The sequence below is a fragment of the Colius striatus genome, chromosome 4, assembly GCF_028858725.1.
Source record: "Colius striatus isolate bColStr4 chromosome 4, bColStr4.1.hap1, whole genome shotgun sequence".
Taxonomy (NCBI): domain Eukaryota; kingdom Metazoa; phylum Chordata; class Aves; order Coliiformes; family Coliidae; genus Colius; species Colius striatus.
Window position 1 is genome coordinate 72,846,930 of NC_084762.1, and position 121,600 is coordinate 72,968,529.

At 40.4% G+C, this 121,600-nt stretch overlaps 4 protein-coding genes across 6 annotated transcripts; 1 reads left to right on the forward strand and 3 right to left on the reverse strand.

Moving 5' to 3' along the window:
* Positions 1-4,874: 4,874 nt before the first annotated feature.
* RAD54B (RAD54 homolog B) lies at positions 4,875-74,517 on the reverse strand. The gene is made up of 15 exons (XM_061995099.1): positions 74,476-74,517; positions 71,626-71,771; positions 70,764-70,938; positions 27,870-28,070; positions 24,459-24,746; positions 21,843-22,005; positions 20,914-21,139; positions 16,391-16,598; positions 15,701-15,840; positions 14,828-15,118; positions 13,311-13,486; positions 10,028-10,289; positions 8,639-8,705; positions 8,137-8,337; positions 4,875-5,181 (listed from the first exon to the last, which is right to left on the reverse strand). Exons 2-15 carry the CDS (start codon positions 71,755-71,757, stop codon positions 4,964-4,966), a joined length of 2,748 nt encoding a protein of 915 aa, XP_061851083.1. The 5' UTR covers positions 71,758-71,771; positions 74,476-74,517; the 3' UTR covers positions 4,875-4,963.
* On the reverse strand, positions 42,285-48,602 carry FSBP (fibrinogen silencer binding protein). Its single transcript, XM_010197193.2, has 2 exons — positions 47,910-48,602; positions 42,285-43,716 (listed from the first exon to the last, which is right to left on the reverse strand). Exons 1-2 carry the CDS (start codon positions 48,278-48,280, stop codon positions 43,191-43,193), a joined length of 897 nt encoding a protein of 298 aa, XP_010195495.2. The 5' UTR covers positions 48,281-48,602; the 3' UTR covers positions 42,285-43,190.
* Positions 74,518-74,679: 162 nt separating the features above from the next.
* Positions 74,680-89,136, forward strand: LOC104556162 (RING finger protein 151). Of its 3 annotated transcripts, none has more exons than XM_061995609.1 (7): positions 74,680-74,828; positions 78,665-78,782; positions 79,198-79,423; positions 80,609-80,748; positions 82,462-82,624; positions 83,812-83,932; positions 84,866-89,136. In XM_061995609.1, the coding sequence occupies exons 3-7, from the start codon at positions 79,218-79,220 to the stop codon at positions 85,100-85,102; spliced, it is 867 nt and encodes a 288-aa protein (XP_061851593.1). In that variant the 5' UTR covers positions 74,680-74,828; positions 78,665-78,782; positions 79,198-79,217; the 3' UTR covers positions 85,103-89,136. The 3 variants fall into 3 exon arrangements, with proteins under 3 accessions (XP_061851593.1, XP_061851591.1, XP_061851592.1); XM_061995607.1 differs by lacking the exon at positions 84,866-89,136 and adding an exon at positions 84,249-84,833; XM_061995608.1 differs by lacking the exons at positions 74,680-74,828; positions 84,866-89,136 and adding exons at positions 74,862-75,079; positions 84,249-84,833.
* A 430-nt stretch (positions 89,137-89,566) lies between these two features.
* On the reverse strand, positions 89,567-117,260 carry VIRMA (vir like m6A methyltransferase associated). Its single transcript, XM_061994765.1, has 24 exons — positions 117,186-117,260; positions 114,533-114,648; positions 114,194-114,280; positions 113,748-113,796; positions 112,903-113,071; positions 111,346-111,468; positions 110,541-110,825; positions 108,761-109,913; positions 107,269-107,760; positions 106,373-106,527; positions 104,872-104,954; positions 104,253-104,346; positions 103,603-104,147; positions 102,787-103,022; positions 101,214-101,466; positions 99,869-100,086; positions 98,492-98,624; positions 97,782-97,934; positions 96,041-96,201; positions 95,696-95,792; positions 94,506-94,672; positions 94,005-94,339; positions 93,033-93,176; positions 89,567-92,565 (listed from the first exon to the last, which is right to left on the reverse strand). Exons 1-24 carry the CDS (start codon positions 117,246-117,248, stop codon positions 92,408-92,410), a joined length of 5,469 nt encoding a protein of 1,822 aa, XP_061850749.1. The 5' UTR covers positions 117,249-117,260; the 3' UTR covers positions 89,567-92,407.
* Positions 117,261-121,600: the final 4,340 nt, after the last annotated feature.

The window sequence follows — 121,600 nt, forward strand, 5'->3', positions numbered from 1 at the left end:
ACAAAAGCAGTCTTAACTTCTGCACTAAGTAATAGCACACAAGGCCTTGTTAAAAACAAATTTCAATTCAACTTATTCTTCTGTTACTCTATGAACCCAAAAGTGGTTTTCCTCATTGTTATTCATAGCCCTCCCAAATCTTCTAGCCACAAACACATGATTTATTTAAGCCACACATAAACAACCCTGATTTATGTCAACTTTTCATTCAATGGAAAGCACATGAAAGAACTACTTTCCTTCTCTGTGTTTCTTGCCTGCGAGGGCTGGAGTGTCGTTTTGCAAACCCCTGCTGGTGATCCCAAACAGTTGTCAAAGCTTGCGCCATATTTGTAATTTTAAGAAATTCCAGTGAATTTATTCCATTACAGAATCATTTAGTCACCATTTGGCACCCTTTTTGCACCAGATAAGGAGTCGAAGAATGTGATGATCTGTAAAAGACAGACCCTTAACCAGATGTCAATCTCTTGTCAAAATGCAAGATACACCCACTGCAGTCGCCATACAAACTTCTGTAGCATCCAAAGCTGGTTATACAGTTCCTTGTCTGACAATAAGTAAATATTTGCTATATTGCAAGTCAATAATGATATAAGGTCACCATCTCAATCACAAAAAAAGACCCAAGACAAGATGAATAAAAGCTGAATCCACAGAAACAGTCACATGAAACTGGTTAAAAAAAGCCCTTGTTGCAATATACAGAAATAAATAAACCACCACCCCTTCTGCTTTTTAAAAGCAGGGTTGGTCTCAGTTGAGAACATGCAGTACGCTTGTCTCCTTGGCAGTATGCCCTATACCACAAGTAACAGAATTTCTCCAAAATCCCCTCCTCCCACCTAAGAGCTGGCAAGGAACACAACATTGATTGCCGAACCTGAGGGCTGGCTGACAATCCTCTCTGCCCAGTGGGATTCAGAGGCCTGCAGTAGCCGTTCTAACATTAGCAGGCCATTCCTTAAGAGCATATGTCTTTGTGATCTCTCCTTCTGACAGGCTGAGCGCTCCTCTCTGGATCCACTGGTGCAAACGGGCTCAAATGGGGAGTGCCCTACAACACGTCTCAGCTCAGATGGAGCACACCCTGACTTGCTAACCCTCAGCCCTCACACTGACAGAGGCACCGGGATGTTTCGCTGGCACTGCACTCACTCTGCCTCAGGCATACCTCTATGCTGATTCTGCAGCACTAAGAAATGTCAAATACTGGCAATCTTTGCTTAGCATTTGCTGAAAACATACCCTACTTGCCATTGTACTTACACCTGTAGTTTCTGCTGCTTTTTATGCTGCACTGAAGAAGCCACCATTTTGAGGCCTATTGTTAGGCAGACTTGGCTCATTCTTTGGTGTGGGTCCATAGGAACTACCTATGGAGTTAGTAGGAGAATGCTTACATAGTTAGTAGAATGCTTACATCCTTCACAAACTGTAAAAGGCAACCAAATACATTAATCAACACTTTGTATTTCAAGCATTGCACTGGAACACAGCCACAGCTTCAAGAGCCCTTGCCTCCCCCTTTCTGCAGAGCAAGTCTTGGACCTAGGAGACTAGGATTGATTGGTGGGACCATGCAAAGTAAACTGCATAGTTAGTGCTTTTTAGCTGGCATCACTGGCAGTGAGTCCAGAAGTCACATCTGAGACCTTCTGCTGCAACGTGATACTTGCCCTTCAGCACTAGCCTCTAGAGTTTCATGATTGTTAAGAGAAGGGGCAATCCAACCTTACAGAGATTTGAAATCCTCAACATACTTTATCAGCCAACAGTCAGGTTAGGGTAAGTTCATCACAGGGACTTTTCCTAGTAGAGATTCCTTACCTATGGGTGAAAAATTCATGTGTCTATGTGCTGCACTCTATATGAAAACAATTATTATACTACGATCATGTGAGCAGGACAGGCTAGTCTCATTTTGCAGGCTGTAGAAGACTAGTGTGGGAGAACCACAGATGATATAATAAATCAGAGTCTGCATTCATGCTTCCTATATTTTCCACTACCTATTCTTCCAGTAAGAGACGTAATTTCACAGGATTTTCAATCTGCATCATGTGTAATGCTGTGTGCAACATTTTATTTGGGTTTTATTGTCTTACCCAAACAAGCAAGAGACACACAGAATCACAGAATGGTAGGGGTTGGAAGGGACCTTTAGAGATCATCTAGTCCAACCCTCCTGCCAAAGCCGATTCACCTAGATTAGGTCACATAGGAACGCGTCCAGGTGGGTCTTGAAGACCTCCAAGGAAGGAGACCTGGGCAGCCTGTGCAAGGGCTCCCTCACCTGAACAGTGAAATAGTTTTTTCTTATGTTTAAATGGAACTTTTTGTGTTCCAGCTTCATACCATTACCCCTTGTCCTGTTGCTGGATACAATAGAAAAAAGGGATGCCCCAACCTCCTGACACCCACCCTTTAGATATTTGTAAATATTAATGAGATGCCCCCTCAGTCTCCTCTACACTAAACAGCCCCAGTTCCCACAGCCTTTCATCATAAGGAAGATACTTCCATCACACCCAGAAGTTGTGAAGGGTTAACAAGGTATGTACATTTGGCTGCTTGGGTAGGTGCTGGAGGAGCCTTCCACTGAGCATCACCAAGTAGCTGCCAAGCCAGAGACCTGGGGCAGCTTGGCATAGTAGGACACAGACAGGGAATCTTTCTGTGAAGCTGTAACTTGCATTTGAGTGTGTTTGTATAGGCCACTTTGGGCTTAACCTTGAAGCAACATCAGTTAGTGTGATAGCCCATCTGCCAGAAAACCCTCTCAAAACAATCTGAGCTGGATCACCTTCACACATACAGCATTATGTGTCTGGGGGCTCATCTCCTCCAGCCTCTCAAGAGCTCAATGGTGGTCCAGCACCAGCTTTTATTTTATTTATCTAAAACCTGCTAGAATAAAACTACCTTGTAGGCCAAACAATAAAGCAGCTTCTCTGCCAGAGCGGTGTTTGGCCAGCATGCAGCTACAGTGGTGCTGTGCGCAGCGGTACGTGTGGCAACACTGGGGACTGGCCGAGGGCAGGACTCACAGGGGAGGTGAGAAGGACTGCTCAGATACCCCTGAGGGACTGCCTGAGGCAGATATGATGAAACACTGCATGGTGTTGAACCTGGAACAACCTTCCTTCTTTTATACACCCAAGTTTCTTCAATGGCACTGCTGGTTGGTTTGCTCCTAACCAGAGGGGGCTTATGTGTGTTCAGTGGAGATGACCAGGGTCTCACAAACCAACCAGTTATGGAACCAAACTGACACCTAGCTGTTCATGTACCTGCAGGAAACCCACACATGAGATCAGCATCAGCAGAGCAGAGAATGTTGGCACGCTTCCTACAGACGGTGACAGGAACAAAACTCGCAGAAACTTACAGGCACCACAGATTGAAGTATGATCAGTCCCAGATTATTAATTACAGTAATCATTATTATACAGATTGGCTAGAATCTCTTCCCTGAGTTACACAGCTGCAGGCAAACCTTGCCCTTGCTAATTAAAATAAGCTGTCGGAGATGTAAGATATCAGACAGTCTTTTTCTACCAGTGAACAGGCACCAACTACAGCACCTGGATAAGCATGTCCACCATACACAGGCTGAAAAACAGCATCTTAAACAGCCAGCCTAAAATGTTAAAGAACCACACTCTACCTAGTAGAGTAATTTTGTTACCAAGAACACAATTTACACGCCAGAAAGACGGACCTTCTCAACCATCCTCACTTTCATCTTCATTATTTTCTGGTGTCCTTCAGCATTTAGAGTCAAAGGAAACTCAAAAAAATCCCTCTGAAATTAATGTAAACGGTGCAGAGAGGTCAGCACACATGGCTTTCAGCTCCCAAACTGCAGCAAAATGAAAGGAAAATGTTTGACAGTTAGGATGGACTGTGAACTCAGTGACAGTGCAGCACTGTTACAACATGGAAAACAAACCAATTTTAACTGTTTTCTGAAAGTTCATTTGGATTTAGCTGCTGCTGTCACAGGAACCAAGAGGGAACAACCATCATGTGGCACAGCGCAGGATTACCACAATGGAGCCCTGTTTTTGCTCGAGATCTTTCAAGTTCTGTAGGTTTGCAGTATTTCTGAAAATTATCCAATCTTCTGAGCTTCTGGGCCTTTCAAAGTACTTCACTTAAGACATGTAAACTGATTTCACACTTTTGTGCCTTCAAAGAAGGAGGAAAATAAAGTCCTAAAAGAACGTATTGTGAAAGTATGATCAGTACTTGTGTCTGGCAAAAAGTGTCCTTAAAAGGAGTTAGCTACAATTTTCTACAATATAAGCCTGTACTCTGTACCTCTGAGAGTTAAAGGTTTTTATTTTCCCAAGTAAAAGCCAAGGGAGAATTTTTGAACATTTTGTCACAGTATCAACCTGTGGCCTCAGAATTTTGGACCTCAGTGGCCACTGCTCTGAGTTTCATTAAATTGTAAATTCAAGGCAACAAACACCTGCCTTGTTATAAAGGCACAGTTATCCAACATAACTCCTCATTGTCAAAACAGAGATGCAACCAGAGTCTTGTTAACAGCATATACATGTACATAGCATTGCCTAATCTTGTAACATTTGGCTGAAGAGTTGCCAGCTTTACAAGCAATAACTCATTACAACCAAATGAAAACAACAAAAGTAGACATACATTGGAATGTGCATTTTTAAAAAATCTTACTAATTATGACATCAAGGGAACAGAAGACCAGAGAGCAAGAACAGTTCTACAAATTTGTATTGCAATTATAGTAACTATGATTAACTTAGTAATAACTGTAACTTTGTGTAAACACCAGGAATCACATTTACCCAGAAATCTTGTCAAAAATACACAAACCAGAACTTGGCAAAAAGAACAAAAGGTAACTACATATCAGTTGTGTACTAGACTCATGAGGAGGAGGAGGATGCAAGTGGTATGGAAAGATACTTTACTTTTATTAGGTGGGGGAAGTCGAACTGGTTACATTCTGGAAAATGAAAGAAACATTCTCTTTTATCCTTTCAAAGAAAGGATCAGCATGAGTCTGATGCTGTCCAGAGAAATGTTTCCATTGCATCAACTGTGACATGGAGAGTGGTTTCTTTGAAGAAGGCTTCCCATGGCATTGTCCAAGCTGGCAACTTCTAGATACAGAAATCTTTTCTGAGGAAAGATCTGAAAAAAAAATGATGCAGTAGATTAATCAGACAAAAGACAAAAAAATTCAATCTGAATCAATAAGCCAGTTAGTGATAAAAAATGAGAGAAAATAGAGCAGCAGATATAATCCTGTGTTAATGAAACCCAAACATATGTATCCACAGTAAGAGGGAAAGGCTGTTGCTTGCCCATTGAGTTTATCATAACTGCCATATGCTTGCACAAAGACAAATCCTTTTACACATAGATGGGAAAGGAAATATCTTATCTGGCAATTTCCTTTCTTCTTTCTTCCTAATTCTGTGGCATTTGGGCTGCTCCCGTTCTTTAAATAAATCTGAATCTAGAAGTATGTAGCAGCAAAACTCATGCTACCTTCTATTTCTTCCCAGAGTAGACATTCCAAAGAGCTAAGAACAGTCTGAATAGCTATTTCATTGATTCAGCACACTAGAGCTCTGTACCATCCAGATTATGCCAAATTGATTAATATACACAATATTGTATAATGTATATCACAGTAAGGAAAAGACTACTGCTTCAACATAGGATCCTAAAGCCTGAAACAGCACTAGCTCACTGCAAGGTCTGCCACACGTTGCTGGCTTCATGTTTAATTCAATGCAGGTGATAAATGAAGAAATCATTTTTGGATGGAAAAAAAAATGCATCACTCTTCTTGTTGGTTTAAAATCTGTTGTCAAATATTTTCATAGTAGTGTTATGTGCTCCTTAGGAACAGCATTATGCTATTACATGCTCATTATGAGCAGCATAATGACTCAAGAGTATTCCTGAGCTTTTTAAAGTTTTGGAGAGCCCATAAAGACTCATATACACAAGAGATTCCTTTTCATTGGCTTGTGTGGAACTAGACTTGAAACATATTCTTTTACTGGCCAGAAGGAAATTTAGAATAGATGCGCTTCTAAAATCCTTACAGAGTCCATGTTCCTAAGTCCATAAATTACACCACAATTTCCTAAAACAATAGGCTTACAGCTTCAGAGCTGATCTGAAAGCCAGTAAAAGAGCAGGCATGTATGTACAGTAAATGTCTTCCTTTCAAGACTCCTGTGGATTCCTAATGATGATCCTCTTGTGAATGGATAAGAACACCCAGTCACGTTGGTACAGCAAATGGAGATCAGTATGAAAAGTTCATATATTACAATGCCTGTATTATATTGTTTGGCTCCTCTTTAGTTTATCTTTTGAATCATACTTGCTAGAAATGGAAGGGACAAACCAGCGAAAGTTCTTGGCCTTTTCTGTGCACTAGTATCTATGCCCAGCAACCTAGAATCTGTTTCCCTGATGATGGGATTTGGCAGCTTTTTGTTCCCGGGAAAGGGAAAGAGACCAGTTGGTGGCAGCTGCATTCTGGAGTGATTAAACCAAAGACTATGACTCACAACAATTTTACTAGGGAACCAATGAGGCACTTTGTCCTCTGCTCTGAGGAAATCAAACCTCACTTTATAATTTCTACCACTAGGTCAAGAATGACCTTCAGGTTTTGCCTTGAATTACTGTTCACTGGGACCAGGATATAAGTACCCTTGAGGAAGTCCTGGTTACAGGATCCAAGAGAACAACACTGTGGTTGAATTGATAGAAACAATATGTGTTCAAATCATAAGAGAAGCAGTCAGGAGTGTCAAGGCAATTGCAAAATGCTAAACAACATTTTATGTACTAGTGTTCATTACAGTAACAACACAAAATTTATCTGGATTTCTGCAGTCCAGGAGCTCTACCTGCCTCACTGCACATCAGTGGGAGAATCTGACTACCATTTAACATTAAAGGTGACTTTCACACACAGATACTGTAATAGTATCTAAGTGGAGGCTTACTTATTTGTGCAAAGAGAGAAGATCTAATTTTTCAATCATTAAAGAAAGATATAGACAACAAAATCAGTAGTTGGGGGAAAAATAAATGAGAATATAGAATTCTTATGGCTACAGAAGCACTGTGTTTTCACTAGCCAAATGCTCCTCATTTTGGGTAGAACGAGATGAGAAAGGAACACAGTTCTAGCCCATTGCCTGGAGACATGCAAATCATCAAGCAAAATAGTCTCATTGGGTCTGCATTAGTTAATTTCTTGCCCATATTTATTAAGAACAAACACTTTTGTAGCCATCTCTTTGTTTCTTTTTCTTGTGGTATCCATGTGCATTTAGAAGATATCATTATTGGTACCTCTCTATCACACCTCTAAATAGCATACATAGTCTTTCATGCCCAAGGGAAAGAAACATACCAGGGACACTCTTTCCCTTAAGAAATGAGAGAAGCTATAAAAATTAAAATGGATGAGATGGAAACAAAATGGATTTCTTTTTCTTTTAATCTTGCTCCTAACTTAAACTTATATACTCATATGCAGCAAGGTTTTAAAACAATTTTGATATGCCAAAAAACCCCAAGAGACAAGTTCCTACAGAAAGGATATAGATGCGAATATTTGCAACTTGGCTTTAAAACTGCCATCTTCAAACCTTTCTTAAATACCTATTTTAATCATCCTGTATCAGCTTTAGTTAGTAACTGTGAAATGAAAGCTTATATTCAGAGATCTGATGTAGATCCTATCTGGTACAGCTCTCTCAAATAAAGAGCTTTTGAACTAGGTCTTACCAGCTACTCATTACTTGAGTATTTAAAAACAAAACATCATATATTCTCCTTTGATTGTAATGAATCACTAGCTGAGCTGGCCACAGCTAATTAAAGGAATTGAGAGGTACAGTACATGAAATGGTTGCTACTGCAAGGAACATATCTCTTCTCTTCTTCCTCTTGTGAAGGGCTCCTACTGATTAGAAATATCAGCTGATATCTCAAATATCCTGTAATGAACCTCATTACTTCAATCCTATTTTATTGAGCATCAGACTATATATTCAGAATGTATGTACTTCCTCAGCAGTGGCCAGAGATAATGAAATAGGAACTCACTTTGATAGTCTGTCTTTCCCATACAGTCACACTCAAGCAAGTCGTGGGTAACACAGTTGGAATCTTCATGAAGAGTAAAGAGATTTTTAAGCTCCTCAATGGAAAAATGGATATGTTCAGATGTCTTGGAAAGGTCTACAACTGCCCCAGAAAGGTCTTGTTTGCTGATCTGTCTTTGATAAATCTTTTCTTCTATTGATCCTGTATTGAAAAAAAAAGATACACCAGGATAATTTTTGACTGGTACTTGTAAAGAAGAAAAGTCAAATCCATTTTTTTCACGACAATGTCACAGGAAATGCTAAATCACTACTTTCAGTTATTCAAGCAAAAGCAAAGCAGAGGTAAATGAATCCATGGGATGTCTCTAAGTGAATCCAGAACAAATAACATATATCTTTTAAAAGAATAAATTATTTCTAAAACACTCCCTCCTTTTCTGTCATGGATGAAATTTCAATAGCTGTCTCACTTTAGGGTATGTTTGAGCATCACCTCTGACCTGTGGTTAGCAGTCTGTAGATATACACAGTATGCTTCTGACCATCTCTCCACACTCTAGCCATTGCCTGAAGAAAGCAAAAAGATGAAGAGCATTAACAGCCTATCATACAATGCTGTTTCAACTAAAAACTTGTAGCCTCTACTGATCAAATTACTAGTTCTGCCAGCTTATTCAAAAAGATGTTGTCCAAAGACAGCAATCCTCAGTGACTCTCTTTGACTGTTTTTATAAAAGTCTGCAGGCATTAACTGTAAATAATTTTGAAAATGTAACTTACTTTCTGCCATTTACATTCCCCTTCTCTCTGTATACTCCAGTAGGAAAGTGGGGGTTTCAACTCTTTCCTGCCAGACATCTCCTCTCCATATTTGTTTTCCAAGCATTAGCAACTATTTACTATTTCACGAATACTCATCATTCTCCCTTGTCTCCACAATTGGTTTTTGCCACAACACATCTTTAACAATGACCTTTCCATTTCTTTTGAAATTGTAAAATGAGTGTTTCACACCCTCTTTAGTTCTTAAACAAACAAAATGTAACTGAGTACTGCTATATGATTTTTTTCAGAAATGTTAAGGGTTACACCTACATACTGGGTACAAGTACTCACAATATGGTCTCTAGTCTTTGGCAACCTGTAGCCATTTCACCTATTTTGCAGTCTGTGTTTCAAGCAACAAGACAAGCGACCACATGAGGGTACTAATTCTCACTTGGAACAGGAGCAGAGCCAGGGATCAGTGCTTATTTCAGGTATTAAGCACACAGCATTACTCTGCAATAAAATGCTTTTTACTGTGTTTCTAAAAAGATTTTTAAAAACTGTTATTATTACAGACAACTTAACTGAACATTCTTATACCAACCACATAACCCCTTGGAGCCAGGAGTGCTACTGTAAGAACAGCACTGCGCTGCCTTTGTTTTCTTTCTTCTAACATCACTGACACGTGATTTTCGCATGCTCTTAATTCTGAGCAGAACCTCTCCCTTTTTCTCAGGTATTGCAAATCAACAGCCACACTTGCTATGCAGTCTAATCATGTTTTTCTTTTCTTTTCTTTTTAGAAACCAGACATCTTTACAGTTAAAAAGAGGTCAGGAGACAGAGGGGATAAATGATTTGCTCCTCCAAAGAACCACAGAATTTAACCTTTTTATTCTTTACTGCAACAGGGCTTCTAATGATCCCAATATGTACAATAAGTCAGAGAAATAGTCCTCCTTTTCTTCTCAGAAAGGCTTTTCCTTCAGTATTGCACTTGTCCAGATGCAATGTTATAACTGGGTAGCAATAAGACATGCAAAGTCAGGCATTTCAAAATCAATCAAAAAATCATTGGATGCCCATCCCAACCCTCATGTACACAGCTGTTACCAGACCTGAATATCCGTAGCTGGGTTCCAATCAATATCATACAGGATCAAATGAGATGCTCCGACCAGGTTCAGTCCTACTCCACCAGCCTTTGAACTCAGCAAAAAGATAAAAGCTGGACTGAATTTACTATTAAAAGTATCAACAATCTGTTGTCTTTGGGAGACGGGAGTATTTCCATCAAGTCTAGTATAAGAGTATCCATAACGTTTGCATGTCTCTTGTAATATGTTTAATGTCTGAGTGTAATTGGATACCAGTACGACTCTGTCAAACAATAAAACAAAGTTATCATCTCAGACCTTGAGAAAAAGACCAATAACAAATTAAGTCATCTAAGAAAATAAAATTACAAGTCAAGAAAAAACTACACCTCAACCTGACATTACCCGTATTTCCCAAGAAATAAAACATTTCTTATTCATTTGAAGCACGTACTAGATTTGGATGCATTATACCTGCTGACAAGATTCAAACGTTAAATAACAAATGTTTTCAGAATTTGGCTTAATGCATAGATTGCAGGGATCAGGAACCAAGGGAAAAGATGGATTTTATTTTAAAAAACCAAAATAGCTGTTGTTAAGGCAGTCTTTGCAGAGGGTATCGTAGCAGCTAATAAATATCTGACTCTACTTACTGAAAAAGCTACTGTGAACTTCTATAGACAAGCTTGTAAAATTCTAATTAAAAAAATCATGAAAGTCAAATAGGAAAGCAGTAAGACTTTCCTACCTTTAATAACTGAAAACAACTGGGATGAAGGCTAGTGAAAGATGTCACAAATGATATAGTCTGGATTTTTGTTGTTATTTTTTTAAAAGCTGACCCGTGACACCAATGACTCATTCTGTGTTGGTATTTTTTTCCTCTGAAATTTTGACTAAATAAATTTCAGAGATCTGCAAATCTAAAATTTCTGTCCTCCCAGATATTGAGGATGATTCTACTGATTGGGGAAAAAAATAATCTTTTGAATTTAAGCCACAAATAAAATAATAAAGACAGTCGGGGTATATTCTGCCAGATCTTCTTTGGAAGTCTTTTATAATCTAAACTAAACGCAATGAATTCCATCAAAGGTGCTCCATTTTTAAAAGTAATTTTGATTACAAACAAGTAGTGAAGAATGAGACAAATATTTTCAGAGAAAACCTGATAAATTAACATTTTTTAATTGAAGTATTTTTATTATTACACTTTACAACTGAACTATATCCAAGATATGTTCGAAAGACTGATTTGTTTGTTTGTTTTTTGACCAAACCCAAATTCATACCATCATTTTCACTCAAAAATAGTGTTGACTTCAGAAGAGGACTGGAATTGAGTCTGTATCTTGCAAAGACTATTTAGTACTAATAAGATTAGAGAAACAGAAGCAAAAAAATAGAAAAAAAAATAGAAGAAAGAGAAACATGAACAGCAGTGAATTAAATCACTAAAGGTGGAAAATAATGTCTCAACACCAGCAGCTCATACAGCAGTTATACAGGGAGAAGTGCTATCTCCTGATAACATTTTGTCTTTTGACCTACAAGAAATAAGGCCAGTACATTTAGATATTTAGCTGTTATTGGTTTCAATGGATGACAGGCATATACTCTGCAACAATAATCTCAGCTTTCTGATCTGCAGAAAGAGCATCTCGCCTGTATCTAATGGAGTCCTTCAGGGGTCGGTGCTAGGACCAGTAGTGTTCAATATATTCATTAATGACCTTGATGAGGGAACAGAGGGCACTGTCAGCAAGTTTGCTGATGATACTAAACTAGGGGGAGTGGCTGACACACCAGAAGGCTGTGCTGCCATTCAATGAGACCTGGACAGGCTGGAGAGTTGGGCAGGGAGAAACCTAATGAAATTCAACAAGGACAAATGTAGAGTCTTGCATCTGGGAAAGAACAACTCCAGGTACCAGTACAGGTTGGGGAATGAATTATTAAGAGAGCAGTGCAGGGGAAAGCAAACTCGGGGTCGTGGTGGACAGCAGGATGAGCATGAGCCAGCAATGTATCCTTGTGGCCAAGAAGGCCAATGGCATCATGCGGTGTATTAGAAGGGCTGTGGGCAGTAGGTCAAGAGAAGTTCTCCTCTCCCTCTGCTCTGCCCTCATGAGACCACATCTGGAATATTGTGTCCAGTTCTGGGCCTCTCAGTTCAAGAAGGACAGCGAGCTGCTGGAGAGAGTTCAGCACAGGGTCATCGAGATGATGAAGGGAGTGGAGCATCTCCCTTGTGATGAAAGACTGAGGGAGCTGGGGCTCTTCAGCTTGGAGGAGACTGAGGGGTGACCTTATGAATGTTTATAAGTCCATAAAGGGTGAATGTCATGAAGATGGAGCCAGGCTGTTCTCAGTGGTGCCCAGTGATAGGACAAGGGGCAACAGGTACAAGCTGGAACATAAGAGGTTTCAAAGAAACGTAAGGAAAAACTTCTTCACTGTGAGGGTGAGGGAGCACTGGAACAGGCTGCCCAGATGGGTTGTGGAGTCTCCTTCTCTGGAGACATTCAAAACCCACCTGGACAAGTTCCTGTGTGACCTACTATTAAGTGTCCCTGCTCTGGCAGTGGGGTTGGACTAGATGATATTCTGAGGTCCCTTCTAATCTTAAGATTTTGTGATCTCCAAATTCCACTGTTACTTCCCATTACTGAAGAGTATGGCCTATTTAAGCATCGATTTAAATAAAAGTTAAAAGCTAAATACTTTTGGAATAGCTGGGCTTTAAGGCATGGGTCCATAAAAGTTATCACAGGACAAAAGGCCATGTGAGATTTCAGTGAATTGACAATTGCACAGTAACTGACCGTGTTACCCCACAATAAACAGAGGCTTTCCTAAATGTCAGTGGCATTTACCAGTGCAGAAATAAGCAGTTGCTGTTCAAGTTCATCTGCTGAAACTGGGTAGCCTGAACAGAAAAGGCAGCAAGCACTGAGCCTTTAAGCATAATTAAAGAGGAAATAACTTAGAATCTAGTAATTAAAAATATTTTAGTGCTGCAGCAAACTATCTTACTTGCTGGGATTTGGTAGGAGAAATGAAAGTATCCTTATCTGGAAAAAATATGAAGAGCATCTTTAAAAATTATGTCAGCAGCAAATCCCAGTTTAGTAATTTAACAGCAAAGAGCCAGGAGTGCAATGCATAACTATGTTTGGCACCTCAGCAAACAGTTGTTATGCTTTTGTGTTTAACATTACATCCCCATGCAGCTGAAAAGCAAAACAATATCCAGAAGGTCATTCCCATCATCTCCCCTTCACGTTTCTTTTACACTTGCCTTTCAGAAGAGTTGAGCTCACGGATTGCTGCTAACAACTTTACCAGCACCTGCAATTTTCCTGAATCAGTTTCAGAGAAAGTGTCCAAAGCGTAATCTTGTGGAAAGACATCTATTAGACCTTCATAAAGGCTGGACTCATCATGTTCATCAGACATAGGATCACTGCTTTTTTCCTATTGAAAATAAAAAGGATCCAAGTTCCATATACCCTTTAACATGTTTGGGGGAGGTATTTAAACTTGGCTAGATTTTTATTACAAAACAAAAGAGAGACATCAAAAGCTGCCACAAAGTAGTGTATCACGTGAGCACAACAACTTCCCAAACTGGACTGAAAGTGCAGTTTTAAAATACCAATAATGTTCATTCTGGTTTACACCCTCTAATCTAAGATGTTATTTCCACCTGAGTAGAAAGTTGAAATACTTCAAACTCAAAAATGGGTTCTACTTGTCTACTTTAGCAGCCACGCATATCTACATCCACAGCAAAGCCATATCTAAAATTTGGGAGGAAAAAAATAAATCAATACTCTGTTTATTCTAAATCCCATAATATCTTATTATGGAACTTCCCAGTCATTGACTTTTTTTAGGAAGTTGCTGTCATTAAGATTCAGTTATGCAACTGGAAATGAAGAAAGGCCCGCAATAAAAGAAATACAGGTAATATTTTTCTGTAATTTGAACATCAATGTTTCATGGGGTAGTAAAAAGCCAAACTACTCAAATGCCAAACCTACAATGGCAATGATTTGCGCATATGATCCTTTCCAGCCCTGTAAGTTTCTGAAGACTTACACTTTCACGTAGGAAAAACTTCTAATGCTTTTACTATGAAGTATAGGGCAATAAAACTGGCAGTGTTGAAAGTTACAGAGTGGTCTGTGCTGTGGACATTCCTACAAAGTCATGAAGCACATCTTTCTTAAAAGATTTACATTTATACGTTACTTGAACTGTGACTAGTTGTCATGGGACTTAGTATTACCAAATTCTAACTATCACATTATTTACATATAGGAATAAGAACATTTCTTTAGAAATAAAAGGTATACAGTGTGATAGGATCCCAAAAGTGGAAATGGAGTCACCTAGTTCCACTGACATCTCGAGCCTGCTGCTCCCAGTGCCACTGAGCTTGAGAGACTGAAATTATCACGTGGACAGGGAGGTTTCAGAGGAACCAGCAAACAAAGTACAGAGAGTGATCTTTAGCTAAGAGTGTTCTTTGTAAATTTCACATTTATATGTACTTTTACAACTATTCAGAGACAAGATTAAGAGGGAAAATACATGAAGAAAAAGAAAATACTGTAAGGCAACAGGAAACTGTTGAGATACCTTCCCTGAATTCATTCAGATTTCTTAATGTTTAGCTTTTGAAAGCAGATCTTCTAAACCAAGTTTTATGTGAGAAGAGAGTATGGAAATGACCTTAAGTGACTTGCACAGAGTTTTTATTGTCTGCTGAAATAACTAATTGCAGGTCCCCACCCCAAAGCAAACAGATACCTTTATAGCTTTAAACAGAAGACACGGATGATTGCAAAGTTTTTTCAAAGCTCCTATACATATTAGGTGAGGACTGTTTTCAAACCTGCCTTGTAGACAGGACCTAATCATTCGAGAACTAAGCAATTTTCGATACAATTCAAGTTGCAGTGCTGTTGGTCGGCAGAAGATTATGCTTTCCTTTTTAGGGGGCAGAAATTTGTTTATAACCTCCTGTGTTCTCCTAAGAATAAAGAGTCCAGTGAGGCGTGTGAGTTCTGCTGCTCTTTTTTCACCTAGTTCCTTTTCCTCCTAAAAGAAGAAAAGCACCAAATGAATTGTAATCTTGCATTTCATCACAATAATTTTCTGTATTAGGTAGTTAAAGAACATCTAAAATGTAGGATACCATTTTCTTACAGGGGACTGTAACAACCAAATCTTCTCCAATTAGTATGACTGCATTAGTTTAATTCTAAGTCCGGTTTCTAAAGTCTTAAACAGAGCAGATAATGTCCCAGAAGATAACCATGGCTTGAATTATATTCCAGATTCCTTGACTGATGCAATAAAATCATGCAGATTTTGCAGTACAGTGGAGAAACTAAGAATGAATAAAGCATCATCATATGGTAATGCACATGGCATTTTTGGGAATGCAAGGTGTTAAAAGGCAATTTTTGCTTGATAATTAATAGGCAGTTGCAATACCATGATTTCAACATGCACATATTCCTCCAGCTTCCTTTTGAGAACAAGTGATTTTATTTCAAAAAGGAAGGTAAAAAGCTTTTGCTACTATTAGTCCTGAGCTTTATTTTTTTCCATAGAAAGTAAATTTCACAGTGTTGTCTACGAATTTTCCCCTAAAACTGCATTTTGTTAATAATATACCTTTGTTGCTGAAGGTTCTCTAGATTTGACAATTGGTTCCTCATAAACCTTTCTATATGTGGATAAAGAACCAAGTATTCCTGGATTCACAAACTCTATTAATGCATAAAATTCTTGCAAGTCATTTTGGATTGGAGTACCTGGAAAGAGAGAAAAAAAAAAATCACCTGTATTGGGTAACCTTTTTGTTTTGAAAATGACAGCAGCACAGTTGTTGAAAGCAGGGTTTAATGTTGAGAAGGCATTCTGAAAACAGATGTTTCCATTAAAATTACTCTGAACACTGAATTGATCTAGAACTTTATCACGATTAACAAACTCCTGTCCCCCTAGCTATACAGACTGCACATCTAGTAGTTTTGACAAAGGAATTTAAAAAGTTCAGTTCTAAATCAACTTCACTACATAAGTACAAAGGAAAACACTGGGTGCCTGTTAACAGAGTCCTGACTTCTTTACATAAGTTCCCAGGCTCCTTGCCTGTCCCTGAAGGCAGGCAAATTTTGCACTTATTTTTTAGAAGTATTGTTTGTTTACATAGATGTCTATTTAAGACATTAGATTTGGGATTTTAATATCCATTACCAAAATTTAGCCCGTCCTCCTGCGAAACTTACAATATCTTCTTCCATTACCCCAACCTAGCACTATCAACATAGCAAAGTATTAAAAGTAGCTACAGATACTAACCAGTAAGGATAATTCTCCTCTCACAAGATAGACTGGTGAGGGCTGTAGTTGTCTTAATAGAGCTATTTTTCAGACGATGTCCTTCGTCACAGATTAGGAGGTTAAATTCTATGGCCTGAATTTGATCCAAAGATCGCAGTATCATCTCGTAACTGATTATCAGAACTGAATAAAGTGGAGAACCGATGAATTCTTCTACTTTATGGTCCTGCGGGTACAAAGGAAAAGATATCACACAACTATGTGAGATCACTCACCATAGTCCTTAAACATTCAATGTCTACAGAATTATTTTTTTATCATAACACAGGACATTTGCTATCTCCTTCATGGGTCTGGATTATTGATTCTTTCCTAATTTGCAAAGGAAATACAGGATCTGATACAGCAATTTAGAGTTTTACCACCTCACTAAAGAAAATTTATTATTCTTTTAGGCCTTCAAATCCTCTGAGACACATTACCATGAAGGTAAAAACCACAGCCTCCCTGCAACAGCTTTCCTGTCCTGGCCTTTAGGTAAGCTTCAAATGAATAATTAAAGCAAGACAACAAAGAGGCAGAAGTAGCTGCCTGTACATTCACTCTGGGATCACAAGCTGCAGGGTGTAGTGATGTGGTCCAGTAGGAAATTACTGTATTTCACCAATCTAAAATTCTTCTTGTAGTTTTGAACTGAATATTGTATTGGCTTTGTTCCAAGTCCTTAACATTGATTGGTTGACCAACAGCTAAGGGCAGCCTGGGACTCAGAAAATAGAGCCCAGAACGAGACTCTGAACACAAGCCTATCAGTAAATAAATGCAATTGATTTCTACACCCCGTATTAGTGGTCATAAAATGGCTGTGAGTCTCTTTGCCCCCATTCAAACCCTTTTCCTTCCCATGGATATCAAGACTTCTGATGTCTACTGAAAGAAAGAGACATTATAAATAAAAAGTCCCTGCAATGTGACAGGGAGCTTATTCAAAAAAAGTTTCCCAGAAATAGGTACATTTCTGTGCAGACTTGTGAATGGACTGGGATTGTTTGCCTGTCTTGCAAGTATGCATAAAAATGGAAAAATGTACTCTGGGCATGTCCTTTACCCTTCCACTTAGCTCCAGACGCTAATTCCCTGCATGATCCTTCCATGATGTTCACTAACTAAGCAGACTACGAACCCAGTTGATAAGCCGAAGGACCTCTTTAACTGTGAAAGCAAATCAAGCTAGAGCCTCAGAAGGTATTTTTATTTCCAAAGATCAGTTACCGAACACAGACAACTAAGTGTGGAGCCAGATGGTGTAATACACTGTAAAAGCAGCACCACTTAATTACCACAATCTTTACAGCCTCCTAGCAGGTGATTCAAATGAATCTATGTGCTGAATCTGGCACATTAATCTCATAAAGTACCTGTGGCAGATCACTCCCCACATGCTGCTCATGAAGAGGCCCACACGTGTCTGAGGAAGCAAGGGAGCAGGTAACACAGGCATGCACTGATTTCCCCAGGTGTTTGGACAGGACCCAAGCATTCTGTTATTTCCAGGACTGTAGTTAACTACCAGTTTTCTAGCCAATGTTTTTACTGTCAAAATAGGAGCAGAAAATCTCCCAAACCAGAGACAAAGACACAGAGGAACTCTGCAGGCAACACCCAGTGTTGTCCCTGACTAGTATTTGGGCTCCACGCTGCAGCCCAGAAGACAGAGGCAATGTCTTTGGGATTGATCAAGCATCAGAAGATTCCCAGTGTTCAGAAATCACTTTGTTTTCCTACTCTTTCTGGGTGTAGGATGAAACTACAGAGAAAGCGGTGGGGGCATTGGGGAACTGCCTCAAGTGTCCTTCCCTCCCCTGGTACAGCATCCACTCTTCCAGATTGTCTGAACTCCTTAAACAAGCAGGAGAGTCTTGCCACACCATAAGCCCCCTGCAGCCAATTATAACATATTCCCTGCTGTATGTAACAACAGCAGTAGAGGATGGACTGAAAATGAAAATAAATATACAAGATAATTTCACATAATTAAGTTATCCTCTTAACAGGCTGTAATATATGTATGTATTATAGCCCCCCTTTTCACAATTACCTAAGGTGACTTGACAGGTTTAAGCGAGTGAGCCACATATGGAGCAACTGTCAATCAGCATTAGAGCTCCAAAACATCCCAGACTTACTCTTTGAACAGACTCTTCTTTGCATGAGTCCAAATCCAACATGAAGTATAAATTTTAAAAATGGTGAATCATGAAGCAATGTAAACCTTGAATTAGTTAATTCTCCAGATATTTTAACCTTAAAACCAAACCAAATCAACCCCACTGGAAGTGATACTCTGCAAACAGATAAAGGCATTATTCTGTCAAAGACGTCTCAGATGCTGATAACACGGATTAATGAGACAAAAATGCAACCTTTGTAGGGATATCTTCCTGTTAAAAGCAATGTCCTCTACATTATATTTGCATTTTAACAGAAATAAACTGCAATCACATTTTAAAAGCAGCTAATAACCTGTTTTTTAAGAGCTTATTACTGAAGGGTTAAGATCAGTTTGTGGTGTTTCAGTGTTAAAGTGAGGAAAATATGCCTAACACATTTTTTAAAGTCCTCCAGTTCTGTGTATGTGTTCCTTATAAAACTGAAAAAACCCTTTGAGACAAGCTCTTCCTTTTAAGCTATAGTGAAGAAATAACAGTATGGTAATTGCTGTTTTTCCAGAGAAGATAGACAGTAAATTATTTTGAAATACCTCATTATACCCGAGGCAAGTCATACCGAGTCTTCCTTTTGCATGACAACATATTCCTTGCTATTTGGGAATACAAGCTTAAAAGCTACTGAGGGTCCTCAATCCAAATGGCTCCAGCAAGATGAGTAAGAATATTAAAGTTATTTAAATTAAAAGAAAATGAAAGCTACTGGCATTTTGGGTCATAGTAACTGTCAGCACATTCTGTTTCTCTCCTCCGAAAATTATTCATAAAAACTGGGAGAAAATGTTCAATTATTTCTACCTTTTCAGCTAAAAACGTTGCCATATTATATTTTGCCTTGTATCCACTTCATTTAGAAACTTCTAAAGCAAAACTGGTCAATGGAAGAATCAGCTCATCTTTAGAACTGAGTATTATTTGTTTTTTCAATCTACTTGCATGGAACTACTAAATTAAAAAATAACTTTGGAAAATAAATATCTGTAACTCTGTTGCAAGCACCAGTGCAGATACTATTAGTTCTCACTTCCTCCCACTGGCACAATTCAAATACAGAGGAGCAAGGAAAAAGCAGGGGTATGGCAGATTGCTGAAGGTACATATTGAAACCACGGTTTGCTAAACAACTTTCCTTTCCTTTCTGCTATGAATGCCACTCCATATGGACATATGCACCAGAATTTTTAAGAAAAGAAATAGTGGATGGTAAATTATAAAAACCTGAGCTTGAATCTGAAGGCTTCAGAAGCATTAACAAAGGTATGAGCAAGTCTCCCAAAAGCATGAGCTTAATGAACGCCAGTCCCAAGGGGAGACAACCCTCTGACTGAGATTGCTCAATAGGAAAAATGTACATGGTAAGGGAGTCTGACTGGACAACCAGTGCAAGATGTGGCCCTCCTCCAGAGAAAGCCTGTGATGCTACAGCCTCACTCCTTGAACTCCCATGTCTTTTAGTTGGCCAGGTGCTTTCCTGCCTGATGTAGTAATAAAAGTAGCTACATCTGTGTTAAAACTTCTAGTCTTTGCGGTAAAGGACAGAGAGAGTTTTGTGTTTCAAAATCAAATGCAAGACCCTAAAGGTGTAGCAGGGAGATTAAAAGATGTGGTACTTCCTCACGGGAATCATCCAGACACTACAGGAACTTGGGAGTGTCGTTACCAGTGGGACCAGCTACACTATAGGACAGGAATCAGCAGTATCCCACTTCTTTATTAAGATTTTTACTTGTCTACTTTCTTCTGCAGATGAGAGGTATTCACATTAGATATTAGACTATAGGCTTGGTAACTCATGAGACTTTAAATGATTCCTACAGAAACCTAACTCTCAACAGTGACAGCAGAGGGAATAACCTCCTGAAATAACCTGAAACAGAGAGCCCAAACAAAGAGGGAGGAGTATTCTGTACAGAACAAAAAGCAACTACCAGAGAAATGGAGCATGAGTCAGTCAAAGAAGATGTCCTGGTACATAAATCAAGGAAGGTATGCACTTTGATAGACAACAGAAACTCCTCCTTAAACTAAAGAGGCACGGGAGAAGCATGTTACTTTTTACATCTTGAAAGGTGAAGCCTGCAGAAAAACAAGGCACATGCCACACAGGCAGGTGAGCCTGACCTATGTATTGGTTACTGAGCGCTAAATGCCTATATGGAGAAATAAAGTATTACAAATAAATATGAATAGAGAATTACTAGTTTTGGCCTCTGGTTTATAAAAAAAAAGAAAAAAGAAGAAAGAAAAAAAAAATCACAAGCCCTATATTCTGAGCCAAACATGACCTAATCCCCCTTTGGAAACAGATCTTACCTGATCAACTGTAAAGACTTTGATCCTTTCACTTCCCAACCATTTCTGAAATTCTTTTTTCCAGTTTTTTACCAGACTCCCAGGGGTGACAATTAGTGCTCGCTTTAGTTCAGGTTTGCACCCGTAGACGCCTTGACGCAGAAGAGTCCAGACAAGTGCAATGCATTGCAATGTTTTTCCTAAACCCATTTCATCAGCAAGAATAGCTCCAAATCTGCCACTAACTCTGTAAAATATAATTAGGCAGTGGTAATATTATTTACAACTGGCTTAGGGAATTGTTTCTTGTGGCTGTTTTGTGAAGTATAAAGAATCTATTTATGTTTATTATGCTCCACTGCATGTTTTCATTCAGTTATATCAGAACACCTTAGAGTGGAACTCCTCATTTTCTAGATTAACACATTTGTCCAGCAAAACCAAACAGTGTAAATCTTCTTACAACAACAACAAAAAAATTACCTAGTGTTTTTTTAACTTGTACACACTTTAAGGAACCTGTGACTTGAGAAAGTACTTTTGATAATAGTATTATATTTTTTCAACAGCTTGGTATTAACAGCTTCTTTTTTCTCGATGCCTAGATTATAAATTATATGAATAATTATGAATAACATGAACTATAAATCCCAGAAAGCAGAGTGCTTTAGCATGGGTTAGACTGTATCCGTGTTTACAAGATTTTGTATTTGCAGTAAAAATGACAAGCCTTTTGGTGCACTAGCCTCTCATCACATCTGGCAAAGCCAGAGCAAGCATGATGCCACACACAGGTCAGAAAAAAGTTGTGCAATCCTTACTTGTGGAAAATGACTGTATCCTAATTAGTTGAACAGTTGCTCAAATCTTCCTATGGAAATGGTCAAATTTGAATATGGGCATAAAAATATTACAGGTATGGAAAGCCAAAAGGATAATTATTTTCTTACCTCATTCCCATTATGCATTCATATAGAAATATAATTCCTTCCTTCTGATGTGGTCGGAGATTATTTGCAATGTAAGGATCCACAACTACATCCACCATAGGTAAACCAGCCTTATTGAACATCCACTGATGACTTGCATTTGGTTTTGGCATAACTAGGGAATCTTGAAGTTCAAAACATATGCAAATATTGCACAAACCCATTATTTTTAGTCTATTACCAAAGGATATTATTTCTCTAACTCAGCTACAGAATAAAGAAAATGACTGCTAAAAATACTGTTTAATACATCGATTATTCTCAGATAGAAAATGCATTTACCAGCAGAGTATTTGGAAAAAACTTCTCAAGAAAAAATACTTTACGAAGATTTCCCAAATAGTTTGCAAATTTTCTCAAATATCAAGGTGGAAAACTGAGAAATCTGAGTATTTTTTATGATGGAAATCTTAGTGTTTTTTTATGATGAAGTGAAACCGCCTACCTAATAAATGTTGCGTGACAACTTGAGTGCACAGAGTTAAATCAGAAGAAGTTCTGAAAGGCTTCTTAAAGGAAAGTTTAAGAGAAAGAACAGAAACAATAACCTACATAAAGTCTAGACACTATATTTCAAGAGGATATTGTTGTAGCTGCCCAGAAAGTCTTCTCTGCCTGAGAAACAGAGATAAAAAGACAACGATTTGCTTAAGAAAAGGGAAGGACTGAGACTGAGATGACAAAGGCTCCCACAGTGCATGAATAAAAGAAGTTGACAGACATGCAGAGGCAATGAGAGAATGAAGTATTGGGATATATCTTTTGGACATATCTAAAGAAAAGTTTTGCTTGCCATAATTTGTTTACAAACATCCGTACTGGGTTGCTTATATTGATCTGACACATCCTCGCTGAAAAGTTGTATTGTTACAGAACAGAATGAGAAAGTAATTTATATTTGCAGGTATTTTTTTGTCAGTAATCTATACTGATAACTTCTTCACTGGAACAGGTTAGTTCACAGCTTGTTACAATTCAGGGAGATTTTGTTTCCTACAAACAAAGAGATGAGTTCTGGTAGATTACATCCAATTGCATGTCTGTACAAATAAGACAAAAAGATAACTTTTCTGACAAAATTTTGCAGCCTCTTAGATGGGAGAGAAAGAAGGCCTGGATAAGCAATAGACTAAAAGCTTAGAAATCACGCATGGAAGACATAACTTCACTGTGTTCTGCTAAACAGTAGGATAAATGACTGCCTGTTTTGAAGAAGTTGCATTTTAATCGACTATTGGCATAGACCTCAACATGACAACCTCTGAATGCTCCAGTCCAGAGGTTCTGGTCTAGGAGAGTATCTGCATTATCTCTGAAAGAGATTATGCAACAAGACATTAAATAAACTACAAGATTCTCCTGTGTAACCAACACTAATGACTGACAGCCTAACCTACTGATGAGTTGAGGGTTCTCAATCATCAGGCAGTTAAGGGAAATCTCATAGGAGGTACTAAAATTCACCAGGAGAAAAGTCACAAGAGATAAAGAACTGGAGTAAACCATAGCTTTTTGACAGTCTAGTGTATAAACAACAAAGAGGTTAACTTGAATATATCTTGAATATGTCAGGTCTTTGCCAGATTTTAAACTAGAATGCTAATGTCATAATATCATCTTCCAACCGCAGCAAGGAACGTGTTTAGATACAATATGATCAAGCTGAATTCACACAAGAAGATGGTGCTAATAAGGCTGCTCTTGCAAAAGGGTCAATAATATCACTAATACCACTTGACTGGGATTTCACTGTTTATTTATATAGTAGCTAGATGGCAGCTTTAAAAAGTCACTATAGTATCAAGATATGAGGTAAGAAGTAGCATGGAGGTTAAACTATAGCAAGAATGTAGAAAAAACTTTCATTTTTTTACATATGCACTGCTCTGCTTAATAACATTTTAAAATTTTTATCTTCCATCTGAAAAATAAAGCCATCAGCAGAATATAGTTCCTACACAGTTGGTTATTGACAGACTTCTTGTTTAGATAAGCAACACCACTTCTGCAGCTATCGAATGTTTACGGCATCCCTCTTATACAACTGCTTAACCAACTGTTTTGATGCTGATGTATTTGTGAACTCTCATGGCTCTGCAGCACACAGTGCTTCTAGCATTATAAAACGAAACTTCTATTCCAAAACATGTCTGTTCGAGATTGGGCAGTGTAATTACACTCACTGGCTGTGAAGGATTGGGCACTGTCAGAAGCAGTTCTTTGAATCTGGCTTAACTTCTCTACTAGTGGTCCTCCACTGTAATTACTGTGCTGCCACATTATGTCATTGTTTCTCTGATCAATAAACTCATTTTTCTTGGCAAAGCTCTTAGAAACCACTCTAACTTGTTTATACAGCCATCTGTAACATCTATGAGAAACTTTATATAGTGTAGAGCATTTCACCTGTTAGAAACACATACGAAAACACCCTGGCATGGCATTGATAGAAACACTAGAACTGTATGTCAGAAATCCTTTGGTAATACATTGTGGTACAAGAAAATTTTGGTTACATATTCAAGTCTTTTTGAGAGCCAGAGGATGCTTAAAAGAACTTAAAAATCTGAACCTTACTTGAAGCATTTGGATCATGACGAGGTTTGTAGCTTTGAGAATCTTTGGGTCTATTCTCTTTTGTATTGGATTGACAGACATTTTTGAATGGTTTACAGAATGACTTCATATTAGTTTGAGATAAAGCAGTTGGGATTGTGTCATGCATCCCTGTTCCAGTCTGAAAACACCTGCCACTGCTGAAGTCATCTGCTGAAATTACAGCCATCACTTCAATTTCTTTTCCACCAACCATCAGTGTTTGGCCTTCATCAAGACTGTCTAGTACTTTAGATTTATATCCAGTACCTAAGAGAACACAAAAATTTAGCAATTAGGACAACACTGAAAATACTACTTCCTTAACATCAGTGGTCATCTGCAGGAAAGAAAAACAAAACTGTCAACGGGTATTTGATTCTTAAGCATTTTGATTGATACACACCTGAAATCATAAAGCCTTTCCCTCTAACAGAGTTTGATATTTTAGTGCTGACAATCAGAATTAGATACCAGAATATCTAAGCAAATATTCTATCGTCATCATCCACAACCAGTTCTACTGAATGTCAAATATCCATTTAAGGGAATTTATGAAAAACAGCTCCGTATCACAAAAACTAGCAGCTTGCCTTAGTTTTAAAATTTCCCAAGACTAATGACCATTCAAGGTCTTTTTTCCTTCCTTTCATAGCCTGATATGAACATCACTAGTGTCTCTTGCTGTTGATCTAGACAGACTATTCTACTTTTACAATAATTCTAAATTGGCTTTTTACCATTAAGGACTCATATGCAGCTGAAATCTTTACTTCTACATACACTCTGAAACATATATGTCTGATTTTTCCCATGGTTTGTTAACCAACTCAATAGTTTGCTCATTTAAAAATCTGTCAGGGAGTTGAAGAATTTTGCTGTGCCCTCTTAGGGACCCCATCACTGGGCATTCTCAGAGCAGCTACCACATACTATTAGTCTCCTTACACTAGATGGTAGTAGCTGCCACTTTCTTTTCTGATAAAGATTTAGAGAAGAGTGGTGGTTCCTTCTTTAAATAGCATTTTCGTGGCTGAAGCTCACAGATAAGAAATGGGAGAAAAGGGAGTTTCTTAACTCAGGGAGGTTAAAGCCACACCTTTACCTCAAAATCAGAAACAGGAATGTTCTTTACACCAGTTATTGAATTTGTGCCACTTTGAATAGACAGGCATGGATCCTTAGTTGGGCCAACAAAATAAAAAAGCACGTTTGCATAGACCAGTAGTTAAAGCACTCACCTGTGAAAGAGGCAACACTCGTCAAGATTTTACACGTATTTTATCAAACAAATAGTACATATAAAGACTGCTGGGGGCTGTTTGCAAAGCTCTTGTTTCCCACTTCTAGGAAAGTGCCTTTCCCAAGGGGTTGGAAGGTGAGGATATGGATTTGAATTCCTTTAAGAGAATAAATTTACTGAGGTGTTTCACAGACTAAGCAAGTGCTCAAAAATAGTCTCGCCAAAAGTGAAAGGGAGATGATTTTCTTCCTCTCTTCTAAATGCTTGTAAAAAGCACACAGTGATCCTTGTTCGGTTCTTAAAAGAACACTTGTTTCTAGGAAAGACCTGAAGAAGCCAGAACACAAGAGGATGCACATGCCTTCCTAAATGAGGTGCCTGGACAGGGCATTTATGACCTCTCCTTCACTCTGCATTTTTGTTTTCTTTTACTGCCTCTACACAGCTTCAAGCTGAAGGTACTGCAGGATTGCAGGATCTTTTGCATTATGGTCTGAAGAGTCAAGTTCTAAGGCAGTATGGGCTTTAAAGGATAGACGAGAACTTAAGAAAGGCAAAACACAAACCTACAAAGTTCAAACGTAGCATCTGCCAGAAATACTGTTTCTATAACATACAGCAAATTATAAGAGCATACTTCCTAAACTCTTTGTAATACATTATGAAGGAATTAGGACCAGGCAGAAAAGAAAAACAAGGTGTTCTGCTGCCTCAAAAGCATGCTACAGCCTGTGCTGGTTTTAGGTTCCCATGCCCCTTCTTAGATCCAGCCCTAGTATGCCTAAGTAAAAAAAAAATTATCTTCCTTTGCCCTTTTCTTCCCACTGAAAAATATTATTCCTGGATGCTCCTTCATATTCATTGCAAACTTCGTAGTATTAAATGCACATTTGGAGGCAAGCCCTGCCAGCAGACCTTTCCTTCTCTCTCACCCAGTGGGCTTGTAGAATAATTGTAGAAATGTAAAACTCACACTGCTTAAACTGGTCAATTTATGGTTTCCTTAGAATCAATGAGCATTGAAAGCAACACTGAATGGGCAAGTTAGCACCAAGGACATCAGCATCACTGTGCTCCCTGACACCATCAAACACAGCATGGAGACTTTTACCAGCTAAAATCAGAATATTCATTTTTCTATTGTGTTTTCTGCTAATTCAAGAAGACAGGAGTTGAAAAAACCACAATGACAACAGGGTGGCGGCTGATGCATTCCAGGCATTACTCTCTTTCTCTCTGCCTTTTTCAAAAACAAGCAAGTCTGTACACATATTGCTTTGCTATAAATAAATTGAAATTAACTTCTAAGTCACAAATGGATTTGCACATCAAAACTGCCTGGTCCTAACAAGGCTCACAATGTCATGATTGTAAAAGAAGAGCAGAGAAGCCATCTCAGCCCTAAAATCAATCAAATTAGGTTTTGTAGCAACATTGTCCAATGCTACTCCCTTACAAAATATATTTGGCACATTTAGCAAAGTTAATTCTTGCTTTGCTTTCAGTAAAAAATTATTGCTTCAAGTTAACTGCAGTCTATAGTTTGCAAGTCTTATTTTTAACTCTGATATCAACCCAAACTGTGTCTTACAGCAGCAGCTGCTGCTAAAACTACAAGACTAAAAATTGCTACACAGTTGACTTTGGCTTGGCTGGCTTGTCTTTCCAACAAAGGTAATATTTTTAGCTGTTTGACTGGTTGAAAAGCACAGATCCAACCTCTGACATTCTCAGTTGCCATACTACTGACTGGAACATCTACAAGGAACTTAGCTGTATATTTTTGCCTAATATTAACACCTTTTCCATTGCATTATGTGAGCAGCCAAAATCAACAACTTATCCCTCATTTGGTATCTCCGCTGAATTAGTACAGCCCTTCATTTCCAGATCCTCTCCTTGGACTAGCATTTGGTGTTCTGTGAATAATGTTATTCAGCCTGCCCCAGCCTCCCCCATACATCTGCCTTACATGTAAGAAATATAAAGCTTTCTTTCTGTCTCCTTTTCCCCTCTAAAACCTACTCTTTTTCCATCCTGTGGCCGACATTGGTATGGAGAACTCTAAATTATCTGAAGAACTGTGTCTCTGTTATGCAAATAATTTTCAGTCAATTGTTCACTTATACAAATATGCAAATCTCCAGTACCTCTTCCAATGTCTTTGCCCTCCATATCTTTCAGTATCACTGACTTTCCTTTTGTGATGAGAACAGCATCGCCTTCCCACTTCTTGTGCTTTTTCTTTGATGCCTTACACCACACAACACTGAAATATTTCGCAAGGCAGTCAGGTTCTTCCTGAGCTGCTTCTTCCTTTGGTGTCCCTGAAGTTGGCAGATACAGTGCATCTAAAAAGGAAATGAAGTAACAAAGACTATCTCAGGTTCTCATTTGCATTTCAAACAAATCAAGGACAATCTATGCATTCATCTTATATGAACAAAGCAGTGTATTTCCTATAATGGACCACTTAAGGTAAGTTTGGACTTGGACAGAACAGAACATACAGACTCATCCTGAAATAGGATTCATTCAAACATTTTTGGAAAGTATGCATTTTCAGAAAAAGCATATTACTTGACACATTAGTAAGAGAGCTCCTGATTTGACATAGAAGATGATGAGAGTGGAGAAAGAATAAAATGAAAGATTGGGGAAAAAAAACCAAAAGGGAAACAAGCGTGGGAGAAAATGAAAGCAGGGTCCCAGTGAGAAAGTGCTGGACCATATTCTGGAATCAAGTACAGGAACACAGAACTCAGGAAATAGAGCAAAGGAGGCTAGTAACCGGATCTGGGGCTGAAGTCATTAGTACTAAGTGGCAGAATAACCACGATTGTAGTAATGCAAAAGATTATTACAACTCCTTTCCTTAAACCCTTAAAAAAATAATTGTGCAAATCCTGAAACAGACCATCTCCTCAATTTGTAGCAACTCAAATGTTTTTACTAGGCTTAGATTGATTTAGATTTGGCAGCAGTTACCTAATTGTGTCACAGATGTAAATATTAATGGGAAATACTTAGGTTAATAAGGTTAAGAAATCAAACTAGAACAGGCAGCAGTTGATTATAATATCGATTAAGAACAAACACCCTCTTTCAAGAGTTAGCAATCTTACATAAGTAATGGTAGATAAGGCCTTAGCATTACCTAAAGGAATATCTGCAGCATTCCTTTTCAGCACATGCACAGCTTCAAAGGGAGAATCTGGCTAATTTTCATTAAAATACCCTTGCATGCTGGTTAAAGGCTTAGATCTGTTTGTTCCTTTGATTCTATCTGGGATTCAACACTGTACAAATCTGTTACCAAAAAAGCGCTTATGCCACAGACTAACCTTTCCAAAATTTCCAAGTGTGCAGATACTCGAAGCAGAAGCAGCAAGTAAAAACTTTTGTTCACAATAATGGTTCAATAAAAAGGCATCACTTCTACAGCAAATCTACATATTGTTAAAACTGCAAAACACTCAAGTTAGAGGCCTAAAACAAACGCAAATGACACATTTCTTCAATAGAATTTTCTTCTCTAAGCTCTCTAAAAGTTTTTTTGGCTGTATAGGACTCTATGCTAACACAATGCCTAACACAGACAGGATTTTCCATAGGTGGATGTTTCTTCAGGGCATCAGCCAACATTTGTAGCGTTTCATGTGACAGATGCCCCCATCTCCAAGGAATAACAGAGCAGCTACTGAACACTGGAACACCACAGAAAGATGAGAAAACGGAACAGAGCAGCTCTTTTTGAAATGTAGGAAATTCTTTGTAGATGAAACCTGGGAAATGAGCCAGAGAGCAAGAATAAATCCTTGCAGTTTTGCAAAAAGGTACACGCACTCTATTGGATCTTCAGTAATCACGAGTTGATTTGGAGGAGTGAAGGAGGGGGTGGGGGGGAGAGAATATCTGTACATGGCTAAAAACCAAAGGACTAATTCAATTCTATACTGAGCTATTCTATATTATAACTGTAAACTGATTCAACAGATAAATACAAGGTTGTTTTCTCTTTGCTTTTCAAATGGATTCTTTTAGTTTAATTGGCAACTTCTTTCCTCATATTAAGATTTTAAGCAATTGTTACTGCAAGAACTGGAGACTTCATTGCAGAACTAACTTTCTTCTTCTCTCTTGAAGGATGGCTATCCATAAACAAATGATCACTTCCCTGTCTCCTCCTCTGACCTCCCGCATGAGTTTGGTGACCCCTGAGATTTGTTTTATGGTATTGCTCTTTTACTCGGGGAGTTCTGTGTGGTGTTATCTGAATCTCCAGTAGATTCACTTTCGGGTCAGTAAGAATTCTTCAAACTTTCCTTATCCCTGCTTAATTTAAAATAAGAGAACCAGTAACTTTGGAATAAGTCTGGAAACTAATAGCATTTTATACTACTGACTTTTGCCAAAAAGGATTTCTAAAGCAACCTGCCCCCAGTGAGAAGTAAACTGGCCACCAATATTCCATGTTTCATATACTACTACCAAATCCCTATGGGAAACTTGAAAAATAACAGCCTCTGTAATGCTCAGATTCTTCTCTTAATTTGTCTTCTGAATTACCAAAATTGCTGTTTGCAAAAATATCCAACAACGATTTGTTTCTACACTACATAAAATGTTCTGCTTTTACCTATAACTACATGAGAGTTTCCGATAAAAGCATTAAGGCTTTTTTCTTTTTAAGTGAAACATTTTTATGTAAAAAGAATTACATCTTCTCAAAATTACCTTCCACAGCATTTCCTTGAATAAAAAAAATAAATCAGTTCATGAACGGTGCTGGCCAAGTACGTGCATTCAGCTTTCTTTATGTCTTGTCATTTTTGTTTGTATTCAGCATCACACCTATTCAACTTCAAATATTTATTCTCGTGCAACAGGAGGCTATTCAAATTAGAGAAATACACCAGGGACTTTTCAGGAATTGAAGTGAGAGTGGCATGTTATGCACAGGGACTAAGTTCAGTCTTTGATACAGGGGTACGGAGAGCAACAGCTTCAACAATAAAACCCTTGCTGGTTTGGTGAGGCCCTGGAAGATCGGCCCTGGAAGATAAAATGCAATCGTAAATTCTGAGCTCTGCTGTTAATCAGTTTGGACTGAATGTAATAAGTAACAGGAACTATGTGCACACCACAGTATGAGAAAGATCTGCAAATCACGCTCACTCCTTTCTCTCCCAAACAGCAAACTGCCCAGCCTGGAAGCACAGTTTTCTGAACCATGAACAATCTCTAGCAAGTGGCAGAATGAAGGGCTTGGGAACTTGAAAGACATGGATAATAAGGCTTTGAAAAGCTTCCACAAATAAAAAAAAGCTTTCTCTCTCTGGTTGAGAAAGCAAGGGCTTAAGTTTCAAGATATAAACTATAGCCTAGCTGATATGAGGAAAAGTTTCAGCAGCCTCAGGAAGGTGATGATTTACAGAAAGTAGGACAGGATCCAGGAGAGGGGATGGGGGAACAGTTCCAATGGCAAACTAGTTTAACCAGTTTCTGATAAGCAGGATTTAGAGCAAACGCATCAAATAAGTGCATTAGGTAACCTCCAGTGCACCAAGAAGGCAGCTGCGTTATGAAAGACTACAAAAGGTAACTCAGATTTCCAGCAGACGGCGTTGAAGTAAGCCTTGCTGTAAGAAGTGCAACATGCTCCAGTGAGCAGGGCACTAGACACCCTGGCCTGAGGTGTGCTTTAACCTCATTCAACTGCAGGCTGCTGAGAAACCCACAAGCTCACCTTTCCTCCCCTCTCCCCCCTGCTTCTCATCGACCCGCTGCAGGCAAGTCAGCTCAATGAATCCAATCAGCAACTACAGTCAATACAGAGAAGGGATATATGCAGTTTGAAACACATAGGCTGGGAGGCTGCCTCATTTTTTGTGGCAGCTACTGTTAGGTTGGGGTGATTTTGAAATCACAGGACTTATTAAGTTACCCAACATCTCTATACCTGAACTTGTATGTTTTAAGAAAGTACAAAACAACAGGGAGTCTTCCCTCAACTGGTCTGAATCTTCTAAACAAAAAGCACTGTCATGACATACAAACTACAATTTCAAGATGACTTTGATTCAAGTTGTGCTCTATAGCACTATGAAATACTTAAAAATGAGAGGGAGGCAGAGGAAAAAAACTGGACTGAGGTAAAAGATTTGGGCTCTGAGTGAATTGCAGCCAAAACTCAGTGGCGGTGCTCTGCTGCAGCCTCTCTGCACGTGTGTCATCAATCGGCTCTAAGCAGAGGAAGTAATCAAAAAGTTCCTTAAGCAAACTAATTCATAACATTTAGAAAACAGAGGTTTACATAGTAGGAAGTGTCTTGTTCCATATGAAAGATCTGTATTGAAACATTCCTATGATATCCCAGGAGTATATAAAGAAATACGAGACAGAGATAACATAATCTTTCATTTGCAAAGTAATTTTAGCCTAATGATAAACTTAATACTAATCTAACATGTATATGCATATTAGGGTGCCTCAAAGATGGAAAAATATGTAATAACGCTTCTCATATCACTTCAATGAGACTTTTATGAGGAATGCTATCAGCAAGGGTTGAGTTGACTTGCCCTGAAATCACAGGAAGCAATGACAGGTGGGATTACACATTGGAGTTGCTTGATCACAACCCAGTGCTTTGTACTCATCTTTCAAACACAAACCATATACATAATTCACCTTGCACATACCAGCATCATGAGCAAACTCACTAAAGACATTTCAAGCAGAAACATCTTCTTTGAAAAAACACATCATTGCTTAACTTCCAAAAATATGTTTTCAACAAAAATACAAATGAACAAGTTTTTAAAATACTTCTAGATATCTGTGTCAGGGTCACTTTATATGTGCATCTTTCATCTGAATCTCCAAACCGGCCTCTAAATTGCCAAATGTGCATTTCCATAGGGATCTCCATGAGCAGATCTTACTTTACATAGCTGTATCTTTTTGTCAGGCCTCCATCCATCTTCCATACTAGCTGTCTCAGTTCAAGCACACATATTCACACACAATGTCCATGAAAACTTTCAGTGAAAGAAGAATCACTATTTATGAGAGCAAAAATTTTAGATTAATGCAGTTTTAGTCATAATAAACAATTATCCCTTGTAGAAGCTTTACTACCTCAATACTGTGGAGAAGAATCTAAAAATCTGGGGAGAAGATAGCACTTCTGTTTTTCTTTTGGCTGTGGTAAAAGGTTTTCCATTCCTGAAAGCTAAAAGCTCTTGGAAATAAATACAGTTTGCACATTCTCTGCAGCTTAATTTCCTGAGGATTACACGCTGGACATGCTCTAACTGAGGCTGAGAATAGCTTTCTCTGTAGTCACAGCTCTCACAGCTCAGAGCAAAGCTAGGTCTCTTCCAAGTGCACCAGCAGGGAATTTCTCCTTCAGAGACATCATCTCTCCTCCTGCCATCAATGAGAGAAAGGTGGTAGAGGGGACAAGGACCATCGACAAGTAAAAACAATTTGGGAGAAGAAGCCTGAAAAGAAAGACTACTGTGAGAAACAAAGGCTGATGTTAAGCCAGTAGAAAACTGATAAATGTGTAAAAGACTGTAAGTCAGAGTTAGAATCAGAGCATGCCAAGGTGAGACTGGGAACCAAGCAGGGAGTAAAAAAAGTAAGACAACAGATTATTTTAAGAGAAGGGATGGGAAAACAACCGGAGCACACTAGGACTGAGTCCTGTATGAGAGTCAAACAGCAGAGATAGTTGAGGTTTTCTGAGCAGGAACTGGGGCAAGAAAAACTTACAGCCCCTTATCTCTGTCCCTCAAAATTCAAGGTTCACTGAAAAAACATGTATCTGGAAGCCATCAAGGGAAGACTTGGGAGAAAGAAACAAGAACAGGAGCTGTTAAGACAGTAACAGGGAAAATAAAGTGAAAAGTGACAATGGAAGAAACCAGCTAAGGGCAATATGGCATTAAAACATAAAAGACGTCAAGCAGGTGAGCCCAGAAAGGCACTCAGAGCAGCCCAACCTCCTGGTAAACAGGGCCCACTCCTCTTGCCTCATGTTTTAACTTTTCCCTAATTTAAATTTTCAGACTACTGAAAATGTAAGCATTCTGAAGTAGTCAGCATAAAACTACTGTAATTGTTATGCTGTTCCATACAATTCTAAAGAATGGGATTCAGCAGCTGCTCTCCACGTGGGTAGGGCTGGGGAAGCAAGTTGAACAGCAAGCAGAGATTCAGGTGCAACATAAGAGATGGAGGCAATTAAGATTTTGAACTGGATCAATTTGACTGATTATACCCTGCGAGACAAACACAAATCAATCCTGAGTGTAGGACTGGTGGAGGACTCAGAATTGGGCAAATAATTTCTAGTGGATAAAGTCGATGAAGACAAAACAATAGCTAAAACTTGGATCATCATATCATTTTCCCCCAAGTCCCTTTAGTAATTCCTGCTCTTCAACCAGAAAAAAAATCAGTCCTTCAGTTTCTTTGTTGTCAACAAACACATGCAAAATCCAGTGGGCAGAATACTGCATGTCACTATATTAACAGTCAACACTGAATTCAACGACCTTCTAATGCAGTCATTTGTTTTATTATCCCAAATGATAAAGGTAAGACTTTCAACCTTGCCTGTCTTACATAGATGAAAATATCAAATTATATGGAATAATCTGTTCAGAAATGATAATTTGTGACAAAAGCCAAAATATGAACATCTACAACCCTGTGGTTCAAGTCTCTGTCACACCCACAGCCAACCACCCTAAGTGAAGCTGTAAGGTTGTGAAGTCAAGCAAAGTTTGGAGATGTCAAATAGAAGGTTGTTCCAGTGACCTGATGTGCCCCACTGTGCATATGAATTAATGATAAAGTCTTTACAGAAAACATGCTGCACTACATCGTTATGGGACATTGAAGGCAGAGTACTGAATTGCTTGGCAGTTGCAGAAAAAAGAGGCTGCTGCTGCCTACACAATCTCTCAGCAGCTTTGTCACAAACTGCAAAAGGTGTGTGATGAAAGAGGCTGAAACTGCAAGGACAGAAAGTCCACTCTTGTGGGCAGAGAAGTTGCATAGTGCCTTAGAGAACTGGAGTTTACTTGCATGTCTTCTACAGTTCTTCTGTGGTGAAAGTGATCCGACTCAAACTTTTCAGCAATTAACATTTGTACGAGTGCCTGACTTCTAATTCAGTCTCATTGTTCTAATAGTGAACACTCATGGGTCCAAATGGAAGCTGTGGTTTGGAAAGATTAACTGTACAGTATACCAAAGCACTAAGATAATGCAGTCCTAGCTGAATCAGTCGGCACCTCTAGTAATAAAGGGCTTTATACTCTCTGTGCTTCAACTCCTGCATTACCTCCTAGAAAGTGGAGATTATACCAACCTCTTACCTCACAGGGATGTTGTGAAATATAATTACACCTGTGGAGCACTCAGATACTATCATGATGGGCACTAGAGAATAAAAAACCATTAGCTCATTAATTCAAAACAGTTTCAATAGTGTGCTGAAAACAAGATATACATCTATAACTGAACCAAGAACTGGGAAGAAAATACTGAACAGTGGCTCACTAAGTGGTTTCAGTCCATTCTCCGAAATGAAAGTGGCAAGGAAGGCACTAACCCTAACCTATAGAAATACATTTCATAATCATGTAATTACTGACTATACCCAACAGTGTGAGAAGGCTAAATTCACGTTGTGCATATTTGCAAGTTTTTGAGTACTTGAGTTTGTAACCTTTGTTTTCCTTTCAAATAGCAACCATCTATATACAATAATAGAGACAGTAGATGTACTTCATTTGAACAAATAGGAGCAATCCTCTCATCGTGGTTAAATGAAACATTCACCTCTTAAGGGAATCAACTGCAGTGAACGGAGGATGGAGAGCATATGTTTTGAAAATTATAGCTCCATGGTAGAAAACTATTCTTCCTAAACCTCTAAACTAGTTGTCTAAAAATCCAACAGACTCCAGCTTTCACTGTAAAAATTTAATGAACTAAGCTGAAAGCTTCTGTCAAGTCCAGAGAATTATATGTGAGCCCTATTATCAAAGGAAAAAGCAGCATCACTGAGAATTCTAAAAGGCTGCAAGCACCATTCCGTGCAGTGAGCCAGATCAGCTCAGTACAACACTGGAACCAGTCAAATGTCATCCAAGTTGACCATTTGCCACACTTCTTAGTGTTACCACCCACACCAAAAGGTGTTTTGCTTAATTTGTCAAGTAAAGGTTCTTTCACTTAAAAAAATAAATGCGTCATGTCAGAAAGCAACATCTGTATGTGGGTTCTGTAAATATTTAATGTGATTGAAATAAATGACAGTTTTAAGTGTGACATAGGTGGAAAAATTCCCACTATTTAAACTACCAAAAACAAAAACTAAATTACTATGAAACTGTTATTAGACTATTACATAATCACAAGCTAATTGTAGCCATCTCAAAAAGCAGTCAATTTTACAAGGAGCTTGCAGAGACGTAAGTATGCATCTTCTGTTTAAATGTTAATGGAAGGTACACAGCTAAATCCATATGTGGTACTTGGAAAATACAATCTGGCATTCTCTTAAGCATTTTCTGTTACTTCTATGGGTTTTTATTAAAAATAAAACTGTATTTTTGTGCTGTATGAAATCTCTGCTCTTGCAATGCAAAGACTTTTAGATCTGTAACAAAAAGCAAGTAGGCAGAAAGGGATTTATTAAGATTATGCACCCTTCATATTAACATCTGTTTTAGCACAGAGTGAAAGGCAAAAACATTTTTAAAGTACTATTTGTGTTTGTTAATGGGCATCTCTGATTTCCCTGCATTACAATACAGAGCCGCTCACATAAAAATAATCAATAGAACCTATACCCACTCTCATAAGCATGAAACACAATATATTCCTACCTTAAATTATTTAAACAGGACTGTTTAAAATTTATGACATTACTCTGGAAAGAGGCACACAAAGGATGACTCATAATTTTGAGAATTTTCATGTGTTATGCAGCACCGATTACTTGCAGAGTGAGTGGCTGATGAAATATTTGGAAAGAACAATCTTTCCAAATCAAGTTACATAACTTTGATGTACATAAGCATAATCCATCCAGTAGCCCAAGCAGAAAAGGAATATTTATGGTCCATGCACAAAAACCTAGAGCTCTAGTGGTAATTCTTACTAGGAAAGCAAAACAAGAAGAGAGAAGATGAAGGAGGAGGGAAGAGTAGTTCATCCTTGTGTAGGTAAGCAGTGCTTAATGTGCTGCCTTTGCTGGTTCTAGATGTAAGAAAAATGAATACAACCAAAATAGCCTATAACAGAGTCTACTTTGTGTCAACTCTGGTTATTTTTGGTCCTGAGTTGACCACTTATATAAGGAAATGCTAGAAGACATGGAGACATGGCAGCTTTCCATCAGCAGACTGGGCCTACTTGCTATTCCCAAGGGGCTTCTTTGACCCTTGCTGACACTTGAAAGCCTCCGCAGCATGCGCAGCTCTTCTTATCAACTTCCCACATCTCATTGGGCATGTATGTGTGGGGCATACGTACGTATGTGCGTGTGCATACTCCTCGGAGAAGGATAAGATTTAAGAAAATAACAAATTTAGCTCTACTATATTTCATCTGAAAACAATCTTTACAGATACCCAATATATCTTCAGAACTGAAGTATCTCAAATGCTCAAAACATATTTAACTTCTGGACTGTTGAAAAACATCTTTAGTATTATCTTGGAAGATGACTCAGGAATCGTGTCTTTTCAAAACCCAACTACTGCAAATTAGCACATAAAGTTGTACAACAAAAATTCCTCTGAAAGGAACAGGTTTTACCTAGCAGAAATAATTACAACAACCAACAATGGCTGAATTCCCTAAGCAGGCTTATTTCCCTTCTTCCGCATACACACCATGCAGCACCTGGAATCACAGTGCTACAGGCCATATTTTCCAGGCTATTGCTGGTCTTTTTGCAGAAGAGTTGGATCATTACCTATTCAGCTATAGTCCAACAGCTTTGAAATCCTTACTGCCCCACAAGAAAGGCTGTTGTGCTTGGGATCCCTGCAGTCATCTGTCACTCTCTCTGGATCTAAACAAAGTGGTTTCCTCTCACTGTGGCCTGTTACTGGAAAAACTAGGAACACATCTTCTTGCTTTCATTCAAGGCATTCACAGCTGACAAATCCTTGTTCTGCCTTCAGCAATGCCATATGCCCAGGTTGGATGGGCTCTCCTAAGAATTCAGTTATTAGGGACTCCATCCAAAACATAACGAACTTGTACTGAGAATGATCAAATTCTGTGTTTGCATATGACTTATGAATTAGACAAACCTGAGTGAGGTTTTACGGGAATGGGTAAAGATCAGCTTGATACCAAATTTCAACTTTTTCAAAAGCACAGGAAAACTAGAACATTACAAAGGAAAGATGATCAATATTCATTGTATTCAAAACAGGGTATCCTCCCCACAATTCATTTCACAGCAAAAAGCTGACACAAACAAAAACAAATGCATGTAGACAACATACACACTACAGCCTGAAAGGAGGTAGCCCAGCGTAAAGCAGTTGGACCAAACTGACAGCTGATGCCACTAACGTCACCTGGAAGTCCATCACGTTGTACAACTTACTGCCAAAGCTTCCTTACAATGCAAATCAATGCAAACACCTCCTGGAGGAAACTTACAGAGCTTAAGTAAAAAAATTAAGTCTTTTTTGCTTACGATGCACCCCTAAGTGAAAGCCATCTAACGATGAGAATGTATCAACAGCAGTAGTAATGTTATCCATGTCCTATTTTAATTCTGTATTTCTAGTATTTCTAACAAGCTGTTATGTTCACTTAGAGATGATTGGATACATTGACAAATGATTCTGTGTAATCAGGCGGATAAAATTGTGTGAAATCCCACAGCATGGAAGAAAGGCAGGGGCAGTGGGGAACACCAGTCCTTGTCCACTCTCTTACATATGCCTCACAGTGGGTTTTCAACTACTTTAGCACTCAACAACTGTAGATTGTACAAGAAAGAATTCACAGAGAACAATTTTGTTAGCTCGTGTTCAATAAAACTTCAGGAAATTTTATCTTTATTATGGAGGAAATGTTGCCCAGACAAACTGGATGCCATTTAAAAGCAACCATCACTACACAGGGAACTTGGCCAACATCAAGGCTAACACCTTCATTTTTAGTAGAGAAAGAACACAGAAACATAGGTCACAGAATGACTGAGATGTAGCCATGTGCTACCCACCCAGCAAACAAACCATTATTTAACTACTCTAAACGGCAGACCTTTTCTTTTTTTTTTTTTGTTTGGTAAATCTAAGACTTAGACAACGAGATTTTTCAGATTTTTTTAAGACCAGGATACTTAAAAAACAAATAAAAGCGTAACTTTTTCAGAACACACTGAGAAGCTCCATTTCATGTATTTTAAAAACATGAAAAATGCTAAAAGGCATTCTTTTGAAAGTCTTTATTTTCATGTGCAAAATAGAAAAGCAATCCACATCCTAGGAAAACACTACTTTATCATCTTCATGAATAACCTTTTCATGATTTTGCTGAAGTTAAAATTCAAATGGAACCATCCTAAAGCACTTTAAGATACAAGAAATTTTAAAAGACAGATTAGCCAGTCAGCCTGCGTATCACAATTCCTCATTTGTTCCTCCCGCTTAGAAACAACTCTCTTTTAATTATAAGCAACTTGACAGCTTTGCCAATTGGAAATCCAGGGGACACAAAGTCTACCCAGAGACGATGGTACACGGGCTCTAGTCTTATGCATTTTCATTGCATGGGGGAAAAAATCCCAAGCCAGAAAATGCATTCAAATATAAATGGAAGAAAGAAATTGAAACTAGTGAGATGGAAGGTGTTAGAAACCAGGAGTATAACAAGCAAGATTAGCTGTAAGTAATCTCTCCTGTCTTTGACTACTTCTCTCTCCTACCATTTTTACCTGGTAAGAATTCTGATCTAAGGTAAGCACATCAAGTGAGCTGATTCCGCTGGAGCTGAAAACTTATAGTAAAAAGCAAGATAATTAGGGAGCAGATGATAAACTTATCATGACTAGACAATTACTCAGACAGATGAAGTTACAAAGGATGCTATCACAATTAGCACAAAGCTATCGTAGTTACAGTTTATTTTAGTTACTTTAAACCTAAGTCTATTAGACATTGGGAAGTAACTTAACTCTGGAGCTTGTTTCTTTCAGTTTTCTTAGTAGAAGGACATGAACACATGGTAGAAATTTGTCCTTGCCTTAAAATTACTGTTTGTATTATGTACATTATAAACATGCAGAAAGGGAATGGCACTGCCAGATATAGTGAAAGGAATAAGAGGATACGGATGGAGGGTGAAGGAGGGAGGGTCTTCCAACATCCTTTCCACACATGCTAACGAAATAGCATTTGCTAGAATAATAAAAATTCACAGCACTTCGTGGTCCAGAAGGCCTGGCCACGGCTGTAGTACATGTACCCACATTAGAAATACATAGAAAAACAACAGGAACAGGCACTGAGAAGTGAGAAGTCTGACTCAGAAAGATAACCTGATATGGTAAAGCAGATGTGGCATGACAAAGAAATGCAGATCCAGAGGTATAATATACAGTCAGCACCATACTGTAACAAGAGAAGAAACATTTCTTAGTGAAAGGAAGTAAATGTCATGTCACTGGTAAAGAAACAAGCAAGCTCCACAGCGACTGAAGAGCTGTCTCCCTCCACCCCAAGCTCCCCAAAACCCACTAGAAACAAGAACAAAGGAAACAAGAACCATGAGAGAGCTCTGAACTAGAGGTGTTGCCTGCAGGTAAGAACGAAAGGCCTTCCACTAAGAAATGCCACAAAGCCAGACCAACTGAATGTGGAAGAATGCTGATTAATAGGAGATAGTTCTGACCAAGCCAGTGTATTTTTTTATTATTATTAATTTGCATCCTTCCCCTTTCCAATATCAAGAATACAAGGGAGACTTTGCTCTACCCAGAGTCCTGTTTTAGTCAGAAGGAGTGCAAGCTTTCAAAGACTAGAAAGTCTTTTGGTTCTAGTCCTCGAAATAAAAATACTGTGGCAACAGAAATCCTAGAGGTCACCTCCTGATCTAGCTCAAGGAGAACAGGGCATTCAATAGAAAATAGAATATTCTGATATCTCTAGAGCATTTTGGTGGCCAACATATAAAAGTAGTTCCAATTCCAAACCACTGCAAGGCCATGAGCCGTTAAGGGAATTATTTTCAGAATTATTAAAATCTTGTTCGTTTGCATAATATGTACAGACAGAAACCACCTGTAGAAATTCCATACCACTGCAAACCCAAATTCTGATTTTCAACTGAAAGGATAAGATCGAGCATTTCCAAAGTATAAGACAAGTGCAGAAAATTTTGTGGTGCTTCCCATTTTTGAGAAGGAGAACAAATAAATTCTGTACTTATTTATTAAAGCCAAAATTATGATTCTTGTAAACTCAGGGAAGTAAGTACCTCATCGAAGTATTTCCAGCTACACAAAAAATGATCGATGTCCTTGAACTAAAGAACACATGAGAAAGCCAAAGACTGTACAGAAAGAGATCACTTATTCAGGCATCATCACTGTCAGCACACGCAAGAATTCCCAACAGAACAGTGCTCTCTTCTCTAGAAAACAACTGGAAAAGTATTGGGGAATTCCATCTTGACAACATCTGTTTTCAGTATCTGTATTTTAGCTCAGTTTGCAAACAAAAGGCTTGCTTCCTCTACTCTTCCCACCTGTGACTTCTTAAATTTATCCTGGGCACTAACTGACAACATGATTTCTCTTGTATCACTACCTTAACATTTTAACTACAAGTCTTAAAGCTCCACTAGTCCCTCAATTAATGTTATTTGCTTGCAGCCCTCAGTTTTTAATATGCATTTATCCTCGTAGCTGCAGAATCAATTTGATTCATTCAGAAGATGTACAAGGAGGTGTGAGGCTTACCTCATTCAGAGTCTGCTGATGCAGACCAGTGCCTCACGCTCAAACGCTAAGGGTCTGTGGGACATGAGAAAGAAGCAAATTTGGGAAAACAGTGGTGACAGGAGCAACAGTCACAAGCAGCCACCTGAAGAAATATTCTCCTTCCTACTGCTTTTATTCTCTCTAGTTTTGGTACCTTCTGAGACAGGAGGCACAGGAGGAATTGCATCTCCTTTGCTCCTTCTTTTTCCTTGATGTTGTACTTCATTTTGTTTTCTTATGCTAAAGGTTAGAGGAAGGAGAAAGTATTGTTACAGGAAATGACGAGCCAGAGGTCTAAGGAAGTTGTGAATCTATTCATAATAGGCAGGAGACTAAAAATGAATAAATTAATCATCTGGGACTCATGCTTTCCAGGTATTTTTCTTCTAGTTGTGAATGATCGTAACAACAGAGGCAACAGCTGCTACCAGGACAGACAGAAGAACCAATTTCTTTTTCATTTGGGGCTTTTTATTTGAAACTAATTGAAAGATCAGAACAATAGCATTTATAAAAGGTACCCAGAATGACAAAGAATCTTCTCTCAATTTTGAGTCACGTATTACTTACATACAGAAACTATTTCATTTCAGTATTTTATAGTCATGGTGATATTGATCAAAGGCACCTGCAACTGCCTTGGCTGCACATGCACTGTAGTAATTATGCATGCAGATGAGGAAACTAAGCTTTTTTTGTGGCTGATCACCAGTATAATCACTAGAACTGAACATACGACCATAGTAACTGTACACACAAAGTACAAATGCATGCAACTTTAAAAACCAAGTGTTGGGTTCTTTGCATTGATTCTGATAACGTGGAAACGCTCCTCCACTGGGAACAGTAAAAAGTATTAACTTTTTTAAAGATTTAAATTTATTCAACTGCCTACTGAACATTAAAAAAATATAACAATCCAGCAATTTTGTTTTCCAAGCTGATAGATCAGCAAAATCTCACCACTGTCAAAAGATTTACCAACTTGAAAAGAGTAAGATAGTTAAACATAGCCTCTTCTTCCTCCTTTTTATATGAATTTACTAACCTCTAACTTCATTAAGACATTAAAAGATGGGTGATTATTTGGAAAAAATAATGGATATGACAAATTGTTTTTAAAGACACGAGCTCAATTTCCATTAGCTCATTACAACTCTAATAGAGGTAAGTGGAAATATTTTTAAAGTTTAGATTTTTATCAAGGTAAAATACTTAAATATACAGGATTTGATTAACTTCAGACCAGAAGAGTTGGTGACATCAAACCCATACAAGGTATTTTTCTAAGTACATAACAACACGGGAAATATTATTTCATCTCTCAAGCCCAGATTCTGATCCATCCATATTAACATAAGGAACAATTTTGCTAGGGCAAAACCATTCATTATTAAGTATTTCAAAGAATCTGACAGCAGTAATAAAATATTTAGATATTGCTGTATTCTGGCAGATCCCGGCGTAGTCGTATTGCCTTCAGCTTCTCTACTTTGATTTTTGTTCGCAACAGTTCTTCTTCCAGTTGCTGCTTTCTTTTCAAACCATCCCTTTTTTCCTGGATGTAAAGACCAATTTTTCTTTGATTTTCTAGAATTATTTGATGCTCTTCTTTCAGCATTTGTAACATCTGTGGGTCATAACCACACATTGGTCTAAAGCGTTCTCCAACCTCAAGCCTAAAATACTCATCTCTTCTTGGTACAGGAGAGGGAGACATCATCACTCTCATATCAACTGAAGATACTGATGTTGAAGGAGATCTTTCCATAATATGCACCAGCTGGTGTTCTTCCTCTTGTTCTAAGTTCTCATTTTGCTGTGAGTCCATAATCAAAGAGGGAGGAGGTTTGACATCCTCTTCCGACTGCAATTCCATCATGACTGTCGCAGGATGGTGATCCAACATTGCCTGTGGTGAACTGGTACCAGCAATTGTTTCTTTATCGATACTAGTGCTAGAACACACAAAATCATATTTAAATAATCCATTAAAAACTATTTTTAAAAGGCGTAGCTGTAAGTAACCAAAGTTTCATTTGAAATACTACTCCGCTACCTATGCCTGGGACTCTACTTCACAACATGAACACCACCTGCACCCCTCCTCCTTTCCACCGCACGTACAGATCCCTGAATTACTCTGACTCTGTTGCTATACAGTCAGCAAAGGCAACAGAAAACCATCCTGGTAGGCCCTTCTTCTGACACTGGAGAAGCAAGAAGAGCTACTAGTGACAAATGAAAGTAAAAACAAAGCAGCAGCAAGTCATGCAAGCGACAGACGAAAGAGTTTATATGTATAATGTGATTTTAAAAGGGCATTAATTCAGATTGAGTGGACTGTGGCAGAAACATTTCCATCTCCTAAACCCAATCGTGTTCTCCTGTTCTAGTATGTTGCCTGTTTCTGATTCATAGACCCAAGTATCTGGGATTTATGTAAAACAGTCACTGAATAAAATTACACAAAGAGCCTTGGGAGAAGAAACCAGAGCCCAAACGATGCCCTTGCCAGCAGACTAGGGCATCAAGCTAATCCTTGTTCCTTCTCTTTGAACCAGTGACGTCTGTACTTTTTCTGAAGCCTCAAGAGAAGACATGGAAAGATTTCCACTAGAACAGCCTATAGTTCTATGCATTTCTCTTCCAAAGTACAACGCCCACTTGACTCATCTGTCTTTGTCTAAACCCCTGAGTCGGCAGCACCTCAAATCATGATTTGACGTTACGTTAGCTTTGATCATAATAATGGCTCAGGCTGTTCCTGCCACTTCTCTACCATCAGTTGTGTTTGAAACCCTACACTTCTGAACATCACTCCTTAATTCAGGTAATGCTTTTTTAAGCCAGATCTGCGTCTTGATCTCTTTTACAGGACAGGTCTACAAGGAATACCTTCAGCGTGACTGGGAAGGCAGCAGAGTGTAACATGGAAACAGGAGTAAGTTAAGCTGGTATGAACACCAAAGAGACTGCATCATCATGGCCATGACCATCTAAGACAGAGGCTGTAACTGGTAGCTGCAGATAGGAGACCCTTGAAGAACTGTGCTGCTACTAGTAGCTAAAGGCATCAAGCGGATCCACCATTTATGTAATGTTCACAGGTATTTCCCAGCCCCAGAGGATCAGAATTGCTGTCTGTTAAAATGGGAGGTGTTTCTTTACAGTTTTTAAACTCCTTGCAAGCCCTATGATCCACAAAATCAGAAGCACTCTCTGATTATTAAAGCACTGTCTTGGTTAGCAATAGATGTGGGTTCAAATTCCCAGAAGCAAGGGAGAAATTTAATTTGCACGCCCTACTTCCCATGTAACTGCACTAACTCCTTAATGAAAAGGTGGAATGATCATCTGTTCCACATCTCACATAGTCTTCAAAAATTCTTGGTTTAAAAGAAATAAGCAGTCATGGCTGCAATTTCTGAAGGATTCTGATCTAATCTGTCATCCATTCACATGAATAAAAACATGGAAGCATCTAAACTACTTTAACTAAAGATTTTTTTTTTAAAGTCTGTCTGAAGTAGGTATTGAAAATAGACCTGTCATTGATTGTCTGGAGAAATCACAAGGATGACCTTAATTCTACTGCCTGTTACCTGAGCTGCCTATAGAGTATCAATGGTATCGTCTTACTCCCTCCTCCTCCTTGTGCCACAAAGCTTCACCTTTTCCTATACACCTCTTTCTCCCATTCCTTTTACTCCTCTCAATGAGCATCAGAAGTAGTATCCTGCGGACAAATTTTCATTTGTTTTCCCCGTGCTGACTGTAATTCTGGGTTTCCCTCTCTTCACAACCATAGCTTCTAATACTGCTTCTCTCCTTCTTATTAGCTGGCTCCTGGCCAGCTTCTAGCCTGAGAAAAGTGGAAACAACCAGCAGGAGAAGCAGGTCACTCTGACAAAAGGGAACAGAGAGAGAGAGCAGAAAGAGAAAGTGAGGGAGGTTAAAGTGAAGAAAGATAGGTAAGATTTAGTCTAACATAGACTACAGCCTCCAAACAGTGAAAAATTTCACCTCTTAAAAGTGCAATCTGCACAGAACTAGGAAATTATCAAATCTTCAGGTAACTCTGATGAGGCTTTCTTTTTTTTTTCTTTCCTTAGAGACAGTCTCTTAGGAGGAAAACAATTAGAAGGCAAAGAAAGAAGAAATTGAGAAACAAAAGAGCCTCCTATATGGTGGTTACTAATGTTGTTTCTGACAACTTGACTCAAAGAAAGACAAACAACAGTTACCACAACTGGGGGATGGTGTTTATAACCCTGCAGGCACCCATGATTCACCAGCTTTTGTTTAATCCCAGTGAGCTAGAAATTGCTTAAAGGTGCTATTAAGAATTTGGATTCATTTGAAGTTGTATTTCCCTCCAACGAAACCTAAGCCATATCCTGGTGAACCCAATACCGGGTTTTGAAAATTAGAGTACAACGCAATTCAGAGTTAAAAATAGAACTATCAAATAATTATGTATTTGGGCAGCAGAAAAAAAATAATAATCTTTTAAATTATGGTCTTTTCCTTCAGCTTACAGTGTACTGGCTGTTCCTATGCACAACCATTTTGGGTAAGGAGTAATCAAGTCCATGTTCCCAGATCCATAACAGAGCGCAAAAAAATGTTTAAATTACAAGAGAGAAGCTACGGAGATCATTAGCTCTTAATCATTCACAAAAAGTGTCAGTGCTTTTTATAAGCTGATCCACAAACCAAAGTTCTCACACTATTTTTTTTTCCCTCCTTACAAAAGTTGGTAGTCAAGACACTGCAACCTTTATTAGCGCAATTAAAAGCCTTGTTTTGTTCCACAGAATTCTTTGGAACGGTTCCTCCAGGGGCATTCACCAGGAGCAGCAGCATAGCCCAGTTGGTTCAGACTTCTTTACGCAAAGGACCCACAACAGCATATTTTTAGAGCATCTGGCATGTTGGGATTTAGACAATTGTTACCATTCAGTTCAACCAGTGGCACCCTGAATCCAATTCAGCATGTGTGTGCGCATGCCAGCTTTTCTTAGAGTGTTACGCCGCTGCACCGACTACCAGCATATCTGATTAAAATACGGAAAGTTCGCTTCCCATTAATCTGCTTGGGAAAATAAGAAAAATCAGAGCTTTCTCAAGCTTGCTGGGGAGTTATTTGACTTCTCTCCCCCTCGCTCCCCCCCCGCCCCAGCTTAGTTTTTGTATCTGGAGGAACCAAAACCTGACCCAGGCATTTTTTGATCCCTCAAGGACCAATACAGAACCAGCAGAGTGTTGCAAGTCAGATATGAGGGGCATTAGCCAGCTGTGAGAGAAAGCCTGCACGCTGCCTGCCTGTATTATGTCTGGCTCAAATCTAGACAGTGTGTCTCACTTTACTGAGCAGTAAAAAAAAAATCAAAACCTAAAAAAAGAGAAAACTTCTAGTGCTGTACCTTTCAGTTTCTCTACTTATTTAAACTACCTAACGTACAATACAGAACTGCTTGGAGTTTAGGCTGCAATTAGCTTTGCTCCAGTTTCAGGGAACCACCGTTAATGCAAGGAAAGTACAATTTGAAAAAACATTTGCACTCACAAAGACACAGTGGCGTGAAGAATTTTTTTTTTTAAAAAAGGACTGGGATCAGTTAAAACATAACATGCAAACATCAGAGTAAATGAGAGAAAAAAGGTGGATGAGTAAGGCTTCTTAGCTCTATGAACTAACTTTATTAAAAATCCTACATAAACTGGTAATAGTTCCCTATGTTGCAAAATGACTGCTGCATTACCTTAAATGGAGGAGAATAGCCATCACTTTGCCAGTGTTTGAATAATCTGCCTATTAAAAGGTAGGGGAGGGGTAGAGGTTGGAGCTACTATTTCTCTTTGCTTCTCTCTTAACCCTCACTTTCCAGAGTGTGACAAAGACTCTAAGACAGGCTTTGAAAGAGAGCTGAAGGAAGAAAAAAAACACCCAAACCTGAATGCACTGCTAAGTCACCATCAAGCTTCCCATAAAACAAAAGCAGTATTATTCTGTCATCGTTCCCCGTTTGGGGATTTTCTCTGGTAAACATTTCCTTCAGGAGGCTGCACACAAGCAAAGCGTTCCCGAGTAGGTAGGAGGCGCCATCATTTTCATTCAGTAACAAAATAAAAAGAATCGTCTCACCTTTGAACACCGCTCCTGTCTCTTAAACACACATTGGAAATCTGTGGAATCATCTCCACAACTTTCTTGGTTGGCTCGGAAATGCTGCTTTTACAGTCTGAGTGAGTCTCCTTTTGCTGCAATAGCTCCTGTTTGGCATATTCTTTGAGCCTCTTGTACAGCGTGCGCAGGCCCTGTGCAGTACGAGGAGGGCGATCTACTCCGATGGCATTGTAGTTATCAGCTATGATATCCCAGCATTTGTTTTTTTCCACTATTACAGAATGCTTATTGGTATGTTCCTCGAGAATTTTAACGTACGGCTTCACGAGTTTTAGCAAATCGAGCTTTTCAGATAAGGTAAAATTAGAAGATCTGGCCTTCCCAACCATTGTTATCTTTGAATTAAGGAAGCCGTTTCTGAAGCCACCATGCAGTCCCTAGCTCTGCTCAGCTCTTTTTCACAAACAGAAAAAGATCAGGCTTAACTAGGCTAGTCTCATTTAGGCCCACGCCTACAAGGGAGGGTTTATTAAAATTCCTTCAGCTTAAGCTGACGCAGGTTCAGGAAATCTGCTTAAGCCAAGCCTGACCTACATAAGGCTTCAGACTGAAGAAGACGAGAAGAAACAAGCAAAATACACTTTTGTGTGAGGAGACCAGACACACGCAGGATTTAAAAGCAAAAAGGTTTAAAGATTAGCACGTTACCCAGCTAAAAATTACCTAATTTAGCTTGAGTAACAAGCTCTGACACATCTCCCTGGCTCTCTCACACCGCATCTCACACTGAAACGGCGCTCGAGATGATTTTTACACGTAACGGCGTCCCCAAAACAGCAACAATTGCTTTGAGAGCCGCTCGGCGCGTCACGGGGCGCGGGAGGCGCGGGAGGCGCGGGCGCTCCCCGGCGGAGCCCCCGGCCGCGCGCGCCCCGGCGCCATTTGCATAGTGCTGGTCCCGCTGTCAATCAGCGGCGGCGCAGCCTCCAGCCGGGTAGGTTACACTCAGGCGCGCGCCTCGCAGTAAAGCTCAGCTTCTCCTGCACTTGGCAGCGCGCTCCGGCTACCGACACGGGGCCTTCTTAAAGAGGCCGCTCCCCTCGGCGGCCCAGCCTCCGGCAGCAGCAGCGGCGGCCAGGCAGCCGCGCACGCCGCCGCCCCGGCACCGAGTCGGCGTTTTACCCTGCCGTCCGCCCGCAGCCGTGCCCTGCGGAAACGCGCCGGTGCCATCGTCCCCCGCACCGCCGGGGCTGCGCGCGGGGCCGGGCGCAGGCGGCCCGGACTGACCTGCCGACCGCCTCACGGCGTGTGGGATTCTCATCGTATGCACCGGCAGACTGCCTTTCCATAACAACACTGCCAGCCATTCCTTCGGCACAAAAACCTCACTTTCGTTAACAAGATAGGCATGCACTGGTAACGTTTGGTCAAGATGTTGTCACCTTAAGCCAGGTCTTCGCAATGAAATGTACGCAGGGCGTTATAGTTCTGTGGTGTAAATCAGCAAATCGGAGAAAGCAAAAAACCTGCAGATGTAGGGAAAGGTGCTCTCAAATACAAAAAGAAAGAACTAAAGTTTGGAAAATGACGTGCCTGGCTGAAAAGAGTGCGGGGGGGTGGAAGCAAACACCATTGGAGACAGTGGCAACAGCTCCTCCAGCTTAACGTGTTCAGCCTTGAAAACACCGTAGCCTAGAAGGGGGGTGAAGGCAAGTGAAATCTAATTATAGTTTGAAGTATCTTAAGGCTATAAAGATCGAGGTATAAACTTGTTTGCTCTAAGGGAAGAAAACCCCAAGCAAACACAAACCCTATTCAAAACAAGAAATTCAAACCAAACAAAGGGAGACTTTTAACTGCTAAAAATCAATTAGCATTTGGAATAGCAAGTGCATTGGGAACCATTTCTGAAACTTGGACCACCTAACACAATTGCATCCAGTCCACTTTGTTGGAATTGTTTTCAAGCCAAGATTAAATAAAGCATTTTCTATTCTGAATCCCATTACACTATAATCTGAGAAACAAAGTACTCGTGGTTAGAAGCACTGTGTGAAAACCATCACTTTGAAACATCAAATCCTTATTTCCCCGCACTTTGCACTGTACTAACATTAAGAGTAGAAAGCTAGTGGAATTGGGTTTTTTTTTAAATTCATGCATTTGGTTCCTCTACAGTACTTGAAAAAAAAACCAAGCACGTGCCCAAGATCCTTGCGGCTCTGTCAGTATTAGGACTGTGGAGCCACGGGCAAAAACCTGCAGTGTACTTTGCTGTTGAAGCCATTCCCAGTCTCTTGCTTTTTCAGTGACAGAAAGAAAGAACTCAGTGTTGGGTTGTGTGATTAGAGGCTCCTCCGCCACATACACACATCGAACACAGATGACCAGTGTCTGGCAGATGAGACCCCCCCCCCCCCCAAATGAAAAGAAGCTGAGTCCTCAGTCCTGCTGCTCCCACGGCTGTTAGAAACACGAGCAGCCTAGGGGCCCAGGGGGCAGACCCAGAGGGAGTAGTTCACAGGAAAGGCTCTCTCTAGTTCACCTTGCAGACTGAAGGGAGGGGGATTACTGCCCACTGGGTATGGGGCTAGTTATGAGATGCTAGGAAGGGTGTTTTGGCATAGGAGAAGGCATAGTATAGGGTATTTAGAGAAAGAACCAAAGGCGAGAAAAGGGAGGGTTAAAGTGGTTTGGGACAGAACAACCATAGCAAAATACTGGGTAGAAAGGGACCAAAGGAGGCTGCTCAGTATGCTGCTCAGTAGGGCTGCTCAGTATGGTTGTCCAGCCATGCCCTGCACCTGATCAGCGGGGATTGTCCTAATCTCCTTGTTAAAACCACATTTTAAACTGTTTTCCTGGGTGAGAGGAATCTCTATTCTGCATGGGGGACCAGCAATGGGAGAGAGCTCAGGTGCTTGGGGTGCATGGATAGTGCCTGGTGTAGGCACAGACGTAGCTTGGACCAGCCAGCTTGAATAAAGATGGTAGGGATAAGTTAATGCAGCTGGCATGCTACTTCAGAAACAGGTGCTGCAAGTTAATCAATTGGGCCCTGGGTGATCTCATGGGCAGAAGCAGCATATAAGGAGGTAGCTAGCAAAGGAAGGGTGGCTTCGAGTCAGCTCTGGTGGTTGTACTACGTTGCCCCTGTACGTCTCTGCACGTGCATTACTTAGACCCTCTACGTATTTGAGTGATTATTGCCTTCACAACAACAACATTTGGTGACCCCGACGTGATTCGCTGAATCGGTTGGATCAAGAACCCTCGGCAGAAAAGCACTTGGATTTCTGCTGGAAAAGGCAAGTAATCTGAGCAAACTGATATAATGGGAAAAATGCTAAGCAAAGAGGAAAGTCCTATTGACACCCTCCAGCATATCCTTGCGGAAAAAGGATTCAATTATGAAAGAGAGCCTTTGCTAAGGCTTGTAAGATGGGGACAGGAAGTGGGTCTCTTTGCTTCCCCCCAAGAAGTGTATGAAAAAGGACACTGGGAACAGCTAGGAGACATGTTGAATAATGCTATCGGTTTGTGTAAATTGGTATCATCCATTATACACCAGCTAGAAGCTGAGCGTGCTGCCGCTGCTGCCATGAAAGCAGAAGCTGCTGCACCATCTGCGTTCCCGGTGGATGCTAAAAGATTCTTTGGAGGTGGTGATTTTATAGTGCCATCGGCTCCACCTCTAGAAGAAAATACTCAGAGATTCTTTGGAGGGGATAATGTCGTAATACCCTCGGCTCCACCTCTGGAAGAGGAGAGCATGGATGTGAGCCCACCTCCCCCTGAACCCCCTAGAGCGCCGTTCCAGGAGCCGAATACACACATTGCTTCTCCTCCCCTCCCACCCACCCTTCACCATCCTGCCCCATCCCACCCTTCTGCTATACCTGAAGGAGTACCTAACAGAGAACGGAAGGTACGTTTTACAAATGATATGCCGTTGCCCCTGAGCTCATCAATCCCTGAGTGTATTCCTCTGCCATCATCACCCCCAACTTCTAGTGAAGATCAACAAAGACAATTATTAAAGGAAGAGTTAATACAACATGGAGAAGATATGAAACACACTTTGGCCCAGCTGGAGGAACTGATAGAAAAACCAAAAGCAACAGCTAATCAGCTGTTGGAACGAATTAATGAATTAACCAAAACAAAGATTAAAGTTTCATCCCCACAGGTACTCAGAGATCCTCGTCCAGATGATTATGATCCGGCTAAGAAATGGAGAGGCCTCATACGTGATGCGGTAATCGAAGGCGAATTTATTCCGCAAGCCTTTCCAGTAATAACAGCACAAAGAAAACGACAATGGGCACCTTTAGATTGGAAATTGGTAAGAGAAGGCCAGAAAGCAGTAATGCAATATGGCTTGTCCAACCCATACGTTCAGACATTACTAGATCATATTTTTGCCAGTGGGTTAATGACTCCATTTGACTGCCGGAAGCTTGCAGAAACTTTCCTGAAGCCCACTCAGGTATTATTATGGGAGTCTGAATGGGAAAAAAGAGTTGATCTGACGGTGGTGGAAAACATGGACTTACAACAGGGAGATCCGCGGCGAGTTGTCACAGCAGACATGATGCTGGGTAAAGGAGCATTCGCTGATCCTCAGGTACAAGCCCGGCTGCATGAAGCTATCTTGCAGCAAACACAGACACTGGCACGTCAGGCATTTAAGATCGTTCCTGATATGGGGGTGCCAGTTCCCTCATATACAACTATTATTCAAAAACCTAATGAGCCTTTCATGACCTTCTTAGACCGCCTAAGAGCAGCTCTGGATCATATACCAAACATGTCGGCTGAAGTAAAGGCGGAAATAGGATTACACTTAGCAGTTGCTAACGCTAATCATGACTGCAAAAAGATCCTGCAGGCTCTCCCGCGGACAGCAACTTTGGTCGACATGATAGAAGCCTGCTCTAGGGTAGGATCGTCAGCACATTTAGCTGAGGCAATGGCAACAGCATTGAAACCTTTAGTTCAAGCCCACAAAGGAGATCGGAGGCCAAAGTGCTTTAACTGTGGAAAAATAGGACACGTGAAAAATCAATGTCGGTCCAGACCATTGGTATGGACAAACAGCTCCGCCAGGCCATCTGGGTCCAATGGCAGATTTCACGGTAATTGTTACAGATGTGGCAAGTTTGGCCATAGAGCCACTGAGTGCCGCTCTCGAGTGGCCAGACAAACAATGCATAAGGGAAACGGGTTGACGAGCGCAAAAAGGGCGAGCGCGATGACACAAAAACGCCCTTCAACACCAAGAGCTGCCTGGATGGCCTCAGATCAGCCACTGCAGGAAGCGCAGGAGTGGATGTGGAAACAGCAGTAGATGTAACCATCCACAACACAGAGGTAACAATTATCTCCTCTAACGTTAATGGACCCCTTGGCTATGGATTAAGCGCTTTGCTTTTAGGACGGTCATCGGCCTCTCGACAGGGTATTTTTGTGCTCCCCGGTGTAATTGATGCAGACTATGAAGGAAATATTGGAATAATGGTTAAAGTTTGGCAGCCACCAGTTCATATACCTAAAGGAACTAAAATAGCGCAATTAGTTCCTTTCAGAGCTAAAGTTCCTTTCGCAGGAAGTCGTAAGCGTCGAGACGGTGGTTTTGGATCCACTGGAGTACCTGAGGTAAGACTGGCGGTGCCGCTTTCACAGGGAAAGCCCACTCAGACGGTTGTATTCCAACATCCAAATGGTGAACACATGGTTGGATACAACACATTACTGGATACGGGAGCAGATGTTACTATTGTGCCATTATCCTATTGGCCAAAAAGCTGGCCTTTAGAGAATTTAGACACCCCTGTCGTTGGAGTAGGAGGAATACAGATGACAAAAATTAGCACAGACCTGATTTCGGTATGTATACAGGGCGAAGAGAATAGATGTGTGCAAATTAGGCCCTATGTAATGAATACTTCAGTTTGGCTTTTGGGTAGAGACGCCTTAAGCCAAATGGGCTTTCGTTTGTCAAATGAAAATTTTTAATGGCGGCCATTGATGGGCGACCAATCCTGAAGTTAACCTGGCTAACAGATAAACCAGTTTGGATTGATCAATGGCCGCTAAGCAAAGAAAAGCTCGCCCACATTCATGAATTAGTAAATGAACAACTAGAGAAGGGTCATATTAAACCATCCACCAGTCCATGGAATACACCAATTTTTACTATCCCTAAAAAATCAGGGAAGTGGAGGCTGTTACATGATTTAAGAGCTGTTAATGCAGTGATGCAGGACATGGGTGCTTTACAGCCAGGATTACCCTCTCCTGCAATGCTTCCAAAAGAGTGGCCCCTGTTGGTGATTGACTTAAAGGACTGTTTTTTCACAATTCCCTTACATGAGGATGACAGTGAGAAGTTTGTCTTTACAGTACCATCGATTAACAAACAAGAGCCAGCAAAACGATATCAATGGACTGTTTTACCTCAGGGAATGAAGAACTCACCAACTATTTGTCAAACTTATGTTGCCTGGGCGCTGGCACCTCTGCGCAAAAAATACCCTCGTGTCTTATTTTACCATTATATGGATGATATCTTGATTGCAGGAAAAGACCTGGACCAGCATCGCATTCTACAAGAAGTGAACCGACAGTTAAGCAACTCCGGGTTGGTGATCGCGCCAGAGAAGGTACAAATGCACGCCTCTTGGAAATATTTAGGTAATATTATCACTGATGCGCGCATTTATCCTCAGAAGGTGGCAATTAAAACAGATATTGCTAACTTAACAGACGTTCAAAAGCTGATAGGTGATATCCAATGGGTACGAACCATATGTGGTATCACAAATGAGGATCTTGCGCCACTAATGCCTTTGTTAAAGGGCTCAGTAGAGGCTGATAGTGCGCGAAGACTGTCTCGGCAGCAAATCCAAGCAATAGAAAAAATAGGAAGCAAGATAGTCAATAACTACAGTCACCGATATGATCCTGACTTGTCAATTAACATTGCTGTGATAAGTCAAAACCAGCATGTAATGGCAATCTTGATGCAATGGGATTCAGTAGCGAAAGACCCATTGAGGATCTTGGAGTGGATATTTTTGCCATATAATTTACAAAAAACAATTACCACAAGGCTTGAGGCAATTGCAAAAATAATAGTTAAGGCCAGGAAACGTCTGCTGGAAATAGCAGGGATTGAGGCAGACATCATTTTCGTTCCTCTCACAGATGAGTTCTTGAACTGGGCACTGCAACAATCTGATGAATTACAGTGGGCCTTATTGTCATATCCAGGAACTATAAATAATCATTATCCGGCCCATAAATTGTTCTCTGTTAAATTTCAAATGGAAGACCGGCCGTTGAGATCAGCAGTACCCGTTAAAGGCCTGACTGTTTTTACCGACGCCAGTAAGATCCAAGCCAAAGCAGGAGTGGTTTGGTGGGAAAATGGAAAATGGCAAAATCTAACTGTCCACTCCCCAGGCAGTTCAGTTCAACTGCTGGAACTGATGGCTGTAGTTAAAACTTTTGAGAAATGGTCAGACGTCCCATTAAACATCATCTCCGATTCCCTCTATGTGGTCGATGCTGTCACTCGATTAGAGAGAGCGCTGTTGAAAGAAATCTCTAATCAGAATCTGTATAACTTATTTCTGCGACTCTGGCATCAGATAAATGAACGGCAAACTGCTTATTATATTGGACATATTCGAAGCCATTCGGGCTTAAAAGATGGCCTATCAGTTGGCAATGAAATTGTTGACAGGATAGTGGCAGCTCCTTTATTGATACCTACGGGGCCAATAATTGACAAATTTTCTCAAGCCCGAAGATCGCACGATTTTTTTCATCAAAGTGCGAAAATGCTGGCGAAGCAGTTTGACCTGACCATATCGGACGCTCAGGGTATTGTTTCCACGTGCCCTGCATGCCAGAATCAGATCGGCCTAGGTGTAGGAGTCAATCCCAGGGGTCTGGCACCATTAGGTATATGGCAATCAGATATCACTGTCTATGCTCCTTTTGGGCGATTTAAACGTATACATGTTACTATTGATACTTATTCAGCCATGGTTTGGGCCACAGCCTTAACCAGTGACAGTTCTCGAGACGTCATAAGACATTGGAGGAGTTGCTTTGCTGTCCTTGGTGTTCCAAGAGAGATAAAAACTGATAATGGCTCGGGATACATAGCCAGTAAAACACGTAAGTTTCTAAACTTATGGGGTGTTAAACATACTACTGGTATCCCAGGAAATTCTACCGGTCAAGCCATTATTGAACGGACACATCAAACCTTAAAAGGCCTTCTAGAAAAACAAAAAACGGGGGAAGAGGGGGTGAGCCCTCAAGACAGACTAATGAAAGCCCTTTATACAATGAATCATCTCAGAATTGTGGCAAACCGGAATGAACCACCGGCATTAACACACTTTGCCCAAATGAGTCGGGATTTGGATTTTACTGACAAACCTAAAGTTTGGTATAAGAATCCCACTACTGGAGAGTGGCAAGGACCTGCAGATCTGTTAACGTGGGGAAGAGGCTATGCTTGTGTCATTACAGATCAAGGTCCCCGATGGATTCCGGCAAAATGGATCAAGCCACATCAACAGAAAGGACTTAACTGTAAGACCAATGGAAAAAACAATCTTGAGGAAAGAACCAAGTGATCCACCCTCAATCCATCACTCTATTAAAATGTAAACCCTCGCAACTGTGGCACCACTTAGGCTGCTGTAAATTCCTTCAGCTATAAAAGAATTAAAGAACTTAAGATGACCAACAGATGAAGAGATACTTCCATCTTATTAATAATGCTCACAGATCAGCATGCTAAAGGATCTGAAGAAAAGTCCGGAACTACATCAGGAAAAAGAAATATCAGTGGAGCTACCAAGACCTCATCCCTTCCTGCCAGTGTGCGTCCCTCCTACCAACACATATCAGATTGTTTATTTTGACTTTATGGATTTCTGTATTGTATTGTTCAGCGATGTAGCTGTTATTGACCTTTTGTTGTAAACTCATGGCCATGGGTAAAAATATTTATGTTTTCTTCATGTACCTTTAATTCTGAAATGTGTTGCTAAAGGCTGGCTGGTTCAAAAAAGAAAAAGGGGGGAATTGTAGGCACAGACGTAGCTTGGACCAGCCAGCTTGAATAAAGATGGTAGGGATAAGTTAATGCAGCTGGCATGCTACTTCAGAAACAGGTGCTGCAAGTTAATCAATTGGGCCCTGGGTGATCTCATGGGCAGAAGCAGCATATAAGGAGGTAGCTAGCAAAGGAAGGGTGGCTTCGAGTCAGCTCTGGTGGTTGTACTACGTTGCCCCTGTACGTCTCTGCACGTGCATTACTTAGACCCTCTACGTATTTGAGTGATTATTGCCTTCACAACAACAACAGCCTGGGTACCTGTGTCACAGTGAAGAGCTGTCTCAAACAGATACTGGAGAGACCTGAAGGTCTACAATTTGGTTCTTGGAGGGACCAGGAGACCTGGGGACTAGCCACCAGTAAGGTCATAAATCTGGACCACCTGCAAGAGACCCAGTGCAGGTTGGTGAAGCAGCGGGGAGAACAGGGGATCCAGAGACCAGCTACTGCGCAGCATAAAAGTCCAAGGGCACTTGCTGGAGGGATCCATACTGTATATGTATGCATTTTCCACAAACAGGCTTTCACACCAGCATTGACACTGCTTGTGCAAGTGCTGCCTTATCTGAATGGCTGGCAGCGTAGATACAGAAGGTATGCACACGGGTGCATGTGTCTGTTGGGAATACATCCTTGTGGACCTGGCTGCAAGGATCTCAGTAGTGTCCTCTGTACTCAGCTACTAGATGCAGGAACTCCTAATATAGACCTACTTAAACTTGTATTACTCTATCCCCATTACTGCTTGATGTTGCTAGAGAGACCAAGTTTCCACACTAATGCAATTACAGCAAAATACCGCTACAAAGACTTCTTTTGAGCAAGTGCCTGAAGGAATCAGTCTGAACTACATATTGTTCTGCAGGAGTGTAAAATAACCCATGTAAAAATGAAGCTGGCTGCCAACAAGATTTTTTCTTTTTTTTTTTTTCCCCTTTTTAAAATAGCTCTGCTGCTCATCATCTTAAGGTCATTCAGCACTTGGATGAGAAATCACTGAAGGTGAGAAGCCTGGATAATAATGTGACATACAGGCTTCTTCTTTGAGCCAAAGCAATAGATGTATTCCAAGACGATTACAAAAAAAAAAAAAATGTTGCTACAGTCTTCCCCTTCATCCTACACCTTCCACCAACACGAGCACTTATGTAACAGTACACAGCCAGCTCAAGGAGATGATCCAGCTACAGACTAATCTTTGATTTTTCGTTTTTTGCAAGTATAGAGTTTAATAACTGGTTTAAGTCCAGAGAAATGTGGGACATTGCCAAAACATGAATTTCTGTTTCTCCCCAACACTGCCATGTTCCTGCCCCTTCACTGCACCAACACAAGCACTGACAAATCTTCTGAGCATGTCAGATCAGGGAACTCATCTCTTTGCAAATTAGTTTTTTTTTTCTGAGCTGGGTTAGTTTTAACCACCAGCAGGTTCCCGGATCCAGTGTGCCACAGGAGAAATAACTCGCACAAAAGAAACACAGTGGAAAAGCTTCCTCAGACTCTGGATCATTTTAGGAATATGATTTTCAATGTACCCTACAGAAATTTGTATTAGTATAACTGAGGGGACAGCAAACTACAGGTAGCAGGGAGGAAATTCTGGTCACTGCTGAAGAAAACAGCTATATATGGACTCCTCACATCACTGCTTTCTAGAAGTTCTGTTTTAAACCTATGTGCAAGGTCCAGTTCCTTTTTCCTTAATATTTTCAAGGTGGAATTCACTAACCAGAATTCTGAAAAGAAAAAAAATCTTGGATTCTGCTTTTATTTCTTATTATTAGCTTGATTCTTTCCTTAAAAAAAAAAAAACAACAGATGCTTCCCAATTCAAATGTCAATATTTTAAACTCCAGTTTTTAAGTGGATGAAATCTTCGTATTTGAAAGTTCACAAAAAATGGGAGCTGTGAAAGTAGATCAAAGTATTGTTCTAGGAAAAGGAAAATCAGCATGATTACTCAAAAACTGAGCAAGAGTCCCTTCCTAAGGCTGCAGAACTTCAACAGCTGAGAACGTCTAGAATTAACACCCGAAAGATGATACAAATAGTGCAACCTGAAAAGCTATAAAGAGATTAATGAATTGCAGCTATAGTACAATCAGGGATTAAAGTAGCCAAATTACTACGAACTGCGGAAAAAGCTCAATGGGCCCAAATTTTACAAACAACAGATGTGTATCATGGTCAATAACTGCATCAAGTGGCCCATGTAAATTTAGGCATAAAGGAGAATTTAGGAGACAAAACACCATATAAAGAAGAATAACTTAAGTCAGGGGAGCATTGTGGATGGAGGGAGAGGAGGGATCCTTTGTCACACAGAACTGAGGAAGAATCTCTCAGGGACAATCTTAAGGGGGAAGAAAAAAAAATATAAATCACTATTGAGATACATGAATCAAAGATATAAAACATCTGAGAGAATTAAGGATGACCTAAGAAAGAATCCATCTTGAAAGATGTTGTTTGGAGCAGACAGCAAACTTGAATGTTGAAGGGAATGACGTTGGTTTAAATGACTGAGGACCTCTCCTAGTGCAAAAAATACCACAGCAACAGATAAAGGATTGCTAAACTCTCTGAAAGTGCTCTCCCCACAAAGTGGTAGCCCAAAGATTAAGCCTGAAGGACATCTGTTCTTATTTAATAACGTGCAAGCAAACTAGCTCTGCAGAAACCTGGATTTACGCATTTGCAGTCACCTACGAGCCTGACAATCTTAAAACAAGATGAGAATTGCAAGATTTGAATCAAAGCTGAAGTGAAACCCTGATATCCCTGCACTTATGAGAAGCTGTGAGAAGATTCAGCAGTTAGGATCGGGTACATTACACATCACTGAATAGACTGGGGTATACTGGCAGTGGAAACTTTTGGCAAGTATCGAGGCAGTTGCTCATTCTTGCAAATGAATCTGGCAGCTGCATAAGATGACTTGAGAGTGTCTATAGGTAGTAAGGGCTGCAAAAGTTCCATTAGGTCATCATATAGTCCTCTTTACTGACAAGACAGCGCCAAGTCATTTGATCTGCCTGTCTTAAGAGCCTGCTGCAGCAAAGAGTGGGTGAGAAAGTTTTCAACTCCAAAGACTTCTCATAGAGACAGTTGTTTGATTGGTAATCTCCAAAACTAAGGGTTGCGGGCTTTATTCATGAAGGAGAGGGTTGAGGATGACAAAGTTTTTTGAACCAAAAGTTGTCAGACAACTTCACCTGGAAGTTACAGTGCTTAAATACATTCTCACCAGACTTGTTAGGTGTTATAAATTGAGACCACAACGGATCATAATCCAATTATAATTTTATTAATTGTAGCAAGTAGAATATGAGCAAAGACAGCGCTGGACGACAGGGGAGTCTGCGCTCCGCCAACTGCCTTGCTGATCAGTTCAAACAGTCCCTTTTTCATACATTTTAGTCCGTGGCCGTGAAGCACTGTAGGTACTCTGCACATTCTTCAGTTGCTGTGAAGGGGGTCGTTTTCTGCCTTCCGGTGGTTGTTGAGTAAGGAGTCTTCCTCCTTTGTTCCTCAGAACATCCTGTAGTTATCTTTGAGCAGTATCTCTTCTGCTCGCATAGGTGGTATTGGTATGTAAAGGCAATTACACACAAGTGATGTCTGGCAGCTGTTCGCATATGCAATTTTCCTGTCTTTTGTTGTCTAACCTTTACATTGAGCTTAACATAAATCTCAATAAACAATACCTTAGTTCATAGTTTCTTACATTAGGAATACTTTTAGATCATGTAAACTGTGCTTCCAATAGCTTTGTCATTTAACTTGATTTTTTTCTTGTCCTTATCAACACTTTTACTGTTAATTTTGCACTTTCTTACTCTTATCCTTGCTGTACCTGAACGTTGGGAATTAAAATAACCTGACTGTAAAATATTAGAATTCACTGTGCAAAATAGGATGAATTGAGACTTCCTAAAGCTGAACAACTTTGAGTGCTGAGGCCCAAGGCCACAAACCTCAGAATGACAAAGCACTGAGAGTAGTTCTAATGCAGAACAAGAAGATAAACTTGACTCAAATTGAAATTCAGGGGAATTCACCTAAGAATGAGCACTTCCTGCCTGAAGTTAACAGAAGATTGGTGACTAAGGACACCCAAGTGCAGATAAGAGGATTATAAATTTGCATGAGTAAAAACTGCCTTTGAGATAAGAATAGGAATCTCTGGAGACAGAGAAAAGAACAAGGCAACCCAAGATTCAAATATTACTATTGGACCAAACCCTCACAGGAGGGGAGGAGAACTTAGACTGTTAAGGGTATAACCAGGAGATTTCTCGGTTAAGGACTGCTCTCATAAGAGGAATTCAGCTCAAGCTGCAATAAACCAACTCTGTACCAGAACCCTAAGCCCGCACTCTGCTTTCCAGCCAGGAGCAAAGAATGGGTCCAGCCACACCAGACTCCTCTGGGCTGGACATTAGAAAGTAAAAGGGGGTCAAGTCCTAACCTCACGACTCAGCAGAAGAAGCCTCATGGGAAGCTCCTGACATGGAACCTCTCAGACCACTCCTTCCCTGCATAATCATTTCTTAACATTTCTAAACCTCTGTCCTGCACGGGGTGGGGGGGGGGGGGGGGGGCTAGAGAGAACAAGGGAAAGCTTTACTTTGCTTTTTTTCTTCATCTATTTCTGTAGTCACCATCTATCACTTACTAACATGTAACATCTAACAGTTCTTGTAACTGCTGCAATAACAAGGGTGGGTGTACCTCATAACAAGCACAGAAAACACATATGTTAACAATATAATTATTACCTTTACATCTCTCATTTGAAACTCGCCTCAATTACACATGGCCTACTCCACAACTCTTTTACCAGCTAAAATTCCAAGCATAAAGGCTAACCACACTTCTGTCCCCTATGCTGAGGTAAAACATTTTCTCAACATTTAGCCCACTGAAAGGTAAATATTCAAATTAGACAACTAAAATTTCCTCATGTCAAATTTTAAAGAATTTATCCTCATCTCAGTCTGACATTCCAGGGCCCACACATTCAGATCTATAACCATCCTTCAAACTAAGTTTGGCTTAAAGCCAAAGGGCTTTAAATTGCTCTTCACTTTCTAAGTCACATGATTAAAAACAGAAAAGCCAAGAGCACTATTCTTTACAAACTCATAAGTATCTTCTTGTATCTTCTCTGATTCTCTCTTCCAACAAGTCTTCTAATGACTGATCAGAAACAGCTGAGATATACAGAAAGATCAGAATTATAGAATGGTAGGGGTTGGAAGGGACCTTTAGAGATCATCTAGTCCAACCCCCCTGCAGAAGCAGGTTCACTTAGATCAGGTCGCATAGGAACATGTCCAGGTGGGTCTTGAAGATCAGAAAGTCCGATTTTCTCAAGATGTTTTGTTTAAATTCTTAAAGCCTATTAGCAAGATAGCCTTTAGAAAAAGAAATGGCATAAGAGATGCCAAGTTTCTGCTTCTCCCATATTTTCAGAGAAAGATGAGAATTTTGGAGGTTATGATTTTAAATACTAACCTCAAAATACTTCTCCATGCACTGTTCTCTGTATTTGACATTGAAGTAGTATTTTCCATCCTTCTAATTTTGCTCAGCAGATACTTTGAGGGCAGTGAGATAACCATCTCATCACTGTCTTGTTGATTTTAGGAAAGTCCTATTGTGACAAAGCTTCTGTTTTGGAGAACACTTCATGCCCAAAGCCAAAAGCTAGATCTGAATTCTAGTTATACCGGCCTTGCAACATTGGGGATCAATGATCCAATCAATGAGCATAGCTACAGAAAGACTATATTTAATGACTGCCTTTGAAGGGATCCAGGCCAAGTCTGTAACAGTACTCATGACAGCTCAGAAGAACCTTCCAGTTCGCTATAGTAAGGAGTTTCTTCTCCCTTTGCCTGATAGCTGCATTCTCTCCATCTTCTTTTAATTCTGCCTTTGTATCTAGAGACACGAGAGGTGTGGGAGAAAGAAGAAAAAAAAAAAAGAAACCACAAATAACCCACACATCTCCCCCCCAAAAAAAAAACCTAGGAATTTCCAAAGGACGGGACAACAGAAAAGAAAAACATGGGAGAAACTTAAAATAGCCACCTCTTTTGCCCATCTTCACTCCTTACACACATACAGCGTGACTTGGTAATCAAGAATAGAAGAAAATATTGTGTACTAAACTTTCTTCTGAATGAGAAAACTGAAATAATTACTACTGCTAAATCTTTATCACTGAAAATAATTTCTATACAGGGTATTTCCCCAGTCCATTTTTAAAGTTATGGTATCAGATATTTTAATTTTCTATATATTGCAGACTATATGCTGTTTGTTTGCATGCAACTCCCTGGAGGCAAATTACAATAAATATATTGGGATAATAAGTTAATTTCCCAACATGTCCCCTGCCACCACTTGGAAAGGGGAGTTTGCTTTATATCTGCAGCTTCAAAATTGGGTCTCTGTCTCTGCACAAGAAAGACTGTTGAAGGGTTTTTTTTGTCTTGTTTACAAATTTTAATTTTTAGTAACTTCACAAGTTAAAGAAAAATGCACAGAAGAGTTTTATCTTTGTATGCAGCACAGCTCGCTTCTGTAGCAAATACATCACTACTGAAAATAACCTAGTCAATTGCAGATATTTTAATTGTGCAGAACCAACAACAGTTCCACTCAGTAGGCAAGTTACTACTGCAAAACTTTCACTTTAATCCCTCCAGATGTTTAGAAAATTTTTAGTATCTTACATCTAATATCATTGTTTTATTTTTGTGACCACATTAATACCCTCCTGATTTCTAGCTCCCTTCCTTTCTCCTTCATTATCTCCATTAGTTCAAATATACTTACCAGAGCAACTTAACTAGGATAAATGAAAAGTATATTTCACTGTCAATGTGTGAATATCATGGTTACATCATCTGTCATTATATAAAGCCTAGTTATGCACATGACAGCAAGATATGATCATATCAAATTATAAATTATGTTGTACTAACTGTGGAAGTATCAGACTAGATTTAACAAGTCTGGATTTGTTTTACAGCAGCCTACTATACTGCAGTACAGATGGTGACCCTATCCAGGAACGCAGCTAAAAGCAGGAAAGTCACTAAACGCTACACAGTACGTTGCCTTTAGTTACGAAGCAGTTTAAAGTTTCTTCTCTCACTCTTGGTTGCTAACTCTGCTGCCACAGCTATCTTACCACTCAGCTATTGGACAACCCAAATTGAAGATGGGTAAGAGTGGTTAGGGATGTGAACTTCTGCAACAGGCTAGTGTATCACAGAAGCACACTGTACGCTTGCTTGCTGTCTGTCTACAGCAACTACCTCCACCTTATCTGACTGTTGCTGCAATTCAGTAATAGTTTCTCCATTGGTAGACTTAAAAGAACAGGGAATTCATGGCTGTTACACTTGTGTTTCTGAGTGCAAAAATAGAAGCCCTTGAGGCCAGTGTTCTGCTTGGTACATAATTCTGGTCACTACAGCACAGAAGGTGATGAATCTATAAGAAGGCGGCAAAAAAAAAAGGCCCCTAAAAGATCTGAAAAGTCGTGAGAACAAACAATGTCAGACTGAAGAACCTCTCATCTTTTGGTTGTTTTTTCAGTAATAAAGTTACCTTGCTAAAATGCTGTTCCCTGCTTATTATCATACCATCTCCATGCATAACTGTAAACAACGCAAGACCACAGCCAAGAAGAACTCTGAGTGTGCATTATCAGCTGCGGAAATGCTAGGGAAAGTCTCATGCCAGCAGCAAAGCAGAAGACACCAACATCCCAAGGAAAAGCACCAAACAAATGTTGTTGTCCTCAGGAGATGCCAGAGAGTCCTATAGCTGCAGACATGAAAATGCAAGCCATCTAGGACTACTTAATCACAGATGTTTCTGAGAAGTCTACCTGCAACCCACTGACAGGGGTACTGGACCAACAGGTGACAATTTATGTGCACCCCCCACCACCATGACTGATGTATAAATACACACTTATGGAATCACTGTCAGATCAGAGATACAGAGAGTTTCTCATCATACACATTGACCTAATCTGTTTTTCTTAACTAATCTTCATCTCCTCAGATGAGGTGCTGATGGCACCTAAACAGAAAAGAAACTATCCCAAATTGAGAAACAGCTTGTCTATATAATATAGAATAGACAAATTTAAACTACTCTGTTTATAACATTGCAGGGAGTAGGAGGCCATTTTAAATCATAAAGAACTAGCAAAGTAATTTGATACTATTTCAAGTAAGTTATAACAATTTACAAACTTGTAAAATCAAACTTGCAAACAATGCAATAAAAAATTATTTGCACTTAGAAACTTGGTAATTAAGAAGAGCCACAGAAGTTTATGCAGGATCTTTTACCCCATGCTATCTGTTTATAAAAACATTTGAGGACCCTCTGAACTGCACCTATACATGCAGCTCCACCACTAAAATAGACAGATGGTAATTATACTCCTGACTGGAATATCTTTTCCAATTCAAGCTGTGAAGTGCAATAATAGAAACTAATGCAGTAACAGATAATACAATTGATATTTCTACTTTTGCAGATATCCGAGTAACTCTATCAAGCATATGCTTCATTAGCAGGCCTGATTGTTTTATCTGTGTTATCTGGAAGCCACAAGGCAGTTAGACTGAAACTGGACAATATGACAAATCCTGAAAATAATTTTTTTTAATCCTCTCATTAAAAGTGATAGGCAATTGATTGCTACTGTCATGAGTGAATGACAAGCGGATTTTTTCTTATCATACTCAAATTAATTGGTTAAGAGGTGTTTTTATTCCTATCAAGTGACAGGAGGATTCAGATTAACCTGTAACAAGAAAGCAGAAGAAGCCAACATACCTGTTATAAAAATAAGCTGACTTACATAAGCAAACAGTTTAAACCTTATAGACCACTGTAAACAGTAAACATTAACGTTCCAGAGGAAACAGAGAAAACATATTCATAGCTATCTTCAAAGAATAAATACAGTTAATATTGTAGGTATGAGAAACATACAGAAACATCTGTTGAGACACATGGGGTGAACACATTCACCCTGGTATGAAATCCAGTCTTCAATGTTAGCTCAAAGATGGTATTTGACTTCTCTCAAAGCTGCTCTTGGAAGATGCATTAACAGATGCTAGTGATGGATGAAAGGTAAAGTACTCCTGAACCAAAAACCAAGCAGGAGGTGAGCTGTAACAGAATAAAACTCTATATCCAGCTTTTCTATCCACCTATATCAGGTTCAAACAATGAATACTCAGTCCAACTAGAATGTTGTGTCTAAGTATGCAGGTGAAAGAGCTATTAATTTCCACATACCATATAAGAAACCCAAAGTCTACAGAGCAACACTCGCCTAGATTAAAAATTCCAACATACAGCAAGCTCTAAAGTAGGATAAGAAGCATGAATTAAATTCATTATGTGTGTTTCCTAGAATTTAAAAAAAAAAAAGGCTGAATTCAGAAGGCAATGTAGGTAAAATCCAGAAGGCAATGTAGGTAAAATCCTTAGTTTTGTCCAATCCCACCTACTAGCAATACTCAGAAGATACTAAGTATAGTTCAGAAATCTGCCAGTCCATTGTTTCTTCAAATGCAGTTTAGGGTTTTTTTGTCTTTCAAGTCCTCAGAATGTGATCAGGACAAGTAGAAACCAAGCACTTTTAAGAGCTGCAATAATACTCTTCCAAACGCATCTATGATTTTATTTTCAACTACAGGTAAATAGCTCAGGAATGTTAAAGTAACATTCATTTTTAAAGAGCATGCAGACTTAGCTAATAAAACTCTGGAAGCATGTAAGAAACAGCAGTAATGACAATGCCAAATAAATTACCTCCCCTCCACACATGACCTTGTCAGCGTCACCAAGTACGATATTCTGAACGCAAAACAATGGTGTCAAAGAGATTACTTGTTTTTAAGAGGCAAAGAGCACAGCAAACACTGATTCATAAAGCAGTGGTAAACTTCATTTCCCTATAAAGATATGTATTTATGGAAAAACATTGTTTTCCAGTATTTACAACTCAATCAAGATTAGTAAACTGCCTGTTGAACAGCACATTCAATCTCTTACAAATCAAACTGTCTTGAAATTACAACACATAGGCAGGTTTCACTCAACAACCCTTGCTACAATCTTATCTTTAAGAAAAATCTCATCTTATAGAATTTCAGAGTCTCTTACACTTCACACTTTATTATTAGTGAAATTTTAGGAGAAGGTTTATTTTGAGAAGCAGCTTAGAAAAGCAAGAGTTTTTTAAAGCCAGACATGTTATAGTTTTTACACTGATGTGATCTAATCAAATCCTTATTTGTCCGCTCCAGGAAATGTACACCATGTGTCAGATAAGTTTTTTTGAAAGAATGCACAGCATTTTCAGGGCTGGGTTTCAGAAAGATTAGCTCTATGAACAGTGCAGTTGTCCAGTGGTCCACAGGTGTTTCACAAGAATTTAAATGGAAACTAGGGTATTTATTTACACATTCCACTGCTGCACTGGAAACCCAGATGCAGCAGCTTTGAGCATGATATAAAGGCAACAAACAGTTTATTATCCACATTAAATGATATGGAGACAATAAACCAAAATAATGCATACACCCGGACTTTTTCAATCTTTATTTTCACGCCCTTTAAACAGAGGAGTCATCTTTGGCTGCAGAAGCTGGCAGTGAGATATACTTCCATTACACTATTAATAATAAAAATCCCAAGCTGACTCTGGCTTTCACAACTGCTTTCCATTACTTCTGAATTTCATACCAAAACCACCTTTGACAAAACAATTTCATTTCATACTACAAAGGAAGTTATAGTTTACACAATCTATGTAATTGCTATATTAGCTGTAATGAATAGCATACAAAATTGACGTAAAGGCCAGAAACTCTCTTGGAAAATCCAAGTTATTAAGTAATTACTTAAGATGTAAGGAAGCATCAGTGCAGGATTGTTTGCAAAGTACAGTGCTTGGATCACCTGTTGACCGTAACTAACATAGACGTTAGGTATCCTTATTTTATATCACATTTCATTGTACCTTTAACAAAGGCTTCCAGGGTTAGCTCCATTCTACATATATAGAAAGGCTTTGGCACCCAATGGTTTGTTCAAGTCACTCAAAAAGGTAGCAGCACAACATCAATAGAAACAGCTCACCCAGTCTCATTCCACAAATTTTGGTTATATTTCTAAAGTCATCGCAGAGAACCCAAACCAGCCTCACCTGCAATACATGACACTGAAAGGCTTTTCCACTCCACAACATTTATTGTTGGGAAGACTGCTGATCTCCCAGATTGCTTTGGAAACAAATCCACTAGTTATATTTCAAGTCCACTGCTAGGCCGAACCAGCAGACACAATTTTTTGCAGATGTACCTACAGAGAATCAGGACCACTCAAACAACTTGTCCCATACACACTTAATCAGAAGACCTGGAAGTTAAACCATACAATAGATAAACACAAAAGCCATAAGACCAGAAGGACTTAAGATGCACAAGGAAGCTTTTTTCCCCACATTAGCACCACCAGAGTGGGTGTCATGCCGTAATAGCAGCATCCCCTCAGAGCTATCACAGGGGAACAATCAACCCTCACTTTCTAGGGGTGAAACCTGACAAGAAGAGTCAGGTTGTTGCCTACTGGGGCCTGGAACTCATAAGAGGATAGAAAGGGTATCCACAGATTGCATGAGGCTTTAAGTGAGATTTTTGAAGGAAGAAAAAAAACTCAAAAAAAATAGAAAAGGACAAGCAGAAGGGACAGATAAAAGTGGTTTAGGAAGGAACAAGCAGAGTAAAATCGAAGGGCAAAATGCAGCCACTTTAAAACCAGTGACTGGTCAGTATTCTTGTCTAGCACCGTGTCCTACTGCTAGTTTGTCCTATCTTCTTATTAAACTACATTTCTAGTATTTTCCTGGGTGAAGGGACTCTATTCTGCATGCATAAGTGTGTATGGAAGTGTACATGCCAGCAGTTGGAGATGGACACATGTCATAGTGCCCAGGTACCTGATGTGCCAGCAAGTAGAGAGGTCAGAGCCCATGCATACTGCCCAGGCACATGTGTCAGTGTGTGAACACCAGCAAATACCAAGCTAAGCTACCTGGCAAGTAAGTTAAGATTCTTGGGAGACAAGTATTGGAGCAGCCTTGAGTCTAGGCCAGATACTGGAGAGACTAGGGGGTCTGAGAGTTAGCTACTAGAAGGACCAGGAAGTCCAAATGAGTTACCAAAGAGACCAAGACATCGGGGGACTGGTTGCCGGTAAATCCAGCTACCAGAGAGAGACATGTTTGTATATTTGCATCTCTTGTGTATGAGGCCACTGGGAGACCAGTGAACCCAGGAGCCTGCCACCAAGTAGATGAAGTGTCTAAGGATAATCACTGGAGGGAGCTATACTGTGTTTTCACCTGTAGAAGCCTTGAGCACCAACAACTAGACTAAGCTGCAAGCTATCTTGGTTCATATGTCCACGTGCCCCCAAGCTGGGGTATCCAACAAATCAAGAAGCCAGCTTCTCAATAGACTGAGTGTGTAAGATCAGTTACTGGAGGGATCTGTATTCTCCCCATGTGTGTATATATAGATACAGGTATATTCATTGCTTTTCCACAAACAGGCTTCACCCTGATCAGCGAGAGAGGGGAATAGAATATGTCCTTCGGTGCTACTTGTGTTTGCCCAAGTGCTGTCTCCTCTGTCTGTGTTGACCTATGTTACCAGCCACATGTACTTGTACATCCATGTGGCCCTGGGAATACGTGGTAGGCCTCACTCTTGGCTGAATCATGAGACACAGAGCTATGGCAGTTTTGCTTCTATCAGGCCTCCAAATTTAGTAGTTCTTATCAGAAAAAAAAAAAAAATCCAACTTTGTTAAAGTCTTCTGAATTATAACTCCAAGGATTAAGAAATCAAGGTGATAAGCAGTCATTAAATGCTTTTAGAACTCCACTCATTATACAAAGCATTATGGTTTAGACGAATCCAAAACCAGAAAGATAATTATCAGTGTAATTAATTATGAGGAGACAACAATGAATTAACTGTAAGACAGATGTTGAAATGCTTGAGGTAGCTCCAAGAGGAGTGATTTTCACCTGGTGAAAATGTGTTAGTAACCCAGTTCAAGCACAATGCTCTTAAGGTGCACTTGACTCTTGAGGCCATACACCTGCATCCACACAGCACAGAACATCCCTGCTACAGTTCAGGCACTTTAGTGTCTTTGCAGTGCTTACTACCTTGCTTTTGTTACTGGCAAATGGGTAAGTGCACACACATGAATAAACAAAGCCAGTTTTGTGCTGATGCTACACTAGTGTTAGCAGCCCATGCTTGAACTCTGCATGACCACCAGAGACACAGAAGAAAACAGCTCAGATCTTGCACTGAAGAAAAGACACCCTCATGAATTCAAAATAGAAAGAAGTGAACCCACTCACAACGGTCAGCATTCCCTGCATGAGGCCAGCATGGTCTCCAAATTACACACCTTTTCCATTACTTACTCTCACCTTTATATTCCTCTGGATCAGAGCAAGTTCACTATTGTACTCTTCTGGAAAACACACACCTGAATAGCAGCACTACCAACTGGCTTCTAAAACATCAACATAGCCTTAAAATTCTACTATGATACACAATGGTAAGTAAGAAAGAGTATCTTACCAGCTTTGGGTGTACTTAGTGTTTTCCTTTCCACCTTGCTATACTTATTAACACTGAAACATGCTTTTGTAGTCTTTACTTTTCCGGTTGATTCCACAGACTGCGCAAAATTTGCATTTTCATTCTGGCCATACATTTTAGAAAGCAATGAAGAATTCCCTTCTTTCTCATCTATCTGCAAAACAGAAACAAGTTCACAATATTATTTCCTTCATGCAGTTGAAGAGAAATGGAGAAAACTGACAGGAGAAAGGATGTTAGTAGATACTAATCCTCAAACAATCTAGATAAATGCTTACATTCTTATTGCAATGTTTGCATCTCAGTAGTCACAACAAAGAGAGCATGCACACAATACCCAAGACCACTCATGAAAGTAGTTTATTAATTTAATGAAAGTCTTCTGTAGATAAAATCAATACAAATGTGATGCTTTTTTTTTGGTTGATATTAAATATTTCAGAGAAAGTCCCTTACAGCAAAACTGCAACTCAATGTACTGACATTTCATTATGAGGTATCTTAGTTTAACTGCTTTTGCCAAATCATTTTGCAAGTAAAGCATTTTAATTCAACAAAGCCCAGGCCAAGAAACAATCCATACCTCTGCTACACTGAGAATTGTATTTGGACTCACTACTGATTAGTTTTATTTATCTGACATATATTTTTCTACATCTATTTCACAGAGCGAGAAAAAGCTACCCGAGAAGCAAGATCAAGTGTAATAACAGCAAAGGTATCAAAACCTATTTTAAATAGACTGATTATTTAAACACTGACTAGTTTTGGTGAGCCCAGATGCTATCTTATAGTCAAAATATTGTACAAACAAATATACTTCTTAGTCCACTCAGTTTACCTCCTTTAATTTCATTTCTTGGTCCTTCGTTGTGCTCGTGGGACAAACTGTGATGCTTTTTGCTGGTGGTATAAACCTTGGCTTTTTGGCTACATTTCCTAGCACTTGACTTGGAGCTGCTGATCGCCTCATACTTAGTTGTACTGCTTTGGAGGGCGGAGAGGAAGGAGGGATGGAAGGAGGCAGATAAAAGACAACTGTAGTCAGAAGCAGCTTTAATTATAAAAGCATGTACATAGATAACAATATAAACATCATTTTACAACAAAATAAAAGATAGTGTAAAAGATTTTCTAGTAACAATCTGAATTCATGAGCATAATACAACCTAAGAAAAAGTAGTATCATTGCAATGCATCAAGTACTAAGAAAGATCAACTACAGTAAGTTCTGTGGCAAACACTTTCTTTTTCATTTGAAAAGCTAATAATGCAGTTTTCAATAGCAAGAAATGCTCTAGAGATATACAATGTAAGGCTGCTTAAACTTACACCAGTTTATTTAAAAAAAAAAAAGACATTTTGAAACAGAACTATTCTAAACACTGAAAATGTAATTGTGAAAAGCTCATTATTAGTGCACAATGAACGAATGCTGAAGAATATTTCATACTGGGAGCAGTATTTTGCCTTAAACAGTCAATTATATTGGTCATTCAAATTCACTATAAGAAGGTTAGAATTCAGCAGAAAACTGTCTCAAAATTACAGTAGATGTTATCACTCCATGTTATATTTACTTGAAGGAATGCCTTACAGGTTTTCCCTCAAAGTACAAGACTGTTATTCCCTTGAACAACTTCAGGACGAAACCAAACATACATCTATGTTAATAGGACAAAAAATACTTGTGACCACTAGAATTACAAGTGATAATCTTAATATTTCAAAGTAGAAGAGATAAGAAAATTCCAACAGAATAATCCAGCAGCTGGAAGACAAGCATAGTACAGCAATTTAAGGAACACTTTTTTTTTCACTCTCCATTCATATCGGGGCTGATTATTTTACTTGACCCCCCCAAATATTAGATTAAAAAAAACCAACAACACAGCACGGATTGCAAACAAACATTCCTACATCTCTGCCGTCTTGAAAACATGTTTGTAGAGTGTTTCTGCACTTTTTTGACTCTGCTCTGCACTCCAGTGGCTTACTAGAGCATAACAACCTTTCTTTCCAAGACTTACACAGAAATAGTAGCAGAGTACTGCCAAAATACTTTGCAAACATGCAGACACTAATGTGAGTACTGCTGTCTCCTTCACTTCCGAACAATTAGCATATATAGAATGCCGTTATGCTGTTACTAGGTGTAATCATAAATGGCAAAATGGCCTGAACTATTGTCACTGTGGAAGCTGGAAAGGTGACAATAACTTTCCAGAGGAGCAGACTGTGTGTCCCAGTGCTGACTGCAGCCAGCTTCAGGTACCTTATGAGAATCCGTGCCTCAAGCGTTTTAGTTTCCACATCCATTTATAGACTCTGCACTGTCATTTGGCCTTAAATCACAAAAACAGGCTCATTAAGAGATTTGAAAATTAGAGAGAAATTTTAAGATAAGACCTTTGGTAAGTCAGTAACTTCACTCGCATTACATTCAAGAACATGTAAGAATACTACCAGTATTACCTACTTGCAACTACAAAAATCATTAGATGGTTTGCACTTTCTAAAATGTATTATTGCTTCCAGAACTTAAAAATACAGGCTTTTATGAAAGATAATAAAAATCTGAAATATGAAAAATAATAAATAAAATGTTTTTATTTTGTACCTTTGCAATACTATACAGAAAAAAAAAACCATGATGGATGTGCCACAAACGATTGATGCTAGATCTTTTAAATGAGATCAGAGTACCTGTAACAAGGTCAAAGAATTGCTCCACATTGCAACTAAGTCAATCAACAAGCAAATACATCTTTTCCTCTAAGACAGCCACCAGTACCTTGAATCAACCTGTACTTGCAATACCGTTAGGTATGGTTGCAGGGAAACAGCTGGAGGTAATGAGAAAAGCACTACTCATGCCTTTTATAAGCAACCTAGCTTGACCAAAGTAATTGTACCATGAAACCACAGCCTAAGATGTCTCATGAGCACATCTGCATTTGCAAGCATTGAATCTGGTACTATTCTTCCCCTTAAAGGCATCTTAACAGCTGCATTAAAATGAAATAGATCTATAAAGAGCATTTCAAAACTTTACACGTTTAGCTCAATGCGGTACACATGGAGTCCCATTGAAGGCAGTTACGTTACTCATCTTGGCACATGCTGAACAGGCTGCTCTCCTGAACATTCAGAGAGACATTTCAGGCACACATGATGAGACTACACGGTTTGTATATGCAATTACGAAGGCGTGGCACGGGATTAACTTTGAGTCAGTTAAACTAGAGGCAGCGAATGCATGGCCTTGAACATCAGCATTAGTGAAAAATGACTGAAAAGTAGTAGTAACTGACGAGATTTGGAGCAGATCCAAAGAGCAGAGCTATTCGCATTGCTGTTACCCGGCCCACCCTGTCTCAGAAGCCCAGTAACATCTCCCTGAGGGCAACAACGGGCTGGGAGCGCCTGGCCAGCTCCGCCGCCTACGCTAGAGGAAGCCGCTGACCCACCGCCCGTTGTCCCGCTGCCGCCGCCACCACCAGCAGAAGTTAGCGACCGTCCGCTGGCGGAACTGCCACCGCCACCACCAGAAGAAGCTAGCGGCTGTCCGCCCGCTGACCCGCCGCCGCCACCACCAGAAACTAGCGGCCGTCCGCCCGCTGACCCGCTCCCGCTACCATCAGCAGAAGCTAGCGGCCCGCTGACCCGTGACCGTCCGCCCCGGCCGTACCTCGGGCGCCGGCCGCGTCGCTACTCAATTGTCCCGCCGAGGGCTCCCGTCAGCCCGCTAGCCGTGCCGCGCACGCGCCCTGCGCAGCGCCCCTCGCCGCCTGCGGCGCTTCCCGCCAAGCACGCACGCGCCGGCGCCGTGCGCGCGGCTGAGTGCCTGCGCCCGGGGAGCGGAGGTGCGCATGCGCACTGGCGGCACGTAGGCGGCGCTGTGGCCGTGTGTGCCACACGTAGCATGGCGGAGCGATTCTATCCCCTGTGGCCGCCAAAGCCGAACGGCCGTAAAAGGAACCTCGTTTTTGCGACAGCGAGCGGTGGTGGGGCCAGATCAGGCGAGGCGAGGCAGCGGGAGGGGTGAGTGAGTGGCTGCGGCCGCCGTGAGGGATGTGTGATGGCGGGCTGCGGGTGGCCGCGCCGGGGAGGCGGCCGCGCGGGGCCGGAGGCAGCCAGTCTATGGGGGGCTGTGCGGAGCCGCGACAGAGAGCGGGAGGCGTTGTGCGGGGACCTTGGCGTTGGTCAGGAGTCGTTGGCTGTCGGCGGGCCTGGCGCTGACCCCTTCGCCCGCAGTGCCGGGCTGGTGGTGGCTTTGCCGCCCTGTTGAGAAGGTAATGGTCAGCGCGCGTTAGTTGAGTCAGCCGCTTAGGTGCGGTTGCGTGGCTCCTCCAGGTGTTTCCAGGCCGGTTTAGTTCCCTGTGACCAACATCGTTGACCATTCCAGCAAAAGCGTTTCTCCCAGCTGTGCAAAGCCTCCCCCTCCCCACCAGAGCCTCCGAGGAGAGCTCTTCTGCCCTTAGCCAGCCTGTCAAAGTCTTGAAGGTGCTCTGTGAGGGGCATACCTTGTACTGCTCTGTTTTGAGTCGGTTTTGCAGGGGACCGCAAGTGGAAGCATTATGTAAAAATTTGTTTTATCAAACTAATTCCAGTTTCTTAGGTAGTCCCTGGTAGAGGCGTAGGCCTTGAATTAATTTCATATCTTGTATTGGTTGTTATAGAAGCTTTTGTTGATTAAGCCAGCGTTTTACATCAGTGTAAACTTGCTATTGCTATCCATTTGTTCGTATCCTCTTCTATTTCATTTATCTTACACAAATGTTCATGAGACTCCACAAACCAGTTTCAGGAGCTGAGGGAGCACCTCAAGAGCAGCCTTAATCATAGACAGACACTGCTGCCGTTCATCTTTCCTTTCTGCCCTAGCTGCAGTTTCTCATCCCTGGCCTTACCCCACTTCTGTAGTCACTGGAGATTTTTCTGAGCCACCTATAAGAAAATCTAGCCTAGTCATCTGAGTAGTTGTCTCTATGGTTAGTTGTCTGAGCCAGTTCAGGAAAGGGCCAGATTAAATGTTCTGATTCAAGAGAGGAAGTAGAGGGAAGCTAAGAGAACATTAATTAGTGGATAGATTGGTTTGGGCTACTGTAGGACAACAGTCAAAGTTAAAATGCTTATCTTTCTTCTATCTTAAAACAGGTCAGTTACTGAGTATGATACATCAAGGGGCTGTGGAAACAGCTTCTACTGTCACAGCTGAAGGGGTATTTGGGCATTAATGCTGGCTTGAAGTGGCTTTGAGTGACTCTGGCAAAAAACACCCTAAAACATTGCTTCTCTATAGCGGGATTTAAAACAGTGTATCTTACTGAAACAAGAAGCTGAAGCAATATCCTGTTTTAATGTCACCTTGTCCCTGGACTCTACATAGATTGTTTTTCCAGCCACACGACCCTTCTGAAAACATTTAAGTGATGCACAGCTGTAGTTGTGTCGTGATTCACTCTATCCCTTCAAAGAGTAATCTTTGTTTTGTCTCATGGAAAAGAATCAATTTTTAAAAATCAGAAGCTACTGTAGTCAAAAAAAAAAGCAAGTCACTAATCTGATCTCACTGTCCTGATTTTTACTCAGAATGGCTTTGATTAGTGCCAGACATTTAGCAAATGTGATTATGTTGCTGGGAGGTATGTTCCATCTATATTGTCCCTGCAGTTATATCCACACAAAATCTCTGTTTGGAGGCAGAGCAGTCCGGAGCTTAGGGATGGTTTTAGGTTGTGCCTCTGCCTGGAAAACAACATGGGATGACAGCTACTAAAAATTACTTAATGTATGTGAGATTTTTTTGCTTGTCAAAAACACTGAGGACAAATAAAATATACATGAAACAATGGAAAGCAAATAACAGTTTGTGGCACTTTTTGCCTTCCAGATTTAACACCCACAAATTGCAGATATCCTTGTGGATAGTGGTAATGGCCAGGTGATGGGCAAAATTTTGGACCAGAGAAACCAAAGATAAGGCAAGATTTAGAAATGTTAGTGGGAAGTGTGAAGGCAGTGATAAACAGTGTAAATTCTAGATGCAAACAAAAAAGAAGTGTGACAATCAGTGAACTATAATAGATTAAACAAGTTTTTGAGGCCATGTCAAATAGAAGTTTCTGGGGAAGAGCAGAAGTTGAAAGTGAGGTCATTTTCTGGTGGAAGTACTGAGTAAAGTGATCTGAACTACTAGAGTGCTTGGCATTCATCTGACGTTCTCTGTCTGCTTAGCTGTGGACCAAAGTGCATCTCTTGAAGTTGACAACATAAAGTGTGTCTGGTTCTTCAGGTCAGGAAATTTCTACTGCTTCTGGAGTTTCAGTTACAGCTGTTGTCGTAGGTCTTGAACTCAAAGCCACAAGGATTCTGGCACTGTGTTGAATGGTGCTGCTCCAACATTAGTCTTGAAAATGTACAGAAGTTCTCATCGTATATGCTGTTTAACAGTCTTCCAGCATAAACATACTTTATGTTTCAATGCTTTCATGAATATTGGGAGCTAGTACTTGATTTGCATTCTGCTACTACTACTACTGTTATACTCCACTTTTTAAACTTTCCATTGTGGTCACATCTTTGGGCAAACATAGTGCTCATTTTGTTCATACTGAACTAACAAAGTTCTGAATTTCCTGTCCTTGCAGGAGACCTATGCAAAAAAAAAAATGTTTGTCATCTTCATGATACAGTATTTTCTTGAGCAGACTCTTTTAAAAAGACACAGAATGTCCATGCTATGGCTGATGGAACAGTGGAACAGCATATCCCAGATACCTGTAAATTTAATCTCCCTCTGTTGGTGATGACAATGTAGCCACAGAAGCACAGAGCTAAATGCAGTCTGTGAAAGCTGCTGGGGATGTTGTCAGGAATCTGAGAGAATTGCACCCCCTGCTGCTGTGGTGATGCTGTCACTGGGTCACCTAGCTAGTAGGTGTCCCAGCTAATCTAAAGCTAGCTCAAGCACCTCTGCAAACTACATTGTCAGCTCTGCAAAAGACATGTCTTACAGAGAAAACACAATATGGAAATGGTGTAGCAGGTGATGTTCTTTGGGTGATGTGCATCATTGTTTGTGTTATGTACCCTTTCATTACAGGCTTTAGTAACTTTAATCTTAACAAATACTCTTTTAATACAGGCACCTTTCATAATCAGGAAGATATGCTTTGATACTCAAAAGATCTTCGCTATTACAGATTTGAATTGCATTTGTGAAGAGGCATTGCAAAGTTCTTGTTTTCCCTTTAGAGCAAAATTTGACATTAGTCTTTAGAGATCCTTATTGTTCTTACACAGTCCTAATTCAGATTGAGACTGTCTTTGAATGTCCTACTGCATTTGGTAGATACCAGCTTAAGGGGCTTAAGTGGTGACGTCCTTTTGAAGTGTTTGGTTTAAGTGAGCAGCCTTATTTGTTGATGAGACATTTGTTGATACAGTGAACATGACTGTGATAGTTTTGTTTTAAAAACTGCATCTCATACCCAGGTAAAACCAGGTTAAATAAGAAACTTTCCTCTTTTTAAGGAACATATTTTTTTATCAGATTTCACTTGTCTCTTTTGGTAATGTTGAATTCTGTTGTCTTCAGTCTTACAAACAAAACTGTAAGGCTCCCAACTTAAATGGCAGCAGGTTGTTCGGTTTTGTGATGAGCATCTTCATCAGTAATAATTGAGAGACTGATATGGTTTTCTTTCCCTTCCTAATCTAGTCAGATCTCCTGTGTTTTACAGTGTTTTGCTTGGTAAAGCTTTGTTTTAATGAGCTGTTAGGACATAATCTATTCAACAGCTGGCTGGTTAGATACAGGGCTTGGTAACTTAGGAAACAGTATTGAGCCTTTTTCTTTCTAATGTTTCTCATAGGCATAATAAAGCAGTGAAGAGAAACTGAATGAAGAAGGTGTTACATGTCTTACTGTTCAGAAAACTGTTTCTGAAGTGTTTGGAGAAACTACATATATATGCAGTAAAATCAAAAAAGGTAGGGTGTCTTCCTTTCTTTTTCTGTTCTATTTAGAAAAATCTTGTAACTAATGAAGGCCTCTTTCACAAGTCTCAGTGGGATTGCAAAAGTAACTTTGTTTTAGGCTTTGCATTCCTTCTTGATGTACATTCTTTTAAGCAAGTTCTGTGGAGTCTTACCAAACTCTACAAGGCAAGGAGATTTTGGAGTCTTACCAAAGTCTACAATTCTACGTGATGATAGGATTTTAATGAAGGCAGATTGCCTGTTACTACTTCTTCACAAAGCTTTCAAATCCATTTAAATCCACCTCTGAAGTTCTTTATTCACATTAAGTTCTCCATATTTCCAGAACTGCTCCAGACCTTTTTGCGGAGCTGGCCATACAGAGTCAGGACAAAGACTGCATTATTTCTCTGTGTTGTTTGAACAGGCTGAAAGTGCGTGGAGAGCATGGGTTATGACATTGAGCGTTTCGTTGGCTACGTTAATGAAGGGCTTTTATGCTCCATCTGCCGTGATGTGTTAGAAGATCCTTTACAGGCTCCCTGTGAACACGCGTTCTGTACTGCTTGTATACATGGGTGGCTTGTTCATCACAGTAACTGCCCTGAAGACAGACAAATGATTGATGTGTCTTTGCTACGACCTCTCTACAGGTATACAATGATCTTGCTGTATGTCGAAGTTACTGAATTTGGGTTTTCTCAACTTTGCTTGCACAGCTTCGTCTCTTGTTACGCAAATGACCTTTCTCCATTGTGGCAGAAACTGAGTGCTTGCATGAAAGCATCTGTGTCTTCTATTTATTGTGACTAACTGTTACAGTTTAAACAGAAAAGAACACTTAATTTGTTTTCCACCTTTTTATTTCTCAAATACTGATTCTAGATGTCTATCTGGATGTTATTCTGAATGTCTCCTACAGCACCAAAATTTTCCCATTCTCTTGTTGAGAAAACAGGCAAAGCAACTCTTGACAGCAGTCACTAACACTGGATATCTTTTGGTTTTCTTTTTAGTCCTAGCTAGATACTGTAGTGGGGTTTGTAACCAATAATTCCTGTAGATAAGAACCAAACTTCTTGCCTCCAAATCTCTTTTTAGAAAGGTCTTTAGCCGTAAGAATATCCGTCTTGAGCCACCTTGTCATGTAAAGCAAGTAGTTTTCACAACTGTCTTCCATAGCTGGTCAGGCAGTTGGACTAGATAGATGGTCACTGTAGGTCTTTCCTATTCTGTTCTATCCTATTCTAATCCTATTCATTCCTGCTATTTGCCGGCACACAGAGTTTCATCAGTACAGCAAGCACTGCTTGCTGTTTAAACTCTGTGTTGTCAAATTTTGCTCTGATAAACAGTTGTGTTAAAAAGCTTCAGCCACAGCTGTTAAATTAACTCCATTAGTAGTTTTTGTCACTAATGAGATTTTACTGTCTGGAAAGTTCAAGTGTAGTGTAGCTAGAACCCTAGTGTTTAATTTATAGATTGTTTTGTCTTCAGCCACTGTCATCAGTTTGGTTTGGCATGTTTAGAAACACAAAACTCAAAATGATGAATGAGTATCCCTAGTGTTATTGTTAGTGAAAGGTCACGGTTAAAAACTTATTAACAAATAAAGGTCTCATTTACACATTTAATTTTGGAGACTAATTTTTTTGTTAACATTGTTTTTTCTAGCCTGTTCTTTTCCAGTACAGTCACTTTGATTGTAAGGAAAAGATAGATCAAGCTGATTATTCACTTTTTCACAGATAGATGTTAAAACCTCACTTTCTTTTCCCAAAGTTGAAAATATCAATTTTTCAGTGTTTCCAAATGTAGGATTTTTCTTTTCCACGTAGATATATGAGAAATGATTTAAACCGTCTCCAGCTGCATTGCAAAAACAGAGAGTATGGCTGTGAAATGATTTGTTCTCTGGAGTCTATAGACAGGCACGAAAGGGAATGTGAATACAGTCAGATCCCCTGCTCCAATGCCGGTGAGTAGCATTCAAACAGGTTGAATCTTTTACCTTCAGGAAACGTATTTTGTCAACAGAATGGCAATCATAGAGGTTGTTTCCAAACAGAAAGTCAGACCGTCTTACCATCTACTCTTTACAGCAGTGTTTGTGAACAAAATATATTACTGATTTATGGCCATCATGGTCATCATGGTCATCAGCAACAACTTTTTGTCCAAGGGTTAACCAAAACCAATGAGTGTGATGGACTTGGAATTTATGAAAATTCAGTCATGCATTTGGTTTGCTTTCTGTGAAGTTGGGAGTTTGTCTTTCAATTTTGACTGTTCAAGGGATGTGTAGCACCTATAGAATGCTTGTGTCTCACAAGATGTTTGTAAACCAGCTGGTTGCCTGGTGCACATGCAGCTGCTCACTCTGTCACCTGGTTTTAACAAAAATGTGTCTTGTGAATAACTGTTTTAAGGTAAATTCTGATTAGAACTGTTGTGCTATGTTTTTAAAACAAACCTACACCTCCTGAGGAGGAAACATACTACTAAAATGGAACAGACTCTTAAAATTTTCCACTCAGTTTTATTCAAAGTGTACGTTCCTAGACAAAGTTAATTTCTGATTAGTGACACTAAGAGCATGGTCAATCTGCCATTGTAATTAATTATAAGAAGATTAAGGTGCCAGTTGCTCCACTGGAAGTTATAATTTCTGTCAGCAGTGACTCCTGCAGATGTTTCAGATTCACCTGGTTTACCTTCTATGGAAGAAGGAGTATTTGTAGTTACCAAGGCTTAACTCTGCTCTCTGGTGTTCAGAGTGTGAGGGCTCCTGTGTCTTTTGAACTCTTTCTCAAGAATAGATTAGAGTGTATTTTGAGTACTTCAAAATATATTTATTAATAAAGCTCTTGTCTTTTCTAATTTTCTGGTATAGTTTGTTGGCAAGTTTCATTGCACCATTATTTCAGTGTTCTTACATCGACTTTTGCCTTCAGATTAAATGCAAGAATGTGTTACAGCAAACAGCACCTCAAATTCAAATGTCAAGGCTACAGCCTTCAGGTTTAAAGGGTTAAGTGTAGCGAAAACTTGTTTAGTGTTCATTTTTGGTTCTCTACATTTTACTTTTAATGACTACAGATTTGTAAAGTCTGTCTCCTAGAATTTCTGTGGGATTGTATTTTTGCATCAGTTATGAAATGTTCATAAATAAATGTTCTTGTTTATTTGTGTGGTCTAGCATGTTACACAAAGGACCAACCAATTGTCAGGAAAACAAAGTTACATTTAATCTCTCCCATCTCTCTTTCAATATGTGTCTTTTGGTCTTTTTTCCTAAATTTGATAGCCTATATTTTTTAGACATGTGCATTATTCTTCAGTTCCAGTCACTGCAACCTATGGTGGGAGCCCAGGCGAGCTGCCAGAGCCTTAGCTTGGCATCAGTGTTGTAATTACTGAAGTTGCTTTAATGCCAGACAAGCAGTAGAAGACTTTACAGAAAATACCTACTCTCAGTTTCTCAGTCAATGTGGTAAATATCTTACTAAGACTTTGTAGGAGTGTTTTATTACTAGTTACGTGTGTTACAGCTGTCGTACTTCACACCCTAAAGAAATCACTCTGCAGTTTGACAGTTGCAGCTTGCTTGCTGGAGTGTTTTTTCTTGGGAATGAACAGAAATGCTTTCATGGGTTGAAAATGAGTGTGTTGCCTCCTATTCCCTGCTCAGGGTGTGCGGTTCGGGTTGAGCGGCGCCACTTGGACGGTCACTTGGCAGTGTGCGAGTACCGGAGCCGCGAGTGCCCCAACGGCTGTGGTTACACCATCCTCAGCGCGGCAGACGCGCAGCACAACTGTGTAGCAGAGCTCAGAACTGAGCTGGAGCTGCTTAGGTACAAATCTCCTCTTTCTTTCATGTTTGTGTTTAGTCTGGGCCTAAAGTCACTGCTCAAAACACCTCAAATACTAGCACTGTGTTATGTGGTCTGTTAATTTCTTGGTGCTAGTGGGCCAGAGGGTTACTATGTGTCAGCTTAGACTTTAAATTTTTACCGTTCTGATTCACTGTTTTTCTGTGTCCAAGTTTTTACAAATCCTAAAATACCATTGCTTACAGTTGAACTGTGAGCTGACTGTATAGAGTGACAAAATACCCAAGAAAGATGGACTGAAGTTGGTAATTTTATTTTTCCATTGGCCTGTTACAGACATAAAGACACATTATTTAATAATTATATTGAGTTCTTATTTTTACAGATCCAGGAGATAAAAATCTCTATTTTGGCAGGTACAGACTAATAGATGAAACTTGTGAGGATCTAATTTTAAGTTTTTGTTCAAGTCCTGGCAGATTAATAAATAGTTAGTGAATATGACTCTTCTTACCAGCATCCTCCTTTTCTTCTTATGTATATTTCTGTAGCTTTCCCTTTCTCTGCTATTCCAGTTGGACTTTTTTTTTTTCCCATGCTCCTTCACATTTCTGTCTTTCAGCTGGCTGAGTCTTGTGCTTTTGAGCACTGCTGTGAAGTCAGGCTCCAGTCCCATTTAAATGCATTGAGACACAAGGGATTGCTGCCTGGTTTCTGAGCTGTAAAGATTAACGCAGTAACAGCTAGTTGTCTGTGAAGCTGTGGAAATGATTAGGTTACAATAGTTTACTGCATACTGTCACTTAGTGTCCACCATCAATGTGATAGGATTACATGTTTAGCAATACTATAGTATTCACACTTTTTATCTTGACTGTATTTAGTCTAATAAGCAAGGATATACTATAGGTAAAAGGCAGTAAAAGTCACCCATAGGTGTTCTTGAGCTCACAGAATGGCTTCAGGAATAGGACATGGTTGCCCTCTGTATAGGCTATGCCCAATCACTTTAGTGCCTCTGGGTACAATGCACTTTTTTATGCTGGCTTTAATTACTAAATAGTAGAGTCTTGGCTCTAGAGGAATGCCCTGTAGAGTATAATAGGAATCAGATTGGGCTCTTTGGCTGCAAGAAGACTTTCTGGAAATTGAAAATGGTCTTTTTTTCTGTGCTTACAAGACTTAACAAGAAGAAATAAACCTTTTAGGTCAGAAATGATCTGCAGAGTGGAGGAGGCAAAACATGAGATGGAGTCGAGGTTAGATTCACAGAGAAGGCATATGGTCCAAAAAGAGAGTATTCTGCAAAATGAAATTGATGAACTAAAGGTAAATACGATCTTTTTTCTTTTTTTTCCCCCCCACTCCTAACAGTGTAGCTCTTTGCTTTTCCTATCAGTAAATCTCTTACTTTGTAAATGTAATTTCATACAGCTGAGAATTACATGAGGTCTGGGGCTCAAACCAGGTGTTGGGTGATGCGTCACCAAGCTGCTGGGCTCAGAGGAGAAGCAGGCTGGGTGCTGCACTCCTGGGGGTTACCCCCTGCAGACTTACGTGGAGCCAGCCTTGGTACCCCCGCACAAGGGCTGCTTTGCTCTGTGCCTACATGACATGGCAGCATATCAATCTTACTGCTTTTCAGTGCCTCATGAATCAGATGCAATTTGCCACCTCCTTTCCAGTGCTATCCAAAGTGACTTCATCCAGTGCTGACACAGCCCTCCTGCAGGCAGTGGCAGTTACACTGTGGTTCAGCTATGGCTACAACCATGGAGAGTTGCACTGTAAACTTAATAAAGTAAGGAGCAAACCCCTTGTTATCTTTTCATTCATCCAGTTCTTGTTACATCACAGAATAATGATTTGCAAAGCCCAAAGCAATGGATAGTTTATGGTTTTATTTTGACTGGGTTTAGTGTTAAATCCTTGAAGAATGTATTGGAACACAACCAAAACCTTATTTTGGCTGGGGTCTTGAAATGGAAAATGTAAGCAGCAACTGGCTAAATCCAGGGCTTCTTACTATACTTTATGAGAAGCTTGTTGCACTTCTAGGAAAACAAGAAACAAGACCATCTCAGAAGGTGGGTTCGGGACTGTATCACATTGTTTTCATTTGTCCCGCTATCCAAAAGCTATTTCAGGTTGCTTATTCCTTATAATCGGCCTCCCCTCCGTGCATGGCCAATTCCACTTAATGCTGCCTCCCCCAGCAGAGAGGGGTTTGTTTCTGGCCGTAAGTCGGTGCTTGCCTTTCAGAGTCAGATGTCCCGCGTGATGTCGGATGTGCGCTCCCTGATGGCTGCGGAGAGGCAGCACCGGCAAGAGCTGGAGCAGGCAGAGCTGGAAAAGCGGGAGCTGCTGGAGCTGCTGCGGGGTTTGCAGAAGGACTGCCGATTAATTCCTGCGGAAGGAAGCAGGAAGCCAGCGAACCTCCGCCCTCTGGCGCGACTGGAGAGTGTGAAACGAAAACCTAGGGAAGTTACAGTGATCTAAACGGAAGTAAGCTCTAAAAGCATCTTCTAATATGGCCATATGGCAAACTTTTCTACTTTCTATGAGCACTTGGTGAACTTTATTTCATTTCTGATTTACTTGCCTTCTTTTAAAGTCTAGAGTTACTTCTTTATTTCCTCTCGGGGCATAAAACCCAGGGAATGCTGGGCATTAAAACCACTAATTGGCAAATACATTTTTAGGTAGCGTTTTTGTAAAAAAAGGGGAAGGAGACTTGGTGTATTATCTTCCCCAGTGCATTATTTACAGGAGTCTTTCAAGCCTGAAAGCTAGAGCCTTTTGAAGTCAAAGATGATTAAAGGTTATTCCTTCCTGGTCCATTGTAATTGATTTAAGTCTAGTTCGTGCTTGTAGTGGAAACAGAAGGAAATTGTGATCGTCAGTAATGACATTTGGGATGTACTTAATTTTGGGAAAAGTCAGCAATAGAATTAGTAAGTAATAGAAATAAATAGATTTTGCTTGTTTATAGTCTGTAGAAGGTCTCTTTCAAAGGTGGAAACAAAGCACTTTAAATGGTAATTCTGCTATGTAACGGCTTCAGGTCAGAACAACTTTTACTTCAGAGCTTCCCCAACTTCCTGAGCTGATACACACTTAAGAGACTAATACCAAAGCCCAAGGTAATGGAATCAGGTAAAACCCGTGAGAGATCTGTGCAGAACAAAGACTCTAAACTTCTCCCACAGCCTATTGGTGATGCTCTCAGTGGTATAACTAAGCCATATTCTGTCTGCTGCAGCTCTTCAGTGGAGTAACTAGGGAAGGATCTAAGCTCCTGTTTACTGAACGTGCTAAATCAATTGTGAGCTTTCAGGAAAATGTGTGGAGGTGCAACAATCTGAATAAGATAATTTTATAGTTTGGAAAGCAAATACATCCCTGTGGATGCCTTGCCATCACTTGGAACAACACTTCTGTGGCTGCCAGCACAACCAAAGAGGGAGGTAACGACCTGCCTTAGCTCAGCCGTTGCGTTAGGTACATGCCCTACCGTTCTATGTGGACAGAGCTGTCTCCATATGAGGCATTAATAAACCCTTCTAACCTGCCTTGCCTCTGGTACCACTGAAGCAGATGTGCACACCTTCTGGTCTTGTGCATTTATAAACCTGACAGAAATTACTCTTCTGTAGAAGCTGGGAGTTTTATCTGAAAGAAAACATTCATTGGGAGAGTTATATCCAAATATTTACTTGGTTTCAGTCTCTATATTGTGGGTTGACCCACAGTCACTGACAGTATTTAGGTCACTGTAGCAGTCTCACCAACTCACAGTGTAGCACATCTCATCACCAGTAAAACAGTAGCTATCGTTTGGGAAGACCTTCCGTCACACTAGACATGCACTGGTCAGTTCACATACATCAGTGTGTGTCAAAGCTGTTGGTAGAAAGTAAGAATGCTTTTACTATCTTGTGTTTGCAGTTGTTGGTTTCTGTGCTCTGCATCACTGTTTCCACGTTCACACTAACTTTGAAGCTTTTTGGCCACATCACATTTCCTGCCATTAGGATCAATTGGTGCTTTTCTGTGTACTGTAACTGTGCGGTTCTGTGATGTGACTTTATCTATTTTGCTCAATGTGAAAGGAGAAAATTACTTTGAAGTCCTGTAGAATTCAAATAAGCTGGATCTTTGCCAAGTCAAAGGGCATTAACGATCACCCAACCTTTTCTGCTCTGACCACAGAAAAATGCAAGTTAATAGCTCTGTGTTTTCTCTGTTATGGGATCTCTGCATTTGTTTGTTTTAGGAATTCCACCGGCTTACTTATTTTCCTTCTAGTGCAGAAAACTGGGGTTATTTCATATTCCCTTAGCATTTGGTCTGCCACTGCCCCCTAAGTGACAGCCCCATGAAGCTGCATGGGAAGATGAGTCCTAGGAGGCAAGGAAGGACTTTCTGCTGCAAAATCCATGTAAGTTATCAGCTCTGGAGAGTGCAACTGCCAGTGCTGAGAGGTGGCACCACTCTACACCCACCTGCTGCTGTGTAGGATCTGCCAGCTTGGGTTGCCTGTGGCAGCAAAGCAGCGCTCACAGAGGCATTTGGGGAGGGCCCACGGTAGCTCACAGCATCCAACCCTTCTAGTTGCTCCGAGTCCCATTCCTGTGTTTGCAACTCTTCAGCACTTCAGATTTTCCTCTGCAAACTAACCAGTCCCAGGGTGGCACATGCTTGAAGCACAGTCATTGTTTTACCCGTCTTATAATTAACTAGGCTGCAGTGAAGTAGCCCATTACGTTAATGTTTTATCTACCTTCAGCTTTTCCAGTCTCACATATCACACAACTTTTAGTGGCAGCTAGCAGAAGCAGAGGGGTTTTTTTATCCTTCAAATTAGTCTGCTAATCCTTTTTATAAAAACTAAGGGTCCAAATATCATCATAGACTTGGTGTAAATGAACACATTCACTTGGAAGTGCCACTTCTCTAGTCATGATCATATCTTAGGATTATATGGTAGACGCTGCTTAAAAGTGCATTCTGGGAGGATCCCAGCACTCAACTGGTGTTAGTGTTCTACTAAATGACACTTGAATCCATTCCATTTCCTCACAAGAGGAACTGTCACTGTGCAGTCACACAGCCAGCTGTTGTATTTCCAGTTGCTGCTAACAGTGCTCTGCAGGTGGAAGAGGGAGAGGAGAGGCTGCGGAGCCAGGACAGTGAAGCAAAAGAGGAAGCGTGGTCTGAGGGTCTTCCTTCCACTGAGAGTGATGACACAGCTGCCTCGGCCTGTGCCACAGCTCAGCCCCACAGCCACAGCAGGGCCAGGCACAGAGCAGGAGAGCTGAAAGGAGATTCAATCCTTACCCATAAGTAAGGGAGTATGAAATGCAATAGTACCAAAGCAGGGGCACTCACAAACACAACTCAGAGTCAGCTTAGGTACATGAGACCACAAGGTGTGACAAGGAGCTGCACCAATCCTTGCCCTACTTTAAATGAGGTGAAAAAGAATAACACTAAAGATGTACTTAAAGAAATTAATATATTAAGGCAAGAGATGAATTTGTCTTTGAAGGAAAATCAGCATTTACATACGTACTCTGAAGGCCCAAGAGGCCGTTACACATGCCCTTAAACTGACTTGTGAGGCCAAATTGGAGGGAAAATACTGTTTCCCGTCTCCTTCGTCGGTAAAGCTGCCATCCCTCTTCTGCCCTCCTCCCGAAGCAGAGCACTGCTGGGGGTCAGGGCAAGCGTGGACTGTTGTCGCTGGGCTGATGTGATGTCAAACAGGAACAGTGATTTAGGGGAGAGCTGTGGGAGGTTTAGACAAGGCACTGAACCCAGAACAACGTGGCTCAGGCTGCGCTTCCTAATTCAGGTGGTGAGTTTTAGTTAGATGATGCAAACCCTAGATGAAGGGTCTTAGATCAGATAAAGTGATTAAGTAGCACACATACACAAGCGTTTCTTGTCAGCACAGACAGGAATGGAATTACATTCACATAATACAGTGAAGTGTTTGGACTGGCCAAAAGTGTTTTTTATCAAACAGTCTTGAGTATTTTTAAGAAGTTTAATGTATTAATAGATCCCAAGTGGTAAACAGTTCTCAAGATTTATAGAACTGGATGGCCTTGCAACTTAAATTTTCAGTGTGCTGTCCTCCGGGCTGTTTGTGGCACAGTGCTTTTCTACAACCATTTTCCTTGGCAGTACAGGGTAGTATTTAGGAGCAGTACTAGCCTTGCCCTCTGTACTGCTTGTCAGATAAAGCTGGGTAGGTCAGGGAGATTTCACCACAGAGACAGATGCCTTTATTAAGACCTACAATTCTATGCAACTTTCTATTAACAAATATTGAACTGTCTTCCAGCACATGGTTCACTGCCAATCTATGTATATTTTCTACCTTTATATACATGAGAAGGATAAACCAGTGCTTAACAGAGCTTAATCGCTAGTCTGTAAAGGAAACAATAACACAGTTTGTATCACTTTGAAGTACACTTTGTATAAAAGATGAACTAATAAAGGGTCTATACCATAATGAACAAGGTTTGGTTGCCTTCTTTATGTTATACAAGCCTGAGCCCTCTGTCAGATGAAACAGCAAACACACTCCCACAACTTGGCATGATCCAGTTTTACTTCCTCCTGTTGCTGACCCGAGTGTAGCTTATTCACGACTTCCTGGGCTGTGCAGCCAGGACACCAGCAAGAAAGAGGGCAGGCACCGACCCAGACAGTGTCCCACCTCAAGGACTTTTCTGGTGCCTCACAGCTGGGAGTTTCTGAATGGGCTGAGCAGCCCTTTTGAAGGCAGAGCTAGCGCCATGTTGACACTGCAGCCCTGCACAGGCAGCAGGATGATAAACTGTGAAGAGGGGGAAAATGAATTCACTGTCTGTCAGCAGCAGGGATCTCATCCCTAATGGAGGTTTTTCATTGCCGCTACACGAGCCCATGCAAATAGGCAAGAACAGGAACACAGGAGAATTGGTAAGGAATTGCAATCATTTATTCAAACATCTGGATGTGATGCAGAGCCCGAATGTGCTGCTTGCGGCACTCTGCATTAACTGCCTCCAGCACCTTCTCTCACCTGCCAGGAGGAGTTCCACGAGGAGGGCGGGGGGCAAAAAGGTGGAAAACTTGCGTGTCACAACTGGAGAGAGCAGCGGAAGAGTCTGCAGCTATCTGCTCATAGCCACCTGTCTGCATCTGGCCTTCAGCTAGTACTGATACTAAAGATGGCACAGCTGCTAAAGACAGGGAAGTTTAAAAAAAAGGGAGGTGCACACAACTAGTTTGACCCTTATCCCACACACAAACTCCGTGTTTGTCCAGGCAGTTCCTTTAGCTGGCAGTCAGAAGCACAGCCTTTGTGACGGTCAGGGAGCAGAGCTGGGGCCGTGCCCTGGCCACAGGCTGGGATGCCAGGCCAGTTGTGCTGCCACACACATTCCTCCTCCTGCTCCGCTTACCAGCAAACACTCGAGGAGCCACCAGCCAGTGCTCTGACGTTGGCAATGGCCACTTCCAGCATGCTGGTGCTCCAGTCAGGAAATAAAACTTGAACATTTCTTTTTGGGCAGAATACAAAGAGCAAATTTAATACTTAAAGTGTCATTTACTTATGGTAGGAATCCACTTTAAAAGATCAAACCACATAATTCCCAAGATTGAAACAGCATTATTTCAAGTTGAATTTATGCAAGGAACCATTTTGCACTGAAAGGTCACAGACTAAATTCATGTTTTAAAAAAACAACAAGACGTGATAAACTTGAAAAGGAAGTACATGACTTAACTAAATTTACAGAGCTTCCGTACATCAAACCATTTAACCAACCCTTTATTTCGTCCTAGTTTGGAAATGACTAGTGTGACATGTCATGTATTTTGGCCTCTCAAGAACGAGTACTGAATATTTACATATTTGTTCCATGCCTGACACTTGACTTTCCATTTGAAACTCCCTGACAGAAAACAAATGAGTCATATCCCTGCTAGTTTCCAACACAGTAAAGTTTCTAAAAAAATAAACCAACCTTAAAGCCGTGGTCTAAAGAAGCCAGTCAGCTTTCAAAATAATTGTGTGGCGCGCCTTAAAAACATACCGTGACTACCTGTAAGGCCTGGGAGAGCTCCACCCATTTTAGTCATTACAATTGCATTATTAGTAAAATTACATCTTCCTCTTTACTTTACCCTTCAGAATACGGTTTGGCTTCCAGTCCGAATCTGTTTGCTTTGCTTTACACACCCCTAGGACACGTACCTTTGTGAACCAACCCATCTCGTGCCCTTTCACTGCACCCACTCCATGAAGAGAAGTTTAACACTTCCATAGGTTACATCAGTGTCCATTGTGCAGACTCATCACCTCAAACAGAGACGCTGCCCCAGAGCCTCCATAGAGAAAGCACGTGGAACTGAGGGCTACTTGATTTAACCAGGCAATATAAAGCTAAAAAATAAATCTATTAAACATACTGTCAGACGTTGGGAGCACTTAATGTAGGGTGTTAAACTTCATGAGTCTAGGCAGATGAGCAGGCCAAAGGATTGGAAGATTATGTAAAACAGGAACATTACAACTGGGCCTTATAGGCCCAGGGGTAGGCAAAGACCCCTTTTACAACCAAAGCATGAGTGAAAATTGAGCTCAGCCTAATCTCAGAGTGGAGCTCATTTGTAAAATTGTACATGGCCTTTAAAAAAGCTGCCACTCCTCATCCCACCCAAAGACACAACAAAAAGCTGCTGAGAATCAGGTGGATCCATGAAAACCCACGGCACCCAAAGGCAGGCAAACATGGAAAAAGCTTACTTCAGTCACTGAACTGAAAAATGAAAAGCAATTCAGAGCTGAAGCTGGGGATAACACTTCCTCGTGAATACCTGCTTCTCACAAGGTTTCTTTTCATGCTCCATTTCAGTCTCAATTAGAAAAATCCAAACCATCTCTCTTCAAAGGGAAGGTTCAGCATTACCACTTCACTCTGCCATCTGCCCCTCTGCCTTCTCAGCTGAGTAAGGCAGCAGAGAGGTGGGCACCTTACACTCCAGGTGCTCAAAGGCTACTGGGATTTTGCTTTGTCACTTCCATTTGCCCAGGAAGTAACTCTTGTGCTCCCAGTGCATGAGCTGGAGCTGTAAAGGAAAGGCTCAAATGTGACCTCATTTTCCCTGAAGTCAACAACAGATTTTCCGCTCATTTCTTTCTGCTCATTTCACGTCTCTGATCACATTACCACAGATGTATAACAAAACCTACATGAATTACATTTACATTTGTATTCTTTCACAGATTAGGTCATTTCAGCAAATCTTCTATCACCAGCTACTCCAACTGCTGTCTGACGGGCCTCATTTGTTAGGAACTCAAGACTGGCTAAAGAAAAGAGGGCTAATGGCTCTAAACCTGAGAGAAAAAATTAGAAACGCCTTACGTATATTTTTTAATGTTCTTGCAGTAATAAATCCCACACTGCCTGTACCTTTTCTTTTGGCACAATGAATGTTTCAGAAGTCCTTCAAGCCTGAACTCGAAGAGGTTCTTTACCAAGTATTGTCTACCAAAGTCCACAAAAAAATGAAAACATTCTTTCAAAAGGAACAAAAAAAATTTACAATTGTACAGAAAAAGTCTTGAGTTTTACTGAAGTTTCAAGTCTTGTAGCAAACAAAAACTTCAGACAAAAATATTCTCTTGGTGTCCTCCAGATCCCAGTAACTGAATTGGTCCTTTAGCGCTGCCGCTTGCTTTGTCATCTCCACAGAAGTCCCACAGAAGGTTGGGCCGTTCCATCAGCTCCAATTTTATCGTGTGAAGGAACGTACATGCCGACCTCTTCCACTGCCTCCACTAACAAACTTTCCTCTTGAGCCACCACTGCTACTACTATTAGCACTTGTCCAAGACGGTCCAATTCCTCCGCGGCCTCTGGACGCACGATCGCGAGGGCTGGGTCGGTAGCCTTAAAGCAAAGAAAAGTATACTCAGTTGGAAAAAAAAGAGAAAAAAAAAAAGAGAAGCCCGAGGCGTAGGAGCTGCTGGGAAAGCATAAGAAACAAAAACAAGATGAGACACAAACGGGTCTGTTTTCTCCTCTCACTCGTCCCTCTTTTAGGCAAGCATTTCTGCTTGGATTGGCTCTAGCATTACCATGTAGGTACGAAGACAACAGCTGAACTGCGAAACTCTGAACGCAACATTAAGACTCTGCCATCAAGCGTGTTCAATTCAGCAAGTTTTACGGATTACAGGGCGGTTGGTACGACAGCATTGTACTGGCCACAGTCGCAGTGACAACGGTTCAGATATGCTTAAAACATTTGCTGAATTTCAGGGTGTCTGCGGCATCCTTGCATGGTTTCATTTGTAAAGCAAAAATGAAATTCAAGGAATTCTCTATTGTTCGATGCCCATATGAATACCATGTACCTGCGGAACTTAATGGTCTCAATGGTGGCAGTGGACCCCTGTTAAAATTGCTTTGACCACCTCTACTGTCATTGTAGGTTCCCCTGGGCGTGCTCTGTGCACTCCAACTTGAGCCTCGAGCGCCTTCACGACGACTGTAATTGCCTAAAAAGGGAGAGAAAAAGCCACACGCTGTTCAGTAAACGTCAGCGCTTATCCCCTTCTTCATTTCAATCTTCAGAATAGACAGGGTGGTAAACACAATATTCACGTAACTCCAGGAGATAAAGCTACTCTGCAGCAACACACACACAGTATTCTATCTCCAAGTCTACAAGCTAGCAGATTGTACACGGAATCGGGGGAAAATACCCATCTCTCAGACAGGAACTCGAGTTTAAAAGCATTGGTGTTATCCCGTGTATTAAGACAGACTCCTATACTTTAAGGTTTTGTGGTAAACCCTAATAGTACTTACAGCTTCACTAAATGGAATTGCTTTTTTGTTTCTGCTTGCCCTAATTATGGGACAGAAGGAAAAGGAATGCAACCTTCTCTATATACGAAACAAACTTAGCACTGTAGCTACCACCTCCAGGCTCACTGAGAACTGCATCTTATTCTTGTCAGGATCTTCCATCCTTTTTACTCAAAAGCCTCATTTAAACTCAGAGATGTCCCGATTCCTTGATTTCAGGAACTACTATGTCATAAATGGTAGAGGGGGCTTTTTGGTTTTCTGACTGCATCTCTGAATCACTCCAACAGTTGCCAAAAGAAAACAGCTAACTCGTTTTGTAAAAGGCGGGGGAGAACTCAGCCTTGTCTCAATCCCACAGCACTCGAGAGAACCTTTTCTATTGCTGAACAACTTATTTCAGCAAGACTGTTTTGGGAACATCTCACATTAGGGATGATTAACTGATAACAAATTGGGTTATGAAGCATTTTTAACATTCATTTACTCCAATTCTAATGCAGGAAACAACGTACCTTTTGAAGCAGGTGGTGTAAAGAACCTGTTCTGACTGTGAAAAGCTCCTCCTCGTCCTCCACGATTCCCTGAGAACCCACCGCGTGAAGAAATCTTCTGTGACACTTTTGGTGGCCTTTTGGCTGGTGGTATCCCATCTGGAGCAACCACTTCTTTGCTCTCTGCAGCAACAAAATCATCCACGTGCATGGAGGGCGGCCTGCTCGTATTCTGTTTCCTCTGACGGAAGATATCGTGGGGTCGAATCCCTTGTCCAAATCCTCCCCTGCCTCTTCCTCTTGGTGGTGGCACAACGTGAGCTCTCTTTGCAGGCTCAATGTACTCAGATTTCCCACTGTCATGACAAACCATGATTTACTGAGTTAATGTAACGTGTTTTCGTGTCCACCATCAGGCATCCTCTCCATACTGGAGGTGCCATTTGAAAGGTATTTGACATTTTGAGAACATACACGTCAGTGTTGAACACACCAACTGCTGACCCATTAAACTCGTCTTACCTTGAAGTTATGAAGGTCTCATGCTTGTGCTTGCCAAGTTTGAACCCTTTTGTGGTTTTTGTGCGGCCAGGAGACGATGGTTCTGACAAAAATGACCTCTCCAATTCAGCTTGCAAGTCAAAGTCACTGCAGCCCTTCTCTGAAAGCTCAATTAAGTCAACTTTCACCTGCAAAGACAGAGTTTCATTTTACCACAACAATCATTACTAGCACCTCTGAAGAAGAGAACATGCTGCACCACGATGGGTGAGATTCAACCAGAGTCCTTCTACCACAGCAAAAAAACTCCACCCTCTACCTTTTAACGCAGTAGTGTGGCTCAAAACAAAAAGCGGCAGTAACAAAACAAAAAGGCAGCAGGGCTGCAGCAAAATGGTCTTGATGGTTCTGAATCTTAAAGCAAAGGGCATGCCTTTCAAGTGTGAACTCCTGTCTTGTCACTAAACAGCCTACAGCGAGGCACTCTTCTGCTTAAGCTACAGCCCTAGACCTTTATTAATGCTACTTTTATATAGGAATCCACCATTCTGGTTTTGCTAAGAAGCTAAAGCACAACTAGCTTTGCCTGTAATTGAAAAAGAGTCAATTATAGAAGAATTAAGGCAATGAAGTCAACAGAAACTGGTAAGTTCTCACATAAGAAGTTAAGACACTGCCAATTCCTCAGCTAAAAAAGCCCGGAATGTTATTCTATCACATTTAAATGACATGTAAAGTTGAGCTTATAAAAAACAAGTTTCACACGCCATGAAAAGTTTTTGTGCAAGGAGGTTCATTTACTGCTGCCATTTTTTTCCAGTTTCTGTCACATCAAAGATTTTTCTTCTTTTTAAAAAAAAGTGTAGCTATCAGGCTTTTGGACATTCCCACAATGACAGAAAACAAGCAAGGAAAAGGGAATAAACCACATTTGTGGTCTATGCTTAACACAAACTGCTGAAAAGCCCCAGCAGCAGTGCAAAAGCAGGTTAGGACTGACACAACAACTGTGCCTCTAACAGAGGTGACTCCTGGGTGAGAGCACTGCAGAAAGTGCCCATTTCGTGGCTGCTTCCGAGCCACCCCAAAGGCATCAGATAACCTTTAACAAATGCCAACTCTCTATCTGGGCTTTGGCCATACAGGTTTCTCTAGCTCAGGTTAACCCTCATTTCTAAACCCACTTTGGTTACGTTTGTGAAGCCTTTTACCATATCCAGATCAGTGTCTATTTCTTCAGCCTGAAAGGGTGAGAACCACATGGACTTGAGCTGGTCATCCATCATGTCTGCCAACACATATGTAGTCCTGCAACAAAACAACACCAAATAGCTGTGTGGTTATGAACCAGCTGCAAGCATAGGCAGCATCGCAGAACCTGGGGCGAATGCTGCTGCCTTCCCCTTGACACTTGCATGAAATTAAGTGCCCTGGGACTGGTAGGTAATAGTGACCACAGTGCTGTTCAGACCCTCTTTGTAATATATCCATGCATAAATTACTGCACTTTCCTAAGGAAATCAGGGGCAGTACACTTGCAAACTTAACCATTTTACCTGTTGTTAAACAAATTCTGAAGAGAGTCTGGTGCAGAAAGAACAGGCTCTACATCTTGGTCACTCAGTGGACAAGAATCACCCGCCGATTCCAAGATCTGCCTCACTCCAGCAATGTTGTCCAGTAAGGATTCAAGGCTTTCATCTTCCTTGGAACGATCCTAAGTCAATACAACACAAGTCAGAACTTTTCCTCCTCCTCAGAGACAGAAATATGCTTTTGTTAATTAAAAAAAAAAGAGGGGAGGTGAGTTACTACACGAAACAGTCTGTCCATCCATCCACAAACAGTGAAACTAAGGCACTCGAGTACACAAACAGCAGCAGAGAGCTCCTCAGCATGATATAAACCAAACCATGTCACCACACACACACTCTCTTTGTTTCTAGTTGATACAATAACCTGCATGGTACAGTCCCAAAGAAGGCATCGCTCCAGGTTTTAGTTCACAAGCTCTCTGCTAGAGCATTCTAGTATCCTAAGTGTCCATTTCTCCCTCAGCACAGGGGTGGCTTTTAATCTTTTACCACAGATGCAGGCAGCCAGGGTCAGGAAAGACATCTTTGACCACCAGGCTGTGGAGCAGCTCTTTTATGGACTCTCCTAAAGTAGCTGTTTACTGCGCAGCTGCCATCACCTATGTAGGATTAGATTTGGATGCGAAGAGTCTAGTTTGCAATTAGAATCACAGAAATGTTGGATGCATTGAATTTTGCATGTCCTCTAGTCCAGCCCTCCCCTGCTTGAAGCACAACTATCAAAGCCAGATCAGGTGAGACATAACTTTGTCTACCCACAGGTAAATCAGAGCTCCAGTGACAGTGAGCCCACAACCACGCTGAGCAGTCTGTTCCAGTGCTGCACTTGGGATTTTTTTTCCCCCTAATGCCAACCTGAACCTCTGAAGCCACAATCTGGGGCCACTGTCCCTTGTTTTATCACCTGGAATTACCAAAAGGGTTTGGATTCCACCAACTTTGTTACTAGTTCCCAAACAGTTGCAAAAAGCTCTGACATAGCTCTTTAGCCCTCTTCACCAGGCCAAACAAGCCTGGCAGAGGAGGAAGAAGCACATGTTCTATGGCACATGTTCTAGGTCCCTGACCACCTTGGTAGAGCCCTCTTCAGCTTCCCTAGATCTCTCTAGAACTGGGAGAGGGCAAAGCTGGTCAAAGGTGAACACAGCACTCCACATGAGAGCACCCCAGCATCTGTGGAGAACAGTAAGGTCCCTCAGTTTGCTGACCATGCTCCTTCCAGGTTGGCTCAGAACATCTGCAGTCACCACATACTGCTGTCCACGTTCAACCCAATACTCACCATAACCACTGGGCCCTTTTCAGCCCATTCCACATTGGGGCACGGGGTCATCCTGCTCTCACTGCAGAGCTTTGCACGTTTCCTAACAAATCACATCAGCCTTGGGTAAATCAATCCTAAAGAGTTTACTGAGGTCCCTCTGGACCGAGGCTTTGCTGTTTGTTACATTAGTCACTCCCACAGCTTACCACCATCCATAAATTTGCTGAAGATGTAGCCGTCGTCCAGGTTTGTGATTAAAACATCCAACATCAGCTCCAGTACTGACTCATGAGTATTCCACTCGTTACCAGCCACCAGTAACATCAAGCCATTACTTAGCAGTGGTTCCTGTTGCTTATTAGGTTAACAGATCTGCATCACCACTATCCAACTAGACACAAGGCTGCAACATCAACTTGATTACTTAAATTCTTTTACCATAACATGTTTCTCCAGATCAAGCAGCAGGTTTTCTGGAGTTTCTTCTTTGCTCTGCAATAGATGTTTTAACTCTGCAGTAGTCAGACCCAGCGTTCTGCCTGGATGAGATCCATCTGCTTCCATAAGGCTTCCGTCATCTCCACAACATCCCTGAAATATTTGACAAGTGGGAAACAAGCACAGAGAAACATTCATTATAGTTCTGGGTGCAAACCTCTTAAAATTCAAATTAGAGCAAATCTAGCAAAACAACGTATGTTGATTTTAAAACACATTATGGGAAATATTTTACTTAAGTACACTTTGACAGGCAAGTTTAGATGCTGCACCAAGATGAAAGCAATCCTTTTCTATACAAGCGGAGGTCTGTATCACAGAACCAACCAATATCTTTGATAGTACGAATCAATCTAGCAACTCTAACAGGATGGCATGAATCTGAAACCTAGACACAGTGGCATGCTATTCACTTAGGAAAACAATGTGAATCCATGCATTGTTCTTCCTACTGAAAATCTCCTCTTCTTTACTAAACATACATTCCGCCCAGCTTTCACAAAGTTCATTGAAACCTGAAGATGGCACTAACACTACTGATATAAAAGCCTCACACACCAATCTGCAGAGTCAACTGCTTGCTGAAATAATTGTTCCTGGATGTGTCTCACACTGCATTTTGTCTAAATATTCCATATGTATTCACTTACCAGAGTATCAGAGTTTAGGATCTGTCGCATAAAATCCAAAAAAGAAGACGCCAGTTCACCTGTGTCTTTGCTAAAACTAGTTATTACTCGCTTTAATACAGTGTACAGAGCACTGCTGTGTTTTCTCAGAGAGCTGTTTTCATAATGAAAAGAGATAAAACATTTAATTAGTGCATACACTGTGACCATTCCACTGTAACTTGTCATAAGACAACAACATACATGCAAAATACATTTGGTGAATTTTGCAATTATCAAGTTGAGTTTTGATTACAAAGCTGAAGGTTCAGTATTCTCTCTGTACTAAACCGTTGTTCACACCAATGTGTCTACAGATACTAGACTGCACATAAAAAGCAGTTATGTACTAAAGCAATGTCTCTAAAACCTGCATGAAATTCCATTTTCACCTTGGGCAGAAAAGAAGTACAGAAATATTTTCTGGTACAAGGGCCTTGTATATAAAGCAGGATCATGTTTGCTGTTAACAATTTCACTGCATCCCATGATGCATAACTACAGAAACAAACAGGAAAGGTAATCATCAACACAGAAATAACAAGGCTGTGCATTGAAGCTGACAGGCATATGAGATCACAGAAACAACAGCATCTTTAACCCATTTGTTTTTCATTCGCTGGTTATATAGCTTCTTGCAGTCTGAGCACCACAGTTCTGCAGCACTGTTCAGCAGAGTGTTTACAACAACTTCTTATTGACAGGGCTTCTGTACTACTGTTTTATCTTTGAGAATCTCACAACTTCCTCTGCACCTCACTTGCAGTGGATAGAAACAAGCACAAACACAGCACAGGGAGTTAAGCATCAAAACAACACAACTCTGTCCATTGCATGAATATCTTCTGTTCAAAAGGAACAGCAGTCAGCAGAAGTAGTTTAAAAAAAAATATATAGCCTCTTTTCAAAAACCTTAACTGCGTGGAGATCAGAACACTGGAGAAGTGCAAAGTGAAGCCCCTCAAAATAGAGGGAGACACAAGCAGCTCTCCAGTGTCCCAGACAAGAGCTCTAAGTACCAAGTGACTCAAAAGGGAAGGATATGAGCACTTCATCTCTTTTCCAATCCTCCAGCTATGGTGTGGGGAAAGGGAGTGTACAGACCTTTTACCAATGTTTGTTTTCTTGAAAGAAAGTGCTCCTGTATGCATACTGCAGAAATGATTCAGAGGTCAAATCTCAAGTGGAAGAAGATCAAAATTACTGAATAAGACACTGAAGCCCTAAAGCGAAATGGAAGTCCAGGTGCCTTATCTTCAACATTTCCTAGATGAGTATTTCCTACTAGATGAGTAGGAAATAATTTCACTTGGCAAAGATTTTTTTTAAACATTTAAGAGATATCTTAAAATACCATACCTCTTTAAGTGATAGAAGCCATAGTCATGCTCGGTAAGGAACATCATTGTTCGGATACATGTCAGCAGACAACTGTAACTGCTCTCAGAATTAGTTAATGTTTCCATCAGAGAGTCGCAAATTAAGGGCATCAGCTCTTTGCTTGGCAAGGAGTTGGAAAGCTGCTCTGATTCAGACACGGAGCCTTCTGAGGAACTTGGTAAAATGAGTGCAATATCCTATAAAAAATTATTATACAGACAATAAAAATGCAATCTATATACCAGCAATTACTAAGCCAGAAGCACTAGGTTCTTTCACTATCCCTTTATATTCTTATTCTGGTATTTCAGTATACTAGTACACTGACCAAGAAAACACCAATCCAGAGTATCCTTTTTTAATTTGAGCCTGGTAACCATTTCAAACCATTACTGATTTTTAGAAACATAAATGCTTCAAAAGGTGAAATGTGGTATCTGAGCCACAACCAGTCACATGGTCTGGTTTTAAGCAGTCCTGGGAGGTGCAGGGAGCTGGACTCCATTATCCTTATGAGTCCCTTCCAACTTGAGATATTCTATGGTTCTATGAAGATTTAGAGGCTGCAGACACCATCTAGGAAGTTTAAGATCTACTGCTCCTGCCACATTTTATATAAAACAAGACTGACTTCCAGAATGAATTCACCTGGATAAAGAGCTCTTGTTTATACACAAATAGTCAATTAATCTCCACTGACCAACAATGCCAAAATGTCTTTTGCATTAAGTGGGTAAGCACCAAAGCAAATAAATAGATGCAACTAGGAAGGCAAATAATGACATGCAAATCTATGCAGGCAACTAATGAGAAACTACCAGGGCTAGTCTAGGAATCAGCTTTCACATAACATTTCATACCTTGCTCGAGTAACTTAGGGTTTTTTTTGTTTTTAATGGTGGAGTTTCATGGTAACAGCATATCATCACATGCAGATTTATATTTGGAATATATATTTAAGAGGCTTCAGTTAGATAAATAAGAGATATATATTTATTTAATAAGGTTAAGAGGTGAATAGCAACAACTCTCTCAGCTGAGGGGACAAATCTTTGTGCGGTTCAGTTTTTGGCCTCTAACGAGCTACCAGAATAGAGCACATAATGCAGAAGAAGTATCATAAAATGGAAGGATTCACATTCAAGAGCAACAAGACAGAAAGTTCACCAAAGCAGCCAACCACACACTTTTTTTTACTTTTGTATTTTAACATTGTTGATGGAGTTGTTTCTCTTCCTTCTGGAAAAAAGCAGGCACCTAAGAAACGATGCCATTTGTCTCCTACAATTATTGGCTCACATTATGCATTAAACATAGCAAATACCTGATCACAGAGGGACTGCAGAAGGGAAGTTACATATTCAGCACACTGTTGATGAGTGACATTGTCCCCAGCTGACCGCATCAAAGCCAAGAGCTCCTGGAAAACCTCTGCATACTTTTCATCGCCTTTAGTAGTTCCATTGATAAGATGCAAAATGGCCAGTTTACAAGCTTTATGTGAAGCCAGGGCATCCAATAAAGCAAGCAATCGGGTCGTCTGTCCAGTGTACTGTTTTTCTTTATCTTCTGTGTTGCTGAAAGGATATCAATGCACTTTGAAAAAGCTACTTTAAAGTGATCTAAGAACTATAAAAACAACCATTACAGGACATATTAATCATGGGGTTTTTAAAAAACCATCCAAGTTTACATACTTAAGCTTCCAGTTTCATTTACATCTTTGAAAACTGATCAGCTTTCACTAAACAACCTCTGGATGCATCAGAAATGAACAAATCTGCTACGCATTTCACACACTGTAGTGCATCTAGTTGTATATGGATAAATATGCTTTTATATAAACAGTACCTAGTTCTTTGTGGAGAATTATGCTTTTAAATGAATAGTACTCATTGTTTTAAAACCCTCTGGATTTGGAGGTTTCAACTTCCTCCAGTTTACAAACATGTACACATTTTCCTGTCAGTATGCAAATCTCAGTGTAGCAAAACTTTGCTGGGCTACTTATATATCAGGTAAGCTTATATATCAGCTATTTATATCAGGTAAGTCCTTTAGAAGCACTTCACAGATAAGATAAGGCTTTGTAGGGACAGCTTGAAGAAAATCTTTCTGAAATACTTACCATAAATATGCAATGGGAAGCTGTCTACCAAAGCTTTAAAAGCTAAGCATTATTAGGACAGTGTATACAGCACTGGACTGAGAAATTGTTCAGTTCATAATGAATAAGTGTCCTGGTTTCAGTTGAGACAGTTAAATTTATTCCTAGTAGCTGATATGACACTGTGTTTTGGATTTTGTGTGAGAATACTGTTGATAAGCCACTGATGTTTTGGTCATTGCTAGTTAGTGCTTATCCTAAGTCAAGGACTTTTTAGTTTCCCATGTTTTGCCGGTGAGTAGGTGCACAAGGAGCTGGGAGGGAGCATGGCCGGGGCAGCTGACTCAAACTGATTGAATAGCCAAAGGGCTATTCCATACCATTGGACATCATTCCCAGTATATAAACTGGGGGGAGTTGGCAGGGAGGGGCAGATCACTCCTCTTTGACTGCCTGGGCATTGCTCAGTGAGTGGTCAGCAATTGCATGTGTACCAGTTGTCTGTCCTGGGCTTTATTTTTCTCTCTTTTTATCTTCCTTTACACTACTACGATTCTTACATTTTATTAAATCGTTCTTATCTCAACACAAGAGTTTTGGTTTTTTCTTTTCTGATTCTCCTCACTGAGGCTGAGGGAGAGGAGCAAGTGAGGGGCTGTATGGTGCTTAGTTGCTGCCTGAGGTAAGTAACAATTCTGAAAATACTTTCTTCCTGCCAAATCTACTGCACAGAACCAAGGTGCATTTAACAGTTCATTAAGGAAATCTTTGCAACAGAAAACAAAGATACCTTTGTAGGTCTTCTACAATCAGATCCAATACAGTCCTCATGATAAGGAGAGCAGTAGGTGAAGCCAAGTCACACAGCTGAACACAAATACGTCTCAGCATATGCTGAATAGGCTGGCAAGACGAACCGGAGAAAGATCGAACTATCTCCTGGATCAGCTTGGCCTGAACGTGAAGGTGCATACTCCACAGCTTCCTGGTGTTGAGTGCCACTGAGATATCATGTGGTTCAATTACCTGCAGGAACAGAAGAATGGGAGGATTTTCCTTTTAATTTTTATCATGAAATCTGAATTCTATCACAAGGTGAAAACAAAGACTAAGTACTAATACTGTCCTCATTAAAAACACGGAATGTCATTTTCATTGCTGTCACTGAATGACAGGGCAGGATTCCAGCAAATTGGGTATTCCTTCCAGAGCACAGGTTGTCACACAGCTTTTATGCTTATTTACTAAAGATCACAAATTTAATACCCATGTCAAAAGAAAGGAGAGACTTAAAAGAGAGCTTTAATATTCCAAGAGTTTGGCATTCAGGGTTAAATTCTGATGCTTTGTAGCCAATCATTTAAAAAATAAGAGTCTAGATAATTTCACAAGAAATAAAAGAACAACAATTTTTAAAGATGCTATAAATACAACCAATTTTTTTTGTGCCAAAAATGTATCTGCAAAGAATCTATATGAACACAAATGCTTTACAGATATTTCAATTAATTCTTCAATTCACATATCTGTTTTTTCCACAATTACAAAAACAGTCTAAGGGTCATACGTAACAATTCCTTAGAAACTAAATAAATCTAAGCTATACCTGAGTCGTCTGCATGGGCAGGGGAAGAGGCAACAATTCAGAAAGCAGTATAAGTCCAGAGAAAAAACCTTCAGGAATTCTTAAAATTGAAGACAGAACTTCCTTCAGCATCAAAGACCAAGTATTGTTCGCCAAAGTTTCTTCCGAAATGGTAAGTTTTTCATTAACACCTTGAGTAAAGGTCAGCAAAATGTCAACAATGTCATTCTGAATTTTTTGTTCATCACTATCTAAACGGCCTGAGAGAGGAATGGAACACAGGAGCATGTGTAAAGAAACAAGCGCTGAGGGAACACGCATGTCTTTGAATTCAAAAGCTCCACCCCTCAGGAGTTCTGTTAGCATTGTTTTAAGGAGAGTGAGCGTGCAGCGGGCCATCGAAATCGTAGTAACCCTGTGAAGTGTGGTGCCCATGTTGACGTGGAGCCGCCATGGCTGAATAAGGATGCTGTTCAGCTTCTGTAGCACCCGGATGAAAGTGTCCATTCCCTCAGAAGAAAACAGTTGAATAACTGCAAGATTCCATTTAAGGTCTTTCTGTTGACCTGTACAGAAGATAAAACATTTCCACATGTCTCATATCTCCTGGGCAATCACAGTGACACAGTTCAGACACGCTTAAGTAGGTAGTACAAATATTTCGGCTATACCTTCTACCAGAGGCGGTGGACACGCAACGTGACAAAGAACCCGCAGTGCAGTAGGAAGACCAACTCCATCTGGGGTCATCAAACTGTCAACATTCTTTTAGAGAAAAAAAAAACCCAAAAGAACTTGTATTAAAAAGAAGGACTTTACAGCAAGCATATCACTAGTTTAGTCCTCAAATTCTGGATTTAGTTACTGAAAGTCACTACATTCAAGTTCAATTACTCCACCTTTGAAAGCAGGCTGAAGCAAAACAAAGAGGGTCAATATGGTGACCTGATCTAGGTTGACTTGCTTCTGCAGGGGGGTTGGACTAGATGATCTCTAAAGGTCCCTTCCAACACTACCATTCTATGATTCTAGGAATATTGGCATTGTGGTTTTAGGGCAAGCTAAGAGATTTAAGTAGTTGGACCTTTGCATCACATAGTTACTTTGGATTTTTGTTCCAAAAAATATAACAGAGTAAGAATTGGCCTAGGTCATAGGCTTCAATAAAAGCATCTATTTTGGATAATAGTATATATTTTTAAATACCATATGTAGTAACATACCTAAGAAAAAATACCAAACTACAAAAGGTCTAAGCTTATAGAGCACAACTACTTGTATTTTACCGACCTGTTTGATATATTCAATGAGATTTGGAATACAATTTATTTCAAATCTAAGATTTTTCAAAGGTTCAAGCCACTTGCTGAGCTCTGAAGGAAAACAAAAAGAAGAGTTAATCAGGTGACTTGTCAGTGCATTTATGAACATATAAATTTTTTCAATAAAAATGTACTTAGTTTACACAACATGTGCTAAAGCCAAGTGTGACATTTCTGAGGCATATATTTGCAGCTGTAGCCAGCTGAAAAAGCATGGACAAAAACTAAGATTTCAGAACAGTCAAGACACCTCACATACACAGCCAAAATTTGGCTCAAGTCAACCCAAGCAGTCAAGTGATTCTTCATCTTGCACCTTTATTATTTGTAATTAAACATATTTTACAAAAGACACTAATGGTCCCACTGTCAGCTAAAGAAAGTCAGCAAGAGCAAAGATCAAAGCACATTCCCCTTAACGTACAATGACAGGTTACTGCAAACTAATACAAAACTCCTATGAAATGCCCAAATGGAGCCAATCTCTGTGAACCTGTAACATACTCTGGAAGCCCTTACAGATTAACAATCTCTCTCTTAGATCAGAATAACCCACAAGTCCCAAATTTTTGGGACAAGGTATTTAAAAGTTTTAAAATCCATTGTTCCAGAAAATATTTAAAAGAATGTGAAGAGTCAAAGGTCTACTGGATATGAACTGACAACTACTCTAAGAGTGATTTCATGGCATGGTTTAATAAACTAGCCCTGCTTCTCATGAAACTGTCTGATGATTAGGTGAGCAGAAAAGGAACAACTGCACAGCACAGGAAGGAATTCAACTAAAACATTGAAGAATTATTATTTATTCCAGAGAGGTTAAGTTTTGGAAGAAATTCTTGGTATGTCTACATGAGCCTGCTAAGGAGTGCTCTGGACATCACAGTTTCAATTTAGGTATCAGAATAGTCCCCAGCAGGCATTTTACAAATGACCTGGGCCTGACCTCTGAGTTAATACAAGCCAGGGAAAACACCAAGATACAGTTTGGAGATCAGAAGATTTAGTAACAGGGTAACGTGGACTATTTAATTCCATGCCAGTTGGCCTAGGTGCCATAAAATTGTACCAGAATTATTTATTAGTACATAAAAACCCTATAAAGCTAAATCACTAAAGGAAACAACAAAAATAGTCAACTCACTGACTAGTTAGTCCATTTTTACTAAAATTTCCTCTCCTATTTTCAACACAGAAATAATTTCAAACTTCCTGTAATCATCCATAATTCACAGCAGTTAATATTAATTGAAAAATAATTTAACTAGAAAGAACTTCCTATTTAACTCACATTAACAGAAAAAACCCTTACACATTATCTCGTGACTCAACTAATCAGACACAGCTGGAAAAAGAATTTCATCATACACATTACCCAAACCAGATGACTCTGAAGCACCAATTACCCACATATAAAAGGTTCCTTCTATATCAACTACATTGTTTGAATGTAATGACACATACTGTACCTTGCAATTTGGTGTTATTTTCGTCTGCTTTACAAAGCTTCAGCAAAGGCGCAGAGTGCTGTTCCAGCATTTGGACATCACTGGAAGACTGAACCACCAGCAAAACAAGGATGCAGGCATAATTATAAGCAACTGACTTCTTAGATTTTGAGTCTCTGAAATAACAATAAGGATCTTCTTTAGATCTCAGACAATACAATTGGCTATCTGATTTCCATTCTTTGACCGCTAAAACATCTACCTTTGGAACTTTAAGGTTTAACAAGGATTGTTCCATATATAATTATCAACCAAATCCCCACAATTTTCTCCTTTGCTTTTTGAAAAGTTAAAAGTTTTCTTTTACATTGATGGCATTTAATTTGGCATCCACAAAAGTTAAAAGCAAGTCAAGCAGCACACAAATCTTTTCCCATCAACTGTTCTACAAATCTTGTTTTAAAAGCATTGCTACCTAAAGCAGGCAAACTGCCTGTCCAGAGAAAACTATGGCTATTTTTAATTTACAAAAACTTAGAACTGTGAGATTCCCACCCCAGAGAAATGTGCAAGCATCTAGTTTCCCTGTCAAATCTCTGCTTGTTTCACAGTCTAACTTTGTAGCTGAATGAAACTTGCCTATTTATTGATTTTTGCAATTAGACAAAAGTCTGACTGTACTGCTGCCTCTTTGTGGATGGCCTGCGCAGATTCCAGGTATTATACACTTTATTACAAATTACAAGCCTGATCTTCTATTATGTTTCTCTACTTTTAAAAGTTGCTTTGTTTTGTTTTTTAAACAAAAACATCATTACCTCAAAGAAAATAATATTCTAGATTTACTGAATTCTTTATAAAAGACATATACGTTTAAAAGGTAGAAAATCCAAGGGTGTAAATAAAGGTGTAATTACCCTAAAGCTTCTTTGGAATAGTACTCCATTAAAGTAATTAGACTTTGGAGATTTTTCTCCAGACTGAACACGTGAGCCACAGCAGATCTTCCCACAGGGTTAAATGTAATCAAGTAAAGGTTGTGAAGTGTTCCCAGCAGATCTGAATGGTCGGTCTCCTCACTGGCTGTGCACCGTTGAAAGTGGCAGAATAATTCTGAAATGCACTGCAATGTCTGTGTTGAATGCAGGAGCCAGAGGGCAAAAGTATCCTCGCTGGCACCATCTGACTGCAGACCCTCCTCTTGGTCCGGATCAGAAAACTGACAAAGGGCTCTAATCAGCAAGTTCGTTGCTTCGTACTCAGAAATAAAGAAGAGTAGCCCCTTCTGTGACTGCGCCAGGAAGCGCAAGATGTCTCGGATGGCCTGAAGCACACCTGGATGTGCGCCTGTCACTGGGATGGATAGTAGCAAAGTAATGCATTCCAAGAAATGGTGACTATGAAGGTATCTGAAAATAATCCAAACAGGAAAGCTATCAGTAATAGTGCAATCATATGTCAACACTGCAGAACACTAGATAAAATTATTTGCCTCTTAGCTTCAGTACTTACTGCTGTGTGCACTATGAGAAATCATAAAGTTGTACAAAATTTCAAACTGACAAAACACAATGTTGCAATATGTACACGAAATAAATCCCCAAACATAAAGCTCTATTCTCAAAAAAAACCCCCCAAAACCTCAAACCTCACCTTATCCACAAATAAAATAACACTTTATATTTTATTAAATGTGTTGTATCTGAATCATCATCAATCCTGCATTAAACGTGCTAAGAAATCGATCATTAAAGCATACAGGTGATCTGAAAACTCTTTGCATGTAGATATTTACATTCAGCCATACCTCCCACGCTATCAAATAAATCTGCTGGCATTAAGTTAAACACTTTCTAGACAGAAACTTGTTACAGAGGAATAACTCGTGGGAATCTTTCAATGGCTTAAGGCAGGCAGGCCTCTGCCAGTGAACAGTTAAATGGTGAGCTATGCAGACACAACTGCACGACTTCTAACCACGGCTGGCTTACATTTTGCTATCTTGGCATACAGAGGGATTCCAGACCTGTTTGATCCAAGACAAACACGTTCTAAGATGACAAAGGGAAAAACACTCTAGATCTATAACAATTTTCAAATATACACTTGAACAGCACCTAGCACAACTGTCCAGGATCTAAGAACATAACTAAAGTGCTGGCACAGTACCAGGAATAACAAGAAGCTAACTTCTTGCTATATGCATGCTAGGTTGATTGAAAGCCAACAAAACAACAGGTTCATTACCTAGCAAGCTTTCTCAGACTTTACAAACACAATTCAAAATCTTCCAGTAAAGTACAAAGTGAAACATCTAGAAAAGTGCTATTCAGCCGTGTCATGCTTAAAAAACATCAATATGGAGCTGGAGGAAACACATTCCAGAGGGTGAACTTGGAATTACCATACCTAAACAGGACAGGGTAAGGATCTTCCCTTTCTGGAGGGCCTGTAATCCGTGCCATGGTTGGGAAAGATTTCACAGGTGGCTGAATCATCGTATGAGGGGCAGTTTCCATCAAATGGAAGATTTCTTCAAGAAGACTAACAAGTTTTTCCATCTCTCCTTCACTTATATTGGAAGATTCAAGAAGATGATCCATGTCCATAGGAGTCTCCACATCATTCTCATATTCTTGGTTGGTTCTGTCAAGACCTGCCAGGTCCTGGTCCTGTTCTGGCTCCGTGTGATTAGGAAGAGAAGGAGTATTCTCTGCTAACTGATCAACCACCTTTTTGATATCTGACAGAATCTCATAGAAGTGACACTTCTGGAGAATTGCAGAACCAGCAGTAACCACTCTCACAGTCTGATCTAACAGGATGAGTTCCAGGAGTTTCTGATAACCACTTTTTTCATGTACATCCACACCGCCTCTTAGAAACATTTCCATTCCCTCGGTCATACTAATAACGCTATCCAAAGCTTTAAAAGCATTAAGTTTAAGGGAGGATGACACATGATCTGCAAACAACAGTTCAAATAACACATTAATAACTCCTGCCTGCAAGAGTGCTGTTATTCCCTGAGTTCCACATTCTCCTAACGATGATACCAACTTCGTCCCTGCTTTGAGCTGTCGGACATTCAAAGCAATGGGCTGTTTGAGAGCTACCTGAAGGTTTAAAGCTTGCAGGGTCCAGTCTACTAGCTGGGTAATGTAGTCTTGCTTTGTGTCTTTCACTTGCAGGTAGCTCAGTCCTTTTACTATTAAACTTGGAACTTCTTCTAATGCAGTGACCCACTTTGCACCCCTTTCCTCATGATATAACTCCAACAGTTCAGTTAATTTAACTGAAGCTTCCACTGCTCCTGAATTTTCTTTTTCTGGGTCTTGGTCCTTTATCTTACTAACTTCATTTTCAAATACAGTCTTGAAAGGGCAGCTGAAGTATAAAAGAGGTCCAAGCTCCCTTTCAAAAGGTTCATATGTCACAGGAGGCACAGATGCCAGATCCTCAGGAGTATATTCAATATCAAAACTTGGATACTTAAAAGTTTCACGTTCCAGATCAGCAATTCCATCTTCATCACTTGAAATTTGTTCATATCCATCATCTCCTAAAAAGAAAGTAACATATTCAGATACGAAATAAAATCATTTATGGATAAACCTGTCCATTACCACTGAAATTCATCTCAAAATTAAAAAGTAGTCATTTATTTAATATAAATATTGCTGGATAGAGAATAATCATACACTAAGCAAAAGTTTAACAAGGGTACAAGTTACTACAAGAATATTGTCCAATTTTCTTACTGTGATTGCATTTAAAATAAAACTTATATCCTCAAATTTTGCATAGGCATGCGCAGAAGCTTCAAGTAATACAAGAAGATGACTACCGACATTATTACATAAATGACTTTGATTTTTAATTAAGAAATAATTTCATTCACTACTTTCCTACATTTCTAAACAAAACAGATACCAAAATTCAATGTTCACTCTCACCTATAAAAGCTATTTGCTCTACCTACAGAAAGTAACAGAAGATTCAGAATAAAAGAATAAATAATCTGCAGCAAAAGACTGTTCTTGAGAGATGTCAGAACTATAAACTGTAAGTAAGGCAAGCAATGCTGCAGTGACCAAGGGAAGAAGATCCAGTTTTCCCAGTCATCATAATGATAGTGCCATCAAAATTTCATTAGCCTGATTTTTTAACTTCTTACAACTTCATTTACCTTCACCTTCTTCCTCCTCTTCACCCTCTTCTTCATCTTCATCTTCCTCCTCCTCTTCCTCTTCCTCATCAGCAATACTCTCTACCGTATGCTCATCATCGTCATCATCCTCATCTTCTTCCTCCTCAACATCCACATCATCTTCATCATCTTCTTCTGGTTGATCTTCTTCTACTTCCCCATCATCAGAATACTGGCTTTCTTGATGAACGGATGTTCGATCGGGAGAAATGGGCTCAAAGTAATCCTCCCTATGGTCCACATCATCCTCTTTTTCCCCAACCACTAAAAATATATATAAAGTTTAAGAAATAAGAGTACTGCTCTGAAAACCAATGCTCAATAATATGTTTTAGAATTTTTCATTACATATAGTGGAGTTAAAAAACAAAGCATCTTAAAGAAAAACTTCAGGTGATTTGCCTGATCACAAGCAACAATCAATTCCATAAGACTACAAAAAAACATGTAAAGAGTTCTTGGCACTTTAAACCCATACAGATACCAGAGAACTTGTCAGATGCTGCAGATGGAGAGAAACTGCAACAAATACCAGAGTCAACAGAACATCTCATACAAAATATGAGCAACATGTTCAAGCAGTGTATTTATCAACAGCTGACATTCTCAAATCTACTAACTTTTAACTTGATATCATTTAACTTAGTCAACAGAAATCTCTTCCCTAAAGCCGAATCTTTCCATCAAGATTAAAAGCAGAGAGAAAAGCTCACGCTGGGCAAGAACACGGAATTCTGCCTCCACTAAGCAGGGATGTGCAGCAGATAAAACAGAGCTTTTCTACCTGACACTGGCATAGGTTCATCCTCATCATCATCAGGAGGAGGAGGTCCTGGAGGGGTCCTTGGTCCTCGAGGTTGTGGTCTTGGAGGGCTGCCATTGAACTGGTCTTCCTTCTCTCCATCAACTGTATTGATTGTGGAAACAAAAACGTGCATTAAATGGAATCACAGGAAGACCAACAGGAAATTTGAGGTCTTCTGTGCTGCTTTTGACTAGGGAACACCTTAATTTCCCAGCTGAGATCTGCATTCTGTACCTGCAGTATGTGAGGCAGTTTTTGATATCACTTTTGATGTAAATAGGAGCTACTTCAGTAAGCAAGCTTATTAACACTATTGATGGTTTTTCTAGGTAATATTGTTTAAAAATTGACATGGGCAAATGACAGTTTTTGGCTTTTACATTACCTCTACCAATAATATCAGAGTTATTTTCTTTAAAAAAGTTTACATCTCAATCAACTGGTTTTTACAGTTCACAACTGTTTTATACTACAGAGAGTATTTTGCAGCCAAATAGCTAAATAACTTAAACAAGACAGTTCCAATTTTAAATCTTAAACTAAAATTGAAGCAGAAGCTTGATCATAAGATTCTATTCACACTCATTCAAAAATTTTTGCAAAGCAAACACTCTTCTGTAATGTACTTCCCATACAAGAGACTGCCATGGTTTAACCCCAGACAGCAACTAAGCACCACACAGCCACTTGCTCACCTCTCCCCTCCTAGCAGAATGGAGAGGAGAATTGAAAAGAAATAGTAAAACTCATGGGCTGAGATAAGAACAGTTTAATAACTGAAACAATATTAATGAAGAGGAATATAACAAAAAGAGAGATAAATAAAACCCAAGACAGACAAATGAAGCATAATGCAAATGTTCACCACCTACTAATCAATGCCTAAGCAGAGATTGACCCCCCTTCCTGCCAATTCCCTCCAGTTTATATACTGGGAATGATGTCCTATAGAACAAAGTATCCCTTTGGCTAGTTTGGGTCAGCTGCCCTGGCCATGCTCCCTCAGCTCCTTTTGCATCTGCTCACTGGCAGAGCATGGGAAACTGAAAAGTCCTTGACTTAAGACAAGCACTACTTAGCAACAACTAAACCATCAGTGTGATATCAACATTATTCTCACACTAAATCCTAAACACAGCACAGAACCAGCCACTAGGAAGAAATTTAACTCTATCCCAACCAAAATCAGGAGAGTGACAACAGGAAAGTTAATTATGACTCTGATATTTTCTTGTTATGATTTTAGTTCTATCCTAACCACTTTTTTTTAATATTTCCATCTTAATGAGTTCACAGAAATTAAACCCACTGTAAGTAATTAACAATGGATCAAATACCTCACTCTCAGAAAAGCAATTAAGAAGAATCTACTTAAAACCATGCATTATAAATCATAAAGAAAATACAAAACTAAAGACAAAAAGCTAAAAAAAACAAAGTCACTGAACTAAAAAATGTGAAATAATTGGTTTTTTTCCAGAAGGGACACTATGATGATTTTTTAAAAATCAGTCTATGACTCCTCCCAAAGCTTACCATGTTTCGGGTTTCTTTTCAAACCAGGCTGTTGCTGGGGAGGTGGTGGGGGAGGTGGGGGTGGAGGAGGTGACTCTCTCTCATGACTTATTACTCTGTCAACTGAGCCATATATTGCCAAAGTCAGACAGTTGTACCACCCTCTTAGAACCAATCCATCTGTGTTGACCTGTTGTTTTTTTTTAAAAAAGAACAAGCACTTAAGGAACTATATAACTTCAGCAAAGTTATTCTATTTCAGTATCACTGTATCAGTATCTGCAGAAAAGCAAGAAGGGAGAAATGAACACTGAAGTATCTCTTTACCTCTCATTTTAAAACAAAAAGCTTTAAATATATCAATCATTACCATAAATAATGTATTTTTTACATTTTTACATTTTACATTTAATTTTACAATTTTAATGTATTTATTATTTATAATAATAAGGATTATTATCCTCCTCTAAAAGCATTCAATTCCCTGCAATATATTGCCGAATCCAGTACAGCCTGTTAATTAAAAAAACACACTACAGTGGGTCACACAAACATTGATCTGAATGAAATCAACCTCAACAGAACTGAAAACAGTGTGCTCAGTGTATAGCCTGCAGCCTCCACATACTGACTTACCTTTGCTTATAAGTAGCTCTGTTCCCCATGGGAACCGTCAGCAAATCTTGTACAACTCATACCATTACAGAGGTAGACTCTAAAGTAATGAGCATCTGAACTACAAGTAGGCTTTACAAGAAGATCTTAAACAAGAAAAGCTTTGCACAGAGCTAACACAGCACAAACCACCACATTTACTGCTAAACAACAGACTTGCAGATAAGGAGGTTTAAATTCCTTTGCATTACCTTTACATTGGGTCTGAAAATAATTGAAGTGTTTTCATCGTATTCAAGGCTGTAAAATAAAATACAGTTATTTTTCCATTAATATAAAGCATGTTTACAGAAATGAAACACAGCAGTACTAAACATAAGCAGGCAATAACACACTGCACAAATACATGCTCTTAAAACAAGAGTGCAACATCACTTCTTTCTACAAAATATCTTTCATCAATATATATGAAAAATACATATTAATGAAAGTTTAAAAAGTAACAGGATCTTTTATTCTTATAAGCATGAACTTGTCCTCCCATACAGACAAAAGGGAAAGAAGACAACCTACCAAAAGTCAGACTAAACACGAAAATCAGAGGAGATACAGATTTCCTATTGTGTGTATTGTACTAAAAAATTTTAGGAAGGAAAAGTAGGTAACGAAGTCACACATCCATTTTGTAAGCACTTACCTCCCCAGTCTATCAAAAACAGGGGCACTTGGCTTGCTGACATTGTTGAAAAACAAATCCAGTTGAAAAGTATGTGGGGACGTCTCTCTGGAAAAAGAGCAAGAGTAAAAATTAAACTCTTACAGCTTCTTATCAGAGTAAGTAAGACTAACAAGGGGAAAAAACAAAAAAGAAAGGAGAAATTACACTGTTTAAATCATTCCCAAAATAATTAAAAGCACAGCAGACACATAAATGCATTCTACATTCTTACACTAGAGGTTCTATTGAGATACACAAGCTCAAGAAAAAGTAACAGAAAGGTGTTCCTGATCCAGACACCTGACGTCTTTCACTTACCCATAAGCCCTATTGTCAGGCAAACTTGTGTGCGCTCTCACTCCTGGAGGAATGACTCGTACTTCGTTGATGTAAACCACACATGGAAAACGAACCACATCTATATTGGTACTTTGCTACAAAACAAAGAATAAAGAAAGTCTAAGAAATGTAACATAGAAACAACATAATGCATTCATATTCTTCATTAAGCAAATTAAGGTTGCAATCCTAATAATTACTAAATTAATTATGCAAAATGTTAGACACTGTTGAACTAAAATATTTTTTTCTCTTCTGTCACTTGTTATATATTTAACCCTTTTCCACAGAAAGTGTTAACTGGTTTAGTTACATCATTAGTTCCCTTTATATGCAAGAATATTTAAACAGCAACAAGTTTTTCTCTAACAGAAGATATGTTAGTCAGGGCAAAAACTGGAACAAAAATTATTAAAGAAAAAATAAGTATACTGTGCCCTTTAAATAAACAAATCAAGCTTAAATCTCACAAAAATGTGTGATTTCATTTTAAACACTGGCAAATGTTATATTTCAAACATAGTATTATAAATTATACCAATACTATAAATGCTTTGATGCATCTGTCCAAAGTTCCTTAAGATGCTCTTTTCTCATATTTTGCAAATCCCAGTTCTGTTCACAACACAGAAATAGCAAGCATAGAGAAATGTTATGCTTCAGCACTCATAACAGATGTCTGAGCAAAATAATCATAAAGGCAAAGTGACTTCCCATGTAGCAGCCACCAAATTAATGATGAAAGTCTTCTCTCAGTAGACTCACTACACTAGGTCTTACTATGTTTATACATCATCTCTAGCACATAAACACAAAACAGTCAGCATACATCAACTGTATGTCCAACTGCAAGCATATAAAGAGTATATTGAACAGAAGACTTCCTTGCACCAGCCAAAAATTACTAGCATAAGGCAATAAAGCACTAAGGGATTTAGAAAGCTAATATAGTCATAAGTAAAGTTTTAAAAACAATATGTGCTTTTGAGGACACACTTAATAAGAAATCTATGCACCCTTTAGCACACAAATACAACATCTTGACCTCGGGGCCAATGTATTACAAGTAAGATGGCAGACCAAAGGAATCCCTCTAGGACAGGAAACACAGCTTTAGGAACAGGGTGACTGCAGCCTGAGAGGAGAGGGCTGTGGGAGCTCTTTGCTTGGCCTTTGTGAAAGCTGTATGACTCACTGGGGAGATTCAGATTTCTGGAGGAGGGGCAGCCTCCACAGCAGCACTGCCCACAGACAGGCCAATTCCTGCTTAAATGATCCAGGACTATGCCTTGAGAACCACAAATCAATACCACCAGGAGAGCAAGTGAATCAAATCCACTCTCCCCCAAAAAACATTAAAAAATAGCTATATCAGAAATGCTCAACAGAAATTAAACAGTATAGCTAAGCCAAACAGATAATTTCATTAGAAAACACAGCAGCACTTTTCAAGAGCTGCAAGTTCCATGGGATGACTCACGATCCATTTAGTTGAAGAATTAGCATTAAAGGCTTTTCTGCAACATCTAAAATAGCAGTGGGGTTTTCTTTAATAAAAATCCCAAACCCGAATCATTTTGTAAATGTCACCAGTAAGAATGGAAGTGCCAAAAGACATAATACACAATTAAAAACGTTCAATAAGAGAATACAGTGTCCTGGAGGGGCACAGGAGCAGCGAGCGTTTCATACCCAAGGGAGCAGTGCTTCCTTTCCAATATTGTTTTAAATGATAGAATTAAAAACACATTAGGGTCTCCCTGATTCTGGCAGCTAGAAAGATCTCTGGAAGACACACTCATTTGTTTTTAATTTCAGTATCAGCTCAAAATAGTTTCTTTTCTTTCCTTTATGCCTATCCATGAGGGTAGTTGAGATATTCTACTATTCTATCACATCTTTCTCACATTACATCACAGGTTCCATGTTCCTCCTAATGGTCCCGTTTATCCTCCCTGAACAGCACAACAGATTAGACCATCCTACCGCACCACATACAGCTTAAGGGATGCTCAGAATCCAAATAGCCTTTGCATTTGCAAACTTTTTGTTCCCGAAGCACCTAGGCTTCATCTACGCATACATCTACGTATCATATCTGTATACGTGCATATGTCACATACACAAACCCCTTTTACTTCTTAGCTACAGAAAAGCATTGTGTATCTCTAAAGCAATCAGGGATGGTTCTCTCTTTGACTTCCTTTTTTATAGGCTTCTCGAATCGGTTTTATTTTCTTTGTTTCCCGCTAGCCCCTCCTTCGTCTGACCTCTAAATCCTCGCTCCTTCCCCACCGCCGTACCCACCCTTAGCCCCCTGCCAGCGCGGCCCAGGGCCGCCCGAACAGCAGTACATTGGGCCACAGCCCGAACAAGGCGCCGGGGGTAACGTGGGGAGGAGGCAGAGATGACCCCTCGGCGAGCACCCGGCCAGAGGCCGCTCCCTCCCGCCCGGCCTGCCGCTGAGGAGAGGGCCACCGCCGAGGCCTACTCCAGACCCGCTCTCCCCAGTGGTGCTCCGTGCCTCGCCGCCCGCGGAAGCCTCGGCGAAGGCAGGAGGCTCCCAAGAGCAGCCAGGAAGGAGGGAGAGGAGGAGAGCAAAGACCTCCACACCTCCTCCGCATTGCATTACCTCCGCGCTCTGGTGCTTAAACGTGTCTAAAAACAGCAGCTCGGTTGCGGTGTCCACCGCCATCTTGGCGCGGCCGAGGGGGAAGGGCTTCCGGGAGGCTGCGCGAGCGCTTCCGGGCCGCCGCGGGGCGCGGGCGGAGCGGCCCTGCCGGGGCGGGGCGGGGCGGGGCGGGGCGGCGGAGGCAGCACGGGCAAGGCGGGACTTGCTGCCCTCAGCGCCGAGAGGGGCGGCCGTGTCGAGCGCTGGAGTCACGGTGGGCGAGGATCCAGATGTGCTGCCCGCGTCCCGGCGCTGGCGGCTCTGCTGGACCAGAGCAAAGGCTCAGGGCAGGAGAGCGGGAAGGCGGGGCGGGCTTTCCCTCAGCGATGCCTGCTCGCCGGCAGCAGCGGCGCCGGTGCCTGCAGGCTGAGTTTGGAAGCGGGGGCTGCTGCCCTCGGCGCGGACATCTCTCTAGAGAGCCTGCCCGGTGTGCGCTTCCATTTCACAAGATCTAGCTCCTGCCTAACACTGATTAAACTCGCTCCTGCTTTAGAAAATTCCTTTGCAGCCTTTCTGTATTTAAAATGAACCCTTTCCAGATATAAGAAATTGTTACTTCTCTTAAATATAACTTTCCAAAGCTTCTGATGTTTAGCATCAAATGCCCTTCTGCAACAGCAGCTGAGTTGTATGTGCACCAGAGACAGACACCACAAAGCCAAAGTCAGACCGTGAACATGAGAACCATGTGGAACTGATCTTACACAAGCTCTATGTGATTACACAAGTTTTGTGTACAAGCTCTACATCTGTAACAGCAAAACTGCCTTGTGCCTTTAGACAAAGTCTAGAAAAGAACGTGTAACACCTCTGAACTGGCGACTGGAGCCTCAGCCACATACCTGCGCTTCCCTAAGCAGTGATAATTATACCTTACTATCTGCATCTTGTTTCTGGAACAGCTTAATGAAATAGGCTGGCTTGTGTGCACACCAGGAATTACCAAGTTACTTTTTTGTTAGGGTAGCTAAACTCACTGTTCTCTCAGCACTCCAGAGCTTTGTTTGTGCCAGGAATGGCAGTCCTCTAGGTTGGACCTTACACAAAAATGTTACATCAGTTTAAACAAGGCTGTGACTTGGTACATCCATTTCCAGTGCTGAAACTACTTCAGGAAGTTCCTGTCCTCACACCGTGTGTTGGGAGAGCTGGGCCACAACGCGCAGTTCCACAACCAGTTTTATTGGCACACCTGAAGAGGTGTTTTGTAGCAGGGCAGGGAGGTTCATTGTCTGGAATCACCTCTGAATCCTGTGAAAACATGGTACTGCCTCCTCAGAGTATTTCAACAGATGTAGTTAAAATACCGCAAATCCCTTCACAGAAGCATTTCGGAATCAAGGGGCCTCCATGGCCATGCTGGCAGATTTGTCTGCTCTCATTCTTACCATAACCTCAAGTTAAATACAATTTTTTTACATGGACAACTAGAAAACTTAGATATATATATTTGACCAAAGTAGCACAATGCCTTACGGCTACTAGTGACACTTACCATGCCTTATTTTGTTTATGTTTACGGCCTCTTTGGAGATTTATACATGAGAGCAGCTTTGCAGACTCCTCCAAAGATGGGCATTGTTGTGTGTACCATTGTGCTGGAGGAGCACAGTCTCAGTCAGATGGCTTTTCTCCTGGGGCAGCCTGGAACAGTATTGCAACCAGGTCAGCTAGCATGAGTAGCTTCAGTAACTGACAAGGGAGCTCCAGCTTTGCATTTTTATCTGCAGCAGCTCCTTCACTGCTGGTAACAGCTACAGCGCTGGAAGTTAGAAGAATAAGCTTTGCAGGATTAAATTCAGATGCTCTGAGTGCAATGTCATGGATTTCTGCACATGGTTGGGCTTACAAGTCAGTGGCATATCTTTGCTGCAAGGTAAAGTTGCAGTGTTTGAATGTCACACCCAGCTGCATGATCTCAGAGAACAATTTGGGTATCAGCAGAGAGTTATTTATTGACTGATGAAAGTGGAGAAAACAGAATGTGGTTAGCAGCAGCAATTATCTTAGATTAAAAAAAAATCCAGTTGGTGGTAACCATTAACACATTCCAGCAAAAGAGTACAGCTCAGATGATTCTCCCAGCTGTAAAAAGTTGATATTCTGAAAGGAAATATGAACACTGATGGGGAAGAGTAATACATGCAGGAGACCTGGCACAGATTAAAAGTCCACACAGGAAAGGATAATGAGTTGAAGGTGATATCGGGGTGAACTGAAGACCCTCCTATAGAGGAATAAAGTAGGGTGGAAGACATAGAACTTGCAGGGAAAACCTGGATGCATGCAAAGTCACAGATTTGTTCAAAATAAACTGGGAGTAAGGGGGCTGATGGGTGAGAGGAGGAACCTTTGGGAAGAGGGGGGAAATAAATAAGGCAGCATGCAGGTTTCTTACCATGCTCGGAGGTTGGTGTGAGACCAGCTCCTTGGCAGAAAAAAAGGTGTGAGTAGTTTCAGAAATGTTCCGTAAAGGAAAATGGCACAAAAGGATGCATGGTTGGAAACTGAGACTAATTTTAAAAGGACAGAGAAATGTTACAACAAGATGAGCAAAGGGGCTGGATATTAGACAGACAGCAGACAGAAAAGAGAAGGGATATCAGAGAAGAGTGCTGGGGGGAGCCATGAGAGGTTGTCGTGCCCAAAGCACCTTAGTACATTCCTGTAGGTAAAAACACCGATGTCATCTGGAAAGTGATGCTTTGTTGCAAAGACTATACTTAAATAGGCCTGAGAAGCACAGAGACCAACCAGGGCAGCTGTAATGGGAGGACACAAACGCCAGGAACATGGGCAACACAACAAAGGAACCTGAACAACTGGTGCATGTTGTCAAACCAGATACTGCAGGCATGAAATAAAGTGGGTGGAAAGGGAATGGTGACTGGAAAACAGGCATTTTAGGGAATGTGCTACCCAAGAAAGAGAAAAAATAAAAAGGCAATGGTGCTACAGTAACAATTAGTAGCAAGTGGCTTCCAAACAAAATAAATAAAAAAGGGGTTAATGAAGAACCCAGAGACATAATGGGAATTAAAAATACTTTCAGAGTACAGCTTAACCCATGAAAGGGATAATGGCAGCCTGCTGTAGCAATAAGCTGGGGAGTCTGTCTGATGCTCCCAGATGGAAAGAGACAAGGTAGGATGAGACAATAAGGCATAAGAGAGAAGAAGAAGAAAATAAACACATGAGCCAGAACACAACAAATTGCTCACAAAGACAAGGGTTGCATCTCAAAAGCCAAGCAGGTGTTGGGAAGGAAACCACCTAAAATGGATGATTAAGTTCCACTGAGCGATGACCAGCCAAGCAAGCAAGAGACAGTTATCTGGAATGCTCCAGCATGAAGTCACTTCAAAGACGTACTTCTGGACTTTTTAACTGAAGTATAAAGGTTTTTTAAGAAGTCAAACTAAACTAAGACCTAAGACCCTGCAAAGAAATTCTCTGTACCATCAAATCCCTCCGGGCTAGGCCAAGGAAAGATCACAAAGCAAATTCCTTGTATGAGGACCAAGCTGTTCCTCAGATGGCAAGTACAGGCCAGCTGCAACCCTTGCTGAGGACACAGAGGCCAGTGCTCTGCTCCACGTGTGTCTTAGTGCATCTGAAAGTTGGAAGATGGGATCCCCAGCACCTGTGAAACCCATTCTCTCCCTTCCTGCCAGACCCTCAAACATGTGTGCATTAATAAAAGATGGCACAAGCTGTGAGCCTGCACTAGCGAAAGGAGGAGTGGTGATGAAAAGCCTCGAGTGCACAGTCATCTCAAGAAAAAATTAGAGAAGCTGCATCACCATTATTAAGTCGGAAATACACAACTGAGGTCTTAAAAGAACCCGGTGTGGTACAGAATCTCCTTGGGGAAAGTTAATGTCACTTGTTGGTCTACATTCAGCGATCGAATTTCCGTTGTTTGTCATGAAAAAAAAAAATAACCAGGTTTGAACGACGTGCATTTAGAACATCAATTTCTCAGGGAAACGATGATTACCAGAAGATAAGTGGTTGTCCCAGGACACACATCATCGCAGTTCACTGAGGGAAGGGTGCGACAGCCAAGGAGCTGCCGTCCCGCTGCCTTCAGCACGGCAGAGGAAGAGGCTCGCTCGCCCGGGCTTGCCCACGGTGCTTCCCGGCCCTGCACGGTCCAGTCCCCGCGATGCGGCCGGGCACTCGCCGGGGCGGCTGCAGGCGGTGTGTCTGCCCTCCCGTCCCGTCCCGCCCCGGCGGACGGGGCAGCGGGCTGGCCCGCGGACATGGGGCCGGGCTGCCTTCATCGCCCTGGACATGTCCCGGCAGGAACAGGCGGCCCCTCCCGGCCCCGCTCACCTCCGCCGCCCCGTCCGTGCGGATCCGCACCTTCCCAG

Bases quoted from the DNA above. Each gene is read 5' to 3' on its own strand.
- LOC104556162 (XM_061995607.1), top strand. From the start codon at position 79,218: ATGGGTTATGACATTGAGCGTTTCGTTGGCTACGTTAATGAAGGGCTT. The intron at 82,625-83,811 runs GTACAAATCTCC...TAAACCTTTTAG, and splicing joins ACTGAGCTGGAGCTGCTTAG to GTCAGAAATGATCTGCAGAG. The intron at 83,933-84,248 runs GTAAATACGATC...ACTGCTTTTCAG, and splicing joins ATGAAATTGATGAACTAAAG to TGCCTCATGAATCAGATGCA.
- VIRMA (XM_061994765.1), bottom strand. From the start codon at position 117,248: ATGGCGGTGGACACCGCAACCGAGCTGCTGTTTTTAGACACGTTTAAG. The intron at 109,914-110,540 runs GTAAATGAAGTT...CTTTCTTTTTAG, and splicing joins AGAGGAGGAAGAAGGTGAAG to GAGATGATGGATATGAACAA. The intron at 94,340-94,505 runs GTAAGACGAGTT...TTGTCATGACAG, and splicing joins GAGACCTTCATAACTTCAAG to TGGGAAATCTGAGTACATTG.
- RAD54B (XM_061995099.1), bottom strand. From the start codon at position 71,757: ATGAGGCGATCAGCAGCTCCAAGTCAAGTGCTAGGAAATGTAGCCAAA. The intron at 22,006-24,458 runs GTAAGGTTCAGA...TTGAACTTCAAG, and splicing joins TCATGATCCAAATGCTTCAA to ATTCCCTAGTTATGCCAAAA. The intron at 15,841-16,390 runs GTTAGTATCTGT...CTCTCTTTCCAG, and splicing joins GAGGAGAATTATCCTTACTG to GTACTCCAATCCAAAATGAC.
- FSBP (XM_010197193.2), bottom strand. From the start codon at position 48,280: ATGGTTGGGAAGGCCAGATCTTCTAATTTTACCTTATCTGAAAAGCTC. The intron at 43,717-47,909 runs GTGAGACGATTC...TGTGTGTTCTAG, and splicing joins GACAGGAGCGGTGTTCAAAG to CACTAGTATCGATAAAGAAA.